Source organism: Diadema antillarum, unplaced genomic scaffold (assembly GCF_040938485.1).
Source record: "Diadema antillarum isolate AM-2024a unplaced genomic scaffold, OU_Dant_1.0 scf00000087, whole genome shotgun sequence".
NCBI lineage: Eukaryota > Metazoa > Echinodermata > Echinoidea > Diadematoida > Diadematidae > Diadema > Diadema antillarum.
This window is the reverse complement of record NW_027270976.1, coordinates 1,883,651-2,027,829: the sequence shown is the minus strand read 5'-3', so window position 1 is coordinate 2,027,829 and position 144,179 is coordinate 1,883,651. Positions and strand designations below refer to the sequence as shown.

The 144,179-nt window shown below is 37.6% G+C and overlaps 2 protein-coding genes and 1 non-coding gene across 5 annotated transcripts; 1 reads left to right on the top strand and 2 right to left on the bottom strand.

Annotated features, from left to right (window-relative positions):
- Nucleotides 1-1,813: 1,813 nt before the first annotated feature.
- Nucleotides 1,814-10,083, bottom strand: LOC139718024 (uncharacterized). Its single transcript, XM_071629513.1, has 6 exons — nucleotides 9,982-10,083; nucleotides 7,648-8,017; nucleotides 7,105-7,154; nucleotides 3,760-3,825; nucleotides 2,948-3,031; nucleotides 1,814-1,970 (listed from the first exon to the last, which is right to left on the bottom strand). The coding sequence occupies exons 2-6, from the start codon at nucleotides 7,982-7,984 to the stop codon at nucleotides 1,917-1,919; spliced, it is 591 nt and encodes a 196-aa protein (XP_071485614.1). The 5' UTR covers nucleotides 7,985-8,017; nucleotides 9,982-10,083; the 3' UTR covers nucleotides 1,814-1,916.
- Nucleotides 10,084-12,514: 2,431 nt separating this feature from the next.
- Nucleotides 12,515-12,596, bottom strand: Trnas-gcu (transfer RNA serine (anticodon GCU)). The gene has a single exon. It is a non-coding gene; the product is annotated as a tRNA-Ser (tRNA).
- A 26,646-nt stretch (nucleotides 12,597-39,242) lies between these two features.
- On the top strand, nucleotides 39,243-133,531 carry LOC139718061 (protein dispatched homolog 1-like). 3 transcript variants are annotated; one of them, XM_071629556.1, is made up of 5 exons: nucleotides 39,243-39,255; nucleotides 73,956-74,432; nucleotides 97,717-97,840; nucleotides 126,102-126,414; nucleotides 130,260-133,531. In XM_071629556.1, the coding sequence occupies exons 2-5, from the start codon at nucleotides 74,320-74,322 to the stop codon at nucleotides 133,427-133,429; spliced, it is 3,720 nt and encodes a 1,239-aa protein (XP_071485657.1). In that variant the 5' UTR covers nucleotides 39,243-39,255; nucleotides 73,956-74,319; the 3' UTR covers nucleotides 133,430-133,531. The 3 variants fall into 3 exon arrangements, with proteins under 3 accessions (XP_071485657.1, XP_071485656.1, XP_071485655.1); XM_071629555.1 differs by lacking the exon at nucleotides 39,243-39,255 and adding an exon at nucleotides 54,878-55,393; XM_071629554.1 differs by lacking the exon at nucleotides 39,243-39,255 and adding an exon at nucleotides 54,878-55,425.
- Nucleotides 133,532-144,179: the final 10,648 nt, after the last annotated feature.

The following is a 144,179-nucleotide window of genomic DNA, read 5'->3' as shown; positions in this document are numbered from 1 at the left end:
TGAAGTCAATGTACATACATATAGTGTCACACTTTGGACATTTATGTACAAAATGAGTCAAACTGAATGTACAAAATCTAAAAATAACATCCATAATGTTTCCTGGCATCCACAACCAGAGTGGAGAAAGAGAAAAGAAACTAAGGTAGACATCCAAGACGACTCAGTGAAAGTCAAAATCTTGAGTCAACACTCCACATCAGGTCTCCTGCATTCTCTCTTTTTCTTTGTAAGGTTTATACATTGTATAGTTTCATCTTTTCTATATCTGGTAAATGCATTTCCTTAATCTCACTGGATTTCTACTCAAATTTCAAGGTTTACTGAAAGTGACAAAATGCTTCTATGAGAATTCTCACAAGCTACAACTAAAACTATGATGCTCCTAATTTGGTAACTAACATCACATGCATTACTCTTTAAACAATATGAATCGTGCATATCCTACACACCACTGAAAAACAACAAACAAACCAAAAACAAACCTGTGCAGAAACTCATACATTTGTTAAGTCAGGCATTGACTATTGGTTGTACATAGAACACATTTGTATATCTCTTTTTATTCTGAAGATATGTGTACTGATATGATTTAAAAAAAGGGGGGGGGGGAGTATTAGAAACCTCATCCATGTGACTATTACCACCTATGGAGTATGCCTGTAATATAGAAGTTACCACAGTGGAAAATTTGCACAAACATTTTCATAAGAGTAGGTTATTTCAGTCATGAGAAGCCGAAACAAATAAAAACATGACTTTTTTTCCCCATCTGGACAAATGAACAGAGTATCTCATGTCAAGTACGACTGTATGTACAGTCAACCTTGCATAAGTCAATCTCATATAAGCTGAAGAATTGGCTGAAGCAAAGGAAAATCGTACACTGGATGGACATAAACGTGTTAATTCTCTTGTGTAAATCAAAATTCATGCATTAAATCAAAAGTATTTTCTCTGTTCCCTTTAGATGCCACTTAAGCAAAGTTGACTTTATTTTGCTGTATCAAGTACTCTGTACACCAAGTTTCTTCTGTGTGCACTGAATTAGCACGGATGAGAAAAGTTGGCAGCTACTTTGTACAAGGGAACCTTGTTATAATGAGAATCTAAAAACCGAGACAATTACCTTATTATATCAGGTTCTCACTATGTCAGGGTACAAAAACAAGAGTTGGAACCTACAAAATCACCTTGTTGAAAGAGGGTTTGTTATATCCAACCTCTTTATGAGGTTCCATTGTATCTGTGCATTTACAGCTAATTGCAAATTACCATGGAAGACCAAACAATTCTTTTTATAAACACACACTGATTAATTTAACATTAATAAGTAGAGTGTGAAGTGTGCATCTCTCTTCTTGGTATCAATGGTAATAAACACATTAAGGCATTCACGAATCTGATCTCCTAAAATGGAGCAAGATGGATTTGTTCATTATTCCCAGAATATATCATGTAAAGGAAATCCTACGACAAATCTGCACAAGAAATCTTGAAAATGAGAAGGGGGAAAAATACAGTTTTGTCAGTCTTATCGTATGGAATGATATGTGATAATTCAGATTGAAAACTGCTAGCAGTAAGCATTATGATTTATTTGCAATTTTCGTGTGATACACATGCAATGGCTCACCATAACTTGTGTACCCAGCTGAACCTACTCCTGCTAAAATTTAGCTGGCTGTGGACGAATGAATAAAATAGTTGTTACATGCCATAGGCAAAATCTAGACCTATACAAGTCTGAGAAATAACCCTCCCCCTCCCCCCCCCCCCCCCAAAAAAAAAAAACAAAAAAACACCACAACAAACTTTGATCATCATCAGTGGATTATCATGTCTTGATGGCACTGTCAGCAAACTTGGGTAAAAAAGAAATAATCTTGGCAGAAACACAAGACACACAACTCTGTTTAATTCCTGGTAGAATTGAGGAAGTGGAGAAGCTGCTCTCGATTTTTGTCCCGCTGTAGAGGGAGACAAAGACAACAGAGGGACTGCTGAGATGAAAGTTACTGGAAACTGGTGAGGAAGCATGGAATACATAGCTAATTGTATTGGGTCACACCATAATCCATTGTGACACCTTGGCAGTGGTTTCAAACCATAATGCAACGCTGCACACTGGCACTGGTCTAACTGTCCCTGACCACTAAAATTAATCAATGTCAGACCAGTAGCTTTTCAGAACGGACCGCTAAAATATGGAAAAACTTACAGATTGTGTGGACAATGATATAAAATATAAAGGGAATTCCACAAAAATTCATTTTTTATGAAAATTACACATTCCATCAACTTGATACTGACATATGTTAAGGGTAGAAATTATTACCCCTGCTTTCTGAAAACGGTTAGTGAAGTGCTCTTTCATTATGCTAGAAAAGTGAATTTGTGTGGAATTTTCTATATATTTTCTTTATATGGTTGTCCACACATACGTCATAACCTCTACAGTAGTAGTCTCCTTATCCAGCAGTTCCAACACCAAAACTTTGAAAATTCATAACTTTTGCATCGTTTATTCGATTTTCCTCAAACTTTCACTAATGTGTTCTACTAATGTTGCTGCTTTCACTCAATCCACATTGCTCTTTGGGTTTGGGTTCCCTTTAATGATCATACAATTCTATAAGGAATTCAATGTTTATTTGATGAAAATTGATTTTTAAATGGCTGAGATATCCATAACCAAAGTAAAACAAAGCGATCCTAACAAAAAGTGGGTCCCACCTTTTATTAGGATCACTTAGTTTGGGATATCTCAGCCATTTCAAAACCAATTTTCATCAAATAAACTTTGAATTTCTCCTAGAATTATATGCTCTTTCATATTTCACAAGAGGTTTCTCATTATCTCCGAAAAATCATCATCAAAAAATGTTGGAAACCTGAAGCCCCACCTTGACTGAAACTGCACCTCCCCTTTAAAGTGAAAACTTACTGCTTTGTCTGAACTGCTCTTCTTCACCTTCATCTTGATCTTCTGGCCAGAGACTATACTTCTGCCTGTTTCTGGCTTCATGTACTATTGGTAAAAAAACAAGGTTTTTTAGTGTGTAAAACACTGTAAATTCATTAAAATCAGACAGACACATGATATTCACCTTGCTACCGTATACCATAAAACGCAAGTGGAAACTTAGTGACATCATAACAAGAGTTTGGCATCTACCCTGTTAATGTGATTGTATATTTTGTCAATGCAAGTTGCATTAATTCTGGTTGGTGTTTAAAAATATGATAAAATGATGATTTACTTCTTCCTTTATTATGAGATGATAACATACACTAATGAAGAAATGCTACTCGTTGGTAGCAAGTGTTCCTTTCATTCATAGTGACTAGGACCGCAAAAAATAAGTCTTGCCACTTGTCATTAACTTGTCTAAAGTAATTTAGCATGGTACACAGTACATGTAGAACTTTTGTTATCTGTAGAGTACCAGGTGTATGACAAAAAGTTTGTAACAGCAAAGGTGATGTAATGACTGCTCTCATTGATAGTTTGTCATGCCACAGATTTAAATTCATATAGGTAACTTTTGTAACAGAGAATCTGCATTCTCGCCAAATGACTAAATACAAGGTAAAATGAGGTTTGCATTTTCATTCACAATGCCATTACTGCAGTGCAATAGACATCAAGTCCTGCATGTGTATTATTAGCAGGTTTTTGTTGAGATCCTTCATTATCAGGAAAATCTCAGTCCAAACGATCTAGTTGCAACATGACATAAATCTACACATACGCACCTGTGATAAGCGAACAGGTCCACTGTCATTTTTGCTATCTTTCTTCTTCTTTGTCTTCTTATGTTTCTGGTGAAGAGAGAAACACAATACCTTCATCATTCATATCTTTTGACTCAATATCTGTGCTCTACCAAAAGCACTTGATAACAAACTCACTGATACAGTTTGAAGTAGGTGTACACCTCTAGTTCTTACTGGAAAGGATATGAAGGCTGATAAAATATTACCGGTAAATGTTCACGAAGACCCATGTGGAAGATGCTTACTACAAGGATTTTTCACATTTTTGCCCCCGAACTGCCAAAAGCCGTATAAAAAAATCAGTTAACTGCATATGGCTGTCTCGTGTGTGTGTGTGTGTGTGTGTGTGTGTGTGATATTTCTGCCGTGTGAATTGTGGAGGGAAGGGAAGGATAAGTGGTTATGCAAGTGATAAGGGCATGGGGTGGGGATATTTGGACTTGGGAAATAAAGGGGATGGGAGGAATGAAGGATGTCTGTTTGGTATTGGACTGGATTTAAAGGGGGAGTGGAGATGTGAATATTGAGGGTGTTTGATGTTTTGGATAGTTGTAAAGGTATAGTATTAGGAACGGTAGTTAGGAAAAATTGGTCTGGAGATGGGTTTTATTTCAGATACGATATACATGTACAGTCAACCTCGCATAAGTCAAATAATCACCTTAATGCTTTCCAAGTCCTCTTCTCTTTATATTCTATCGATTTTAATCCCTCATGAATTAAATCTTCTCTAAATCAAAGCTATTTCTTCAGTCCAAATCGATTTGACTAAGGCAAGGTTGACTGTATTTCCACTTTTTTTTTTTTTTTTTTTTGGGGGGGGGGCGGTAATTTGCTGTACTATTTTCATTTCATCTGTTACAACAAAAATGGAATGTGAGTCTCAATTGATACCTTTGTTCATTTCCATTCCCAAGTGCAGAAATGTTACTAAAGGAATTATTTTAGATACATTGCCTGGGAATACCAAATTGAATCGCTGTTAGAGTATAATTTGGATGGAAGTGAATAAATATTATTGGGGAAAAAAGTGATAGGCAAAAGTGTGTGTTTCTTTGTCTGGTTCATATCATCCCTGTATCAGCCAACTCTGCAATATAATGTCCATAAATACAGAACGATTTGCTTTACCCATGTAAAATCATGTAAAATTTACTGCTTCTCTCAGTGAGTAAGGGTTGTTTCAAAACCCTAGATGAACTAAAGGGATAATTACATTGTCTACGTAAATACTGGTCGGTGACTGGCCATGATGCAATCGCATGACTAATGTAGCGAGGATAGAAATTGTTACACATATGGTATTGCCAACAGTGATGTCACTTCAAGTAACATAATTCCAGAATTCAACTGGCTGAAGACAGAATGAGTAATACACAACTTTGTAATCATCCACACTGGTGTGATTCTATGCTACAATGAAATTATGTGTTTTTAAATAGATCATGCAGAATAACAAATATTGCCTCAAATATTGTTGCAATATAACTCTTGTCATCAGTTTGTTCCTCGGGATTTTATATTTTTTTCCTTGAGAAAATATTTTCCTGAAGCCTGCAGCACTTCAGGAAAATATAATCTATTAAAAAAATATATAACTTCTGCAATGATGATAAGTGTAAATATATTACTGTGGGAATATGGACATTTCTGTATAAGGTTGTCAAAAGAAGAATGCAATAATGGTATGTTAAAAGACACCATAGTAGGGGAACACCTCAAGCTGCCAAACATAAATCAAAGTACAGCAAGACTAAGGACCTACTGTTCACTGGTCCATGATGAGACCAAATCACTAAGTTTAGCTGTGGGGCTTTAGTAATCCCACACTGAAATAAAGCAGTCCCGAGATAATGATAATCCCTTTTGTTCATCAGGTTAAGAGATTTGCACTCAGTAAATTTTGTATTTATATCAAACATTGAGTATCATAAATATATCTTTATAATTAATGTGCATGTTCTGAAAATGATACACGCATATGAAGGGATATGTGATAGTTTGGTCAGTGGTTAGTCTCTAGCTTGGAAAATGCTCACTTTGAGAAAAGACATATGGCCATGCTGGAGAACGACAACACAGGATGAGCCATGCAGGCTGCTGATTGGAGAGCAGAATTTCATGTATTGGCTACATTGAGGTATGTACGATAAGTATTGCAGTTTGTTATTATTTGCTAATTTATCATTTGGAAAGTTAATGCTTTGTTGTTTGATTCATTTGATTCATGGACAATGATCAAATTGTTTCATAGCACACATTTAATGCTGGACAATGGCAAATGATGAAGTCATGACATTATGCATCAATGGTACGGGCAAATAGAAACAGTGCTCAGTGTTTAAGACTGTTCTTTTTTGTTCTTTGCAGAGGTTTTCTTCTCTCCCATTTTCTTCTCTACACCCGTTTCCTTCTTTCTGGATGTTGAGACGGTATTCAGTTATTACAGCCATGATAAATCCTGTTCAACCATACAATCATAAGTCTTGGTGTTTTCTTTGGTAGTGCTTATCCTGACATACAACCCCTTTCCAAGCTACATTATGCCTCTAAAAAGGCAATATCTGTATTATGTCAAGCTTTAAAAGACAAGTTCACCTTCATAAACATAAGGATTGAGAGAATGCAACAATATTAGTAGAACACATCAATGAAAGTTTGAGGAAAATTGGACAATCGATGCAAAAGTTATGAATTTAAAAAATTTTTGTGTTGGAACCGCTGGATGAGGAGACTACTACAGCTTGTGAGTCATATGCGTTCAACAGTATAAAGAAAATGTAAAAGAAAATTCAACATATTTTCACTTTTTTCGCATAATAAAAGAGCTCTTGACTTGCCTCTTTCTAAAGGCAGGGGGAATAATATTGCCCATAACATTTGTCGGTAACGAGTCAGGGGAATGTGTACTTTTTTCAAAAGATGGAATTTTGTGAAATTCTCTTTACATTTTCCTTATATTGTTGTACGCAAGTTATTCATACACTGCAGTAGTCTTCTCATCCAGCGGTTGCTGCACAAAAATTTTAAAAATTCATAACTTTTGAACGGATTGTCTGATTTTCCTCAAACTTTCAATGATGTGTTCTACTAATATTGCTACATTCTCTCAATCCTTATGTTTATAAAGGTGAACTTGTCCTTTAACCAGTGTACTTATCACACACATATGTCTTCACAGTTCCTGTAATCCAAAACAAAGTGTACACACAAAACATGTCGTAAATAACAATGGAAAGCAACACAAGCATTCCAAAATGAAAATTTTGCAATAGGGAGTAATTCAAAAAATGAAAAGAGGTTTCAGATTCTTTTGACACATACCTTCTCTTTTTTCTTTTCTCGCTTTCGTTTCTTCTTTTTCCTCTGCTTCTCTGTAAATGTTCAGGATTAAAGGCAATAATAAAAAATTCCTGTAAACATGAAGAGTAATGCTTATACAGAATTTTCAGAGTGCAAGTCAATATCTATTTTAATCTAAGCTTTTCAACGTTAAGTGACTAGATGGCCAAAAGCAACGACTACACTTGCAATTAGATCTAACCAGTGCCCTTGCCACCCCCAAACACAGCGTATGTGCAAGCCGTTGTTGGACAGTGGATTACCCAAATACATCTTCTGCATATGTTTCTTCAGTACAGAAGACCTGCAACGTGTTTGCTGATTTACTTCGTTCACGTGGCTCACCCTCAATTACGTCATTACTGTATCATGAGAGTATAGTTACCTTGCACACACTGTTACATTCCTCAAAGGCTGATCACAAAAAAAGAAAAGAAAAAAGAAAAGGAGACAAGTGAAAGTAACAGGTTGGAATATTAATAACAGTCAATGAAAATCTACCACATATGTAGGTGCATATTATACCTATACTAGAGTCACTTGTAGAACTGTCCGAATCACTTGTTCCCGAGGTTGAATCACTACTGCTGCTCTCTGATGAATATTTTGTCTTTTTCTTCTTTTTATGTCTCCTCTTGGCTACATCCTCCCTTTCACGAGAAGCGGAAGAAGGCGACGAACTGGAGCTTCTGGATCTATGCCTCTTACGATTCTTTGACCTATGCCTACTTGAGTCTCGTGAGTGACTGGATTTCCTTTTCTCTATGTGTCTGTCTCTGCGGTCATGATCATCATCACTGCTGCTATCAGTTGAATAGTCAGATGAAGAAGACCTGTGATGCTTCTTTTTCTTGCTGCTCATGATAATTTCATGTCCTCAAGAGGTTCTCTGAAACTAAGGAAAAATAAATCACAAAATTATGGAAAGGAAGTTGAATTAGTCCATGTCGCACGTAAGCCATTATCATGAGAAAGAATCTTAGTCATGCTTTCCCATTTTGCTTCCTGTGAGAAAGTAAATAGGGTCCCAAATCATTTCAGTCTATGAAAAAATACTCACAATGAACACAGCTGTTGCAAAATTCTTGTTGTATGGAAGCAATTTTGGAGTGCAATGGATGAGAAAAAAAAACAACATCACAAATGCATTCAGTTAGACTGCTAAATAAATACAGAACCAATAATTTGCAAGCTTAAATGTATTGGTTCAGAATCAAATGTTTGACAGTTTCATAGTGTTAGCCATGCCTCCTGCAAATGAACCTCCACAGCATACTCACTACAAAGCTATTCAGACTTGAAATCCACCTGCAATGGCATAAAGTGTGACTTCACACTCTCATCGTGAAAGTTATGAAATGTGTTTCAACCTCCTTCCTTCACATCAGCACATCAGCACTAAGCATCCCTTCCAATAAACACTCAGATGATTTTTTTTCTTGTACTGCTATCTATATGATCATGAAACATTTTCTGATACATTGTAAAACATGCTTAATTTCATGTATACAATGTACTTATATGTTTCATTATTGTGCTTTCTACAATGTTGATGTGAATACAACTTTTGAACTCTCAATGTTTGTAGAATTGAACCAAGTCTTAGGCTTTAACAGGGTGTCTAACATTGCATTTCGCACTCTCCTTGAAGGCAAAATAAATCAGACACAATACTGCATGCACAAAGTTTACTGTTTTCATTATTTGCATATTTTTTTGTTTGCTGACTTATAATAAAATTTTGAGACATCGAGTTAAAAAGTGCCAGTCCAAAGGACTCTGTTACAAGAGGGAGCACCTTATTTGGTATTCTGTCTGAATATTAGTAGGGGCCTACCGGGTGCTCCTATTAATAGGTGAAGAAAGCTTACTAAGTTAAAGACTGCTCAGCACTAGTGACGTAGTGTATGTACACTAGTGCCGACTGCTATCTTGTGAGGAATTTGTGGGTATAGTACTTTGGGGAGGGTTGGGGCATTTTGTGCAAGTAAGGAATACATACAATGACAATATATACACTGTACATTGCACATACTTGCCACATAATAAACATGGAACTTGAATGAACTGATCCTTTAGATTGTCTGTTTTAAATAAATAGTGGCATTTACTCATACAAGATTAGTCATCAACTAAGATTTTGTTTTTCATGGGGAAGAGGGTGAAACGGGAACAGTTGAGTTCTTGCCGTGGACTAAGTTCTGGACAATTCTTGACATAAATTGGACTGACAAGCCAAACCATTGAATAAGCAAACAAGAAACGGTCTGTTAATCATCCCAGGAAATTAAAACTTAGCTATCTTTTTTTTTCTTAAAACTTCAGAAGGAAAGCAAATTGAAGGAAAGGAACATTTTTTTTTGGTGGTGCATAAAGTCCAGAGTGGGATGGCCATGCCATGTGAGGCCAGATAAAATAAAAATACTTACAGTTGCTGCCATGATCGGATGACATCTTTTCGACTTACATGTATTTTCCTAAATGTGTTCACATAGATAGTGCCAAAATTCACTAATGAACTGGTGTTAATCAAAGAAGACTGAACAGTGCACACACTGAAACAAGCAGATATTACCACAAACACAATACCAGCGCTATATAGCTAGGCCTAGATCACTGTCTACAGAATTCGGAAGACAAGCTAGCAAGCAGGCTCACAGCAACATGAGTAAGATCAGATGGGACTACAGAAAGCAAAATTCGCTAGCGACGCATTGACATAGTCGCAACTCGCCCTTACCCTGACCACAATTTTTAGAGTTGTTGGGTCATGGAACTGTAGTGGACATGTAATGTCGGCACAGCACAAGTAGAATCGATACCTAAAACAAAAACAACATCGCAGGAAGCAGTACATACCTCTACCTTTTGCCTTCGTGTGGTCCCTTTTCGTAGCTTTTATTTCAGCTTGATGCGGATTTTAATATGTGCGTTGAGCAACGTCAATGATCTTTATATGTATATGTACGTACATGTATGTGTACTAATATGTGTATGGGATATTTGGTATCACACCCACAGTATAATGGTTGTTGCAGCATGCACTCACGCGCGGTATCGGTACACTACTGTTTGCGATGCGATATGATGATGAGTGATGTAGACAGAAATAAATGATCCGTCTGTCGGGTGTTCTATCGTGGGTTACAAGTAACAAAACTTAGGACTGCAAATAAGGAAGGAACAAAAAAGGAGTCTTTTATTTTTTGTTTGACGTTATCGCTGTGGGGATCCGTGAGGCCAGACGCAGTCTCCGCGGAACATATCCCCGACGACCAGATACAGACTGATCTTTCGGTCAAATGATGATGATGATGATGATGATGATGAGTGAGTCGAACCACCAGTCATATGTGTTTATATCATTCTCTCTCTTCCTTCTGTAAAGGCATCTATTAATGTATATATATACACACACACATAGATACATGTATGTATGTATAAATGAAAAGATGCAGATTCCATGTATAATCACACGAAAATTATTGATGTTTTTCTTTCTTCCTTCCTTCCTTCCTTTCTTTCTTTCTTTAATTCTTTTTTTTTCTTCTTCTTCTCCTCCTCCTTCTTCTGGTTAAGTCTGCCTCCTTTAATAAGCTGAAGAGTCATGATCGTATTCATAATCATGAGCACCAGTTAATCACTATTTGCTTTGATGTTTTGTTTACAGAAAAAAAAGACAACGATATAGGCCTGCATACTGTACGCTATAGGGCCTATATTACAGGATTATTCTCGATTGTAACTCTCTTTGGTCTATACGGTAGGCAATTTGTATTTCATTTTCTTTTCCTCCTTTCTGATCCTCCCCAATTCATGAGTCTCTCTTGTTTGTAAGTAATAAACGAGATGAATGGAGAAATGTATACCAAAATACATGTTTCATCCAAGCAAAGGTAGAGAAATATGAAAAAATAATGAGACATTATGCAATTGCCAAGAAGGAAAGGGCTAATACATATATATATATATATATATATATATATATATATATATATATATATATATATATATATATATGTGTATGTATATATAGGCCTATATAATATATATATGGTATATATACATAAATAAATAAATAAATATATATAATTATATATAGAAGTATTGCAACAAGTTCACTCGGTTGACATCAGGTACATCCGTATTTTATTGCTACTCGGAGTTTCATGCCACCTTCATTTCATGAAGACATTATGCAATGTTTCATGAAGGTGGCATGAAACTCCGAGTAGCAATAAAATACGGATGTACCTGATGTCAACCGAGTGAACTTGTTGCAATACTTCTGTCTAAAGCTCTTCCTTTGAGGATATCGAGCACTCTTCATAGAAGGATAGAATCACCAAGTGTATAATTATATATATATAGATTCACAACAGTAGGTCAATATAAACTCCGTTGGAAACGTAAATTTGACGAATTTTCGCCCATAGGGCTTTGTCAAGTCAATACATTTGACACTTTATTTTGAAGCAGATCAAAATAAAAGATGCGTCGACACTGTGATGGTAGCGCGTCCATAACAAGATATATATGTATAGTTGTTTATTATTATAGGCCTAGTGCATTTTGCAGTTCATGTTGATAATAATTATCAAGTAATGTAAATGATAACTAATAATGGAACTTGACTTTGCCAAACTTCCACAATTATGTCACATCCAGCTGCATGGATCCCATAGAAGACTAGCCAGTTCAGCTGAATATGGGCTATCCTGCCATCTTCTGTGAAGAAAAATGAAAGGTTCCATACCATTTAAGTATCATGAGATTTCCATGAATAGTATAAGGTTGACTTTTTACCTTGATTTACCTTGATGTTGGGCATAAGATATACTGAACTTATTTGCCCCTCTGCATCTGAGTCTTAATTGCTGCAAATGTTATTTGCACTGTATTCGCATGTGTATAAAAGGCAGGAGCATTATGGGAATTTAGTATCTGGATCATAACAGTTGAATTTATGTTTCCATGCCTCAACTAAATTTGATTTGATCGAAGGAGTTACTGTTGCTATTGAGTGGCTTCAGAGTTCAGGTGGTACAGGCTGTTCCAGAGGTTGACTACACGATGAGAGAAATTCCTCTGTTGTGGGTTTGAGTTTGCCTGAAGTTTTTTAAGTGTGTGACCTCTTGTCCTTGAATAGGTACATGTATATTGCTTGAAGAAATTTGCAGGTGGGCTATGCAAATCATCTAGGCCATTTAGGATCTTGAATGTCTGGACCATTGCATGTCTGCTCTGTGTCTCCCAAATAATTGTTAAAAACATGTGTTTTCATACTGTACGAGTGAGTTTGATTAAAGACATCTTTCTTATATGTGTATTACATTGTATATACTCAAACGACCCCCAGAAAGTAACAAATAAAGAAAAAAAAGAAAAAATGCGACGAGGATGGGATTCGAACCCACGCGTGCAGAGCACAATGGATTAGCAGTCCATCGCCTTAACCACTCGGCCACCTCGTCCTATGCACGGAATGGCAACTTTTTGTTTATATACTATAAATTTTGGGGTAACCCCCAAAAGCTATCATTCATTTATTATTTACTAGATTTAATTGTTATACCATAGAGATAGGTGTTGCAAAACACAATTTGTTTGAATTTTATGGTTTCTGAAAATTAACGAGGAAGAGAGTCAGAATAGTTCTGCTGTAGCCAGCAGACGACGTTCCCCTATCAGTCCCAAATATTTCTTTCCACGTTAGAACGTCATCATACCCGTTTACATACATACACGCATTCAGCCCACAGAACTCTTACACAAGAGTTCTGTGATTCAGCCACACCACCGCGTATAAACCACGGCCTACGCTACTAGCTCTGTGGCAGTCAACGGCCAACCGGCCGGCCAGGGTGCAAATCTCCGCCGGCGGTGCCCGCGCCGCCCGCCCCGCCACCCGCGCCTTGAGTGGTCGAGGTGACTCCATGTGACCCAGCCAGCCAGAATACATGTTAGGACTCTTGCCTTGGTACCTTTGGTTTTCTCTTTGGACTCTTCATGAGCTGGCGGGAATAGTTTGCTTGCCATGCGGTGTGAGTTTACAGGGTTCTTCCTATTATCCTATAATCCTAGGCCTTTGATTAGCTTTATCACTATAAAATTACCAAAACGTTTCGGTAACTTCGCTTCGTGTCTGATTCTTTGTTGTGAAAGTAACTGTATGCCCTTCGCCTTACCTGCGGCATCGGGGCACGCATCCATGCGGATTGCGGCAGCACATGTACATGGCATGGGATGACGGGACGCATACGATACTGTGGCTGCGAAGTCAAAAACTGATCAAATGGTCAAGTTCCAGAGCTACATGTGCATGCCCCATTAAAATTCCTCCTTTAAGATTAAATTGTTAGTTTTGTGTTTAGCCTTTAGGCTTTAGCATGCAGCACATGGTTCTTTAATAGATTTATGGAAGTGTGCCACACGTGTGTTCTCTGCTGCATGTTCTGACTCTGAGTCTGAGTCTTGACTTTGGTGCCCGGCTCTCCAAATCATAATGGACAAATGACCCTGTGTTATGAAGAGTTATGATTTTATAGTTGATTTCCATGGTAAGTCTATGGCAGCCTGTGCAGTAGGGAAATTTACAATCAATTATATCTTTTGATAACACGTGGCCATTATTTTTTGTTTTTGTTTTTAGATTAAAGTTGGGAAGAAACTTACGGTACTTTGGAAGATTTTCAGATTACCACTTGGGGAAAAAACCCTGACCTGTACTGTAGGAAGACAATTTTTCCTAGCAAGGATTTCACAATACCACCCCTGATCTGTAGGCGTGTGTAGCCCACCTGTGCCAAGGTTCAACCTCCTGCAAAAGTATAGGTTTCTACATGTAGTAGCTGACGGTCAAATTTTGGACAGTGTTCTGGTTGAATTATGGGCGGCTTGCTTTATTACCCTTCTGATTTGTAATTTTACAGAATTGACCATTCCTCAGTTATTTTAATGCAAACTTGGACCCAAGGCTTCTTGGTGTCATGTGTTTCAAAATTGTAAGCATGATCACTCACACTGAACACAAAGCAGAGTCCTTGATGTGGCATATGCCTCATTCTGCAAGATGAAGTTGGTTTAAATAAAATAGTCAACCAGTCCTCGGTGAAATGTGGTATGTGATGAATGTGGTAAATGTGGTACTCAGGTCAGGTTTAAATCCTGTCAACCATTAATTGCTAATAAAAGTGGGCAGACCTACCAAGTCTCAACATTTAGACTCGGTGATTGAGACTCGTGGTAGGTCTACGAATGCTCACATGCTTTTTCTCATGCCTCACCCAGAAAACCTCTCCACCCCCCCCCCCCCCCCCAAAAAAAAAATGACTTGCAACCACTAATAATGTCATATTTTGTCTGTTTTTTTTTTTTAAGGGAAAACTTATATTAAAATTATATGTAGTATGCACCAGATCACACAATTTAAAGCTTAGATACACCCACCAAACCTGATCACTTTCCTCCCTTGAGCATTGCTAATGCACTGCAAATCTCATGCCTAGCTACTCTCTGACCTCCACATCTCTGAGTGAGTTAATCAGTAATTTTGAGAATAAAAGATAAAGCGCCAAAAGGGAACTACAGTCCACACAATTATATATGACCAAAGGAAGTGATGAATACATGTACTGTCCTACAAATCATGTTGTAATTTGGCAGTTTCTAAAACTACCGGTACTTGCAACTACTAACTGCCCAAACTTGCCAAATCAGTTTGTGACACTGCCTGCATAACTATATTTAATGCACTTTTACAAACTATGACGACACTGTTTATTTGAGAGGAGTTGAAATAGAAGCAGTATTTGAAAAAAACAATGAGCAGCACAACAGTGAAAGTTTTAAGTGGAATCTGACCAAGGAAAGGTCACATAGTCACACTAATATGGCACACTACAAACAACTTGATATAAGTCCAGCTCATGTGACTTTCACATCACTGTACACAGACTTCATTGTGTGGGCTCCAATAATACGTGACTACTTGCCTTTTTTTCTGTGGTGTCTGTATACTTTTGTGCCTCTGAAAAAAACAAAACAAAACTTGCAATAAAGTTTCCATTCACACATCTTTCTTTTCAGACTAGGCAAATTTAGCAAGGATTGGAACTATCTAATTGTGATACCATGTATTTTGTTTGAAGTGTAACATAACTGATATTACGAAAGGCAAATTTTATGAAGTGCAGGAAGAGAGCTGTTTGAATTATTTCATGTCATGTGAATGTGCCTTCCTTCCTTATCATTTTTGTCTTGGTTGTTAACAAGCTTAAACAGTGTTTATATAAGATGAGTTCTTTCATTCAAAAGTTACTTAGTAATCAAAGACAAGGCAACTTTGAGTGATTGTAGTTAAATATTAGTATTATATCAAGGCAAAGTCTACTTCACACACTCAAGGAGGATTTGTCTTATCCTCAAGCAAAATTCAATTAGATTCAAACTCTGGATTTCCCTTTGCATCAAAAGAGCTACCTTTGTAGACAAGGTGCCCATTGATGGCTGGTTCTATAGAGCCTGTACAAACCAAGTGTGCATACGGCAGAGGAGAAAGCACTCCCTCTATTGGTAGTTATTTACAATATGAGTTGTTGGCAGAGTGAGATTTATGTGTGCAAAACTTTGTAGCCAGCAGGCTCATTTGCTCTGAACAAGCAATTACATACACACACACACACACACACACACACACACACACACAAATTGCCAGGCTGAATGGCAAGATTTGTATGACAAAATTGATGTCGTGTAAGCACTGATTTGGTGTATTCTTTCAAGTCAGACAAATGACATGTTTGTAATTGTAAACTTTAGAAGAGGGGTATATATGCTGAAAAAAAAAGGATTAAAAACTATTGATGCTAAGCTCTGTTAGCATAATCTGGAAAACTTCTACCTGTTAAAGGGACATTCCAGACGATTTTCATAATTTCACATCATGTAGTACATAAATCGACAACTCCATGTATAGATTTGTGGAATTTATTGTGGTTCTTGAGCAGAGAAACAATACTTTGAAAAATTTTAAACAAATTACACTGAACAAGGATGATGACATAGGAGGTTCATATATTTCAGAAATGTAGGCTACTAGCAGTGTAATTCCATTACAATACCGCTTGCTTGCAAGTTCACCTGTGCATAATCTATGCATGCCTTCTTCTTTTGTTCCGGTTCCTTGAGCCCCAACTCATGCATTCATTATATGGTGACTCTGCCATGTCATCATCCTTGTTCATTGCAATTCGTTCTATATTTTGAAAATATTCTTATTCTTCATCCCAATTATCACAAATTCTGAAACTCTGTCCTCAGTATAACAAATTTATAGTTGTTCAAATGTAAAAATCTGAAAATCATCCGGAGGTCTCCTTTAATACAGACTTTAACCTGTTAAAGAGTATACTCGGGCAGGGGTCTATGGGAAATACATGTTGTAGCAAAATCTATCTGTCCTCAATGGGTTAACTATGCTGAATGTGTCAAAATTTTACCCTCATTGTTGCCTCTCTTCCCTTCATGAATATATCCTATATAATCACATATTGCATGATCTGTTATCTCTTATGCTATCCAAAATATACTGTGATTAAATTACAGCTGTAAGAAATTGAACTGTCTAGACATGCGAAGGCATTACCTGAGTATGCTTTTAGTACAAGTTTACCGGGTTGTGCTGCTTTTTATGCTTGGCCTTTAAAGAACAAGAATACTTTTGGAATGTTTGTTAACAGAATGACTCAAAATATCATGTTTATATTTTTGAATATGTATAATTCACAATAACTTTGAGAAACAGTGGATGCATAATTATATAAAAATTTGGGCATTACAATGCTTTCATCACTTTATTGCTTATTAATTGCCATAGTGCCTAAGACTTGGCTTGACTGGGTTCACAGTGTGTCCATGTGTCTGTCCTCTCATGCCTTGTAAGGGGATCAACAGGAAGCTTGTTCTATGTCTATGATGAGATATGACCTGAAAACATACAAACGTTGTAATATTATTATTATTATTATTTTTTTTTTTTTTTTTAAGATCATGTCTGTGATGTTGACTCGGTGCTTGTCTATGTTTATAGTGCTCTCCCCTTTGTATTTGTATGTGCTTTTAAATCAGTGGGGTTGGCTTGCAAAGGTGTAGAAAATTGTAAAATGCATGATCCAGCACTGTTCCATTGTCTCTATCACTGGCTTTTAAATAGGAAATTCTGGACCAGTTAAAAGTTACTCTGATCAAAAAGAGTAAATTTAGATAAGCACAATGTTGTATAGTTTATTAAAATAAAATAAAGATTATTTTTTTCCTCCTAGGAGGAGACATTATTGCACCAAAAAAAAAAAAATTGTTGAGGGCAGGAAAGAAATTCATATCATATTTGAAAGCACATAAAATACACTCTTACCCCTTGTGCATTTAAACAATATCAGCAGTTTCTTAGATGAGACTGAGTTAAACTGTAGAGGTAACACTGTGTATCTCCCGTGAATCCTAGTGGTCATTGGCCTAGAGCCCAGATGTGTTCATACTGACTACACTACAGCTACAGGAGTACACTAGCCAGTAATGTCAGACATAGCCACCCCTGCAGGGTAGATCAGTTCTGTGTGTAGCTGAAGCCAGCCAGGGGGCAACATATGCTTAAAAATGTTTTATTTCTTTGTTTGTTTGTTTGTTTTTTAAAGAGCTCGTGTGTTCTGAGAATCATCTAGTCCAGATTATGGACTCTGTTCATGATATCTTTACTCAAGCTGCTAAGCTTGTACATGTCAAGTCAAGTGATGGCGCTATACCGAGAACTGGAGGAAAAAGAGTCCAGGCTGATTGCTCTATGTTTATAACTTTACCTCAGAATTCTGAGTGAGTGTATGCATTAATTTCAAGTGTGTGAACTTTTGACCTTTGTCATTAGCTGAGAGCAATCCATCTGGACTCTTTTTTTCTCTCTCTGATTCTTGTGATAGCGCCATCACTCGGCTTGACGCGTACAGGTTTGGCAGCTGTAGCAAAGATCAAAAGAGTCCAGGATCTAGACTAGGAATTAGCCTGTATTAGCTCGGCATCTGTTGTGAATTTGCCCGTGGTAGAGGGAAAAATCAGTTAGAATACTCTCAATTAAATCTAATTGAATCAAATAACAATTTTTGACAACTCCTTTTTTTTTTGTCTGCTGCCATAACCATTGCCTATGTAATGATTTCTATTTTTTTGATTACTTTTTCTTTCCGTCTTCTTTGATTGATGTTATTTCTATTGTGGTTATTGTTATCATTTCCAGTATTTTATCTTCATCAATATTATGTGTATACTATTACCACCATCCTGTTGTAATCATTGTTATTAGATTGATTGATATGTACACTTATTTTCTTAAGGAATCAATATTTTCCAGAGTACTTGATGCTAGTGAGTAGTGTAATTGACAGTGGCAGTTTTGTTTATTCCTGTTTGACAGCTTTTCACGTCTAAAAATAGAGTAAGTGTGAATTAAAATACCTTCCTTATTGGCATGTCGCAGCTGTTGCTCTGTGATTGTGTTAGGCTCATACAAGATATACAGTGTGTACCAATGGCAGAATAGAAAGAGAACTTCGTATAGAACAAAACAGAACAACACTGGGGCAAGCCCACGGATTATGCATCTTTCAAGTATGAAAATGTGAAAATCTTTGTATTGTTTGCATTGTCAGCTTGTTTATGTTGCTAGATTAATAATACTAAGGATTTCCAGCAATATTCTTCACAGTCACTCATATGCTGAAATATTTGATTTATAAAGGTGTGGATAGCAAAAATATTCCTAAACATATGACATAAAGATCATGAATAGAGATACAGGTACAAGGTTAATACAAAGAATATATTTCTTTAGGTAGGTAATGTGAAAAGGGTTTTTATAAATGGATATTTTCGTATTTCATATGCCATGGCCACATATTGAAAATACGTTTCTGAAGTTAAAGACTCTTCGTATTCCAATGTTCACAGCTGATAACATTTATTTGAAATGACCACAAGAAAAAGAGAATAGGAAATTTTGTTATCCAGTAATTCATTCTGTTGGTGAGTATATATATGTAGCTCATGTTTGATTCAAAATCATCATCTATTTTGCCTTGCAACCACATTACACTATGATGCTTCTTTCCTCTTGCTTACACAGGCAAGATTATATACATGACATGTGTGTTAAAAATTATAGATCAGCAGTTGCGATCTTAACAAATTTCATTTGTAAAGGGAGACAAATTGAAGAAACTCACACCTCATGATGCTCATGCTGTTGGCTATTTGTGATAATAATGCCGTATGTCTATTTCAAATGATTTATTGCATTATGAATTAACCTCATTTTGTTTTGAAACCTGTTTTCAAAGTGTGTGAAGGGAATTGAGTCTTTTTTTTAACAGAGTGAGGAAATCTAATTTGAAGGAAGAAGGAAAATCAATTAGATTTTACATACTGTTAGTATATGTTACACCAGGTAGAGAAGATACTTCAATTTGATAGTCTCTTCACTGTCCAGTCAGCCATAAATAACCATACTTATGGCTCAATATCTGGACTAGATATTCTTTCTTTCTATAAACTGTGCTTCAGTTGAAGATTTTAGTTTTGTCCTGTACTGCAACATTTCAGCTTAGTTTGTCAAGAAAATGTCAATATTTATTACTGTATCATAATATGGTATGCCATCTGATATTTGTTTTCACAACAGTCAAGAGATGTTGTGGAACAATGATTTTCAGGGACTAATCAGGGAGGTGCTAGAGAAGGAGAGACAACTACTGCTCTCCTTTGAAGTCATGCGCGGCACCGCCGAGAAGTTATGCATTCAACTACAGGTGTTACCCATGTGCTTTGACAAAAGAGAGCATCAATAATCGGGACTAGCGCTCTCACATCTAGAAATACTTGCCCTTACTGCAATTCGCTCTCTCTTTCAATGTGATGGCAACAATGAGTTTGTATACCTTGAATTGGAGCAGCGAATCAAAATGCAGTGTAAAACTGACAATTTTAACAGCAAATAGTTTAAAAGCATGCTGGAACACGCTTTAGCAGAGTACTTTGTTTGAAAGATCAAAATATCCCAGATTAAAAGATAGAAAACTAACTTGTAGAAATGTGCGCATTCTAGAAAAATATTAGGTTTTTAAGAGGGCCTAATTTTCATTTCATTTCGATTTGCGCATTACAAAGAAACTAAAAATACATGTTTATAATATTGAATTCTTTCCTAAACTATTCTAAATCAATTCGAGTATTTCATTAAAAATTCTACAGTGAAATAAAGCTTGTAATTCAACGAAAGGTGAAATGCGTTCTTCGTCTCCGAACTTCGTCTTGCAACTAGAGTGGTGCCAAGCATGACTTAAAAGGGTAGTGGAATGCTAGACATCCCATTGTAACGCCTTGAACCCAAACATGTGTTTGCATGAATTAAGGAGAGTTGCCACTTCATCTCTGTAACACCTCCCTGGACTAATCTAGCCAATGTGGAATTTGTGCCATGTAAATGAAATGTAAACATTGCCTCTTCTGTCATAGCTTTCTGATTGGATGGTAAATGTGTCATATTTGAAGATTTGTTTGTGAACGAGCTATAAGCTTATGCACCTGTAGATACAGTAGTTCACTGGTTGCATATAAATACTGTTCACTGACTCACCCTGTCACAAACAGTTGTTGGTTATAAGATAAGTAGTGGGTGTCTTTCCCAGCCTAACAGAGGGATCAACAGATCGGAAGTCTCTATGTTCGCCCAAACCTCAACTTGGCTCAGGTAACCACAGAGTGAACCGCAGCGAGCAACTTCTGCAACAATCATGAGCAATGTATGTAATGGAACATGAAGGGATTGAGGATAAACATACACAAGGCTCTGTCCAGACTTTCATGCACAATTGACAGGTGACATTATTCAAAGTGAAGTTACTGGTATACTGTACACACTGACTAACTCTGCCCCTGCGTACATTTTCTTTTACCTTGGCATGTAATTGTCAATCAACTTTAGTGTAAATGGGTACTGTGATGAAACTATGACGTTGGTTTCAAATTCTTCACACATCATCAGAGTATGACCTGAGTAGAAATGCAAAGTTTACAAATTTCACTAGGTGATTTCTTTTCCTTGCAACTTATGCGTAAGTGAGGGCCAAAAGACTTAAAAAGAGTAAGTAGATCCTCAGACTATATCTGTAATCAGATCTGAGATAAGAAGGGAACAGAGGCAGACAGAGAGAGATGACAAATATCTTTATAGTAGAGTCTGAATATGCAAATAAATTAAGCTTTCTCTGGAGTGATATCTCGTAGAATTAATGAGATATCTATACTAGTCTCCCACAGAGTGCAGGCTTTCAGTACATTTTTCTATCAGCCATCTGTTGATATAAAGCTGTAAGCAAGAAACATTGATGATATCAGTGTTCATCGAATGGGAATTACCTGATAATATTTGGCCAGCAGTAACCCGTGGTCAAAATTAAGGTAGCAAATATTACCCCCAAACTCACCAGATTTGATTTGTTTGTGTGTGTGTTTATGCACTTTAGTTCTGTTAGAGCTTATTTAGCCGGAGCGTGAGATCAATTCAATAAATTTAGGGAAATTTCTATTGGCCTCATGATGGTGGTATATAGTGTATTCTTTCTATCCACAGCCTTGTCAGACTCGTGACGCAGGGATGCATTTTGATGAAACAAGGCAAATAACATCTTGGGCTAGATTGAATTTCATGAAGAGATTCTTTGTAGCTTTAACAAAAGGAGGTATAGTGCAGATTTGATGCAAATGTATACACACAAAACAAAACAACAGCAAAACAAAACTGGGGCATGTGGAGGTGATAAAAAAGGAAACATGCCATTATTTCCTGTTTATTCAGAATGATATTAGCTTCATCTCTGATGCATTATGAACTTAAATCTAAGGGCTTCATTATTCATTTCTTTCTAACCTATTTTTTCCCCCCTTGCTGGATGTGATAAACAATTTCCCATCACTGATATGCTGCTAATGAAAATATTCCTAAGTATTTACAGTGATCTTTGTTGCATTTGCTTCTTGAAAAAAATGGACATCAAGTAAGGAGAGAATAATCCCAAATCTAATGCATTAGCAGCACTTGTTATTTCCTGATGATGACCCCTCTGATTTCAAATCAATCCTTTACATGTTTTATGTGTGCACCTGTCATGCTTAGAGATCCCATTAACCTAATTGCGATGTAGCTTGTCTTTTTTATGAGAGCAAGAGAGCAGCAGATGAAATAAATAATCAATCTTGCTGGGATGGGATGGGAGGGGTGGGGTGGAGGATTAGTAGGCCATATGACTTTTGGAATGTGGGTCATACAAACGAAGCAACTGAATGACGTTTGAGACCAAAAACAACAACCAAAGTGGTGTCCTTTAGCCGTCCTTGTAGGGGAATTCAGAACTGTCTCAGTGTGTTTTCTTTTGTCCATCCCTTCATTAGCAAAATTAGTCTGATGGAAATGTCTCGCCCATTTTATATGTTCATGTGTTCATGTTTTTGATTTTTTTTTTCCAGGAGAAAACCCCAGACCAGTTAAAAGTTAGTATGAAAAGAAAGAGGAAATTTTTTAAGCACAACAGTGAAAGGTTGATTAAAATTGTACTAAGATTAAAGGGGAATTCCAAATGATCAATGTAATTTTACATTATGCGGTACATGGATTGATAGTGCCATGGATAGATTTGTGGAATTATGGTCCTTCAGCAGAGAAACCAATACTCTGAAAAACCCAAAATGAAGTACGCTGAACAAGGATGATGACATAGAAGGCTCACATATTCCAGTAATGAAGCAATGTAAATCAATGACAATGCCACTTGCTTAACAAGTTTACCTACTAGGTATAGAATTAATGCATGCTTTCATCTTTTCTTCTGCTTCCATGACCATTCAATCATGCATTCTTATGTGAGGCTACTATGTCATCATCCTTATTCACAGTGATTTGTTATAAATAAAAAAAAAAATCTTTTTCCTTATCCAGATCACTATAAATTCTTTATCTCTGAACCCAGTATAACAAATTTACAGATGTTCAAATGCCTTTAAAGAAGTGATGAAATTGTGAATCATGACTGATCATATGAATTTATTCATCTAAGTATGACATTGTGTTTAACAATGTAAAAACAGAAACATTTAATTTTTGTCAGTTTTTTCATACATGATCAGTGGAAAATTGTGAGGTGATGACATCATTGGCTCACTCATTTGCATTCTCATATTGACTGTTAGAGAACTGCTTTGCAAAATGAGTGAAAGTATAATTTTATAACTTCCTAATTTTTATCAGATTTTTATTGAATTTTCACTGTTGTGCTTATAAACTTTTGTTCTTTGTGTTTAAACTAACTTTTAACCAATCTAGATTTCTCCTTTAAAGCAATCCTGGTTTGATGATTTCAAGACGTCTCGTTGAGGTGCCCGTTTCATGCCATGTTAGATGATTTACAGACATTTTATAATCATGAAGACATTTTTGTTGTATGGTTGATTGTGTTTACATATTCAGCATCCGTTGCTGTCCTAGTGCTGTAATGCAGAACTACTTTCTTATCAGGAAAATGTTCATCTAGAATCAATTTTATTCAATGCTTAACTAGTTTAATTTAATTTTTTAGTGAAAATTATAGCAATTTATATGATAGTTTTGAATCCTGAGACTGAAAGGTATTGTGTCACCTGCTTTTAGTGTGACCTTATTGTACAAGTACAAATCAATTAAGGCAATATTCATACCATGGCTTCTGCTGATTTTTGCATTTCTTGCCTCTTTGGATCTATGAGTGCATTTATCAAGTCACTTCTGGCATAGAATAAATGTTTCCAAACAACTTTCATGGAATTTTGAGCACTTGATACACACAAAGCTGTATTGATTGTGGGGTTTGAGATGCATTTCTGAAATGCCTAAAAAGTGTGATTGCAAATGCATTTTAGCCATAAACGCATTTCTTTAGAGATGATAAATGCAAAGTCATTTTGAAATGTGTTTATAGCTCATGCCTGCCCATGCCAACCACTGCAAACTACACAATCTCTGCTCCTTGGGTCAAACTGCTCAGTGGAGCTGCGCAGTGACAAGGCCTCCCCCTCGACTCACAATAATTGATAAACGCAACAACTCAAGAAACACAATCTGAAAGGCCTTTGCAAATGCATTTTGATAGTGGGTATTGAAATTTGTTTCAAACATGGGAAAGATGATAACTGCACCCCAGCAGGTTGTTCCTAGTTAGAGATGAGGAGGCATCTCCAAGATGCTTTCACCCTGGTGGGGTACCTTTTTATTTATTTATTTATTTATTTATTTATATGTTTTATTTTCACAGGGTGGCTCCATCAGTGGGTTAAACACTGATTGTTCTTGGAGGCCCTGCATGAACACATACATGCAAATAAACACATAATAATAATAATACAATACCAACATCAAGTTTGCAGTATCAAATCTGTATATAACTTAACATACTCTATACTAATATCCACTCGCAATATGGAGCCACTAAACTCTCTCCAATCCCTGAAGGGTAATGAGTCTCCTATAGCACCTAACTGAGTGGCAGGCATCTACAAAGTATGTACTTCAGGTTGTCTTTCACTCTGCTTTTCCTTTCTGGTCACTGACAATCAGACTGTCAGCAATAAAGATGATATACTCATCCCAGCAATTCATTGGTTGAGTTGATGCTGGGAGTCTCAATTTTGCCAGAAAGTGATCATTTTTTGATTAGCAGGTATAACTATTCACTAAACATGCTAAAATTGTAAATGTTTGAAATTAGGGAATTGCAGCTCTATCAAATTTGTTGAGCATGAACGTCACATAATAACCAATTAATACAGAGATGATGTTTGCACGAGTTGAGAACATGGCTTGGATTGGCAGGTGGTGATGCTGTATCAACTCAGCCTTTTCTTCAGGGAGCAGATCACCTCTTGTCTTCCAAGCCTGCCTCTTCTCCCTAATGTTTGTCTCACTTTTACTCATCCCTTAACACAGGATGAGCGATTGCCCTTTATCCAGTCTGTTTACTTTCACTTTGAGGAGCAAGATGCTGGGGTATCGTGTGATTACCGCCTGCAAGTGATGGATATTTCAAGATGGGCTGCCTCCTGCTTTGTTTACTCTGAAAATGCTAAATGACTTGGGAATTTCAGATCTTCTGTGAGGTCCAGAGAGTCTGAGGATTTCAGAAAGAAAATAAGATTGTATAGAACCAGAGCAGGGTGGTCGGACATTGTTTGTGAATCGTTATAAATTCTACATATGTGACTCTGTGAATGCAAAGATAATGATTGCGTTTGAAGCAACAAGTAGCTGACCTGTTGTGATATGCTACTTTAATAGTGGCATTTCTATTGTGAATGAAACTAACAAAATGACTGTTACTTATTACTTGACAGGATTCAGTTAATAAAAGAATGTTTAAAGGCTGTGCATTTGAACAGAAGAGCTACAAGTTGATTCATGCTAATTATCCTATATTCACTTTCTATTTAGCATGAAAGCTTTGATGTGACATAACATCCCTCCATTTTGTTGAAATCTGACATACTTCTTAGACTGTGGTTTTACCTGTGCAACAGTTCTTAAGTAAACCATTACTTATAAGGGCAGCAGTATATATATATTTTTTTGAGGGTGAGGGTGTCTATGGGGTTCAAGGGTCAATAATACCCCTAATCTAAGAACAGAACGTACAGCAAGTCATAGGTGTTGTTATTTCTTTTTCCAATACATTTTTTTTCTTCTGATTTTGCCCCCCCCCCCCCTTTGGTTCTGCAACCCCTGACCTAAACTTGAAAATATCATTAACTGCCTGTGGAGTATAATTACCAGTGAAAATGGTAGTAGTTTAAGACAAACATTAGTGATACTCGTACAATTCGTACAAACAAGGCAGTTCACATAACGTGATACTCGTTGTACTGACATACACAAGGTACATATTTTATGTCGTGAATAGATATGATGATGATTCTGTAATTTATCATCTACTGTAGATCGAGTCCATGTCCATTGTTGATAGTACTCATGAAGATAGATGAGGCATATTGTTTTCAATTGCATTTCCAAATTAGATGTTACAGGAGATCAAAGACACTTCTGTTCATACTATTAAAGAGGAAATTCAGTCCAAATATAAGTTAGTCTGATAAAAAAAGAGTAAAATTTTATGAGTTTAACAGTATAAATTTGACTAAGATTGGATGAAAAATAAGGATGTTATGAAATTTTGAAGTTTTCATAATTTCTCCAAAACAGTTCTTGTACAGTGAGTATGAATATGCAAATGAGTGAGCTAACCATGTCATCCCCTCACAATTTTGCATTGATCGTGTACAAAAAAAAAATGACAAAAATTCAATGTTTCTGCCATTGAAGTCTTGAAATATGACGTTATTCCTGGTTTAATAACTTCAGAATAGTGATCACTTAGATATATGAGGATTTGAGCCTCGGGCATAATGGCGTTTGAATGAAAACCAGGAAATTTCAATATTTTTATGTACAAACTGTATGGGAAGTTGTGAGGGAATGACATGCTCACTTGCTATTTGCATATTCATATTGACTGTTCAAGAACTGTTTCCCCCCAAAATAGCGAAACTTCAAAATGTCATAACTCCCTTATTTTTCATCTGATTTCGATCAAATTTATACTGTTGAACTCATAATATTTTACTCTTTCTTATCAGACTAACTTATATTTGGACTGGATTTCCCCTTTAAGTACAATTTCCAACATATCTGGGTGTGTTCTACCCGCACCTTGCATGACTCTGTTAAAGGCTGAATGATTGATGCTTTCTCTCTCCTCCCCGGCAAGTGTGTTTGTGTGTCTGTTTGTCTGTTTAGCCGCTGAAGCCTGATCAAATATTGAATCATTAATCCTCGACAGCCTCCTGCTGCCAGGCACACTTGTCAGGGGTAGTTGAATGGGTAAAGCTGGATCAAATATCAGAGGGGAAAAGGGGCAAACATCAGAAGAGGAATACAAACATGTGAGTGGACAACTAGGTTATGGCTCTGTCCCACCTTGTTCTTCGCTAATGCTCATTGTGCAATATTAAGTTGCTATAGAATGGGAACATAGGGAGGATGAAATCTAGGTAATCTCCCGCTGCGCTTGATTCCTCCAGGAGATCTATAGTCGTGGCAAAATGACAAAACTCATCCTTTATTTCCAGCTTATTTCCAGCCCTGGGGCCCTTGTTGATAGGGTCAAATTCACAGATATGCCAAACTACAAAATGTGTCTATTCAGTTTTTGTTTTTGTTTCCAAATCAAGTTGGAAATTTGTTTCCAAATCAAGTACTGAGCTGATTTATATCTTATACTCTTGTACTTTATGTACAGTTTTGTTCGCTACCTTTTCAACAAGTTACTTGATATCAGCGGTCAAAAGAAAAAAGGAATTGTGTTATTTTCCATTTCCTGTGCAACAAGTGACTTGCTGGTCTGTGAATGCAATCAGGAAAAAGATGTCTTCATGGCCTTTAACTCTCTCGACTCTTGTAGTATGCACTGTACCTCTCTCTCTCTCTCTCTTCCTTCTCTGTCGATCTCATCCATCTTATTCCCAGATTCTTTCTATTTCTCTCTCCATCTCTCTCTATTCCTCCAGAGAGAAAGCAGGCATCTCAAGTGAAGACCCACTGTGCACCTGGCAATAAGCCACTGGCGTCTTGTGCAATCCCAATCAAATTAAACAGATATGCAGTGTCCGCCTTGGCCACAATTATCACCTCATTTGCACCCACCGAATTGGAGCTGCTTGCTATGTTATGAAGCACATCCCCTGGGAATGCAGACACGATCCCTGCGGGAGGAGCTCCACAAAATAATGCCGGAAACACCCTGATTTAAATTCCGGGACTCTGCACTTTTCCGCGATACCAGGGATTGGTGGAGAAGAATGCTGGAGCCAATAATGAGGATTTTCTTCCAGTCTCTGCCCCTTCCCCCCCCCCCCCCCCCCCCCCCCCCCCGTTCACTGATGCGCCCCATTCATCTCTGGTCTTCATAGATCACCAATGACCATTCAAGGAAGGTTTCAGTTGCAAGGGAAAGCAAGTGGTTAACTTCTGATGGAATCAAATAATTCCAGCAATTTTTCGTCATAATGGTGTGATGGGGAAGGAAGTAATACTACAGGTGTGCAGAAATAATAGAGCTGATTTGAATGTGTGTGTGTGTGTGTGCGCGCGCGTGTGTGTGTGTGTGTATGTACTATGAATGCATCTGTAATTTTTTTTGGCCAGTTTATACGGTGTGTACTTTGATAATCTTTTAAATACGAATTTCATTTTACTTTTTATGAAGGATAACTTTCAGATTAAAATGAAAATTGGCAACATTCTTGTCCAACTCCTCCATCAATACATATGCTATATATCACATTACTTTTCACACTCAGATTTTAGGCCATTGAGTGTGCATGGTCACATGTCGATATGGACAGGTACATTAATTCCAGGCCATGAACAGCCCTCACCAATCTTGCATTATTGTAATCTTGTGTGTGTGTGTGTGTGTGTGTGTGTGTGTGTGTGTGTGTATGTGTGATGGTCTCTTCGGAGGAAGTGGAGTGATGCCTGAGATCACGTTGCATGACGACCAAGTCACCTCCTTCATATGGTGATGATGGATGGCATTTGATGTAAGCTTGATTCACCTTGTCACCCAGCCAGAATGCATGAACATCACACACAACATGAGTGTATATCGTCTGGAGAAAATGGATGTCCACATTATGCAACATGGAATGAGACCACAGTTCTTTTTTTTTTCTGTGGTATAGAGTGTGAGGTATTCTGTTTCTCAAAGATCTCTACACCCCATGAGATTTTATTCTGTGATAGTAGAACAACTTTCTTACTATTTTGATCAAAATGAAGAGTATGACATTCTCATAATGTGTTCTTTTTTAGGTGGATTCTAGAGTTATTTCACAACAATTTGTCATTATAAATATACTGGTAAAGAATGAACTTACAACTCCATTCCCCCCCCCCCCCCCCAAAAAAAAAAAAGCACTTTTACCTTAAGTTGCCAAAGTTTGAACATCTCTGGTGATTTGGGAGAAATGCTCAATCGCGATATGAGGTAGAATCTTTGATTTTAGAAAAAATTATGGCTGAGAGTAAATAAATAGAGCAATTTTCAATTCAACAAAGCTTTTTAGTGTTTTGTTGGACTGAGGCATTGCATATGAATTTACAGAGAGCACAGAGTGAATTGACGTTGTGTAGTAATGTAACATTTTTCTTCCTCTTCAGGTCTGTAGAAAGCTGTTGAAAGCCAGGTACCTTGAGGCAGCTATGGAAAGCATTTTCCTAGGAGGCATGTGATGAATAGGTGAGAATATTTCTGATATTTACTTTTCATGAAATCAATATTTTATTTTAATATATTTAGGTTCACCTCTTTTCCGTGCCAGTATGTGCGCTTTTATTTTGTAAAAAGCCATTTCTATTTTCAGTTTGAACTCCCTGGGATATGCATAGAGTTATATGTTGATCATGTAATATTTGGGTCACATGTGAACAAATTTCTGTCCAGCTGTCACAAAGTGAAAATATAATGCCAAGCACAGGCATTTCCGAGGGGATGGCACCAGTAAAAACCTTTCATGAGAAAAACATGAGGGAAAGGTAGGGGTAAGATGAGTGGAAAAAAAAAATGGAAAAGATTATTCTTCTGGGGTGGTATTCTGAAATCCTTTCTGGGAAGAAATTCTTCCGAAGTCAGGGTTTTTTTCCTAAATGGTATTATGAAAATTTCCAAAGTTTCTTCCTAAGTGTCTTCCTAACCTTTTTCCTAAACTTAGGAAGAAGCTTACAAAGATATGCAAATGAGGATGAGATATGCAAACTTCTGACTTAGGAAGAAGTTGGTATTCTAGCATGCACTTAGGAAAGAATTTTGGGAAGATATTTAGGAAAGTCCCACCCCTGTCCTAAGTACGTTGTTAGGATATGGCAAGCTAGAAATCATTGTGATAGGCGCTTGTCATTCACTGCGCGCAACATGTACTTTGATGCGCGATATGTGCGTGAGAAAGTGGGCATGCCGTGCGCACATGTATTTAACCTTACATCATAATAATATGCGATTGTCATTGGTTCGTTCCTTGTGATACGGCATTTCATATTTGCTGAAGAAAGGATATGGGTGGGAATAGGGATGGCCTAATTTGTATTAAGAAGTTCCTCGGAAGAAATTTCAGAATACCAATTCTGTCTTTCGTAGGCACTTCCTAACTTTCAGACTTAGGAAGAAACTTAGGAAGATTTTCAGAATACCAATGACCATCCCTGATGTGGAGAACAGCCAATTTGAAAAGGAAAGAAAGAGGGATGGTGTACTGAAAGACAGAAATAAAAACAGACAAAGAGGAGGAAGAGAAAAAGAAGAAGAGATTTCAGTGCAATGAGTTGGTTATGAATTGTAAAGTGCACATGAACTTTTCACTCTTCTTCACGGTACATGAGCATTTCACGATACTGACAGTTTTTAGCCTGTTATTTTAGAGTACATAGTCTGACTAAGGACTAGATCTGCTGGCTTTAGTTACAGATTTTGACATCCTTAAATCCCATCTTGCCTTCAAAATGACACGACACGTCACTGGGGAAATGGTTCTGATCAGCACGTGCCATAATGTTATGCCCCTTTTCATTAGTTTTCCTGTTTATCTTGGGTTCAGGAGGGGGAGCTTTCTTGCTTCATTCCCAGATAAAACAGTGATCTATGTATTTTGATGTACATTCCAAAGGAAACTTAGATCAACGTCGAACTAGGCCAAAACAAATCTTCTGTTCTTGAAACACGTCTAGTAACACAATATAAACACAGAATTTTAGAAAAAAAATATTTTAGTTAGTTCGTGGTTGACCAATCACAGACGTTTTTACTTGATATTTAGGGTCATCTCGTATATCTCAACCAATCACGGTGCAGTTTATAAAAACTTTGGGGAATCCCCCTCTTGCCGTCCAATGTTCTGGATATTGGTCGCCTCGGCAAAAAAAAAAAAATATATTGGTCGAGTTCAACAAACTTTCTAAGTGAGCTGGAGGTTATGAGGTGCGTCGACAAAATAATACTTGTATTTGGGCTCTAAAAATCCTCTGTATGGATAATGTATGTTACTCTGCTTGCACCCACGTTCGAAAAAAAAGTAACAAACGTTTTAATACAAAGTGATTTTGCTTATTAAATTTTATACTGTGTTTCACAAACGATATTTTCATTCTTTCAGAATGGTTCAATACACGAGGAAGAGATAGGTGTAGAAAGGATTACGAATTCAACCCTGCCGTGCACTTTTCAAGAACGCATGCACAACACACGCGAAGAGATTTTTCGGAAGAAAAACAAAGAACGCGCGTTGTCAACCCCCTTTTTTATATTTTCGGTATCAACTCACAAATTATTCGAATCCTTTTTATTCTTTCTCAATGAAAATGATCCATCTACTTGTGTAATAACAACGCAAAGACTGCTCATAAGTTTGATTGCTTGGTATGTGACTCCATGCTTATGTTTTTCTTTATTTTTAGTGCGTATAAACGGTTATAACGAGGTACCGGTTATAAAAAACGAGGCAATATCGGCGGTCCCACGGACCTCGTTTTAACGGGGTTTCACTGTAATGTCATACACACACACACACACACACACACATGTATATACATATATGATTTTAATCTAAACATATTAAACCCCCACACTAAGTCGAGGCAATCAGAAATTGTTTTGCTTACAGGTTATGATATTTGAGATATGGTACCCACCTTTTATTAGGACCTCTGTTTTTCTTTGTACTAGAATGTCGCAGCCATTTCAAAATCAATTTCATTGAATAAACTTTTATTGCCCTCTGAGAATTGTATGCTCTTTCATATTTAATATAAGTGGTTTCTGATTATGGCTGAGATATCCAAAAACGAAGAGGTCCTCATAAAAGGAGGTTCCCAACTCTTACTACGACAACTTTGTTTAACTTTTTGTTTTGATATCTCAGCAATTTCAAAAACGATTTTAACCAAATAAACTTTGAAAAATAAACTTTGAATTTCTTTTAAAATTATATGCTCTGCCATACTTCTTCAGTGGTTTCTAATTACCTCGCATATGTTAAAATCTGTATCCCCATCTCCACCAAAACTATATCCCTCTAAAGTATTAAGGCAGGTAAATATTCGTCGGTCCTGTGTATGTCGACTTACGAGACGTTTTGTGTATTACAATGTTTGGATTGAAGATAGAAGAAAGAAGTATACACTGCTCTATTACAGCAAGAAACAAAAACACAAGAGCTTTGCATCGGAATCAAAATGTACAGTTTTATTGGACAAGAAACGTGAAGAAATTACAATAAATTAAGCGATGCCTGCAGTGTAAGTGTGTTGACGTGGCATCGCTTCTACCTCTTGAGAATGACACGGTTACGTGAGATATTGGCCAAAAAAAAAAACCAATTGCTTTCTTTATCGTAAAATCTGGAATACACACAAGTACTACCTACCTACCTACTTAACTATAGCATTTCTGATTTGTCAAAAGATTGATAGAGCGAGAACATCGGCAGTTTAGAGATCTATTTATAGGAGTGAAAGCGGGCAAGAAGCACTGAAAAGTCTAACAAAGGCCTTAGAGAAAACATTCAGCATTCGATTGCTAACCAAAAATACCGATCATAATACCGAATCGATCATCGAGTTTTGAGTTGTCACTCAATTCCACCGTACGCATGACTGCATGACTCCGTGCGCTGTGCTGCCAAGCCAGATAGCTAATTATCATGAAGAATTTAATGCTTTGAATGCTTTGAATGTTTTACGGAAACGTTTCTGGGTATGTCGTTTCTGGGGTCACTACACGTTTGTTGATCCCGGCACAAAGTTCGGTTTAAGTGTGTTTGTAACAAATAGTACATAATCGAGACTTTTTATGCAACAATAAGCCGAGTATAGAAAGAAAGTATAGAATAGATATTACACTAGTAGTCAAACTTGCTGTATCCTGAGTTGTTGATATGGGATTCGCTCTCAAAAGTCCATCAGCAAGCATACAATGTAGTATTTCTGTCCTATCGGCAAAGCTACCACTGTATCCCGATGTTCGTCATAACTTCATCAACAAAGATTCCAATGGCAACCCCAGTGTCTGCCTGAAAATTAGACTCGGGCCTCCATTACCTTGGAATAAATCCGAAAATAGACAAACAATCACTGCATGCCAATCAATTATAAATTCCAGCAAACTGGCTTAAATTCCAACAGAATTCTTTGTAATTAAATAGGGGACAATTGGGTCGTTGACTCGTGATGCTGTATCCACCGCACGCTCCAGATAAAGTAGATTTAATAGCAAGCGTGCCACACACGATATAGGGAGCTTTAGATTTGTGATGCGGGCGTTTAGACGACGATTGCATTGGCCGTTCTCCTCAGTGTCTCCCTGCGTCGTTTTGCAAAGTAGCTTTACCCCTAATCAGGCCGGGCTTTTCTGGCCATGCTAAAACCGGAGGGGCGGATTCCGCCTCCCCCCCCCCCCCCCCCCCCGACCTCGGCCAGTGTGGTGCCATCGCAACGAAATTTGGCATGCGTGACACCCACGTCATAGTCTACAATATTGTGTCATAAGATTTTTTTTGAACAATTTCTAATTTTAATTAATTAATTATGCAAATAAAGCACAAGATCATATCTTAGCCTAATAAAAAGCATTGAGAGTCTACTTTTTGGTTTTTAAATCTGGTTTAGCATATTCAACAATTGTATATCACAAAAACTTCCAAAACTCATTTCAATTCCTAGGTATTTTATTGTTTCCAGAACTTCTGATGTATTTCCTTGTTTTTCAACTTTTGTTTCTTTCTTTGTTTTTATTGGAAATTGTCACTGACCACTTTTTTACCATAATTAGAATAAAATTAATCAATGAGAGTGATTAATTGTAAAAATAATCAGGTTTTTATGACTTTCATGGCAGAGCACTGTTTTCCACAGGAAATGTACACAAAATCATAAAATTGTGACAGTTTTGGCTCAGCGACATGCCGTTACAAAAATGGGCGTGGCTTCGAAAAAGTATGCGCGGACGTTGCAAATTTGGTCTCAAAAGTTGCGCGAGACTTGAACGAAGAAAGTCAAGAAGCCTCGCAACGAGGCCTTCTCGCGTTACAGAATTATAGCGCGAAACGTGTGTGTGTGGGGGGGGGGGCGGATTCTGCCCCCCCCCCCCGGCCCTGTTAGGGTTTAACCCTATTCTAACTGGGCTATTTGAGACCAAGTTTTTACTGGGGGGGGGGGGGGGGAGTCAATTTGACCCCCCCCCCCCTTCAGATCTCGGCCACCGATCGCGCAATCGCCGCGAAATTTTGCCTGAAGATAGAGCTGGATGTCAACTACAAGATTACAAGGTCATACAATAGAAAAATATTGCCTTTCTATCTTTAATAAATTAATTATGCAAATTTGTGCATGATATCATATTTTCACCAAGAACTCCATTAAAAAGACTGGAGGATTGCTAAATTTTTGTGTCAGAATTCCTCATGACACATCAAACAATTTTCGTGTAAAAAAATAGCACAATCGAAATAAATTTCTTTTGTTTTTTATTGTTTTGTTAATTTCTTATGTATTTTATTGTTTTTTTCGACCTTTTGTTTTCTATTGTGTTTTTGCCAAAATTTGTTGCAGGCACTTTTTCAGGCTTTTCTACACTAGAATTGATTAATTTCAATGATTAAAAGTTGAAATAATCTAATTTATATCAATTTAAACAAAAAACACAATTTGCATTGGATTTGCACACGATATCATGAATTTGAGCTGTTTTTTGGTTGACATGCATATGCAAAACATTACCTAACTTCAAAACGGTGTACCCGGATGTCGCAAATTTGGTCTCAAAATATGCGGGAGACTTCAATGAAAAAAGTCGTGAAACGACGCGGCAAAATCTTTGCCCGTTGCGAAATCGTGGCGCGAAACGTCGAGGGGGGGGGGGGTCAATTTGACCCCCCCCCCCCCCCCAGTTAGAATAGGGTTAATTACGCAAGAACGCAGCCTACACAAAGTAAAATGGCGCCCCCATCAAATCTTTGCATCAAGTACTTGAGCTTGCTCTCTTGGGTGTGAACAGGTTTTGTTTGATTTTTCCTCTGAACGTCCGCGTCGCGGAAATCCAAAGCTCCCTATTATCATAGTCATCACTGCTTCCGTTGGCTGTGTGTTTTTGGTTGGCGTCGGCGGGGAGTACGAAGAATTTGACTACTATATGGAATTGCTCATATAACTAATGGGAAAACAGGAAGATTATATTCCCCTTGACACTGTGTGGAAAAAAGGATGAAATGTTTCCATCAACAAGATTGCTACTCTCTTTGAATAATGTTTCTATTGTACAGTAAATCTAAAAATCCTCAAACGCGACGACCTTTTTTTATATTGATTTTTTTCTTCTTTTTTGGGGGGTCCGCTTAAAGTTTGGATACAGGTTCAGTAACTACCACGGTAAAAATGGCGTGCTGGAGACACGTTAGTGAAGTCAATAGACACACAAGTGACAAACTCATACTTCATGAATATTAAGTACTCATAGTGTGGTAATAGATTGGTTGGCACCATATACATTGTGGCATCTTACTTTTCACTCACCTTACAGCACATAGACACGTATCCAACAAATCAAACAAACATACATACAAACAATCAAACAAACAAACAAACATTCAAGCAAGAAAAACAAGCAAGCAAGCAAGCAAGCAGTGAGTTTGCCCATAGATTACAAATCTCATCGATTCGTCATTTCGGGAGAGGTGAAACCTCAATGCCCGACTGTGGTTGCCATGGGAACCTGTCGTGAGGGGAAACCGTGCGGGACATTTGAATGCAGATCATTACATCAGCCAATTAGATGAGATACGGAGACGACATGTACAGTCAGACCTCATTCTTTATCTAACAATCACTAACCCGGATCTCTCTATTATCTGGACAAGAAATGGCACGTTATTTCCATCTACCATACAGAAAAAAGTCGGGATTTTATTCATACTCTGTTTCATTTCCACATCGATTGAATTATCGAACAGTCAAATGTCATGTTCATTTTAATAGCGTTACACGTAGTAAATTGGTAATGATTTGTGCACACCACTACACAACTTGCCAGAAAGTGTAATGCTTACCAGAAAGTATAATGCTTGCGAGAATCTCGTTTTTCCAGTAATTATTACTTTTGAAAATCCAGATGGCCACCGGTCCATCCGGACGTGACCGGATAGCTGACGACGGACTTTACTCCGAGTTAATGCCCTGTCTGCCACATATAATCTTGGATTAATGCAATCACTGTTGGTAATAAAAAATTCCTGGACAAAATCATAATAATGATAATAATAACAATGATAATAATAACAATAATGATAATAATGATAATAATAATAATAATAATAATAATAATAATAATGATAATAATAATAATAAACAGGCTTCAAGTTGTGTATTTGTTTCTTTTTCTTGTCCGTCTTTACAAAACTGAACGGCGCAGAGATTTGTTACCTCTATATACATGTACAAAATAAATATATAATACAAGTACAATTACAAACAGCACCCAAGAAACACAACGATTTGCTCGCAACAAATCTATACAGCCGATCAGAGTGTGACGTAACAATCATGGAAACACGTAGATGGAAATGCTTACTCTATGTTTAGTACCATACTTTAAATCTTCAAAGTACTTCTACCTTCCAGGGTTTTTTTTTTTTTTTTTTTCATTCTAGAGATCATCACTACAAAAACTTGCTAGCGTGGGGATCATTCTTGAAATGGGAAGGCTGGCCCGGAGACGAACTTCTCGAGTTATCTCCAACTGTGTGGCAACGTAGCTTTATCACCAATCTCTATTCAGCGTTGCCAGTTCCCATAAGAACAAAATCACCAAAAGACATGTGAAAAGTCACCTATTCACACACACACACACACACACACACACACACACACACACAATCGAATTGGAAGTGTAGTTTCGGCTCCGATTCCAAGACAAAAATGTGTATGTAACTACAAAATGTGTCTATTCAATTTTTGTTTTTGTTTTTAAATCAAGTTGGAAATTTGTTTCCAAATCAAGTACTGAGCTGATTTATATCTTATACTCTTGTACTTTATGTACAGTTTTGTTCGCTACCTTTTCAACAAGTTACTTGATATCAGCAGTCAAAAGAAAAAAGGAATTGTGTTATTTTCCATTTCCTGTGCAACAAGTGACTTGCTGGTCTGTGAATGCAATCAGGAAAAAGATGTCTTCATGGCCTTTAACTCTCTCGACTCTTGTAGTATGCACTGTACCTCTCTCTCTCTCTCTCTTCCTTCTCTGTCGATCTCATCCATCTTATTCCCAGATTCTTTCTATTTCTCTCTCCATCTCTCTCTATTCCTCCAGAGAGAAAGCAGGCATCTCAAGTGAAGACCCACTGTGCACCTGGCAATAAGCCACTGGCGTCTCGTGCAATCCCAATCAAATTAAACAGATATGCAGTGTCCGCCTTGGCCACAATTATCACCTCATTTGCACCCACCGAATTGGAGCTGCTTGCTATGTTATGAAGCACATCCCCTGGGAATGCAGACACGATCCCTGCGGGAGGAGCTCCACAAAATAATGCCGGAAACACCCTGATTTAAATTCCGGGACTCTGCACTTTTCCGCGATACCAGGGATTGGTGGAGAAGAATGCTGGAGCCAATAATGAGGATTTTCTTCCAGTCTCTGCCCCTTCCCCCCCCCCCCCCCCCCCCCCCCGTTCACTGATGCGCCCCATTCATCTCTGGTCTTCATAGATCACCAATGACCATTCAAGGAAGGTTTCAGTTGCAAGGGAAAGCAAGTGGTTAACTTCTGATGGAATCAAATAATTCCAGCAATTTTTCGTCATAATGGTGTGACGGGGAAGGAAGTAATACTACAGGTGTGCAGAAATAATAAAATGAAAATTGGCAACATTCTTGTCCAACTCCTCCATCAATACATATGCTATATATCACATTACTTTTCACACTTGGATTTTAGGCCATTGAGTGTGCATGGTCACATGTCGATATGGACAGGTACATTAATTCCAGGCCATGTACAGCCCTCACCAATCTTGCATTATTGTAATCTTGTGTGTGTGTGTGTGTGTGTGTGTGTGTGTGTGTGTGTATGTGTGATGGTCTCTTCGGAGGAAGTGGAGTGATGCCTGAGATCACGTTGCATGACGACCAAGTCACCTCCTTCATATGGTGATGATGGATGGCATTTGATGTAAGCTTGATTCACCTTGTCACCCAGCCAGAATGCATGAACATCACGCACAACATGAATGTATATCGTCTGGAGAAAATGGATGTCCACATTATGCAACATGGAATGAGATCACAGTTCTTTTTTTTTTTCTGTGGTATAGAGTGTGAGGTATTCTGTTTCTCAAAGATCTCTACAACCCCATGAGATTTTATTCTGTGATAGTAGAACAACTTTCTTACTATTTTGATCAAAATGAATGAGTATGACATTCTCATAATGTGTTCTTTTTTAGGTGGATTCTAGAGTTATTTCACAACAATTTGTCATAATACTGGTAAAGAATGAACTCACAACTCCATTCCTCCCCCCCCCCCCAAAAAAAAAAAAAAAAATTAAAAAAATTAAAAAAAAATAAAAAAATAAAAAAATGCACTTTTACATTAAGTTGCCAAAATATGAACATCTCTCTGGCGATTTTGGAGAAATGCTCAATCGCGATATGAGGTAGAATCTTTGATTTAAAGAAAAAATTATGGCTGAGAGTAAATAAATAGAGCAATTTTTAATTCAACAAAGCTTTTTAGTGTTTTGTTGGACTGAGGCATTGCATATGAATTTACAGATAGCACAGAGTGAATTGACTTTGTGTAGTAATGTAACATTTTTCTTCCTCTTCAGGTCTGTAGAAAGCTGTTGAAAGCCAGGTACCTTGAGGCAGCTATGGAAAGCATTTTCCTAGGAGGCATGTGATGAATAGGTGAGAATATTTCTGATATTTACTTTTCATGAAATCAATATTTTATTTAATATATTTAGGTTCACCTCTTTTCCGTGCCAGTATGTGCCCTTTTATTTTGTAAAAAGCCATTTCTATTTTCAGTTTGAACTCCCTGGGATGTGCATAGAGTTATATGTTGATCATGTGATATTTGGGTCACATGTGAACAAATTTCTGTCCAGCTGACACAAAGTGAAAATATGATGCCAACCACAGGGATGGCACCAGTAAAAACCTTTCATGAGAAAAACATGAGGGAAAGGTAGGAGTAAGATGAGTGGAAAAAAAAATGGAAAAGATTGTTCTTCTGGGGTGGTATTCTGAAATCCTTCCTAGGAAGAAATTCTTCCGAAGTCAGGATATTTTCCTAAGTGGTATTATGAAAATTTTCCAAAGTTTCTTCCGAAGTGTCTTCTTAACCTTTTTCCTAAACTTAGGAAGAAACTTACAAAGATATGCAAATGAGGATGAGATATGCAAATTTCTGACTTAGGAAGAAGTTGGTATTCTAACATGCACTTAGGAAAGAATTTTAGGAAAATATTTAGGAAAGTTCCACCCCTGTCCTAAGTACGTTGTTAAGATATGGCAAGCTAGAAATCATTGTGATAGGCGCTTGTCATTCACTGCGCGCAACATGTACTTTGATGCGCGATATGTGCATGTGCATGTGCATGCCGTGCGCACATGTATTTAACCTTACATCATAATAATATGCGATTGTCATTGGTTCGTTCCTTGTGATACGGCATTTCATATTTGCTGAAGAAAGGATATGGGCGGGAATAGGGATGGCCTAATTTGTATTAAGAAGTTCCTCGGAAGAAATTTCAGAATACCAATTCTGTCTTTCGTAGGCACTTCCTAACTTTCAGACTTGGGAAGAAACTTAGGAAGATTTTCAGAATACCAATGACCATCCCTGATGTGGAGAACAGCCAATTTGAAAAGGAAAGAAAGGGGGATGGTGTACTGAAAGACAGAAATAAAAACAGACAAAGAGGAGGAAGAGAAAAAGAAGAAGAGATTTCAGTGCAATGAGTTGGTTATGAATTGTAAAGTGCACATGAACTTTTCACTCTTCTTCACGGTACATGAGCATTTCACGATACTGACAGTTTTTAGCCTGTTATTTTAGAGTACATAGTCTGACTAAGGACTAGATCTGCTGGCTTTAGTTACAGATTTTGACATCCTTAAATCCCATCTTGCCTTCAAAATGACACGACACGTCACTGGGGAAATGGTTCTGATCAGCACGTGCCATAATGTTATGCCCCTTTTCATTAGTTTTCCTGTTTATCTTGGGTTCAGGAGGGGGAGCTTTCTTGGCAGTCCCTGACATGATTGCATGTACCGGCCACATGTAGGTTTCACTTCATTCCAGTGACAGTGATGGCTAGCCTGTCTTCCAGACTTAGATCTCTGCACCAACATGCCAGTATGTTGCTATTTAGGCTGCATTCAAACAGTCTTGAGAAACAATTGTTCCCGCTACATGATGAATGCCTTACACAGGCTAGTCATACATGGCTGCTGAACTTGAGAGATAGTCTCTCCATAGATGGATTCCTTTATTGAATTTGACAGGTATCCAGGGACGGGAAAAAAGACTGACTTTAGCCTTGAGATCAGGTTATGTGATGGCTATGTGTCCGTAAAGCCCGAAGTCTGAAATATCTCCCAGCTGCCTGGCCTAATCAGGGACAAGCTCATAAACGAATCAGCCAGGTTGAGGATAATGCCTATTGCAGTCAGCTTTTGGTGTTATCATGTTGGGAATCCCTGTGTAGTACATTACCATATATCTGCCCATGCTTGTGAAGAAAATGAGTGGACATCATATGACATGAAGTCTTGTATGTCAAGAAGATAATCATGTAAAAGAGCAGACAGTGATCTGTAGATACAACCAAAACATTCTTTACTTTTGATGTGGATACTTGAGATAGAAAAAAGTGTGTCTTTTACAGGCATTTAGTTTATTTTAACTCACCTGTGCTAGGAGCTCAAGAAAGGATTATAATACATCTTCTTGGTATTTGTCATCCAGTTTGCATTGTTTGTGGACCTATCTACATTTAACCCCCACCTTTTGATCTAAATGTAGCTTTTTAACTGAACTCTATAGCAATCATCTTCAAATGAAGATATGACTTTTTTTGTAATGGAAACAGTCAAACAGATTTCTGTGCACCAACTGATTATGTCTACTTTACAAACCCCTACACCTTAAAAAATACCTCCAGGTGAGTTTCATGCTTTTACATTTGAACAACTATAAATTGGTTATACTCCGTGCAGAGTTTCAGAATTTATAGTGATTGGGATGAGGAACAAAAAATGTCTTCAAAATTTATAACAAATCACAATGACCAAGGACGATGACATGGCAGCTTCACCATAAGAATGCATGATTGGATGCAAAGGAAGAAAGCATGTATAAATTCTACAGCCAGGTGAACCATAAGCAAATGGTATTGTAATGGATTACATTTGTACCGTACATTTTTAAAATGTGTGAGCCTCTTATGTCATCCTTGTTCAGTGTAATTTGTTTTGGGTTTATCAGAGTATTGCTTTCTCTGCTCAAGGACCACAATTCTATACACAGAGTTGTCAATTTATGTATATATGATGTGAAATTATGAAAGTCATGAACGTCCCCTTTAGTAGGAAGATTGAGTTTTACTTTCTGTCGGTCCAATGCATGGTATGTTAATGACATTTTCATCGAATTTGCAAGTTGACCAAAATTCATGAATTTAACAATTCAAAAAAATTGTCTCCAGTAAAACAAAATAAATGTGTTGTATGCTTTTTCCACAATGGGGAGTTGCTAAATTTTTTCTTGAAAAGGAATGATATATATTTTTTTTATCATTTTACCAGTGTAGTTTATGATCACAAATTAATCCTCTTCCAAAATTGCGTGAATTTGTGAAATATTAATATACTTGCAAAATGTATGGTGTGTAAAGTACTTGGAGACCTGCATTCATGTGAAATTATGACCCTGTAAGATATGAGTAGGGCCACAAAATGGCCGTTATTGCTAATGTGGTTAACGTACCATTTTGCATCAGTCTGAGTGACTGTGGGTAAGACTAGGCTGAGTGGAATATGTGTTGGCATGCTGATGCCACTTAGGCCTGGCTGAATCAAATACTGCTAAACTGCAGAAACCCATAATTCTATGGCAGTTACTATGGCAACAGCTAGGTAACAACCAATCCAGCTGTGATATATCTATCAATTGTTGTAACTAAAGTAATGATGACCGTCTGATCTAGTTTAGGAGATATCTTCAGTAGATTTGGAGTCATTAAACTAATTGGTAATGTTGATTCTATGGTAGCCCATGTATCTCATTTGGTTTTGGCTCAACAAAAGGTCCATGATGCTCAAGGCTTTGTCTGGTGGATCTAATGATGCTGTACTTGAAACATGTGCAGAACCCTAGAGTGTTAATACACTGTCTGATGCACTTGTTATGAAAAATGAAATGCAGTTGAAACTGGAGCAGGGAGCTCTAAGAGCTTTTCCCCCTAAAGTCCTCTTTAGATTGAATGCTAGTCTGTGTCATATTAAGACTCCAACACAACACCTACAGTTTTGTATTCATGTTGTATTGAAAAAATCATATGGATAGAACATAAAATGAAGTTGGATCTCGCACATTTGGATCAGTATAAATCATTTGTTCTTTCTTCCCCTTAAAAAAAAACATCTTTGAAATTCTATCCAAGTTGCCTGGAGCTGTAAATAATGAATGTAATGAAAAAAAAAATCAATTATCAGATGATTGTAGTAGTATGGGTAGTGCAGAAAAATCTATTTCACAGTTATATAATTGTTATTTACTTCATAGCTCAAAGTAAAGCTACATACAAGTCAACATCACAATGTAATCACTCATCAACAATATAGATCTCCGTTTTCACATTGTTCACCATTACGACCATGTGTTATTTCTCCTTTGTGCTTTTTATCTACTATGTATTCAATCCCTCTAAGGATTATCTTCGCCTCATGAGTGCACTTGTTGCTGCTGTAATGTTCTCATGAGTTATTCACTATGTTTGGAGGGACTGCCCATTGTGTGTGCAATGCTCTGATGCTGTATGCAGACATTACTAGAATGTGGCGTGACTCAGGCACACTCTTTTATGTCACAGAGGTTGAATTTTGAATTATCGGGAAATGCACATAAGAGGGAGGCCCCGTGACAGTGTCTGTGTGGGAGGACTGGATCGCCAAGTTCTTTGCAAGAAGTGCAGGATTTGCTGAATGCAGGATTATGTGTAACCTTAATGTATCTATGAGGACCTGGCAAAGGGGAGCTTTGCTTGGCAAGCTATCACAGGGGAGTAACAAATGTAAGCCAAATAGGTCTCATGGCATCGTCTCGAGACAATCCTTGTGTTCAGTCATCAATAAAAATCATACTTTACAGCATGGAAACAGATAGCAGGGACCTTGTTTTCATTATTGCCATGTTTTTTCTTTGTATTCTTTTATTTTGTGTGGAGACAGAATGGTTTTGTGCTGGATAGCATTATTTCACCATGATGTAGTCAGAAATATTAATATGATGATGTCAGTCAGACTGCTAGCCTGGGAATGAATATTGAGAGTTTCTAAGTCAGCAAGATTTTATGCAAAGCATCTTTATGTTGTGCACTGTACAACTTATGTGATATCAAATCTAATAGCAAGCCATACGTCGTTATACACATATATCAAGATGGTGACCCTACAAACCTTTACTGATGATGTACAGTGTATTTCTTCATCAAACTACCAGTTATTATTGCTTCCCATAGAAGTTCCACTAGAAGAATTACACAAATTGTACATATTTCAAAAGATTAGAGAAAAAGGTTGTTAATAGATTTGAACTCTTAACATGTCATAGAATGAAAGGATTCATCAGTTTTCATGAGCTTGGTTTACAGCCCATTGTATCATAGACACAAATCAGTCCTGCATCCCTTGTTATCAGAACTACATTGTGAAACATTTTCCATCAGTCTTCAGATCATAGTCAGAGATTAAAATTGAACATTATCTCATCAATGTTGCCTATGCGGCATATCATGAAGGCATTTTACAGTAAACATGATTTAGTGGGTATTGATTTATATCAATGTCTGTGACTTGATGCAAGTGGAAAATTACAGTCAATAGAAAATGATTGTAAATTAGGAATTCTACATCCAATTAGAAGGAGATTGCCTCAGAAAAGTATAATAATGTAGAGTATTGATTGCAAGAAGAGATTTCAAGTTTTTTTTTTAACATTTCAACCTCCCAGCATTTTTATTTTGTTTTATGTTTCTAGTCTTCACCGTTATGAGCATCTGTGAACATGTGAGACTTGGCTTGTACAGTAGGAGCTGATTGATTCTAGATTGTGATGATGTTCCCCCAATTTGTATGAGGAGCGTGATATTTTCTCCAAAATATCACTGTTTAGAATGAGAGGAAATGAGGCACAGAAGATCTTGTTTGCTCATCCTTTCTGTTTTATGCATATGTTTGTCGACGTCGATAGGATTCTGCATTAAATTGATATCAAATTTTTGGTTGCGCTCCAACGTGAAATGTGTGACATCAAACATTTGTGATGATCCTAATGCACAAACAACTGCTAATGTAGTATCCGTTAAGTTATGAACATGTGAAAATGTCCTTATGATGCCCGACATGCAGAGTTTGAGATGATGTACCATATTTGTAATGAGAAAAACATGAAGGTAGTCTGGCATGGAAGAGAAGCTGCTCTTAAAATCAGTCCCTCGATGATAAAATTAGAATGTATCCTCCAGTTGAGGAAACCCATCAACAATGTCTTTCAGATGTCAGTTGTAAAATTGAAAAGGGGAAAAATGAACATTATTATAGACAAAGTGTAATGTGAAGAAAGCTTCCTTTGACACAGTTAGATCAGGTATATATATTGTGTGTGTATGGGTTTTTTTTTTCTGCGTATCCTTTTGGGTCTTGTTTCAGAGCAGTTGGATTCATTAAATGTCTATTTTCTACCCTTAAAGGTGTTGAATGAAAATATACTGAGACATTTCAAATGTATCATTGTGGATATGATTAGGAGTGTTTTGATCAGTGAGAATCATCAGTTTGAGATGTGGACCTCAGAGTCTGACTGAAGTCTGCCTAAAGCTCTTTTTTCCCCCCTTCCCACCCCCTTTTTAAGTAATCTTGGCTAATGAGTTTGTTTGTTTTACATATAAGATCAATGTAAATTGTCATGATGCAGATAAACAGCCACTGCATGTCCAAAGTCAAGGACTTTTAAAGTACAACTTGTAAGATGAAGATACAGGCTTTCATTGCATTTAACTAACCAAAATTTCTCACACACACTAGCAGCAATGGAGACTATAGTTTACTTCTTCAACTTGGACACCCTTTTGCCACTGGCCGGATAAAAGGGTATCAAAAAGTGGGAGAAGCAAGAGCAAAATAAACAGATTCCTGTCTGTTTAAGATCTTGATTTTTAAGCTGATTGATAATGCATGATTCGTGAATCGTGAATCATTCACACAGCAACTACAAATCCCTGAAGTAAATTGCTCTTTTTTCACTCAGTAGCTGGCTCTGTCCATCACTGACCCATTGCTTGCAGGCGTGGACGCCCAGAATCCTCTGCGGTCACTTTGTGATGGTCAATTTAATGGACCATGATACCTGCATCATCACTACACATCAATTCTGGATGACACTTGGACAGCAAATTTTGCTGAGAGAGAGAATAGTATGAGAAAGACAAGAGTGTATAAGGAATAGAAAAAGATAGAGAGATGGGGAGGGGATGAGGAAGTTGAAATGACAAAAAAAGGCTGAGGAACATTGCAGCAGAGGCTAGAATACATGGCTACTGAATAATGATACAAAGAAACATAATGATGAAGAAAAATGGAGTGAAATAGGGAAATGGAAATAAAGGGATACAAATGATGAATAGGGATTTGAAATACAAATTTTCAGTAAAGTTATTTGAAAAATTGCAAATTAAGAGAGAGGGAGGTCTAATGTGTGTGTGTGTGTGTGTGTGTGTGATTTACAAAGAGGAAGAGCTTGTTAGAGGGGTGTAGTTCAGTTACTATAATGCCACATATTTCCTGCTATTCCTTAAACTAACAACTCACAGAAAATATTGCCTCCCATAGTAAAAATGCACTGTATTATCAAATGAACATGGTGGGAAAGGACATTGTCATGTTTTCTCTGCTGTAAAGTAAATTACAACTCATCAAATAATCACATTAGCTAATTTTAGTAACAGTCAGAAGCATATTCAAAATGATCAGATTTAATTATGATGATAACAGTATCAGCAAAGTAATGATATTGACAACAAAAATGATTCATCCGGGATCAAGAGAACTTTAATGAAACAATTAGTATGATGTTTACATCGTGATAGTGTGTCATGCGTGTGCTGATAAGTGTGAGTTGGGTATAGTCTTGTCAGAACCATTTTCATGTTAAATTTATCAGCAATTATCAGTAATTGTTAGACCTGCAATGATGTAATTAAGTAAAGAGATTATTGTAATCTCATCATTTAATCTGTAATACAATTAGGGAAATTTCTCTTGGAATGCTCTTCAGAACACTGGTATTGCTGCAAAATTTGCTGATTAAAGAAATTTGTACTTGATGCTAATATGGCTTCTGCCCCTGAAGGCTCACTCCAATGCACCAGTCAGTGCTGTGTGCAGTAGTGCATGGAAACCGGATGATCCTAAAGGAGAGCTGGGAACTAGTATTCTCTATTATTTTGTAGTATTTTTTTTTCTTCAACAAAATTAAGAAAACCTTTTTTTTTTAAATGAAAAAATGTGCTTTCAATAAAATTTGATTTACCAGAATATGATGTTTCCCACAAACATATTATCATTATTGCTATCACCTAGTGTGCATCAGTATGTTTTTTTGTTCTGCAAGGGTGTTCAACCCTGGAAAAAGTTCTCTATTTGGCTTTGATGTTTTATCATGTGTCCAGTGAAATAAAATCATGACTTTTTCTTATGCTTCTGCATCACAAGTTGTACTTCACCATGCGGCTGTTATTGACAAGGAAAGTTGGTTGTTATTTAGTTTTATTTCTGAATCATGTCAGAACAATCAACTGAGGTACAAAGAGGATATGTAGACATACGTACATAACATGAATGAAACAGGATTACTCAAATTTAGCTGTACTGCAGATAAAATGCAAGTTCAGTTCTTCCTGGGGCCCCATGTCCTAAGTGTCTGAAATGAAAGACTAGATAATGTACTCTTTTTTGCTGCATTCATTTTCCATGGAGGCCTCCTGAGATATCTTCTCAAGGGTTAGGACTTTTTCTCTCTCTCCATAATCCATAAGGAAATCCAACACAACAGTCATTCATGTGGTGTTAAGAGATCATCACTGCATGTTTCCTCGTTATCTTGTGAATGCCTGTTGGAATGAATGAAACAATGACAGCATGTAATCAAACACACTTTAACAGCTCTCTTCTCATGCTTTTACTGTGGGGTGTGAGAATATCGAACCGTCTGCCTGTGATAAAGTGTGCAGGGAAATTGTGAACAAGTAAATTGTGTGCAAGGTAATGTGATTTTTGTGAATGGTTGTGTGAATGACACCAAACTTGATGTGGAGAAGGGGAAAGTCTTGTTTGTGTAAAATGAGTACATGCTCTTCCGGGTGGGATTGAAACCGTGGAGACGCACAGTAATGCTGACCCTGCCTCTGCATCCTTTGACGTCAGGGAGACGGGCATGCATCTCTTCTTGTCTGAATGAAATATGGAGATGCAATGCCCTCACAAAAATAAGATGTTTTTCTTGAGCACGAATTCCACCCAGTTGATATTCCTTACAGGCCTGAAGGCATGCATAGTGCTGAGTCCTGCTCTTACTGAAATATTCTCTCCGGTCTATGACCCTTTCTTCTTTCACCCTCATCTATTAGGTTACCATGTCTCATGTTGGGATATACAATTCTTTTGCCTTAATCAAATTACAGAGAATGTGTGGTTGACAGATCTATGTGTTTGTTCATCTTGAATCAGCAGTTTAGAAATAACTTCAGGTGCACTTTCTGTAAATAGCAACTTTCTCCTTACTCTACCCCTTGTTCTTTGTGTACCATTTGTATTTGTTATATTTTGTACCCCTATTTTAAGAATTGAAAGTTGTGTATTTATCTTTATGTACTGTGGACCTTTCCCCCAAAAGCCTAAGAGGCTTTTATTGGGCCCCCGTGATGAATATTCTTACATAATGAATTGAAACTTCAATGAATGTTGTTTTGTATGTGGAAGTAAAGTGAAATGAAATAAAATGCCCTCTTCAGAAATGGACATTTTGGTGTAGGTAAGAATTGTTTTGTTCTTAGAAATATATATCTGAAAGGAATGTATTTTAAAACAGTTACTACAGAGAATACTACACACAAGCTGACAAAAAGGTGATTCAGAACCAGTTTAAAAATGTTTCCTGCCTCTTGCTGTGTACCAGTACTGAAATTGTGATTTCTTACATTCTGATTTGTTATTCAAATGTCAAAAGATGGATGGATGTTTTAGAGATTGTATGAATACCACATCGTATATTTATGATATGCAAAATCACCTATTTCAAAATATGTCTGAATCTACAGAATAGGTTGCTTTGAAGTACAAAGGACTGAAAACTGATATCATAGTATATGTAAAGCTATTTTGGCTTGATGCATGTCTGTGCAGAAATGTGACTCCATGCATCATAGGTGTTATTTGTTTTTGTTTGTTTGTTTGTTTGTTTGTTTGTTTGTTTGTTTGTTTGTTTGTTTGTTTGTTTGTTTTAGAGATTGTATGAATACCACATCGTATATTTATGATATGCAAAATCACCTATTTCAAAATATGTCTGAATCTACAGAATAGGTTGCTTTGAAGTACAAAGGACTGAAAACTGATATCATAGTATATGTAAAGCTATTTTGGCTTGATGCATGTCTGTGCAGAAATGTGACTCCATGCATCATAGGTGTTATTTGTTTTTGTTTGTTTGTTTGTTTGTTTGTTTGTTTGTTTGTTTGTTTGTTTGTTTGTTTCATTTTATTTGTTTGTTAGGGAATTGCTGTCTGGAACTTGGGCTGGGAACCAAAAATGAACATGATTACTAAACCATCTCACACATGGTTAATTCTGACCTGTACTCTTGAACGTTTGTGGTACAGTCTGTATTGATATTTCACAGGTTTAGGGTTTAAAATGTAGCGATGTAACAGATGTTTGTGTGATAACACCTTGGATGTTTGCAACCAAGTAAAAATAATGATCTGTGCTTACATCAGAGCAGCTGGCCTAGCCTGGGATATTTCTCAGCCCTTGGTGGCTGGTTAAAGGACAAGTTCACCTTCATGTACATGTGGAATGAGTGAATGCAGCAATATTATTAGAACACATCAGTGAAAATTTAGGGAAAATCAGACAATCCGTTCACAAGTTATGAATTTTTAAAATGTCTGCTCAGTTACTGCTGGATGAGAAGACTACAGAGCTAGTGTATGACGTCACATGCGTACAACAATATAAGGAAAATATAAAGATATTTTCACATATTTTTTATTTTTTGAAAAAAGTGCACATTTCCTTGACTTGTCACTGGCATATGTTAAGGGTAATATTATTCCCCCCCCCCCCCCCCCCGCCTTCTGAAAGAGACAAGTCAAGCTTTCTTTTATTATGTGAGAAAAGTGAAAATATGGTGAATTTTCTTTATGTTTCCTTTATATCGTTGTACACATGTGACACCACAAGCCGTAGTAGTCTTCTCATCCAGCAGTGACTGAGCAGAAACTTCACAAATTTATAACTTTTGAACAGGTTGTCCAATTTTCCTCAAACTCTAAGTGCTGTGTTCTACTAATATTGCTGCATTCACTCAAGCCACATGTTTATGAAGGTGGACTTGTCCTTTAATGTAACAAAGCAGAGCTACCCGGCAGTTCTTCTTGTCAAGCCTCTATGTTAATGTGGAAATTCATTTAAAATTTGCAGCTGCATGCACAGGGCTTGCATCAAATACCCAAAATAGGAACTTGATTACTTTCACAGTTTGTGTTTGCCACATTGATGCCAGTGGTGAAAAAAAAAAGGATATGTACTTTGCATGCTGGGAATGTGGTGTGATGATGGGTCAAATGTCATATAAATGTTTACTGAGACTAATAGTGCATTAAATGTGCATCGTTTATTTGGTTGTTATTGTATTGGATTATTAAGAAATGCTAATAGTCATTGATTTTTTTTGAAATGTGATCAAATATTGAAACTAATCTTTAAAAAAATCTTTCCACAATAACAACATCAAGGTAGTGGTTACACCGTAAAATCTCTGGCTTCTTGCGCTGAACTTCCCCCCGTTAAGTTAATGCAAGCATTTAGCAGAAAAAAGGAATGCATCAGAGAAGAAAATACTGTTCTTAAAGTTCATGTTTATGGCCATTGCAGATTTGGATGCAGGGTAACCTTGAAGCTTGTTTGAGTTTTTCTGTGAGGCTTTTATGTAGATTGACCTCTGGTAAAAACAATCAATGTTCAGATGAGAACTTTTACCACAAGAGATGGAATAGCTGAGAGCAAGTTAAATAGGAACTATTTTCTGTACATTTATCTCATCTTGTAGCATGCTGTATAGAGGTATAATCTAACTGTGACAATTTTTGTAGGGTTCTCTCTGACAGGATATTGTCTTCCTCTCTGGTAACAACAAGTCACATACAGATAAATATCGGTGAAGTCAGTCGATATATATGTGAAGTTACATATCAGAAAAGCCTGATCCTGTTACAGTTAAACAAAGTCATTTTGATAAGACATTCCATACAAATAAAGTGACAGTGCAATAATGAATGAATTTCCTCTAAACTTAGTAACCTTAGTATCATATTTATAGATGCTGTAAGTCAAATTGTCAGATCTATGATTGCAAGTGGGCTGGAAAAGGATATTAAAGCCAAAATGAGAACCTAGTAAATTTTTCCTCATAATAGATAAACTTACTGCTCTTACAAGTATCCAAAAGTGTGTTTGTATTCCCCAACTACCTCCACAGAGAAGGGGGGGGGGGGGGGGGGGAAGAGAAAGAGGATCAAGAGTGTTGTCTTGCTATTTTCTTTGTTTTGTGTTTAATAGGTAATCAGTGTTTGTATTCCTTCCAACATGTTGTTATTTTAGACTGTCTTATTGTTATAAAGATTTTTATCGTGTCAGGTTCTTTTGAGGCCACCATAGCTATATATCAAGCTTACAAAACCTCTCAGATTTACACCATTAGGATTAAGTTGGCTTTTGAAACACTGTCAGATGATACTTCTCTTCTCTGTCAGTTTTTAAATCTGTTTCTTAATAAAGTGAGATGTTGAATTGTTTTCCTATTGCATTATATTTGTCAGGATTTAAAATGTCATTTGAATCTATTCAGCTGAGATGCACATAAGGTGTAGGAGGATAGGATTTAAGCTTAAAAGAGGCAGGTGCATCGCGGATTACTCTGTAAGTATGAACTGTCAAGGTGTATTCATTCTTCCGGGTAAACTCAAAATCGTAAATTGAGTAACTATAGTGAGAGACATGGATTGAACAAAGTCAAACAAAAGGAATAGCAAAAAAGCTATTTAGATCAGATGATGTAAGAAGACGTGGAATTCTGCATATTTTTTTGATATAATGTAGTCAGAATAATGAGAGCAGATTGGACACAGTGTGGGATTTTTATTTAAATGAGAATAATTGAAGAAACATTACTAAAGCTATTTGCACTTTTTGATGTCTCACAGAGCAAATTATCAGCTCGTAAATTTTTGTTAGTATATATATGACATGAAAGTGAAGTCCTTCAATGTCTGTGTATATGATCAGCTTTTCTTAGTTCCATTCATGTTTCCATACCATGCTGGAACTTTTGGGCACACAATTCATGATTATTTTCATCATTTAGTTCAAGTACAGTATATATATGTGCAAGTTGTGTGAATGTGAATTTTCATGTCATATTGTATATAGCCAACATGTGGCTACTATATTTTCAAATAGATTGATTTGTCTCTAAAACTGTAAATGAGCTTTAACTGAAAAGTGCCTTGAAATGATACAAAGGTAAAGTGGTGACTTATTTTCTAAAGATTGAATTTTAGCTAATTGATGTAGATTTTAGTGTAATTTCAGCTACTGGAAATGGAATGGACACCCTTGGGTCTTTAATGAATGCTTTTGTTTTGTGAGAGTTGAAACTGTAATGCAGAATTTTTTAATTGGATATTGAGACCACTTCAGAAGAAAAAAACCACTTTACATATCTCACAATGCAAATACTGTATTGTCAGACAGCATGTCCTGAGAGGCATACGGTAATGCACAGACGCCAGTTCGAAATATGAATGAGCACACTCCAGGTTTGAATGGTTTCAAATTTCTTTGAAATGCTGGAAGGCATTGTGTTCTCATGAATGTCACATTTTAGCTCTGAATTGAATGAATGATATGTTTGTCCAGTGAGTCACTCAGGTATACAAAACCTAAACCATTGTTGACATGGAAATTAAGGTCTTTTGCCTTTGGGGAAATTGATTAATGCATTTTGTTTCTCTGCTACTACAGCTCTTTCAAACAATTAAAATTTTTCTAAGAGATTAAGATATTTATTAGCCAAAAGGTTTTTCACATACACCTTAAAATAACATTAAAAAGAGGGTTTGGGGTTTTTTTTCTTTTGCTGCATGATGCAAAAACTGATAACTCTTGGTCATATAATTTGTCTGAAACAGATAAAATTTTGTGTAAGAGATCAAGCTATTCATCAGTCAGAGACAAGTTCATGAAAATATCATGTTTTTAAAGATTAATCTTTGCTACCTGATGCAAAAACCAATAATTTGGATCTTGTGTGTGAATGGGCCTAATGTTGCATTTCTTCAGGAAAGTGAGTAGGTGTCTCTACAATCCTTACTTGCATAGTCTGATGGGTAAGATGAGCTAGTAACTGTTGACTGTTATAATTCCCAGTAATCTTGGTATCTCACTCCCCTAATCAGCCTTTGTTAAGTTACTAATGCAGCTGAAGCCTTTAATTGCTGTCAGGCTCACTTAGCAAGTAGTGTACCGTCCCCGACCCAGGGCCCCAGTTAATGAAATGTAAATAGCTCAACCACAGACTGTTATACTTGCTCTTTTCAGAGCTATTTTTAGCTCTCAAATGAAACTTTATAAATCTGTCATTGTTTATGCTCTTGTTCTAATTATGTAATCCTGTTGATATAGGAATCATTGAATTGTGTAATTAAAGCATTGTGCATATTCAGTCTGTGCGATGAACTAAACCAAATTTTGTTGTCAGCAGTGTATAGGAACTTGGAGGGGGATAATGGCAACACTTTGGTTAGGATGTATAATTTGAAAGATACCATTTTTCCAGAACTTTGTTTTTTTGTATGCCCTAATGCATGTGAGAACAAATATTCACACATTGTTATAAAGGTCTTGAAGCAAAAATGAACCTTGATATCATAAGCATGTTACATTATTTAGTTTGTAATCATTATATGAATGCAATTGTGACATTAGCATTAGAAAATTAAGTGATGAGCATAAGGATATAGAAAATATCCCAGATATTTTAAGAATTTGAAGATGTAGAGGAATTTAGAAAAAAAAAAAGGATAGGAGTTATTTCCCTGAAGAGAAAATCCATTTGCAGTAAGCTAGTGAAAAAAAAAAGCACTGGTTCAGCAACAATAGGTGATAAATCCATTGAAAACAGGGTGATTTTGCTTCAACACGCATTTCCCATAGACACTTGCCCGAGTGTAACTCGGGACTCGTCCTCAACGGGTTAATTATCTCAACATCATACATGTGTTTTCCCTCTATGTAGGTTCTATTGATCAGAGAATATATAGTGCAGCAAAGCATTTAATTGTTACCGAGATGACGGAGTAGTGATTTCTGCTGTATGTTTTGACGTTCCTCTTACAGAGCAATGCGCTCTGATAATTAAAATCAAATTTTTGTAATGTATTGTTAGCTTTTTTACTGAGTGAAATTAGAAGAGAAGAAATAGCATTACACACTTGTATCAGTATGAGAGGAGGATTGATAAAAAAGAGAGAGGGAGAGGTGGAGAGTAAGAAGGGGAGAGGGGGGAGTTTGGGGAAGAGAGAAGATTGCAAAAAGCAAAGATGGGGAGAAGGAGGAAGGAAAATATTTAATAGGAATGGAGATGAAGGTAAAGTAGAAGAGGAATAATACCAGCATGAGAGGATATGAAACAGACAAAGGAGAAATGAGAAGAAATATTCATCATGGAGACAAGTGTGCTACAATGCTTCTGCTTGTAAAGTTTTGGTTGTGTTTGTTTGCAAGCCATTAGCTATGCACGCCCTGTCTCCATGGCCAGCCAATGGTGACAGCCGCGTAAGGGCTCGCAAGGTGCTGGAGTGGAGTGATATGTCAACTCAACGCCAGCTCTAGTTCCCCTCCCCACGATCTCTCTCCTCTTTGGATCCATGTGTTGCTTGCCAGCCAGTGTGCAGTGCGAGAGAGACAGCATTGGTTGAGAGCCCTACACAGCTGAAAATCTATTTGTTTCGCCCACTGGAACCACAGAAGGTCAGGGTAGTACAAGCTTTGTTTCTCACTTGTGGTGTATTTACCTTGTCAGCTGTGACTCAAACCTTGGAGTGCACTGCAGTCTTCTCAGTGTCTTCAAATTAGCACAGATTCGGCACAGTTCTGGAGACACACGTGTGAAGAGAGCAATGTGTGGTATTGGTCCCACCCCTGTGGATTCTGTTGTCAAATGCTGAAGGAGTTAAAACTCGGTGAAATCACGGAGCACACATTTTGCCAGGATGTGATATTGGAAACGATGAGAACGGAGGATTAGAGATCTTCTTCTGTGCTTGTACTTGTTGAGAGAATACATACAGTGGTTGTTCACTTGGCTGAGATTTTCATGGTATATGCTAAGAACGTGCTGATTTTCACATTGTGACATCTTTGATCAGTGGATACCAACTTTTTGCTTGCAAATCAGTCGCTGCTTGTTATCAACGTACGTGCCACTCTTAATATTTCTTAAAGAAGGTTGGTATAGAGATACTGTCTCTTTCTTCACTTGTGTTTTTCTTTTGATATAGTACTTGATATGTTGTCTTCTCTCAGTTATTCTAAAGTGATTAAAATCATATCCATCATATTTGGCCAAGTTTCAGTGTATAACTAGAAGAGCACTCTGAGAGCACAGACCTCTGCCAAGCAGCTACTTTCCACCGATGATCTTGCTCTTCCATAGTGATCAGTGATTTCCACCCATACGTATGCATGCTGAAAAATCGCCCGATTTCCCAATATAGAGGCCTTTGTTACGTCATAAACCCTCTACTGCGTGGTGCGCCTTACCCTAGCAGAAACTAGAGCACGCACTTTAGTGAGCGTATGCAAACCTCAAAAATGCGCAGCTTAACACTTTCATGTTCATTGACCCTACCTGCCGAAATATCGAAAATCCTTCATAAAATCCATAAAAGTTTCTGGATCACTACCTAAATGTAATCATTTGTTCCTTGTGTCATTCTCAACCTTTCCTGCAAGTTTCATCTAAATCCATTCCCAACTTTTTGAGTTATTTTGCATATATGCATACGGACAAACAAACGGTAACGAAAACATAACCTCCTCCCTTGGCGGAGGTAAAAAGAACAAAATATGCTAACTGGTGTAGTATCTCCACTATGACAACAAACAGTGCAATTTCCATGTATCATACCATGATCAGCAGAAATAGCACTGTGGTGTTACCAACATACGACCCAGTGTCCCTCTATATTCATAATGCTCAACTGCAGACACCAATCAAGATTTATATCATTTGGGTGGAAAAAGTGAACCGTAATGAGCAGAGACTGTCAAATTTTCTGGGCCCTGTTTCATAAAGCTGTTCGTACAGTTACAAACAACTTACTAGTGACTGGTGATCAGTTCTGATGTGCTACACTTATTAGAATTTCCATAATTCAGCACAAGAATTGATCACCAGTCGCTCGTAAGTCGTTCATAACTTTACGAACAGCTTTATGAAATAACAACCCCCCCATTTTGACTCATTTCTGCTGGAACATGATAAGTAGGTCTAATGTTACGAATCTCTAAATGGTGTTATAGCTACAGGTTGATGAAATCATATCTAAAGTTTTCAAGTGGTGGTTCCACTGGCCAACCTTGCTCATAGATGTACAGTATATAGGCCTGTGTAGCTGTGTGGTACACCAAAACCTGTATGCAACTGATTGACAAATTATCCTACATCAATGAAATTTCATGAATATGAAAAAACCTGCATGGTTAAATCGTTTTGTTACGTTGTGCATCATTTCAGTTTGTCTCACGAGAGCGAAGTACTAGTAAGCTGTCTGGAGGAGAGGTCTCGATGCAGCTGTCAGAGCAATTTTATGCATCTTTGAGCACATAATAAAATGAGATGAATGTGGGGGCAGCTGGGGGTACAGTCATGCGGAAAACCTTTGGAAATTACCAGTGTTGGAGCTTTTAATTGTGTATCTACATTGTACAAATTTTCCCACAAAGGCTCAGCAAAGTGTTGGAAAAACATTTCCTGTGTATGAGTTTTGTTGGTTTAAAGTTCTTTTGTTAAAATAAGCCAGTGGAAAACTGTGTAAGCACTATGCTGAAACGTTTGTCCATTTTGAGCAGGAGAATGCAGTGGAAAGGCATTATAGTCAACCATTATTGCCTCGTAAAAACCTACGCGTTTTCACATCGCCCTTATTTATGAAATAGCGCTCTATTTTCAGAATCTCGAGCTTTGAACCCGATGACAAAATAGCCCACTATTTGATAGCGTGAATTCAAATTAGTGCACTAATTTGAAAGCTAAGCCTGAAAAAAATTTCTTGACCCAAACCTGGGAAATTTCCAAAATGGCAGGATGATTTACAAACTAGCATAATGTGAATTTGCCTCAAGAAATTAGTATGATGCATCCCATCATGCCTATCATGAGTGACTCGATTGTTTGAGGCAACGTGCACACAAATCGCGGGTAATTTTTTTGAGGGCATGCACTCTCCTGATGCTGTTTGCTCATGCTCAGCAATATTATTAGCTATAAAAAAAAATGGGGCTAATTCTCTTCAGGTTAGCATGAATAAGAAATAATATAGCGCACTAATTTGCGATTGCAAAAAAAATTGTGAGCTTTAATTATCATCGAGTTGATGTGAAAACATGTATTGGCTGTCTAGATATGTCAAAGCTCTAATATGAGGGACAAAAACAGAGATATCTTGTGACACAAATGATAATGTGCCATCGTAACTATATTTCTTACTCGTATACACAACTTTATATCAGAGCATGTCAGATTAATTTGAAGTCTCTCTCTGTTAGGCATTAGCTGTTACAAAAATTGTTTGATAGTCACATATCTATGAAGTATCACTTGATTCACTTAAATACCAGATTAAAAATGATACTTGCATATATGGAAGTGGTTTGCATCTCAACAACTATTCACAAAATAAATCTTCTTAGATTGAGGTTTATCATATCTGCAGAAGATTTCTACATGTGAAACAAAAATATGGGAGTAGAAGACGCAGATATTTGCATATCTACAACACAAAAAGAAAACACATTTAGACTTGATTGACCATATGGGCCATTCACCCAGGAAAGTGCAATGACCTGGCTTGAGGGGAACATTTTTTTTTCTTTAAATCATGCTAGTAACGACTTTATAGCAATAACAAATCGATTAGTTCAACATCAACTTGTCTGTTGAATGTACATTGTACTTCTGAAATGATATGTAAATATTCCATTATAAAATCATTTTCTGCGTTAGCTCCCTTTGAGAAAAATTTGAGCTCCTAATATGCATGTGTAGATAGAGAGATACATGTAGGTATATAGATAGTAGATAGATAGATAGATAGATAGATAGATAGATAGATAGATAGTAGAGATAGAAATATATCTAGAGAGAATGTGAAGACGGGAGAGAAGAGGGGGAGAGATGGAGAGAGAGGAAGTGTAAAGAAAAAGCCGATGTACTCCCGTTCTCAGGAGGTTGTGATTTCACATCTGCTGGCATCCTGTATGGAAGGGGGGAATTCATGAATGGAAATTCTATTCAAGTATGGAGATTGAATCAACAAATGAAAGGCACGAGAATGGAAACGTGTACTTCCCGGGTGCTGATATTGACTGAGTGTAGCGTTTAGACGTGGCAATTTAGTTCTCACTTCCCCGACATCTCAAACCCTTTACATACAGTCGTGAGGCCTACAGGACTTTCTCAGTGCTGCATAGAAACACTCCATGAAAGAAGATACTCCCTTTCCTTTGTCCTCTCAGTTTTCACCATGTTCCCACCAATTGTGATGTCACAATGACACATGACAAATATAAGGTCTGGATTACTTCTGGGAAATAACAACATTCCTTGACAGCTTCACCCCCCCCCCCTATGTTTATAACCGCTTTCAGTTCCTTGAAGATTAAACATCAATTTTTTTTTTTTTGGTTAACACAGTTTGGCACTATTACCATGTGAGTGATATGGAGTACAATATTTGTGTACTTTATTAGTCCCGTTCAAAAACACTCAAAATGAATGGCTTTTAAAATCCAATTTTTACAGTGCAATGCAAAAAAATGTGAATTCTTGTGTTTGGGTGAAAAAAAAAAAAAGTTGGTCCAGCTTGATTAAAAAAAAAAATCAAAATTCTTGCAATGAATTGGCCAGTATGGCATTTGCAAATTGCCTGTGAAGAAACACTAATTTTTTTTTAATCCCGCAGTGCAATTATCCGGGATCATGGTCAGTCTGGAAATTCAAAGCATCTCATTTGCAGTTGAGTGATTTTTTGTGGCCGTGTGTGAACGTTGGCAAATTAGATAGATTTTTGTATTGCGATGCAAAAATGGATAAATCCTGTGTGTGAATGCAGTTTATGAGTTGTCTATTAATTTCACAATCGGGTGACTTTGTGGGATCCAAAAAATCTTGATTAATATTTTTCTTGTATCTGATTTTAAGTCTTCCTACTTGTTGATATATTTTGCTTGCATCCTACGAGAGGTTGCAGGTTTTTTCCCAAGTAAGGTTTTTACTTAACAAAACACTCCAAAAAGCAGTGGAGAAAATGTGAGTTATCAATGGAGAAATTGTATTTTATATTCAGGCTGAAGATGAGGTACGTTTAGGCTGTAGGAGGGTTAAGGAAGTGACGATGAATGAATATTTTTTTTTTTTTGGAAAAGGAGATCCAGAGAGCTTTCCTTCTAGATTACAATTTCATGCAGTATTGCATGAAGCTAATCCTAGAAGCCAATCCAGTGAGGGAGAGAAAGCCAAGCATCCCTCACCATCCTCCCTGGGAAGAGCCTTGCTCGGGGCCCCTGACGTGTGGCTTGAATCTTGACGTTTGCACAGTCAATTCGCCGCGCTCTGCCTTCTGCGGCAATCAAACCTTTTTAGAAGTTTGCCAGCACAGTCAAGCGAGCAAGATTGTATACATGTGTCCTAGATGTTTGATGAATGTGTACGTGCAGCCTTTGAACGCTAGTCCATGAGCCTGGCTTTCATTGCATGCCACAGAACTCCTTGATACGCCTGGCCATGGTAATTGAAGGAAAAATAGCTCTAGTAAAAGTCAATAATTTGAGAGTCCACGGACTGACTCTATTCATTACCATTCACTGCTTTCTTACTAGCTGTGTGCCGTGGGAAGCATGACACGAGTTGCAATTGCTCCAGAGGCATTTATTAGATTTCTCCCTAGCGTTTCTCAGCAGACGTACACACCAGAACTTACACTGGCATCATGCTGTCATGATCTATGGCAAATGAAGTGAGTAGTGGAGAGAGAAGGAGAGGAGTCAAATCATTAGTAGACTCATAATGACAGTAACTCACCAAAATGTTCACTGCCATAGCAACAGTAAAGCAACTTTAAAGGGGTAACATAGCAACAGTCAAGCAACTTTAAAGGGACACTCTAGTCGTGTTCAAATTTATGACTGATGAGACAAGTGAAATCAAACAACCAGAGCAGTGAAACGTTTTGTAAGATTGGACTTCAAAGTGAGAAAGTCATGGAATTGTACAGTTTCCTAAGTTTTTACAAGTCAGTGACAGTGGCAATTATGTCATCGCAAGACAAAGCTTCCTTTGGTTTGTAAATATGTCATAGATTATGCGATCAGAATGTGAAGTCATCACAAAATATTTCATCATGAGGACATAATTCTTCTCTTCTCGAACTGAGGTTAAACAAGGAAAATTTGAAAGAAAAAAAAAATGTGTGAATGGAAATGGGAGACTTGTTAGGCCATGATATAAGTATCTTATATCCTTTGCATTTATAACTTTTACCAATATCACTTTTCTGGAAAAAACATGTGAATCTGTGAAAATCCATAACCCATATATTTACTAAATTATTTCAACAAAACTTTCACCGTTGTCATTTTGATTTCCCTACTTATTCATGTCATCTTGAACAAGAAGTAGTTTTTCTCCTCAAGTTTGTTTGTTTTTGTTTTTGTCTTTTTTTTGCCATTGTCATGTCAATATATTGAAAATCTTTTTAATGCCATGGGAAATCCTGTCGGGAAAAAAAAAATGGCACCACCCTATTCATTCATTCAATTATTTTTTCCCCCATAATTTCCTACAGAAATTTCCTGCAGAAGTATTGTACAGAAGTTGAATGCATTTATGACATCCAAATGTATAATAAAGGAAAAGTATAAGTTTGCAAAGTATTGAAAGTGTATGGATAATGCTAAAAAGCACTGTTTAACACCTAAGACATATCAAAAGAGTTAAGGGTTGCTATCGGTTAATATGCAATCATATCTATTAGACCAAGTTAGGTGATTTATTCCATTGATGAAATTAGAAAGTTTGCATATCAAATTAAACAGTTATACATAGTTATACATTTTGACAAATTTTTTCATCCCATTTGTGCCTCAATGCTCATGTGATGATTGAAGTGTGATATGAATGTATTGCCATCAGAATGATTGAATGTAAATTTTGTATCATTGCATGCATACAACTTTGTATGTATGTGTGTGTGTGTGTGTGTGTGTGTGTGTGTGTGTATGTTTTTGTATGTTGAAATAGTTTTATAAGAAGTGATAACATGAATATCTTGTATAATTGGCCCAACTTCTACTCCAAAACTGGCATGCTGTGGATATCGTCAAGAAATGTGCAAAGATTTCCTAAAGTCCAGACTGTGTGATGGAGAGAGAGAGAGGAATTCGCACATAATGAGCTTCACTGCTACCTGATTATCGCTATAGGGCATGTAGTCTCTTGTATAATTCTCATCTTAGTGTGGCTTGGCTGAACACTCTAATATCAAAATGCTGCATCCCCATTTTGCATGACAAGACGAAGGATCAGTATGTCTGAAAGAGTCTGAAAGTGATGTATGCAGCGTGCCTCCGATTCATGTTGATAGTGAACGGATTTAGAGGCCCTTCTTGGATATATACTTTCCATTCGATCCGACCAGAGATCGCATTTTCCCCTGTTGAATCGCAAGCCCACCCACTCCCCTCCTCCCTTTCAACCATTGATAGTCTCACAGTGTTCCTGTAGGTGGATGTGGGAGTATCCTAGCTTTCTTTTATCCTTGCATTTTACCTTAAATTTAAGATATTTGTTATTAAGCAGCTCATTCTCTGTCATGTTCTAAGTTTTAAAAATGATTTCTCTCTTTTGCACTTTACTGTGTAGGTATTGAAAAAGTGGCTTATTCTAGATTAAAATGACAATTTGTGTAGTCAATATAAAATTCTTATTTATCTTATAGATTTGATATAGCCAATATCTGAAAATAGACTTTGCAAGAAACTGTGGGTCAAAAGAAAATGTGACAAAAAATGTATTAGGAAAACATTAGCCTTTGTCCCCCCCCCCCCCAAAAAAAAAAAAAAAAAAGGGGGGGGGAGTAAATTATGTTTTATTGGAGTAACAGGCCACTGAAAAGTACTGTAAAACCTTTAAAAAAATATTTGTGGCATGAAATTTTTGTGAATTAGAGTCAACCCCCTTTTTCATGGCATGAAATTTTTGCAAATTGCCACTGGCATTCAATGCATGAGTGAATAGACAAGAACTTTCATGTACACTCTAATTTTGTGAGTCCTGGCTCCTCGCAAAATTAGGGAAAATTTTCATGCACATGAAAATTTTGGGTTTTACTTAATTTACAGTGGTGATGACGGGCATTTTTTTTTTTTGTGGAGTATGTATTCACTGCATGGACTTCATTGAGCAAGATATGCAGCAATATGGGCATGGGTAGCATCCAAACAAGCAGGAATGGACATGTTCATTCAATTGCAATGGCAGAATGCTCATATATGATATTGAAAGCAAAACAAAAACAGAAACAACAACATCAACAACAACAACAAGCCCAAAACATGGAGTCGGGCGCATTACTGCAATTCAAAAGAAAGAATAAAGAAAAAAGAAAGAAAATATTTTGTCTTATCCACAAGTTGTTTTAGTGAGTAGTTTTAACCAACCCATAAAATGTCATCTCTGAATTGAATTTGATAAAAACTGGAATGGCAAGGAAGAGAGAGAGAGAGCCCATGCACTTTTATGACAGACTGTAGGCAGATATTATGATGCAGTAAAGCATTTCATTAAAGGCATTGTTTACCATTTGCAGATGAAACAAAACCCAGCTTGAGTGCTTCAAAATAGTTCTGAAATGTGAGTTAGGGCTAGAAACAACCAATGTAAAGATGTTCATCAATAATGCTATAATCAATGTTAAGTATTGTGTTATACAAAATGTGAACAATAGTTAAGATAAAATTGTTTCTAAAATAAACCGTCTACAGTAATGGTTTATTGAAAAAAGCGAAAATCTCCTTGTAAGTAGATTTAGGCTTTATTGCAAATTTTTTACATGGTAGGATATTTTGTGATACAACTGACCTGCACATGTGCATCAAGTGCACTCAAACATTTTTTAAATCACTGCTCCCATAGAAGGTATTGTGTACCTTTAAAATCATATGATTTGGTGAATGTCGAAGAGCTGTAATATTACAATCACACTTCATGGAAAGACATGAATGCTACAGATTTTAAAAAATCACAAAAAAAAATGTTACGCACCTACTGCTACATGCTTCTCTCAGTCTCAACGCTCTTCTGTGTTGATAGGAATGCATTCATCTGTTTTAGTTATTTTAGATAGTGAAGCCAAATTTGATGCAAAGGAAGGATGACAGATGGAAAGCTGTCCAAGAGACTTGTGATTAGTTGTAAGTTGTTACAAAGTGATAAAGATATGTTTTCAACACAGGTGACCAGTTCATCAAGATATCACACAGGGTACAAATAACAATCTTCTTTATGCTTTGTTTGCATGAGTCAGATTATGACACCCCTACCCATTATTTTCCATCAACCAAGAATGAAATTAATTCTTTTTCTTCCTTCATCAGTCTGTTTCTACTTTGACTCTCTCTCCAGTCTTAGAATGCTATGAAGTAGTTTGATTAGCCTCTTAGATGCTTAATTACACTGTTTTGATCTGTTTATGTGAATACAAAATGCATGACTGTCATTGTTGATAGTAATGGGGGTATTATTATGAATATGAATTCGTATTCCATTGAGCAGTTTGAGTCTCTTAGAGTGGAGGAACCCCTGGTGTGTACTTTGGATATTATCTATTTTGGAGGCGACCAGGTTCTGCCGGACAGTGCATTCCATGAGTTCCAAGCTTCGGCCTCTTGACGTGGGTCCGAAGACATCTCTCTTCAGCTGTTACTGGCCACTAACACTCAACCAAGTCACGTTCACACGCCACCGACAGCAATTCTCCCAATTTTCTCCCTCGCCTCCTTACTCCTATCAGTGACATGTTTTGTGGGCGCCATTTACTCTCCATTAGACTTTATGATTCAATTAGTAGTAGATATGCAAGCAATAATGAATTTAAATTGTGTTATAATTACATTGCTATGATTCTACATAGTATACATTGTATCTAATTGATTTTGTTCTTGACACAGGTTTGCAATATCTCAACACACTTTTAGCACTCTGTGGCGAACTCTGTTTAATAGCACAGTATATACATAGCATTGATGTTTCCTGTCGCACTGTGTCTTGGAATCAGTTATGATGCAATAGGTAGATCATTTTTAACATGTAAGAACTGTTAGTAGCAATTGAATTTTGCTATATTTTCTTTGTCATAATGGAGAAGTAGAGAGAAGAAGGAAAAAGAGGGAGATACTCTCAAAAGAGAAAGAGATATAATTTTTGAATTTGTCATTTTGTGTCCTTTCTGAGAGGAGTACAGTTGTTCTCTAGTGACATCAGACTAGTCTCAATGGATATTTGGTAATGTTTCTCATGTATGTGTAATATTTTGGTGACGTTAAGAGACGTGTGTAGAGGAGTGTGTGGATACAGCTGAGGGGCGCTGAAAGTGAAATGAACCATGGCTGGTATTGACAACAATTATAGCCCGTTGTGACAGGCGTGAACCTGTCAGGCAACCGTGCTCATGGAATCATTTTTCAAGCTGATCGGAGGCAAATTTCACCCGTGCAGCTGATCAAAATCTTGCCACCCCACTTCCAGTCTGCCACTTGGGTTAATCATGTACTGTGAGGACCCTTAATTGCTACATGAAGATGAAGTGACAGATGCAATTTAAGGTGTGAATTTCACTTGCCAATTGAGGTCTGGGAGAAGGAACAATTTTTGCAGCGATGAAAAATTTGCAGCTTTGTACTGCTGCATTTCACGCTTGATATCAAGTAGAGTGCATTTGAACCTTTTCGGTATGAATAACAAAAGCAGTGGAAGGAGACTATTTTAATCAATTGTACAAGAATACTTGTATGTATGACAAGGTGCAGGACTACATGAACTTGAATTTTTCATTCTGTCTTAAATTGATTTTGAATACCTTTTATTTCCTTTGAAAGTTTGATGAATTTTGCTTGTTCATCAATGCCGATGCACTATGATATTGTGGAAGTGTTTTAGTGTGGCCTTGAGAATAGTTGTATCTTTCATTTCTGATATGTCTAGATATCTGTGTTAGTGTGCTGAAAAAATAATCACAATGAATTTGCAGTTATCAGACATGTTTAATTTAAGAATGGTAAAGTATAGCAAGACCGACATGTCTGATGAACTATTACTACAAAGTGCATTATGTAAATGTATACAAGGGAAATCAGGGTGTTGTTGAGGCAGAAAAGGAGATTATGCACACACTGTATGCTCTTTATGATGGATGTCAAGAAAGCTTGCATTTCAGCAGCAAGTTTTCATTATATTGATTCACTTTGGTTTTCAATTCTGTGTAATTCCATCTTTCTTGGAACTTGTAAATGTTTCCTAATGTTTTATATGTCTTGTATGCAGTAAATGCATGAGACAAGAAACAAAAAAATTGGTATTCATGCTTCTGTAATGCGTGATTCAGTTGAGGCTCTCCAGGCAGATTTAATCACATTTATTGAAATATCTCAGCCATTTATCATTTTAAATGATGAAGTATTTTGTATGCAGAAATCACATCAGGGTCAGAGGACTCTGCAAATGGTGAAAGGATGGCTCTGGAAAAGAGATGGCATTTGGAAGATCAGCAGAAAAAATTCTGTTGGGATGCAGCTATGCATACCTAGTGATTTATTTTTGGCTTGGAGGAACAGCAGGGAAGTTATGACTCCAGGGGAGGCCCAAAGAGCAAGCTTCATTACGGAACATCCAAGGACTGCGGACTGCAAATTAAACCATAATGACGCTGAGGTGCAATGCTGTCTGAGGAAGTTTAGATGTCATCCCTGGCGTCATGTGTGTCGGGTCTTTTTTTTTTTTAATCGATATTTGATGAATTACTGACTAAATCCACCATTTACACTCCCATAGAATGATGGTGAAGATAAAGTTAAGTTCACATGATGTTTGTAATTTTCTAAGCTTTTCAATTTCAGTGATTACCGCAGCTACACAACACCTAATCTTAGAAACTGAATTTTTGAACGAGAGTCCCACTTGATGATTAAACCAAAGAACTGGAGGAAATACATACATGCAGCACTAGCAATAATGTGTGATGGTGTAGTTGTGTACAATATGTACTGCAGGTTGCCCTGGAAGCTTTAAAGGACAAGTTCACCTTCATAGACATGTGGGTTGAGTGAATGCAGTAATATTAGTAGAACACATCAGTGAGAGTTTGAGCAAAATCGGACGATCCGTTAAAAAGTTATTAATTTTTGAAGTCTCTGCTCAGTCACGGCTGGATGAAAAGACTACTATAGCTTGGGATGTCACATGAGTACAACGATATAAAGAAAGAATAAAGAAAATTCAACATATTTCCATTTTTCTCGCATAACAAAAGAACACTCGACTTCTCTCTTTCAGAAGGCAAGGGGAATAATATTACCCTTAACATATGTCAGTAGCAAGTCGAAGAAATGTGCACTTTATTCAAAAAGTCAAGTTTTGTGAAATTCTCTTTTTATTTTCATTATATAATTGTACGCGTGTGACATCATACACTGTAGTAGTCTTCTCTTCCAGCAGTGACAGCGCAGATACTCAAAATATTCGTAACTCTTGAACAGATTGTCCAATTTTCCCCAAACTTTCACTGATGTGTTCTACTAATATTTCTGCATTCTCTCAATCCTTATGTATATGAAGGTGGACTTGTCCTTTAAGGGGGAATGGGATTCACGAAGAGATCACGCTAATGCTAACGTTCATGTTTGTTGATTATTGTGTCTCCACAATGCTAAACTGCAAGTAGGGACCCCCTCCCCCAGTTTGTGGCTAGAGCGTAAAGTCTAAGAAATCTTACGGTTCTATAAATTGACTGCATCTACATGGGGCTAAACTACAAGCGGCTAAACTACAAGCTACCACTGCAGGGGCGGATCTATAGGAATTCCGTAAGGGGGGGGGGGGGGCGGTGGCGCCTTTATAAAAATTAATGGAGGCACTACTGCACTGTAATCATTGGAGTTTAAAACTTTGAACTACATTGTAATCTTTAAAGGAAACAAAAACTCAAAGAGAAATGTGGATGGGTGAAGCAGCAACACATAAGTGAAAGTTTCAGGAAAATAGTATAATCAAAGTTATGAATTTTTAAAGTTTGGGTGTTGGAACTGCTGGATGAAGAGACTACTTGAGTTTATAACATCACACAATAAGTATTAAAAAAAATAGAGAGAAAATTCAACATGCTTTCACTTTTCTAGCATAATGAAAGAGCACTTGACTAAAGAAAGCAGGGGGAGTAATTACTTAACATATGTTAGTATCAAGTGGATGGAATGTGTAATTTTCATGAAAAATGAATTTTTGTGGAATTCCTTTCTTATTTTCTGTATATTTCCTTCCTCCATTTATTCTTCCATTTCCAGCAGAAACATACAAATATTTTACAGAAATTCATTTTCAGCACCAAATAGTTTATGAGTCTGGTCGGGGAGGAAGGCCTCGAGCCTCCGTGATTAAGTTTACCTTTTCCTCCTTTGGCAACCAGCGGTATGCACCTAGAATCACCACTCATAATTTTTATATTATGTAATATGATTTTCTGCTTGTATTTTATGTTGAAATGCCAAATAAATAAATGATAATGAGCTAGCGGTAAGTACATCTATGTAGCTGATTATGTCAGAAATTTAGCTACTGCTGATAGCTTTATCACTCCAAACTGCTCATTTAACCAAGAGAATATCAAATGTGATTACCAGCTGAAATGCCTAAATTTGGATTGATTCATGTCTCAGCCATCACAGTGCCTGGGGCATATGTCCTCTTAAATTGCTGATTTCCTAGTATTTGTAGTGGGTTTTGATTACACAGAGCATATTCTGCACACAAACTACATTGTAGTGTAAGATTTCTTATTGTAATCTCTAGTGTTATACTGTATCCAAACAATCTTTTAGGCAGAAAACTTAGGCGCAGAGTTTTCTTAAGAGCATGATTTGTTGACTTTGCTTTGAGAGGGTCAGGATTGAGTTGACCATTGTCGGGATGAACAATGAGGGGCTAGTTTTAGTTTCATGAAAAATGAACCAAATGAATGCCACACAATATGACTCCATGCGTGTCATCAGTTACTGTTAAACATCTCAAATTACCCCCTTTCATCTTAAATTGAAAACTGCCAGTGTATCAACACGTTACAAAAGTTGACCTTAAGTCTTTACCTGTCAGTTATGTAGTTATTGTCTCTTTCTTTCAGTTCTTTTGTCATCCACCAGGTGGTTAGCGGATGTAATCAGAAACGGTTGTTGCATGTTTCCACTGTGAAAAGACACAAATTACTTTGAATTAAATTTGAAAATTTGTAACTTGTTGGTTATGATCATGGTTATTTTGAATAGGAAATTCAGGGGAGTGCTTATTATACACAGATTCTGTGTGTGGCTGCCGTACGTACACCACCACTAGGGGTACTATAATGATTTTATAGTGATGGGATAACTTTTGGTTTCTAGTTGCCAAGTGACAGGATATAGCTCTCTCATAAGAAGCAGTCACATTATGAGACTTATCAATAGAACTATATTTATGCACAGAAGTATTTTGGGGATAAAATTATGTTAAAAAGTTTATCTATGTTTGTGCAGTATCATCAGCAGCAATGTCAGCAATTTTGGATTGCCAAAGATGGCTTTGGCAAATTTAGAGAAAAGAAATTCACATCTCCCTGTTTAATAGTGTTTTGGTTGATCTAAACATTGATTTGCAATTTCAGGAGTAGTGATTCTAAAGTTCTTGTTTGTCTCAAACTTATGGAGCGATACTATATATCATGCAAAAGATCTTATGTTTTTACTAATCTTCGAAGACATAAGAACTTGATTCATTCACTCAAATGCAAGAAGAGTAATAATTTGATATATGTGTGCAATAAGAGTTCAGCCATAGATACTGTAAAGCCAGAAATTTTTGTGTGCATGAAACTTTCACGAATTTTGAGAGAATCCAAGATCTGCAAAAGTAAAATGCGTGCAAAAGTCTTTGTCTACACGATGCATTAAATGCACATGGCAATTTGCGAAACTGTTGTGCTGCGAAAGAGGTCGTCGACTCCAATTTGCAAAAGTTTCGTGCCACAAATTTTTCTGGTTATACAATAAGTCGCACTATAATCACTTTGAAGGCAATATAAAAAGTTATTTATTGATTCTCTTTGAAATACCATTAGTGTATGTTTTGTCAAATCTACACTTACATCTTCCAATGCCTGTTGCTGCCTTTCACTGTTTTCATTTTTTTTTTTCTGGTTTTGTTTTGTTTTATCATTGGAGTACCTCATTAGTAAACTTTGATGTACAGAACAGGAGAGAGTGATTAGAATCACCCAAGCTGTAGTCTGAAAGCAGCCAGTGTGAGTAATGTATCCTTCCATTAAACATTTAGGAACATGATGGCAATTAGCTGCTGTGGAACTACACATAACAAGTGTTAGCGATCGGACAGGCCAGGGTCATGGTTACCTGTCTTATATGCCTCCTTTTATTATATTGCTCGTGTTTTATTTATGGATCACCAGTCATCTATGTTCAGGTACTGTATACGCTATTATTTTCGCGTACAGATATTTTCGTGAATGGGGAGGTCACAGACTTTTGTTTTCGCGTGTTGTTAAATTCACGATCCAACTGTGATTTGCGAAATTCGCAAAAATAAAACCCTCGTGAAAATAACAGCTTATACAACAGTAAAACTGTGCATGTAATGGGTAAGCTTGTGTTACAAAATTTCTTGTAGCAATTTTATTATGACTATGAGGTAGCAAAATAACTTGTGTGTCAAAGAAGTGAGGTTAATTTATCTACTTATCTATCACTATCTACCTATCTACCTATTTATCTATCTATCTGTTGATCTATCTCTCTATCTACCTATCTATCTGCCAACCTATTTACCTGTCTGTCTGTCTGTTTGTCTGGCTATTGTATTTGCAGTATCCACCCCTCCCCGATTTATATTTTGTCTCCTCTGTTAGATATTTACCTCCGCGAGGAAAAACCTACAGGTGACAGGGGTTATGTTTTCAGTTCCATATGTTTGTCTGTCTGTATGTCTTTCTGTTTGTTTGTGCACAAGATAACTTAATAGATGAACAAATTTACACTAAACTTGCAGGGTTTGTTGATAATGAAGTACGAAAGAAATTATAAAATTTGGGGGTCATGAGGTCCAAGGTCAAAGGGATCATTTAAGGATATAATATGATTAATTTCCCAATTACTCAGGAACGAATGATCAAATTTTCACCAAACTTGCAGGCTGTGTTTATGATGATGTACAAAAGAAAATAAATAATTAGGAGATCATGAGGTCAAATCTCCCAATAACTCAAGAACAAATGATCAGATATTTACCAAACTTGTAAGGTGTGTTCATAATGAAACAAGCAATAAACTATTCAATGTAGGCAACATGAAGTCAAAGGTCAAAGGTCATAGGGGTCATAAAGTACATAAAAGACTCTTAAGTCTCCCAATAACTCAACAGATAATCAGATTTTCACTAAACTTGCATAATGTTCATAATGAAGTAAGAGAGAAATATTTTAATTTGGGGTCATGAGGTCAAAGGTTATAGGTCAGCAAATTTGCAGGATGTGTTTATCATGAAGAAAGAAAGAAATTATAAAATTTGGAGTCGTGACATTACAGGCCAAAGGTCATAGGAGTCATAAAGGACATAAAATATGCTTCACCTCCGAATAACTCAACAATCGATCACTTTTTCACTGAATGTGTTGATGTGTTGCAGACACTGCCCACAAAATGGTGATATTTTAATCATGGCTGCTTGGCAGAGGTCTACTCTCTCCGAGTGCTCCTCTAGTTGTAAATGGGATTCATCTGAAAGCCCTACGGAGCCATTTTTTCATAATCCTTTGTTTTTAGGGGGTCAATTCCTATGAGGGATAAATCAATCTGACATCTAGTGTGGTTTGCAAAAAGACCACAATATTCAGTAATCTTTTGCACTTCTCATTTTGTAACTCATAAATTTCTTTGGGCAACATTGTGAGTTTTTTATTGTGGTGTGAAAGGTAAAGGTCAGACATTGCAAAGTTTACTGTCATGACTCTTTCTACTAGTAAGCATGGGCCGATGGGGACGGGAGGCAAGTTAAAATCATGATGAGTCGATAATCACGACAGCAGTTCAATGCTACTTAAGATTATCTAAATTAGCAACAGAGAGCTTATTAGTCATTTCCACTTTAGCAGTTGTGTGTTAACTTCACTGAAATTGGAGAGGAATTTTCTCCAGGCACTTTGACGTGTGCGTAGGAGTAACTGTGTGAGGCGTTTAGCTGCTGGCAAAGTCAAACTTCTCCGAACAGGATTTCATATCAGGCTCTTGTGATTCTTCTCAATTTCTGAAACTGATATTGGGCAAATGAAACAGTTCTACGTGAGTGATGAATATCGAGGCCGCATGATCCTACCCTAAGGAGTGTTTTACAAGCATTTTCACCCGATAGCATAAGCCTATCAATTGTATTTCCCCTGAAAGATCATTATTGGTGGAATATATTGCCAGTAATTAATCCCTGTGAGGTATCGAGGTTAATGTCAAGACATATATCGACACCTTATAAGAGAAAATGATCCATCAGCAGCAATGGTTATCTGTTGATTAGCAGTCTCTGATAAGAAATCTCTTTAAAAAAAGTATCCTCATTACACTTATGATTATGAAGTAAGGTTCATAAACTGAGCAGTATGAACCCTAGTGATTATGTTGGACATCGAATATACACTAACACCCACAGTTCAAGAGTTTTAAAAATCTAGTTTACCGGTATGAATCTGTCATACATCTATGAGTTAGTACAGTTATAATTGCATCAATTACATTCTCAACATAATGGAATAGATTTATTCTCTTGAGGCCACTTGGCAGCCACACCGGCAGCCACACTGTTGATCTCTCAAACTTTGCATCAAAGCTAGTAGGCTCGCAGCATGGAGATTTCATAATTGCTATAAAAGTAATGTAATGGAGTCTATGTCAATGTTTCATACTGAATTGAGTTAAAGCAGGAGAGAACCTCGTGGCTTTACTGCTGAGAAGGAATGTTGGGAATTCATTTATAACTGCATTGTGCAAACATTACAAAGAAAATAACCTCATGCCTACAGGTGCAGTGTTCGTTTTATTGATCATTAGCTGTGTAAAATGAGGTTCACTTAAAAACATCCTGAGAAGAAAATGTTTTTTCAACCTATTTTGAGGTCTGTGTCTGCATGGTTTGTGAGAATGACTTCCCCCCACAAGGCATCATGTGATTTTCCTGTTTTTTGACTACCATTTATTGAAAACAGTATATGGGGGCCCTGTTATCACAGTGGCAGAGACTCCAACTCTCCCGCTTTCGACGGGAGATCTCCCGCCGAAAGCCAATTTTTGCAAAATCTCCCGTTCTCCCGCTTGAGATGAAATTTCTCCTGTCCTGGCTCTGTGTCTCCCGCTTGAAATGATATCTTACCTAGTATCATCATATGTCAAAAAATAAGCATGAGATAGCACGAGAGAGCATCTGGAACCCTAAAGCTTCCAGGGCCCTTATGTGGGCCCTGGACCTAGGCCGCAAGGGACTTCGAGCTCGTGATGTGCACTTCGTGCACATAAATTTGGAGTCTCCCGTTTGCAAGGAGTTTCGGGCGGGAGAATCTCTAGATCAGAAGGTGCTTTGGGTTGTAGTCTCTGCAGTGGTTTAATAGCACTTTATTGCAGTTGTTAAATGTTCCTGAAATACAGTCGTACATCTGATATTAAGAGAAGTAAAGATGATTTTTAGGATATAAGTTACATTGTGTTCCCCATCATCTGTAACAAGGAAATTAGAAGATTCTTCTTTTTTTTTGAATTTAGAAAATACACTTTTCAAAAGTACCTGTACTTGACTTTCAATGAAAGTAAGCCATTTGGTCATCTTTCCGTCCTGTTTCATCAGACAATTGGGTTTAAATTACTAAGTGTCAATATTACCCAATGGTCTTATCAGAACTAAAGTGTATGTGATGCAAATAAGTGTAGCAAAAAAAGCTGCTGTAAGTAAGATTTTGAAATGTGGGAATCAAATTGGTCATCGACACAATGTGGAGACATGCATACTGTATATACAGGTAAAGCATTATCAATGTGCACCTACATTGTGTATTATATCTGTCACTACCTGTCCAATCAATCAAGACCCCAACTAAAAACAGGACACAAGATTTGATGTTGGTTTGTTTTCAGTACCTGTCTGTCACATCTTTTAATTTGACAGAACTTCCCAAGTCTTAACCAGTCAAAGACTCAGTGATATATGAAGTGTGACAAGATATGCCCAAGTGAATGAACCACGACCCATGATGTGTCATAGAATGTGCAATGTAACTGTGTATTTTGTGTTTAGCACATGTATGAAGCAGCTCTCAATTGGATTGCACCCAGTCATCTGTCTCACACATAGATTTGCACTTTTTTTTTCTCTCTCTCTCTCGTGACACTCTTCCGACCCACTCATCCAGGTGTCAAGCGAGGGAGTGCTCCATGACTGGCAAATTGACGAGGGTAGTCAGTGGCTCAGCGTGGGAAGCGTCACGTTGATCACCAAGATGTGTCGCAGCATCCGCCACCATCGAGTGCACTTTCTGTCCCGCCGGCACGACTCGTCAGCAGCAGAGAAGTGACACATCAGTGCGTCATCCTCCCAAATTTGTCTAGACTACCAGCAGGGGGTGAAGGACTGGGGTCCCCCTAGCACCAGCTGGGCAGGGCTGCAACCCTCTTGGGTCGACTCTGGTGCCAAAGAGAGCTGCACCATCTTTGGGTCTCCGTGCCTACATCCTTCTTTTTTCTTGTTGGACTGCCCCCGGTAACTCAGGCCAGGCAATGAAACCCACGGACTCGCCTCGCGTTCACTACAGCCCAGGGCACCAGCAGTCTACCCCTTCCTCCCCCTCCAGGGGATGGGGTACCAGCTTCAAGCACAGGTTCTGTTTTGGGTATGTTTATAATCATCTTTTTGGTCCTCCTTTCTTCCCCTCTTTCTCTCCTAAAGTCATATCTATGGATCCATTACTATTCATGGAGGACATAAAATCATTTTCTAGTTCATATTTCATTCATATCTGCTGAATAGGAGTGAAACATCAACAGTTATATCTACTATCAGTGTTCACCAATAGATTTTGTATTCTCTCCTAAATTTGTAAGATCTGTCATAGTGGGTGACATGACTTTTGTTCCTGCAACAGTTGCTCAGGTCTTCGTTTCTCCAAGAACGTAGGATTAGGGTTAGGGTTGTGATAGGGCTTTAGGTGTAGTTTAATGTGAGGATTAGGGTTAGGGTTATATTTGTGGGTATGTTTAGCTTAGCATGCATAAATTTCATGGCAGCAATTGTTGCAGGAACAAATGTCATGGAGCCATCATAGTGAAGGCAAACATTCACACTGCCTCAAATTTCAACTACAAACCATCTTTCCTCCCTGATCAGTGATGCCGACGCAAGAAGGTATGAGTGGTCACACCTAAGACAGAGTATGATTTTGTCTTGATCTGGAATTAGGGACTTCATAGGAGAAGGCATTTGTTAATGGTTCTTGTGGTCCAGGAAGGTGCATATTAATTTTACCACTTCCAAAGTTTGCACATGACGGGCTGCATGTTGTACCATCATGTGACAAATCAACATCCCTCCTCTATCCCTACCTCCCTCTCTCTCTCTTCCTCCTCCTCCCTCCCCCCCCCCCCCCCAGTCTCTTTCTCTCTCTTTCTATCTTTCTCTTGCTTGGTGTTTTGGTCAGGAAGTTGTATGTTGAAGAATATAAGGAGAGCTAAGCTAAGGGAATCGGAGACAGTTTGATATAACGAGGTTTCCAAAAGTTTGCTAATGATGTTTACCTTCTGGCAATAAGCCAATATCTTCACCTGAGTGCCAGAAGGGTGTTATTGTTGTACCATTTCCTTGGACTTAATTCATTTCTGCTTTTAAACTAGTGCACAAGTGCTCTAAATTTAGAAGTGGCTGAAGTAAATGAATTCGTAGTCACTGTTTGCTTTCTCTTTCAAAGGAAAAGATGTGGCGAGTTCAATTTTTCTGGAATGCTGTGCCCACTGAAGTGTTTGTTGGGATCTAGCACCTTGATTATCAACACTTGATTCAAAGCTATCTATCATTTGTAAGATTTTGCTGGTGTCTGTCGTGACAACTCAATGGATTTGTGTCTTACTTCCATATTTGAGATATCAAGAATTACAGCAGTCCTGTCATTTCACTTTCCAAAGTATCTTCTTTGTTGATTAAAGGATAAACAACTTCAAGCCTCTTCATTTAACATTATATGAATAGTTGTTATTGTTTTTATATGATTTTTAGTGGGTTTTCCTGCTTGTACTGTTTTTATTTTTTATTTTTTGCTCTTAAGAGATGATGAGGGTGCAATGGCATTATAAAATATGTCCCTCACGTAGCTGCTGCTGATCCCCCCCCCCCCCCCAAAAAAAAAAAAAAAAAAAATGGAAGAATCATCCTCATTTTACATAATTTGAGACATGCCCCTTGGATGCCAAAGGAACATTTTGCATATTTGAAGTGTTGCATCCTTCTGCTTTTTTTCTACAGGAATTCATTACTGAGTATTATGATGATTCTGCCTCACTTGTATGCAAAAAGAGCCAATAAATTATTTTTGATATCACTATATAACAATATTGAGCATGACATATGCATTCACAAAGTGAATTCTCTTTCTAAGTGGGAGTTACTAAAGTGAGATATGCATTTAAGATGAAATAGAATTACAGTATGAGACAATATAGGACTTATGGTATGTGTGTACATGTAGAGAATGCAGCCATCTTGCTGACGTCGAGTCTAGTCTGTAAAGTACTGTGTCATAATGGGAGGAAAAGTAGGTCAGTCTTGCCAGAAGGTCAGGGAAGATCCAAGTGCAAACCATAATGGAAGTCCTTTTAGAGTGTGCTGGTGGTACAGTTCATGGAATGAAACTGATTCAGCTTTCTCCTGTGTGGTTGATTCCTCTTGAATCTGGACAGTCTACAATACATTATAAAGATCCGAGAATACATACAAACATACACAAAACACATTCTGGAGACTATGTACAGTGTATTCAGCAAACACCAAACCAGAAATTTTGAAGGTTGTTGTATGTTTCTCTTGCAAATTGCAATCACTTTGAGTGCCAAAAGATTGGTCATAGAAGATTTCTCCTCAAAAACTTGCATTCACAAATGTAATTTCAGTTCTTTTCTTGTCTTTTTTTTTTTTTGGTTAAATTTTTGATATCACTGTGATAATGAAAACAAAGTAAAGAGTGTACTTCGATTCTTAGATGACAGTTTATCAATATTTTGCCCAGTATATATTTAGACTTACCATCAGTTGTCCAAACATTTTGTGTACTTGTTAGGATTTGACTTATTAGTGAAAAATTAAAACAAAAAAAAAAGGGGATTCCAAACTCAGCTGTGTCGCACGTTGTTATATGATTGGATTTGAGCCATAGAAATATAAGTAAACAAAGATTTATCACCAAGTATTAACAAGTTTAGTCTTGTTGATAATAAACCCATTACAAACCTAATCTTTTATAGCCCAGGAAAATCATGTCAGCAAAGTTTTGGATGTTTAGAAAGTCATATTAGACTACCCATCCAAGTGTAACAATGGACTTCAGTGGTATCATAGGGTGAACTGATAAAGATTCATAACTTTAAATTCTCGAGTTACTTATAGGTAATTAATTTGAGGTGGTCCTCTGTTTCTCAATGCATGTAAACTAGCAACACTAACTTGAAATAAGACTCATTCTAAAGTATATCATCAAAATAAACTGGTCAATTTGTTTATCAAGTACTGTAAAAATAGACATAGCTTTATTTGTGTACAAGCCTTTCCTTGACATGCTCTAGAGAGTGTGCGATTGAAACAGCAAAATGTAAAGAAATTCACCGAAAGGAACTAATTAGTTGGCAGCAAACATATCATTCCTGATTAATTGTCCTTGGAATACTGTCAGACCAATTGATATTTATTCTGCTGGGGGCACGCCACGGGAAATGAGGAAAGGCGAGCACAAAGCGAGGAAGGAGGGTGAGGAAGGTAGAGTCCTATTGATTGGGAGACGGGAAGTGTTATTCAATGTCTCAAGGAGACATCTTTCTCAAAATCAAGATGGTGATATTGCCGCTGACAACGTCGGCACGGCAAAGGGGTCCTACCCTTTGTCAAAATAACTTTGCCCAGTTTCATCGAGGCGAGAGAATGCACAATAGGACTTGATAGAGAGCTTTCCACTGGCTGGGGGGAAGCGTGGCATGCTATTGTGATGTCATAGCTGTGGGCAGCTTGATTTTTTCCTTTCCAGACACTTGCAATAAGCTGCAAATCAGATACCTGGTTTAAAGCACAGGGGATGATTTCATCATCAGTGATGATATACTTTCTTACATCCTGATCTATTCATCTTCACATGATTGTAGCTGACGTAATTTGACATTATTTCTTCTTTTGTGTAATCAGGAGACTTAATCTTTTGGTTAATACTTTCTGAGATTCTGTTGCTGTTGATTTTGAGACAGAGGGCTATAAACGATTTGGAACCATTTATGTTTGTATATTTGAATGTATTCATGATGATCCTTGTAAGATGTCCGCAATTCAGCCTCCTGGCTGCAAGAGATGTTATTCAATAAATAAATTTTTCAATCATATGAAAAGAAAAGACAAATTCCTAAAATGGGATAAGTTTCTAGTATATAGAGCAAGAATAGCTGGTAGGATTCTCCGGTGACTTGCTGGTAATCATATTTCTGTACCTTTCTGCAAACCCTCGTCAGAATTTCAGAGCATGGATTTGTCGACGATGACAAATTTTTGCTCTAAGATAATCTAATTGATTCTGTCAAGTTTGGCTGACATATATCTAAATGCCACAGGGATATCTTGATATATCAATATGCACTGCTAGCCTACATCCATAACCCATTTAGCATATACATATCTTCATGAGAAAATAAAGGAAGCTTGCAGCAGTAATCAACCTTTATGTACACCTCAGCTTAATTGTTCAGTGCAGTGATTACAGAAAAAAAAGTTCCCACAAGGAAGGAAAAAAAAAACCCATCGAATAACATCATTTCTGTGTATATGTCAGTCCTGTTAAAAAGGAAAAAGAAATTTGCACTGATGTAAAATTGTAACAAAGGCAAAGATATCATCACTTCCTATACATTAATGCCACACCTGTCACATGAACCTGTTTTTCTTTTTTTTTCTTTTTCTTTTTGGTGGGGGTGGGGTGTTCCACAGTAGATGCTGTAGTCATGGCGTCAAAATTAGATTCCTGCCATGAATTGATTCATCACTGCTTGATTGATGCCAAGTTCAAGTTTAAGATGTCTAGCAAATGGCTCGGTGTCAAAATGTCAAGGTCCAATGACTTTATTTTGCCAGTCTTGTCACAATCAATTCACTCTGCATCTAGCCGAGAGATCTTTCTGGACTCATTCCCCCCCCCTCCCCCCCCCCCCCCTCCTCCATTACAGGTGCTTTAACAGCACACATTTGTGGTTCAATATTGGAAAGGTTTTGTCATTTCTCTATTTTACACAAAATGTGTTTTTCTGTTTAAATGTCAAACATGAAGTGGTGAGAACTGCCATTGAAATCAATTAAATCTTTAGACAGTATTCATGTGGAACTGTGAAGTGGTTTGATGTTGCTCATTGGAGTGGAAGGTCCATAGAGAACACTTTTACTTAAAAACCCGCTATTTTAGTGCAGTTTTACTCTTATTGTTCATACCTCCCCACAGGCTTCATTATATTTCATGTTATGTACCCCTTTTAAAAAGTATTTTGGGACAAAATATTTAACTTTGTCAATGCTTTCGGGAAACATGCCTTGAATATGAAAACAAAGAGAAGTTAATGAGGAAGACAATATGTGTTGTATAGATGTAATGCAAGCATTTGTTGTGTCAGAGATAAATGATATATGGTGACAAAATAATGAAGTTTGGAAGTAAAATTGTTTTTTCATCAGCAGTCCTTGTGTTTTTCTCTGTGCTGTATGAGAGAATAACAAAATATGAACCTCAAACCAACAATTTTGGAAGTGACTATGTTTTACAGTAACTGTCAGATTACAAAAAAAAAAAAAGATACTGAAAAGTTATGCACAATTGATTTTTATTTTCATAATGGTCACGTTATCACATAATAAGAAACAGCACTATTCTTTTTTTTTAAATATGAAATGTGACTTTCTGACAATGTACACTGAATATACCTAGGTATTTCCACCCTATTAGATACTTAGATTTAGCAACTTACCATATTTTTGTGCAAATGATTAAATCTTTGCATCCCATTAAAATTTGCAAATGTGCGAAAATTTAAGCTGACCTATCATAACTCTGAGAACCATAACCCAGCATTGACATGGATATTAACCCATTGAGGACAGGCCAATTTTGCTACAACATGCATTTCCCATAGACACTTGCCCAAGTATACTCGGGACTTGTCCTCAATGGGTGAATGTGAAACAAGGATAGTTAGTCTTCACTGCAGAACCCTTTTCTTTTTTTCTGATTCCTCATCTATAGTATAATGCGATACACCCATGCTGTTTCTTTTGTCATACATGCAGGGGGGGGGGGGGAACCAATATTGCTTAAGTTGTCTGTTTAATGATTTCCAAAGATTGTCCTCTGGCAGCATATATTAAAATGTTTAGTTTTAAATAAAGTGAGGAAAGCATTTACTTCTACCACAACCCTTTACAATGAGTTACAGTGGAAATGATAAAAGCTTGCGCAGAGTATGAAGACTACACCTTTCGATGCTGATCAATATGATTCAGACTAGAAACCCACAGGAGGCTACAAGCGAGGATTTGTTTTGTTTTTTAAGTTTTGATAATCATTTTCTTAACCTGACTCCTATCTTGAAGAAATCTGGTCATCAACATATTCCAGATTCACACCAGTTTTGAAAAGAGGCCCATGAGTCATGCATGGTGTATGGGTTGACTCCCTGAGCCCTGATACTTCAGCAGTTTCTCACATGAAAGGAACATATCCTTGTATAACAGAAGATTGAAAACATCCTTTATAAACTTGGCCACACCTAGGCTTAGCACTTCCATCATCTTGTCAAATAGTGATTCTTGTAACAACACAACTTATCACTCAACTCTGCATCCTCTCCTTTCTCCTTTTCATCCCAATGGGTTTCAGACTTGCAAAAGAGCATATTTGTAAACATGTTTAGAAACATGCTTCAGGTTATTCAAGTTAAGTTTGTACATCTGAAAGCAAACATGAATAATCTTTTCCCAAACATATTTTTCTAATCAGGTTTGGGCAGCAGTGACCGAGAAGAGTCTGTGTATTAAAAGGGATGGTATAGTATTGGTTGAGGTGATGATTCAGCCTTTTTGCAAAATACTTGGAAACCACTTTATGAAATGTTAACAAGCATATGATTCTAAAAGGAATTCAAAGTTTATTTGATGAAAATTGGTGTGGAAATGGCTGAGATATTCAAAAACATAGTAAAACAAAGTGATCCTAGGAAAAGGTTGGTCTAACCTTTATTAGGATTGCTTTGTTTTGGATATTTTTGGGTGGTTTATATGCTTTGGATGCAAAATTCAATTTTATTTGGTACCATTCACATACATTGAAAAAAAAAATTATGAAGCTACAAATGAATGTTTTGATTCCGACTCTGCATGCTAGAACAGTGACTGGAACGTTACTCTGGCATCCAAGTGTGCAGACCTGTGTATGGAGAGTTGCATTATGGGATTAAGAAATTGGGGAATGGTTTCTTCATGTGTTTCACACCAAAGGAATCATTGTTTTCTGTGGTTCCACCCACCACACATGGCAAATTATTGTCAGAGTTTTAAAAAGAAAATCATGCAGAACTGATTTTTTTTCCCCATCAAACCGCAAGAGGTAACTTTTTTTATTTGTGTGTCTACACAAAAGAATGAACAGTTTTTCGTATAGTTTTGCAAAACTCACTTTGCAAAAACTGTTATTTTTGTGTGTGTGTGAATGCAGCTAATGATAACAAAAAATAATTTTTTTGCAGCAAAGCCTGCCAGGATTTGATGGGTTAAAGGAAACTAGAGAGGAAATGTTCTTGAGTGACGCATTGTAATCATGCAAACACCTGAAATATGCAATCCCATTACAAGCTCAATAGCCTACAAGTAGGTGATAAGTGCATGATAAGAGAATAACATGCATTGAAGAGTTCTTGCCTGTAGAAGAATCTCTAGAAATCATCTCCTTTAGATACTAGCCCAAGGCAGATGCCTTTTTTTTTTTTTGTCAGAATGAAATGAATATTGTCAACTCAAACTCTGTAATCGACAATGCTTTGTGTTTCATTCTCTCTCTCTCTCTCTCTCTTTCTTTCTCCTCTGCATCAGAGCACTGTATCAACATATTATGTTGTTGTTTTGTTCCATCTCTCAGCAGTATAAACTTAACAAGGTTTTTGATGTATTGAGCATGCGGAATGAAAGCAAGAAAGAAAACACTGCGTGTTTAGAGAGAGAAGAGAGAAAGGTAAGAGGAAAATGAGCTCAACAGGATTTCTTCAGAAACCTCTTACTGATATCTGATAGCTTTCTGATCCGAGAAGAATTTGCAGTTCTTAGTCACTTTAATAATATTCTTTACTATATCAAGTAGTCAAGAAACCTCTCTGATAGTAATGATAGCCTTTCTCCCAGGCACTGTGCTATTTTTTTTTCAACTGATTCCTCTGTATTCAGGTTGAATTTGTAAAATGATTTGAGATGAATGGAATGTCAGATAAAAAGCTATGGAATGTCATTATTCTTTCAGGTTTCAATGAATATGACATTGGTCACTCCCACATATACAAATTACAAAAGGTAAAATATAATAATTTCACATTTCACATACCTTCCATTGTTTTATACCCAAAAATATGCTAGAAGTCATATTTTCGGTCAATAATTTATCAACAACATGTCCTTTCTCCCCCAATATCATTGTAATTACGCTATTTCAAGGCTAAGGTGATGGAAGTAATATAGTAATTTGTGGTGAAATATTCATTTTATGATGAGCCAAAAAGTTTAAATTTTTAAGTCACATGATCATGCACAAACTCCCAGTCAATTTTTAGAATTATCAGTCACCCCATCCAGATCATTATACTATATATTTTTTTCCCAACTTATACAAAAGTAAGGACTCCATAGTCTGAATTTGCAAATACACATTATAAACTTGCCTGGCAGATTTAATTTATTTGCTCAAGGCAAAAGGGCGAGTGGCTTTGTAGCAACCTACATTCAGCTGCCGACATCTGAAGATTGGGGTAAATGATTTAAAATCAGCGAAAGCAGGAGAATGACACCAAAGATGAGTGAAATTTGAGCTCAGTTGGATGAATAATTATGAAGAAAACTGTGATCACTCGAATTCTAGTAAATCATTCTAACACAGCATCCTACTGCTATCTGATACATTAATACAGCCTTTTAAGTGAGCAAGCAAATATTACAGATCAGCAGTTGCGATCTTACAAATATCATTTGTAGAGGGAGACAAATTGAAGAAAATTCACGCCTCAACCTTTTAAGTCTTTGTAGGTGATGTCTAGGATATAGTTCTTTTTAGTTGATTTGTCGTGGTACATTGACACATATAATGTCTAGGGTATGGTTCTCCTTATTTCATTTGTACTAAATTTTATACTTTTCCTTGCATTTTACAATATAACTCTTGCAGATTTTTAAAAAGATGTCTAAAAACATGATGTCAGATAACTCTTGAGTAGAGCCCAGAGGAAAGACCGCCTGTGAGAAACTTTGACTCAAGAGACATTTTATGGAAATAAGGAAATGGGGTGTTGTAAATATCACGTCTTCATACCAGAGCTACCAATGGAATACCAGATTTGCAGAATTACTGATAGACATTCAAATGGCTTGAATATTTTCATTTGCCCCACTAAGCTCAGGTATTGAGCAATTTGTGGGCTTTGTTTTCCTGTTTTCATCTTACACATCTCCCTCCAAAGAGTAGATATTTATGAGTTTGCATAATATGTGGAGCTAATCAGCATGCTGATTTGGAAGTGAACTTTAAATCAGCTGCCGTGGCCACCTTCCAAATCAACCATTCCATATCATGAAATCAAGGTACTGTTTTCCCCCTTTCATTGATGAGTCGTTGTCATTGTAGTTTCCACGTTCTATAAAAATATTTTCAGTCACCATTCTGCCTGAAGTATTGCTTTCTGCATGTTATTCATTTCTGTTGGACAGTAGCCAAACTTTGTGTAAAGCAGCGGTCAGTTTCATTATTCTCTTTCTGTGTTTTTGAGGGAAAACAGTCACAGGACATTGCAGGCAACATTTAAAGGGATGGTTTAGGCCCTAGGTTTGGTTGAGATGGGGCTTCAGGTTTCCAACTTTTATTGTGAGATGAGGAGAAACCTCATGAAATATAAAAGAGCATGTAATTCTAAGATTAATTCAAAATTTATTTGATGAAAATGGGGTTTGAAATGGCTGAGATGTCCAAAACAAAGTGATCCTTATAAGAGGTGGGACCCACCTTTTCTATAGGATTGCTTTGTTTTGCTTTGTTTTAAGATATCTCGGCCATTTCAAAAACAATTTTCATCTGATAAACTTTCAATTCCTTTTAGAATTGTATGCTCTTTAACATTGCATAGAGTGGTTTCTAATTATCTCACAAAAGTTAAAAACTTAATTCTCACCTCAACCGATACTGTATAATCCCTTAGTGTTCAAATCCTTATAAAAATATTTCAAAATCTCACAATTGTTCACAAGAATGATCAAAACATCTTTGTTTTACTGATTGCTGCTGTTGTCACCTATGCAAAGCATTTAATGATAATGAACGAATAAAATTGATTTGAGGGTGTACTCCAGTGAGCAAGTGGAATGTTTTCATCAAGAGTCAATTCTTCATCTAGCAGTGCTTTCTAACAAGGGCCGCTTGGCTAACTTTAGCCCCATTAGTGTTGTCTCTCCCCTCATACCGGTCATTCCTAGCTGGCAATGATTGCTTCACATCGAGCTGTAAACATCTTCCAGAAACAGGAAATCCTTCCAGGCAATCTGTGATCAATTTTTCTTCCCAGGGAAAGTCTCCTCTCTGAATATCTGCAAGTGTTTTCCCTTCTACTCATGTCTTTAGCCTTGCTCAGTCAACCCATTTTCTCTGCAAACATGCTACTGTGAATGATATTTTATTCTGGTGAGAGTCAGATGTTGCTTTCATGTAAGATTCATGGTTTCTTTGTCAATATATGTTACTAGTTCTCATGTATGATGTTTGTGCATCAGACGTTTTTGTTCTGTGTATCATTTGCATTTGTGGAAAGATTGTTGAGGCAATTTGAGAGACTTTGTGCTGAGACTAGTGATAGTAATGGCTTTGATGGATAGGTCTGTCTTGAATTCAGATGTTCATTGGAGGAAGAGAAGGTTGTTGCCCTCTTTCCTCCTCTTTAAGTCTTTAAATACTGAAGTATCAATTTTTCTCTCCCATTTGGGTCCTATTTCATCTGACACAGACTGAGGTTTTTTTTTTGGATGAAGGTAACTTGATGACATGCCAGCTAAATTTGCATTCAGTTTTCCCCCTTTTTTCAATTAGATAGGTTTTTCTATTTTGTAGGAATTTCTTTTTTGCATTTTGATAGAATAATTTTAGTGGCCACCTGTGACTTTAACAGGAAGGGACTTCAACTCATATTTGCACTCATGAAAAATAAGTTAAGTGAATGCCTCTGGCGATGAAATGCAGCTCCAGAAACTGAAGCAATATGATGGAAGTGGGGTAGGGAGTAAAGAAAGCAGTACCTGGGAAGGAGATGATGGCAGAAATTATTCCAGGAGTGCATTAACTCACACTTTATGGGTTAGATTCTTATCCCGTATTACTTACTCCTAACCAGATGAGCTTGGATTAAACCCTTCCCGCTACGGCAAGTCATGAACAGTTAAAGTGGGTGGAAAAGGTCTCATGCCCTTTTTGAGACCACGGACAAAATTGATCAGGATCTTTGTATGCTAATTGAGAGAAGATTATTTTTCATAGTCTGATATATGGAAATTGATATTTCAGTATTACATTTCAAAGCTGATTTGTACCAGTATTATGTCATAGATCTAAAAATTGGCATTTCTCTTATATCATTCCAGTGATCTACCTCTTCTCAATCATTGAATTGTTATGATTTTATACGCTTCTCAGTTTTATATGCAAAGTGGATAGAAGGATCATTTTAACAAGTAATCTTTTAGCACTGTCCAGTACTGTTAGGTGTCTCAAAATTCACTGTTTGCAAAACAAAAATTACTTCTTGTTAGGAAGTTAACAACAATTGACTTACAGCCATACTTCACTTTTACTCGATTAGGGACACAATGAATAGTTTGACTTGGAAAATACAAGAAGCATGGAGAAGAAATGTTGCAATCCCTCATACATTTCAATTTCTCTTTGTTATCTCGTTGAGGACGAGTCTCGAGTATACTAGGGTGGGTGTCTATGGGAAATGCATGATGCATAGCAAAATCAAACCGTCCTCAATGGGTTAAAGGTGAATGAAATCCTAAGATAATTGTGGATTGATGAATTTTCTCTGTATTTTCCTTATATCATTCTTCATATGTGACATCACAAACTGTAGTAGTCTTCTCATCCAGTGATGGCTGCACCAAAATCCATAACTTTTGAACAGATTCTCTGATTTTCTCAAACTTCCACTGGTGTGTTCTACTAATATTGCTGTAAATGCATTCAATCCACATAAAATAGTTTGGTTTCTTACCATCAAATTCCGTGATGTTGATCAACTTTTGAGAGATACATGATTGTGAAACATTGTACAAAATCCTAAGAGTATTTCAGTCCCTTGAATTGTCATTGTAGTCTTTACATAGCAACATGTCTGTTCTCATTGGATTTGTATGGCAGGTGAATAGAAAACGACTTCTGTTTCACCTGGTACATAGGAAAAAAACATATTGCCTTTCCCTCCCCTCAATTAACATATTCTGTGACAATCAATAGCAGAAACTGGAGCAGGTGTGTGTGTGTGTGTTTACTTCTTTTCTGTCACTATCAGCTTTCTTGGTGTTTTTTTTTTCTCTGTTTTCAACTCTGGGTAAATGCTCAAAAAAAAGGAGAATACTGCATTAATTTTGTGGAGCAGCTATGCATCAGGTTACTAGGTTAGCTCTAACTTCTTTCCGTTTTTTTTTTCCCCTTCTTTTCTGGCAAAAAGATGTGTGTTTTCTAACAGTCAAGCCTGTTTAAAATGTAGTGTAGTCAATGTTTTTATGTTGGTGGAAGATTGAAGTATGTTGTCACTCTTTCTGTTGGTAATTTGTCAGTGTGATTGATAATGTTTGTGCGACCGTACCCTCCGTATTTACACAGGTATGAAACCCTGTGCTAGAATGCAAATTATCAGGCGTTTTGTCTGTGTTTGTATCACAGTTCCAAAGGTTATTTCTTGATGTAGATTTTTTCTTTCTGCCACTGAAATTATTCGATTTGAGCATGGATGGTAAATCTGATGATGAATCAAAGAGAGAAAGAGAGAGAGATAGACAGACAGACAGACAGACAGACAGAAAAGTAAAACCCACTATAGGTCATGGACGGAGTTTTTTTTTTCCAAGAGGGGTCTGTCTGCGTCATTAGGGGAAAAGGGCATCAGGGCAGTGACATTTAATGCCAGTTTGTCTCATCAGCACTGATTAAAGAGTGAGGCTTGTTCTGCACTCGGACCGATAGGGTATCTTTGTGATACCCATCTCTTGAGGAAAGGATTTGTTTTCTGCAAGCCTTCTATGTATACCACAAAGGGCATTGGCCACTCCTCAAATAATTCAGCACTTGCCAGAAGGATGAAAAGTAGGTTTTTATGATACAGCTGAATTTGACAGTCTATCATGATCTATCATCATATCAGAATCATAGGATTCCTTCCTTAATGACTATCTTAATTTTTGGGCCAATTTACAAAATGAAGAAGATGAGAAACTTTTAGTTTTGAAACTTTGTAAGTAAGAATATTAAACATTTAGTGCACTCTGATGTTAGGTTTCTTATAGTTTACAGACCCAAAACACTACTGAAATTAAACTCAGGGCTTGAAAACATGAGAACCAGGAACAATCTGATTTGTGCTTCACATAGAATTTACCATGTAGATGATTATATTGCATACATGGCAATCTTACTTCTATCTTGTAACCCAATCATAGAGTAGACAAAGGTTTAAGTCACTATGCTATCAATTATTCAGAAGAAATTTTTGGTAAAATCAGGTAGCACCTTCCTCTTGAATTTTTTTTCTTAAGCAAAATAATGCTAAGGGAGTGTGTTTTCAAAAATCTATTTTTTTAGATATGTTGACCTAGCATTGATTTACTGTAGACACATTTGATTGCATTCATGCAGTGGAATCTGTCATACCTCAAGTATTCTTCATGAATAACTTTTTATTTGTGTGTAAGATAAATGTCAAATATTTGAGTCTTCATTTAAATTTGAAAAGGGAGAGAAAAGCCGCAATCTCACTCAGCTAAATGCAAGGAACTGAAGTATCAGGAACAATGTATACCATGTGATATAGGACAGTGAAGGCTAAACTGCATCCATTCACAACTCATCTACGTCAAATCTTCATTGAACGGAGATATGAGTAGCCAGACAAAGCAGTTCTGATAAAGCGATAGTTGTATCAGATAGCCGTCTTGGTGATGGATTCGGGACTTTTTTTATCCATATCCACAACTTTGTAGAAAGGATATCCTGTAAGACTATGCCTGCAATGTGGAGATGACATGGCATACTTCTTTCTATCTAGTTTGTAGAGATGGGCAGAACAAACTTCTCAGGTTTTTGTCTGAATCAGTGCCAGGAGAAGTTTATCTATTTAATATGAAAGAGCTTTGAATAAGTTACCCAAGGGCTTGATTTCTGACTCATCAAAGATGTTCAATTCAAGATTTTGATTGTATGGAAATTTTCAGGGATTTTGTATCAAAATTATCCACGATTTTCAGATTTGTGTAAGTGGCATGCCTTTTCAATTGTAGTGGCATGGAAATGGTAGGATTTTGGAAAGAAGAGGTGCAACATTCATGCATATTTTACATTGGCACTCCTGGCTTTCAATATATCTTATGGTCTTCAGTATTCAATTGATGATAAAGAGATCTTTGTGCAAATTTTGTGTACAATTTTGTATGTACTCATTTCTTTTATGACAAGTATAGTATGATAGGACAAATGCAAAAGTAAAATACAGAAAGTAAAAACACAATGGAGAAATATCCAGTTTGTGGATATCAAAAAGTTTCCAGTGGCTTTCAAATTGCATATGTTATATGCATTTTTGGTGTATTCAACCAGACTAATTCTAAGTGTATTATTCAGGAATTCACATGTAGGAAATCAAAATGGGTATTCACAGCTTCTTCTTCTCCTTTTTTTTTTTTGTGGGAACACTCCTTAAGTTCCAACTAAGTACAACATGTATGTGCACGACAAGTATGTGTACCATGATGTATTTTTGTTTGCTTCTTATGTGTATTTTTTTTTCATAATTTTTGCTAAATGTTTACAATAGTAGCAGTAATGATGTATAAGCATACATGCTTCTTAGACCTGATATGGATTTAGGTTACATGCTGATGAGTAGCTAGTGATATCACCAAACCCTAAATCACCTCCCTGTTTTAGGGAGAAATGATGCAAAATATGAGATATTGTTTGGAGCATTATTGTGCTCTCACTACAAAAATGTTGTAAACTCTTTTTTTAATATATGAGAATTCACAACACATTCTTGCAAAGAAAGTTAGTTAAAGCAGGGCTCCATGCTAACTGTTTTCTCTGGTGGTGGACTCAGTCTAACACTGAAATCTTAAAATCTGAAATTTTGGTAGCCTAAAAATGAAATGTAGTAGCCCTAAATGAAAAGAAACAAAGCAATCCATTTTTAATTTGAAGTACCCAATTAGGCCACCAAAATATAACATTTTGTTTTTGGGAGTTTGATTCCTCAACATCAATTTTCAGTGGCACTGGGCCACTGATAATGACGAGCCCTGCTTAGAGGACCAAAAGTTCTTGATTTCATTTGCGTTTGATATAGCCTCTTCTCTAATGTAGAATCCTGTTAGGGACAAGTGACTGCAGCAAAGAACTCTACTGGGATGAGACAAAGATATAATGGAAGAGAAAGAGAGAAAAAAAACAACAACAACAACATTGCAGGTCACAGAATTACTGAGAGTGAGTTGAAAAGGAAGCATACAGCCATTGCATCTTCATTGAGTTGACTCCTAAGTCATTTGATCTGGTTACTCATCTCATGAAAACATCAGATGTTGTAGTTCTCCCTTCTCAATAAAAGAAGAAGAGAAGAGAACTGAACCCCCCCCCCCCCAGATTATTACCTTGTCTGATAATCTTGTCAGTCTTGTCATGGTAGCAAGAGATGATAATGTCTCTGTAGGTACATAATGTCCAGTCTACTCCTCTCTCTTCTCTGCACCAGTCTTGTAACATTAGTACTACCCTGCCATCGCTTTGAAGAAAAAATATGATACATGTAATTGAGAGGAGCATTTATTTTTAGAATATTAATCCAACTTATCAGAGACACAGACCTTGATGTCCCATTACTCAGATGGTATTGATGCCAGAATGTGATATGTCAGTTACAAGAAACCTTGCCCAATCTAATCTTCGTTTCGTGGAACGCATGGATGTAGGAAGAGACGCGTCTTCCCCATCAAAGCCAGCGACATGTAAAGCAATCTTCTTTCTTTCTTTAATGCATGTCGCCAGTTGTTAACACATGTGGCTGTTATTGTATGGATCAAAGGAGGGACACTGTAGTAAGAGTATTGTATTAACAAGAGGACTCAGATGATGAGCCATTATTTTTTTTTTTTTTTTTTGGGGGGGGGGGGGCGATTACTTCTCTAAACTGAAGAATATCTCAAAAGAATTCCAGTCCAAGCATCTCATTAAATTGTCAATAAAACTGTAGAGTACACTTCCCACAATCCGCGGACTTTGTTAGTCATTGATGCATATATCAGCGGGTAATGGACGTGCTAAATGTTATAAAGGCTGTGATACAATGATGTGAAACCAGTGGCGGATCCAGAGGGGGGCGCACCTGGCGTGCACCCCCTCTTTATTTTTTGTTAAAACAAAAGAACTAAAAAGAAAAAAATAGGGGGGGGGGGGAGAGGCGTGTGCCCCCCTTATATTTTGTAAAGGCGCCTCCCCTGTGTGAAATTCCTGGATCCGCCCTTGGAAACTATCATGCTTTTCAAACCACAAAGGTATAGATGATCATGCCACTCATGCAGAATGTGATGAATTCATTCTTCAAAACATCCCGCAATTGTATCTAGCCACAAAGATGATCATTGTGAATGTCTCAGTGAGTCCAGCATCAATTTCTGAGAACTAATGAATGGTTTGAAAACAAGGAAGTGATACATATGTTGGGAAGTCTCTGAATCATGCCGTGTCATTATATAGTTCATGGGAATGGGTAGAAGGAGTCTGTGCATTCTTTCCTTTCACATTTTTTACATTTTGAGACATGATGAATTCAACATTACTCATATTTCTGTGTGATAACCATCACTTCGTCTGTCAAGACAAGTTCTCAACTTTTTCTCATGCCATTCCTCATGGGGATAGTTAATTCTCCTGGCTTCTGTGCCCAAGTAGCTTTTATCTCCCGACTGCCTTTTATATTCTGCACTCTGCAATATTCTTACCCTCTAATCTCCACTTACTGTGACACCTTTTTATTACCCTGTGAATTTTGGGCTACCCTGGATCTTACATTGCTCCATCCAGATTGCTTTATCTCTAGGCTTTGCTTCATAATCGGTCTTAAAGGGCAGGTTGCCTAACAACAATGTTGTTTGTAATGAAAATGGTGCTCTTAGGCAATTTCATTTCTTGGGTAAAATTTGTCTTGGACTGATTATTTGTATGCTAGTGTAGAGATGACCTGAAGGTTTACTGTTCTCACCTCAGATGACTTCTGTAAAACCAGACATTTTAACATGCATGAAACTGTCACAAATTTCGCAGGGAGCCAGGTAAAAACGTGAAAGTAATTTGCGAAAGTTTCGTACTGCGAAAAAGGCAGTTGGTTCCAATTTGCAAAAGTTTCGTGCCGCAAATGTTTCTGGTTTTATGGTATTGTGATCATATATCTATAATGTTATAGCAATACATGCTGTACTACACAAACAAACAAACAAACAAACAGAAAACTCTATCAAGGGCATCATTGCAGATATTTGTTCAAAGGGAAAATAATCTGTTGGAAGATTGATTGGAATACATTGTATACCATATGTCTCTTCCCCCCCCCCCCCTCATTACAACTGGACCTTCTGCAATGATAACTTTAAAAATAGTCAATCAATCCAAATACAATTTCAGGGTATGAAACTATAACTTATTACCCACCTCTTGCAGAAAACCCTAATTGATTTGCTTCAGTGGTCTAAGAGAAATGATGATTTTTGTAGAGCATGTCAGGAATCCCTTCCCTCCAAGTTCTGTTCATTGTATTCACACATCGATATGCAGTTCCAAGAGCATCCATGTGCTAAACTTGGAAGAATCACATCCATGACATGCTTCACAACGATTCACCTGTGACCACTTAACCAAATTGAATAGGGTTTTCTTCCAAATATTAGCTAAGATGTTATATTTTAAGACCCTGAAATAGCATTCAGACAGTTTCATCATATTGGAAGTTATCAATGCAAAAATCTGATTGTAATTATTTTGGGGATATACTGTATTGATTATAGTAGCTTTTGAGAAGAATGACACAAGGATGTTCCTTCTTGAGAAGTATGTTTGTGATTCTTTCTGATGCAACTAAGGAGGAAAGACAATTACTAACACTGGAGTCTCTAAGACTAGTAGGGCTATATTTTAGTGCCATATTAGATGCACCTGTTAAATGGTTGGTGAAAAAGTTACAAGGGTCTAATGACCACCACATAAGTTTTCACTTCAAGTTTGGTTGCAATTTGATTTAAAAGTTGTCACCCTGCTTCTGAATTATATTAGTTTGCCCCATCCTACTGTGACTGTGAGAGGTCCATGATATGATTCCTTAGATTGACGAGGGAGGAGTTCTGTTTCCTCCATCACCTGTTCAGTCTCTGACTTATTCCCAAAGATCTATTTCTCTCATCTTTCTGTCCTGCTTCTCTTCCTAACCTTCCTTTATCCATGCAGTTATCCATTGGCTGTCACCGATTGTCACTCCCTTCTCTCTCTATCTCACCCACTTTCTATATCTCTCAAACATTCTTGATACCCCCCCCCCCCCCCCCCCCATTTCTCCATGTCATCAATAAAGTGTTCTGGAAGTGGTTCGGGTTACACCAAACTAATTAAATTCTATTCATCGAATGTTGAAAGACAAACAAACTGCCACTTGGAATTGATCTTCGTATGTGTGCTGTGTGCCAACAGCTTGTTTTACATTCCTTGCCAGAAACAGGGCATATAAGGGCATGTTCTGATGATACCAGTATGGGAGTGAGGTGAATGTTTCTCACAAGAAGTAGTGAACCATGAAATCATGGTGATTAAAACTTCAGCCCGGGGTAATTGAAATTCAATTCATTGTGAACGCTCAGATGCCTGTAGTTGCCTTCCCACTTGCATGCCGCCACATGGTGTCTGTGTGAACATGTGGTAAAGCAATGTTCTCTTTAGTGGAAAATGTGATGGTAAATGTTAGACACAAAGGCAAATTTATACCGTACTCCACAGGAAGTGAAAGTGTGAAAATACATCACATCATATCACATTCAGGTTCCAGGCTAGAATACAACAGTATAAGTTATTGTCCTTGTCTTAAAATATCTTTAATTCTTTTAAATTTGTTATGTATAAATGCTTATGAATGTAAAACAAGTACTAGCAAAAGATGAGGAAAGAGACATCCTCCAATTTCCCAGTAAATGCTGTCACTAAATGTTGTTCATCTATGCTCTTGGCAACATTATATTCTGAAGTTTTTAATACATACAATGTATACTTTTGTATAACAATTTATAGGCAGTTTGCTGTTGGGAATTTTGCTGCAAATTGAGAATGCCATGATCTTCAGCTTAGCTGCCACACATAAACTTTGAGTTCTTTCTCTGACAATTTGCTCATCAGGGGTGGTATTCTGAGACTGTTTTATCTCTGTTGTAAGTCTGGTGTAACAAATCAGTATTCTGAACACCGTTTTATCTCTGTTGTAACTTCTGTTGTAACTTCTGTTGTAACTTGTGTTTTATCTTGTGCACTCTTTGCCTGCGCATACCATTGTCTTAGGGTATGCGCACGCGCGTAACAGTGGGCGCAAACCTGAACACCCATTAGATTACACGGTATTCTGAAAACTGTTTTATCTTCTTTAGTAAGTCATGCCTTGTGCAAATTTATGCTTCTGAGATAAAACAGGGTGTTTTAACTCCGTTGTAACTTTCGTTTTAACTTATGTTAGATAGTGAGATAATTCATTAACTCAATATTGTGGTATGCGAGTTCAAAATAAAAAAGATGTACAAAAAATAAAAACAATTTATGTACAGAAAGGCAAAAGATAGCAGTTTGACAAAATGTAAACTCATTCCACAATACAAAATAATTATGCACATAGATGAAAACACAAATACATGAACAGAAAGGTTACCGGCACCGTCGGCAGTTTGTTTTAAGCACTATTCATTTCAAAAATATCTTTCAAAATATCAAACAGTTTTTTTATATGATTTCACTATCTTCACCAATAAGAATTCATTATCAGTACCTTTGGGTGTTTCAAAAATATTTATTGCTGGGGATGGCACGAATCCTGAGAAAAGTATTAGAAGTCTAACATTCCATGATGGAACTTGACGTGATATTGATGATCTCAAAGAGATATCTTGTGAAGATAGTGACAACAACAACAACAACAATGATAATAATGATAATAATAACATGGCATTGCAAGGGCTTAACTTAATTTAGCAGCGTCAAGTTTCCCACAAACCATGAAATTTGGGTTCCTCTTATGAACGCCAGATGTCTTCTTATTTTTTAAACAAAATTTCAAATAAAAAGACTCAATCTGAGATAGCTTTGCGAATCCCCTACTGCACCAACTATATGTCAAAACCGGTTAGAAGGTATAATGATCAAGCTTCTGTTGTAACTTTATTTTATCTCTGGCTCTCTTTACCTGCGCATGCCATTGTCCTATTTGTGCGCACACCAGAGAATGAGCGCTTGTTAAAACGCGCAGAGTTAAGCAAGGCGCATTTGCCCAAGGGAGCAATCTTATTGGTTGAAATGTCTTAGATGCTACTTCTAACAATATTTCCTATTGGATATGATTATTGCGATGGGCGTGATTATCATGACTTACAACACCGTTAAAACAGTTTTTAGAATACCGATTTACAACTGTTTTAGCGGTGTTGTAACTCACAGACTTACAACACAAGTTACAACACAAGTTACAACAGAGATAAAACGGTGTTCAGAATACCACCCCAGGGCAGTGAATATTGTCATAACTGTAACCTCCATGCATACTGTACTGTAAAAGTAGTTTCTTTCGTGGTGGTTTTATTTTCGCACTTTCGCAAAATTAAACAGTTTTTGCCGACTGCGAATTCACAGATTGTGCCGACCACGAATTTAAACACTCGCGAAAAAGTCGGCACTGATGGAAACCGCGAAAATATCTGTACGCAAAAGAAACCACTTTTACAGTATTTGTGCACAGATGCACATCTTTGAAATCTGAGTGCTATACAAAGAATATGCAGAATGCTACAAATACTGTGCATATCTTTCAATAGAGTCAAACTTAACCTTACTTTGGATGACATCAGATATTGGGAACAAAAGTGTAATGGATGTACAGAGGAGGATTTACATCAGAAGAAAAATGACACAAATGGCTGTGCAGGAGTGGCACAAATCAGTCTGACCCAGAATGCTTCTTTGAGAATGACAGACTGGGGATGAGATGGCAGCCGGCATTTTTTTTTTTTTTTTTTGACCTGGCCAGTAGTTGTCCATCAGCTTTTCATTCCCCCTTCATATTTCTCAAAGCTGTCTGCCCCCTCCCCGTGTTCCTTTAGAGCGAGAAAGAAAGGGAAAGCAAGAGAGAGTTAAGGGACAGTTGCAAAGACTCGCAGGGATTAAAGGGTGATACCTATTTTTGGCTCTTTCAAATTCCTGATGGTCTACCGTCCAGCCTTGCCCACTTCTTTCTTCCGAGTTCACAAGAAGTTTGCAAAGATCGTACTGGTTACTATTGTGAATGGGTCATCATCTACTGTAAAACAGGGAATGTTCTCGTGCATTTTAATTTCGCGAGAGCCAAGATGTGCGAAAATAAAATGCATGTGGAGGTTCTCGTCTACACTATACACATTGAATGTTAATGGCAACTCGCGAAAACTTCATGCCGCGAAAAAGGCCGTCGGCTCCAATTCGCGAAAATTTCATGCCGCGAAAATATCGTGTTTTAGAGTATACACCCATACTTTTATTTGTTTGTGGGCAGAAACTTTTCTGCATTTGTTTCGTAATCAATGTTAATAAACAATTAATGAGATGTACTTTTGAGAAAGTAACCAGGCAATAATTGATACAGTGTACACAGGATGAGACTATCATAGGCAATGATTGAAGTGATGATAGAAAAAAATACTCACGTATTGGTGTGGAGTATTCAATAAATGATGATTTTCCACTTTGTATCATCATGTGTTTGGAGGTGTAAGTGGATGCAAAGGAAAAAATGTGTCTTGCTTGTACGTGTCACATTCTTAAATCAGAGCACACTCTTGTATGAAAGGACTGTCAAACTTTGAATGTTAGTTGATAGAAAACAGAAAGACTTCCATAATGTCTATTTTACGCTCTGCTAGATCTACGTGTATAAGAGGAGCACGCTGTTGTCATACTCGCAAAAAAATATGATATGATCAGTTTATATCATGATAGAAGAGAATGAAACCAATCTGCTAACTGTATTGTTTTACATTTTCAAGGCATTTTGATAAAAGACCAGTTATGACTTTTTTATATTAGAAAATTCTCCTGATTTATCCTTTTTTCTTTTGTTTGATATTCACAAGAGAATGTAAGTAAACTGGCATCTTAGTGACTAATTTTGGCTGTACTCTTTAAGAGGAAGATGGGCAATTGATCATTATTGAATTGTAGTTGCTAAAGTGTGCTTGAAGAGATTTCTCCTCTGAAGTGAAAAAAGGAAGCTTATTTTGTGGACAAGTTCCTCAATGATGCTTAATCTGTGTAAATGCTTGAAGCTGAAAGCTTGCTCGAAATGTCAAACTTGTCATTCATTGGCTAGGCTTCCTCTAGGATTGTTACTCACTGTAGTTAGTGACTGATCATGACCAGCATAGAGTTGGGTATAATTAGAGTCTGTACCTAATGAATTCTGTCCATGTTCTTGTCCAGTGTAGGTGAGACCATTACAGCCATCTCCATCACCATCAATTCTACCCATTCAATCTCCAACACAAATTAGATTCACACCCAAAGTGAGGCTTGAAATTATTCTACAGCATGTACCTCTGAATGGCATATGTGTTATTGACCCAAACTTCATCTGTTGTCCACATCCATTATTAATCTGTCGAGTCTACTCCATCTTTTAATTCATCTGTTCTCCATTCGCTGTTTCTCAGTGCGCTGAAGGCTTCTCTCCCTATCTGTCTGTTGGGCAATGAACATCAATTTTAATTTTCAAATTTTTTATGAATATTTATTCAATCATCAATCTTTTCATTTATCTTTTTATCAAATTATGTTGTGTATGTATATTTATCCACATAGCTCTTTCTCTATGATAACTACCTCGGGGGTGTTTCATAAAGCTGTTCTTAAAGTTACGAAGGACTTAAGAACGACTGGTGATCAGTTCTTGTGTTGAATTTTTGAAATTATAGAAAGTATAGCACATCCGAACTGATCACCAATTGTTCGTAAGTCGTTCGTAACTTTAAGAACAGCTTTATGAAACACCCCCCAGTTTAGCAATATGTCAGTGTCTAAATTTTGACATTGTCTCGCAGCATCTTATCTCCTCTCTCCATCTCTCCCCATGCAGGTATGCCATGCTCCTGAATCGCTACTCTGTCATCATCATCCTCCTCATCATCGCCATGGTTTCAGCATGTGGCGTCGTGGCGGTTCTCTTCTTTGAGACTCCAGACTTCTCTGACCCAATTGCGGTAGGTGGAGGAATTTGGGGAGGGAAATGTCAGAATTCTAGGAGTTGTCTAAACTTCTCTCATACATTTTACCCCTCAGTAGATTGTGCTCCTTCCCCGTTATACCCATCCCCTCCCCCTCCTTTTCGCAGAATCGTAGCTTTGACGCAGTTGGAGGGAGTCCAGCATGGATGGATCTGGGACGGCTGGTGTACAAGATCGCCAGCTGGCACCCTACCTTGGCCTTAGCACTCACTGGCCCGGCTTCAATTTCAGACATGATAAAAGTGTGTTGGTATTTGGAAAGACGTCACAGGAAATGAGTGATGAGGCTCAGTGGAGCTAGACAGGCTGAATTTTTTATGGCATTGACCACTAATAACAGCAGTACACCAGACCATGTTAGATAAAACAAATGAGAGTTCTTGGAAGAGTTTTGTAGATGTAGACAGGTCACTCAAGACTTTCTGGTGATGTGATTCCTCTTTTCCAAGGAAACCTGAATCATGGAGCTGAATCATTATCCTTTGAATGTTTAAATCCTACTCTATCCACCGGTATTTTGATGACGTGTTGGGGTTTATGGAATTAGATCTGAAAGAAGATTTGAAAGACTTTTTGACTTTTTTGTTGTTGTATTTCAGGCATCTTCCTCCCTGAATTCAATTTTTTTTCTTTTAGGATTTTGTGGGTAAATCCTAATATGTTAAACTAGTGTAAGCAAATGATGAAAAATGTTATTTTGTGCATTTAGACTGAATAATGTAACATGTTTAATCAATATTTTACATTTCAAACTTAGATAAACTGTCTGTTGGCTCTTAACATGAAAAAAAGAATCACAATTCATTTTATTTGAGAGGTCATGTGACAGCATCTGGCTTCAAGAGATAAGAGAAATGGACCACACGTCTGAGATAGAATCCCTGGTTACCATGACACTTTGATTTGGTCTGCTTCAGATTGTTGTAAATCTTAGCTCGACTAGATTCATATTCTGTTCACATCACATGCTGAGTTGATGAAGCTGCTGTTTTACAGTAGGATGCCTGCTATTTGTCACAGCAGGTACACCTGGTTGGTAGCCAAAAAAATGCATTGCAAATACCTAGCCTTGAGAGCTTCATTTCTACCTATAGAGAGAAAAAATTAGCCAGAAAAAAAAAAATGCTATCAAATGTCAGCTTTGCGTCAGGGAAAAGAAATCCTTGTCAGGAAATGAAAATCCATCAAGAGCCCAGTAAATGTAGCGGCATCGGCTGTCGGAAAGAGAGAATGTCGCATTAGGAGGTGGGTAGGGTACGGAGGAGATGGTTATTGATCACTAGGACCCTCTCTCTCTCTGCCAGGAATTTAATACCGGAGTAATACTCCTCTGTCTCACTCTTTCTGCATCATGATGGAAAACAAGTGGGGATGCCCTCCAGGCATGACCCTCCATCTTTAGAGTCAGCGAACTAAAGTGCTCTAAAAGATGTCAACAGTAAGTCCACCTCCATCAGAGCTTCTGAGAGATGCCGGTTGAAGGGGGCGTGTGCGTAGGGTGAGGGGTGTCAGTCAGGGTTAATGTCGTAAGGTTATTCATTAGAAGTTTTCTCACCGAGTTCGAGGCACGTTTGATGCTCACTTTAGGGAAATGGGTTAGACAGAATGAACCTGTCAGCTAAAAACAGATGCATGTAAAGTGCAATGATGTGATGTTGTGCCTCATGGGTGTAAAATCTTGCAAATATGGGAGCAATAGTCTTCAGATAGTCAAAAGCAGTATTTACAGGTTTGTGGTAAGTAATCTGATTTCAGGGATCTGCCAAGAAACTTGTGTGGGTGACATGATTTACCAGGATATTGAGTTGTTTTGGAGCAGCGTATTTTGAGATCAGGAGTGTAAAATAATCGTGATCATAATACACAACTCTTATTCCTGAAGCACTCTCCCTGTTCAGGTAATGGGTAGATAAAATGTTATGTGATGACCGATCATGCCCTAACAGTAGTACTTCCTGTAAGCTGCAAGCAGTTCAATTTCGCTGCATGAGATCTATGGCTACTGTTGTGGCCCAATTTGTAAACGATTATTTAAAAAAAAAAAAAAAAAAAATACCCAGCAACTATGAATAATTTACTCTCAGATTACAATACTGTTGGCATACCTTTTTTAGCTAATGTTTCACATTTTCGTCATAACCCAACTGAAACTGCATTAGCACAGCATTATTTCATGCATCTTATGCATATGTGTCCATTTTAGAGCAAATTTGACAGTTTCTTCAAGCATGTGGAAACTATGTTTCACCGTTGAAGAAACAGATACCTTTTTTTTTTGCACGAACTTTGATTGATGTAAAAACATACTGCTTTCTTCGAAACTTCTAGCCACATCACAAGTTTTATCTGTTCAAATATCTGCAGATATCAAAGTGCCCTAGATTGCCATAGATTGGAAGTAAGAGAAAGTCAATCTGTCTGTATCTATGTGTACTTCTTTTATTAGTATTTGATTAAATTCTCTATGAGCTCTACTTATTTGCAGTTTGTAGTGGAACAGTGAATTAGGTTTGAAGGAAACAGCCCTTGGTACATGTATCTTACATTGGCCCAGATTCTCCGGCCATCTTGTTGGTCATTCTTCGTCACTCAGGGTGAGATGTCACTATTGCACAATGAAATTTGTACACAGCATAGCGTGTGACACTGTTTATTAATCCTGGCATGCCTGAAATTATTCTGATTAAATACCAAGGTTCCCGTTTGCATTTCTAATTGCAGGTATTTTCTTAACATTTGGGGTTGATAAGCGAGAGTCAGATCCTTTTTTTTCCCCTCTCTCATCTCTCTTACCTTGGTAAGTGTGTTGGGGGCCCCAGAGCTGGGGCAGTGTTTACCATAGTTTGAATTCTGATGGTTCCTGTACACACCCGTCATGGGCAGGATAGTGGAGTGCAAAAAGGGCGCTTGTACGGTCTCTCATGAGATTTATTGTCAGTGAGGATTCAGTTATTACGGGATACATCATGTTGTGTTTACAGTGAAAATGTAACAGATTGAAGTATGTGCCTGTGCAAGTTAAGCTCCTTAATAACACATGTCCTACATTTTTAGGTGATAAAGATTTCACTGCCTGTATCGTGTTTATTGAGACACCACCCAACCGTAAAGTTTCAACAGACATTTTATAGGTCATGTAACTAAGAAGGCAGCATACCACTATAAATCATTCTCTAGGCACCAGTTCTGAGATGTTCGGAAAATATTTTCTAACTTCCCAAATGGGCAATGGGTCAAAAGTGCTGTGCATTTAATTGACAAGTACCCATTTGTTTTATTTGCCCAAGAATGAGGTTAGGTTGGTTCAGGTGAGTTTTAATGTGAGATTGTAGCCCTCTGAGTCAACTGATATTAATTCAATTAGACCAGTGAATTTAATGTCTTTACATAAATGTGCTTTTAGAACTTTTCATCCCTATTCACAAAATGCCCTGAAAATGCTCAAGTATATTCTCCAAAGCAAGTGATACACTGAACATGAGATGTCACAGACTATGGCACCACTCTCTGCTATCTTGTGAAGATTTGAAGTTGTTCAGCTCATCCCAAAGTGTGGAAGGCAGTATGTTAGTGTGATTGTACACCAGTCTGCATTCTATGTAGAACAGGTTCATTGGCATACAAAATGTGTCACAGTTCTTGTTAAGGAAGCTTGCTGCTGAATTGTTTATGCAGAGCCGACACATAGCAGAGAGGCACATTCCCACTAGCAGGATGTTTGCCCAACAAACATGGCATGTTGCATTCAGGCAAACATATTAGCACATACGCTGAGCTCCGCATTGTTGGGAATTGAAATGGATAGTGCAATCTCAAAAAAAGACAGGGAAACAGATGTGGTAGCATCTATAGAAGCTTTCAGTTGCTTTTTTTTTTGCTGTCTCTATTTCTTTATTCTTATTCTTCTTTTTTTTCTTCACTTAGAGCCTGGTTGATACTAGTAGCAATCACGTGCTATCTGTTTTGATTGAATATTGAGAAGTTAGAATTTCTCACCTGTTTTTCCTCAACATGTGTGGTTATCTTTGACTGTTGCTGGGATTTTGTCTTGCTTTCAGCAAGGAGCCTAGCTTGATCTTTTAAGTGTATTGGCTGTGAAACACACACACACACACACACACACACACACACACACACACACCCTCCCACCTACACTCAATATTTAAACCCAAACTGTCTTACTTACATGCACTTTTGCAATGTTATCTACTTGCAGGGAGAGCTGATTGTGTGAAGGGAAAAAAAAGTAAAAGTGAATAAAAATGGAAAATCAAAGAAAAATAAAAGAACCAAATGTTGTACAGTAACATCAGTGTATTTAACCAGTTCCTGGGTAGGAATTTCATTGAATATGGATGGAGATGTGCCATAGAAAGGTATCATTTGCTATCAGAAACTGTGTTAGTGACAGTGAAGGGACACACTCGCTTGTCTTCTCTCCCTCCAAGCTGAATCATGGCCTGGCGTTTATCGCAGCACAATCAAAGATGGAGTCTCAATTTGCGCAGATGCGTGAAAAGTCAGTGGCAAACTTGACATGCAGTATCTTTCCCGAGTGACCGCTTGACCAGCTGACTGCCTTAGAGGTCAGTAGCCAGGCACCACTGCCAGGGCAATGCCTAGAGGTGTCCTGGATGTTCCACAGTTGATTAACCTGTCAGGTCAATGCTAGAAATCACCTGCTCATTGTATGTGTGCAGCCTAGATGCCACTGCATGGAAAGCAATCTCTCCCTAACTTCAGGCCATGCTCAGATGGATTTTCCATCTCCGCATCCAGACTCAACCAATTCTCTTACTTTTTATTTCTCTTCAGTGTAATTTTCATATCCTTCCTCTGATGATGAATTTCAAATTTCTGTTCACCTGAACATCCAACCTTAAAGGGGGGGGGGGGTCCCTTTTCTTATAAGAGTGATATTATCTAACATTTTCTCAGTAATTCATTTTCAGTGTTTGTTGCTTATTTTTCACAGTAGCACCATGTTTCACTGTGCATAATTGCTCATGCTGTCAATACTTCATACAATTGTTCGATCATCAAAGCTTTGTGCTGTGATACACTGTAAAACATGATATATTCACGGCATATAATTTTCGCGAATTGGAGCGGATGGCATTTTTTGCAGCATGAAATTTTTGCGAATCGCCACTAATGCATAGTGTAGAAAAGAACTTTCTCGTGCATTTTAATTTCGTGTATCTTTGCTCTCGCAAAATTTGAGAAATTAAAATGCACGCAAACATTCCTCGTTTTTACAGTAGTAAGGAAGGATAGTATCTTACAAGATTCTGAGAGAAATGTATTGAAATTCAGGGTCACAGGTCAGGTTATATTTCAAACTTACATTGTTCAGATGAAGCATGAAGTATACATTGTTCTGATAACATGATACATGGTGATACAATGATGGGACGAGACCGAACAACAAACTTATTAGATTTGTGCATAGAGTGCTGGATGTTAGGAATAAGATATCTTCAAATGATGACATTTTAAAGCCAGTGCATAGGACTGTAAAATACATTCAGTAGACTAGAATCATCAAAGTTAATCCATATGTAGTTTATCACATGGGAAATCTCATGTCAATTATACAAAATAGTATAAGATCCGTCTGGTATGAATATGTATTACCTTGGTGAAATGTGACATATGCAGTGGTAATATCAGCTGATGAGGTGATAGTGAATGTTGCAATGTATCTGGTTCATGTGTCAGATTAGCTTTCAATGTTAATTCACTGAAAAGTGCACATGTAATTTTATTTTACATACATCAAAAATATGTGTTCAGCCCCATCACCTGCACATACTACCATCTTTACTCATGTGTCTCTCTGAATATTTGTACACCATTCGCACAAGATATCCCCACTTTGAAGAACAATGACTGCTAATAAATCAAGAATTAAGTCTACAGCAAAATGAGAAATCAAAACAGTGATGCTGTCCTCCCAAGGAAAAATGACCAGCTGAGATTTCCTTCCTTCTTTCTTTCTTTCCTTCCTTCTCACTCTATCCATCTGATTGGTTCCCTCTCTATTTCATAATCTGTCTGTCTTCATTTCCGCTCCCTTCCTCATTAAGTGGACTCCACTCTCGATGTCCACTCCATAGACCTGTTTGTTCCAGGTCAGAGGAATGCAGAGGAGTGGACACTCCGTGTTTTCTCTCACATTTCATGTGAAGGCCTGATGGTCACATGCGAGATCTGTTAGCCGCACTTAAATCAAGACATCAAATATACTCCAGTGAACTGCCCATTCGCAGGTCTGTCCAACGTCTGACATTGACCTTTCTCATTTAATCTAATTTCATCCCTCCCTTGCTACAACTTACACAGAAAAGCAATCCATATGGTGTGTATAATATACGAGGTAAAGTGCAGCTAGGCCTATCTGCAAGGAATTGATTGGCCTATGTCCAAGATCAAGACAAAAAAAAAAGAAGAGAAACCATCAAAGCTACATTGCACAATGAAAAGTATGATTGAATGGTCTTGACAGTCCTGGGATGAGATAAAGCCACTAGCAAAGTTAGATGGATTACTATGAAACACAATATTTTCGCAGCATGCAATTTTCGCGAATTGGAGCCAACGGCCTATTTCGCGAGTTGCCTCTAACATTCAATGCATATAGTGTAGACAAGAACTTTCATGTGCGTTTTGATTTTGCGAATCTTGGCTCTTGCGAAATTCGCAAAGTTAAAATGCACATAAACATTCCCCATTTTACAGTATCATATTTTCACCGTGCAGTAGCACCATTGCATTGGTTGTGCAGTAAGGAGAGACATAGATAGGTAGTAAAAAGAACGTAAAGGAAGAAGAAAAATCCAGCTAGAAGAGTAGGGGAAGGAAGGAAAAAAAAAACAACCATAGAGAGAGAGAAGGTGAAATGGCGGGTGAAGGGGTGGGGGTGGAGAGGAAGTAGCTATAGTAGCTTGATGCATTGGCACATCCGACATAGTGGCCTGAATCCAGGTTGATGTATTCAGATATTTTAGTTTGCATGTGAGTTCTGAAGCCAAAGAGACAGGGCTAACTTCCTTCCAAGTCATTTCTTGGACCTGTGTGATTCTGTTATATCAGCTGTCATGAAAATATTAGCAATCGATTTAGATCATGAGTTATTGAGTAAGAAGAATTTGTCACTTGTTTGGAGGAATGCTGAAATAGCAATAAAATCGTGATCAAGAGCCTCATGAATTTTCCAGTATCATTCATAATAATTCAATTCAGTTGTATACTTCTTTGAAATTGAAGTGAATGTTTCACAGGAACATATGTTACAGTTCTAGAAACATCACACTTTGGGATTCAACACATGATCAGGATGCCTGTTTGGAAATGAACTACAAATTTTGAAGCAGGTCATGCATGTTTTAGCATCTGAACTCTCATTTAACCCTCTGCCTGAGTAATGCTATTTGATTCATTAGGCTTATCATTCAATCTCTTTTTATTCAACAATATTTTAAGACATTTTGGTTAAGAAAATCTCATTAAATCTTGTTCAATCCAAGCAAACTATGCTTCAAGAACTTACGTTGTGTGCATACTATACTATATTTCCAAGAAACTAGCTGTATCCAGATATCATGTATCTTGTTACTTTGAGCCCTGAATTTGCAAACCTTTGGAAGGTTGTTCCTTCAATGCTAATTAATCTGTGAGTGCAACCAATAAATCTATGGATTTGAATTACAGACTCAATTGCCCGACTGAATCTGAAATCCGATAGAAGGAGCTGATTTGGAGGGAGGTATTTGGGGCATCTGATTCCAAATTGGCCTCCTGCTAGGTTGGCTACACCATCCCCGCCCATGCACCGGTCTCACCGGAAGCCCAGTATCACATGGTGGGCCGCCATAGCCGAGGATTACATCGTGAGCTGAGGGACTGGTATCAGAGATGTATTAGGAGAGAAATCATTTCATCCTTGAATCAAGTTGGAGCAAAATTATGAACCAGATCCTGACATGTACGAGTTGCAATCTCTGTATAGATCTACATGTCACTGATTGTGCTGCGTTGCAGTTTGCGTGTTTGCTTTGTTTTTACCTTGTAGACATAGATTCATCAATCATGTCAAACCAAATCCAATGTGATGTCGCATCTTTATGGAGTAAGACAAAATGGGAAGGCATCACTATTAATTGTCATCATTCATTTGTGAAACGTTTCTCAAATACTATTTTGCAACAGACTGTACTTTCATTATGAACTCTTGTAAGATTGCTTGCGTGTGGTGCTACACGAGCATTTAGAGTTTAGCCAAGTACAAAGTGAATAATTATTTGGACGTAGTTTATAGGATCCGTAACTTATTGCTATATTACTCTTTAGAGCTTTGTGTTATGTTGTGACCATCACCTACATGAAAAAGATATTCTTAATTAATGATCTATAATTATTTCTTGGAAATGTGTGGAAATGCACTTAGATGTATGACATGAATGTGTATGTGTTTGTGTATTGATAAGTCACCTTAAGTGATATTGAATGGAGATCTCACTGCAGCTTCTTCATCACATAATTCTTACTTCTTTTTATTGTAATACATGTATTAGTTATTGTTGTTGTGTGGTTTTCAAATACACAAACCAACAAAGAATGGCACTTTTCTTGAATTTCTCAAGAAATCAGGTCCTTCTGTTACAGGTTCTCATATCAATATAGGTATCTACTGGAGTAAAAGTACAATGTATTGCTCACAAAAAAAATCTAAGATAAATGGTTGTATGCCAATGATGATTAATGGTGATTGTGCAGATAACACAAGTATAATTATTTCACTTTAATCCTCTATTAAAGCAAAAGAAAAGATTATTGGAAGTATCGCTCAATAAATATCATCCCATGCAAAACGTAGGGCAAGTAGCCCTTTGAAACTTCACTCTTACAGGTAGCCCTGCAGCCAGGTATCTATTTAAGCAATACTCAGGCAACCAGTTGACATGATATATTTCAGAAGTTTCGTTTGAATTGATAGACCGTGCATTGTTATATCATTTAACAGGAATATTTAATTACTTATCAATGTGACAAGTGAATGAAGGCAGTATTTCTCTGATATGAAGTGGGAGGAGTTGAGAAGTAGAGAGTAGGTCCATGAAGAAAGAGGCAGATAGAAAAAATAGATAGAGAGATAGATTTGTAGAGAGAGAGAAAGAGTGTTGAAATGAGGAGAGATCACTAATACTGCACTATGTGCTTAATTGTGACTTTCCTTTCTTTATCATGCATCCTAGATTGACCGTCATCAAACCCATTTGCTTACTGCTGAAACTTTCACATCAAGATGTTTTCCTCTGATATGAAGAAGGTCACTCAATATGGCCCTTGGCTGCATCTATTAGGAAAAGAACACTCGAGCTTGCTTCGAGACTCTAGTCAAATGATATCGGTTCTGTTCCCTAAGATTTTACCTTTGGAAGTATCTTTCAATCCTGCACATGCCTCTCAGAGCTTTGAGAGTATTTCAGTTTGACCACTTCTATCCCTTAACTGATCAGTCGACGCCCACATCATTTCTGAGGATCTCACTGCGAAACACTCATACTTCTCTCCTGTCCTTTCTTTGATTTGTCGTCTTTTTAACTATATAGGGCATATATTTCGCGGGATTTTTATTTTCACAAATTTTGTAAGTCGGGTGCTATTCATGAATTTAACAACATACAAAATTATTGGCTCTGGTTCTGACATGAATGCATCATGTATGCGTATGGAGGTGTATCCTATTACCGAACGATTTTTATTTAATTTCTCCAGACGGGCAACATTATGCTTCAATTTAGCTAGATCTTCCTGAAGATAATTAAAATTCTGATAAATTTAGCTGTATCAGTATTATTTGAAAACTAAGCCACGCACTTAACAAAATCTGTATTTCAAATAACCCTTCCTCAAAAACCGTGTCTTTTTACCGACGCAAATCGTATTGTATTTACCAAACATGCCCCCTCTGTATGGGGAAATTTAGGCATTGCATTTTCGGTCAATGTTATTAACGCAGAATAACAAACATCAACATTTCAGCGATTATTATAAAAATTTTCTGTTTTTTGCTGCAGTTTAGCAATTTTCTGCCCCGGCTTCCCTTGTGAGATAACAGCGCGTGCGTAGTGCAATGGATGCGCGCATATACGAGTTGTTTTAACGGGCTTCCATTGAAAATGTACGCGTTCGGTAATAGGATACTGTTCGGTAATAGGATACCTGCCTATACATTTCTCCATTTATGACTGTTATATTCCATGAATGCAAATTTAACCACTCTCAAATTTGTTTGGAAGTCCTGATTCATGAAATATTAGACTTGCTAAATATATGGCATAATATATTCATTATAGTGAATTTCCTGTCTTTTCCTGTCATTAATCATTCACAGACAAACACACACACAATATATGGTTTGTGTGAGATCACCCCTAGATAGACAATTAAGTATTTTGTTGCACATTGTTACTGGTATTGCTATCATCAGTACTTTAATCACCCCTATAACCAAAATCAAATATCTCTGTCCACTCGCACATGCTTTTCGTGGGGTAAAGATCCTGCTCAACATTAATTTGCAGTTTATTGTAGAGTTTATAATTAGGCATATTGCAAACATCTCATACAATGTAAGTCATTCAGGAATATCTTTAAGGTCTCTTAACTTGGCACAGCATTTGGTATGATAAATATATCACATAAAAAGATGGATTTTCTCTCTTGTTCCATTCAATTTATGGCAAAACTTGACTGCAGGGGTCATTAGATAAGTTTGATGGTTGGGCTGGACGGAAGGAAAACACCTGGTCAGTAGTCAAACTCACACAGGCATGCTATATGTCATGTGTGGTAAGGTGCAATACATGTAGTTTATTGTCTGAAGTTTTCAAATACTCTCACTTGATCCATTGTAAAACATAGTGTTTTGTCATTGATCTGTATTCAGTTGAAATATATAATGAATATTTTATTGATGCAGTAAAATGGTAAACAAGTCTTCTTCTTTTTTTCGCAAACAGTAACAAGAATATACATCATTCATGACTGCAAAATTATACAGTCTTATGCTTTACAATACTGGGGGTGGAAGGAATAGTGTGTAGGTACATGCAGGACATGTAGATTTCTGTGAGTCCTTTTAATGTTGAACTGTATTTTGTTTGTCCATTCTCCCAAGAATACACAGTCTTTTGTGTAATTGACTATTCATAGCAAGATGAAGACATTATCTTCCAATATGAACATGATATAATTCCTTTCTCTCATATGAGTTGGTAACATTCCTCTGCTGTCCATCATCATTCTCTGTATCCGTACATCCCTCCCACTCCCAGGATGAATCTAGTGTTGCCATAGCGAGACACCCTTGCACCTCATCCCTCTCCCTCCTCCATCAATCCCCCGCCCACTGGATGTAGCCGGATAACTTTGGGAGGTAGTCTTTGAAAGAGGCCAAGATTATCTCTTCTTATTACACCTAATGAGATGTAGGATCAATCTAGCCCAAGCCCTAAACTGATTATGGCGCAAGGCCTCTATGCTGACGTCAATCAGAACCCAGTAGGAGCGTGATGGGACTCCGTGGACTATTGTCTGGCCGTGTGTGGGCAGGGCCAGCTGTGATGTCGCCGACTCTGATTTGGGAGCATCACCATCAAGATACCATTGGGCCCTTAAAGGGATCATGCAAAAATGAGACCGCTGTGGGCCGGATGTCTGTACGTACTGATGGCTGATAAGTTTGTTGGCAAGGAGACGCTGCTTGTCTCCTCAACTTGGTTGCCTCATGCTGCAGGGAGTAGAAATCCCCCTCAGGATATTCATTCCTAATGAAATTTGCGAGATGAGGCTCCAAGAGAGATGCATTTTTTTTTTTTTTGGTAATGAATATTTCTTGCTCTTATTAAAATGTGTGGAAAAAAATGTCTGAAGCAATCACAACAATTTGAGGACTTCGTCCATGCAGTGAATATTATGTATTTTGAGAATGAACTTTAAAAGAAATATTTTCAATTTATTTTGATGGAAAAATCAAGGTATCAAGGTGTCATTGTAGTTCCTTTTGTCTTTCTACAGTAGATGTGAAATCATGAGACATACTAGAAATCAGTATCATACATTTCAAAATATTTACATGTGTCATTTTCATTGAACTTTAAACCTGTAATTTGCAGGACACTATAAAGTTGAACAATATTTAGTCAGAGTGTAGTTTTGTTTTTTATTCAGATAGAAACTGTTTTTCAAGGCCCTCATTGATAATATATGTAAGTTCCTTGTAAAGAAGAAGGAATTGAATGACTGACCATCAGTCATTTTGTCTTTTCAATCTCAATGTGCCAACTGATACACCAGAAGTTTTTATATATGATGAAGGTAATAGTTTGTGACAAATATGATTAAAGTTAATGTCCAGTTCCTGCAAATTCATTCTGTCATAGATTTTCAACCAATTTTTCAGCTGTTGAGAACTGGGGGGGGGGGGGGGAGTAAAAGACATATTTGTCATTGATAAATGATTATCTTATTTCCATTTTACATCCCTGCATTGCCAGTTTAGGGATTGTCAATATAGAAATAATTTCATCAACAAACAAACAGATAACACAAAAATGTAAATGTAATATAAAAACAACAGCATAGATTTTGCTCAAAACAACTTCAACTTGAGAATAAAGAAGCCACAACTGTGTAGGTTTTAAAATTGTACAAAGTAATGTTATCTACACATGTCTGAATTTGATGTGGGTGTAGTTAGCTTGTCTGCTCCAAGTGCTGCTGTGCTATTGTTAATGACTAAGTAACATGCATTACTGTTGAACGTAATACCATTCCCAACTGGTTTGTGGTACATTAAGTTGCATTAATCTCACAATGTCAGAAAAGCATCAGAATTTATCCTGAGAGGCCCACAGTCACATGAATTCCACACCTCTGATCACATGATCCTGTTTGCTACAAAACAACCGCAAGCTTATAAGCAGCAAGGACATTGGAATTTAAGTTCTCTAGCAGCAGAGAGCAATGATGTACAGTGAAATTTAATCCATAGGATCTAAAAGGAAGAACCTCTCTTTCTTGCTATCCAGTGAATGTCTTTCTTCATTGACCTTTGTTTGATTTTTTTTTCCTATCACAGAGATGTGGGCAGAGCATGTAATTTGAGTAGTGAAAACTTTTTCTATGCCATTCAGGCTTTGACTTGGGTAGTATCATATTTTCCGCCATTCTGAAAGGCTGCATATTTATTGATGGTTGTTGTGTCTATCTTGCTATAAATCATGATGGTGTTGTCATAAACACTGTTTGGCCATGATTACATTAGCACACAACTAAAGGGGATACCTTACTTGACTCTGGTAATAAGTTCATCTATATTCACATTTCTAATGAGTGCCTAAGGTTATTCTCAATCTGCCATTTCTCCTGTCGCTGACAGGTTGGAAGAAAACAGGAAAAATGGAGTCAGAGAGCCACACAGAATGCACACACTGACAGAGATATTGCACCTCTCTGAGTAGGACTTTGAATTGTAGAGGGTAATTTCCCTGCAAATCCTATGTGTTGTCATGACAACCTCAGCGACCATTCTATCTGACTTGCCAACCTGTTGACGGTAGGGTGATTGCGAGGTTTTTCGGCTTTCATGAAACGTGACATTTATAGGGATGTAGCCTTCTTCATTTCCTGTCAGACTCAGGATATCTCGTTTCCAGGACGAGCAGTAGAAATCAATGAATTGGTAAACACAGTGTTTCACCCACATATTCACAATGGATGGAGAAATACTGCTTGATATCAGATACCTTCATATCTTGATTAGATGTGTATTGATTACACTTATGGTGCATTTCCACATTTCATGTTTCAAGTAGCTTTAATGAGGAAATATAGATGAAAGCGGTAAGCATTTTGTAATCAGATAGACTAACAATGTGAAGCTTCAATGTTTCCCATGTTTTCACTAATTGTGATATTTGTCATATCATACTCGAACAAGCAGAGGTGTGACAATGTCACCAGTTCACCAGTCTCCCACTGAACTCTACACAAATCTTCACTAAATTTCAGACTTGACATAAAATCAATAAGAATGAGATATTTCCTTCAATTTCAATTCTTAGTACAACCTTGTGATAACCTAGCAACAACGATTGTTAGGGAGAAAGCGGCTGGTTGCTAAATTATTAACCAAAAGCATGAATGCAAGAAAATTCCGTGTTCAAACGAATTAGAGAGTATCTGTGTCCAATTTGTTTGTAGGTAACCTATGCGGTGAAAATGTAGAAGTGTAAATGTCTGTACCCTGCTTGTGTTATACCTGATTTTGATGAAAATAATGTCATTCTGTTCATCTGATTTTTCTGTTTTTATTAAATTCAACCTGAATGTGGTGAGGAATTGCACTTGAAACAATTTTATTCTAATCCTTTGTGAGCTCTGAGTCCAGATTGACACAGTAAACCTTATAGCGCTTTACACATTACCGAAAGTCCCTGGCACAAAAAGGGTTAAACCATTTCTTCAATAACATTGGTAAGTTCTTGTCAGTGAGGATATTTGCAGATTAACTTCCACCAACCATTACATCTGCTTTGCCACAGATTACTGAAATTAATTAATCCAAGGTACATACCAACAAATTCAACAAGATTTGATATCTTCATTGGGGAGAAAAAAAAAACCAAGACAAATTTGAATGAAAACATATTGAAATTTTCTTCAATGCTCAAATTGTTTAAGTTTTCATATGTCAAATTTGAACTTTAGTCGTTCAACATGTCTATTAGTGTCAGTAATCATGTAGTAATGATGGGTTGATGAAGAAAAGAAAAAAAAAAGTTCTACAGATGTGATGTTGAAAGCATCTTAGAAATAGAATAGGGGCATACTGGTATGTGAGTAAAGGTCTCCTGTTTGATACATCCAGCAGTACCCCTCTCATTATACCGAGAGCACACAGATAAAGTGATGGTCAACTTTTGATTTATGACACTTCACCAGCTATAAGGCCAGCTTGCTGACCATTAATTCTGTCTTAGTTGTGTTAGAAGGAGGAAAAGGTAATCATTGCTGCCTGCAGTCTGGTCAGTAATTTTATGATTGTCCTTCTCGGCATGTACAATGACACCTAGCGCCCAGGAACCATCGCCAAACATTGTCTCAGCTCATGACGTAGGATTTGGCTTCACCCTGCAAGGCCAGATGTGTTACCGGATAGAGGTAGCCTTGATATGGGCATACCATGGAGTTTTAAGATCCTCAAAAAGATCCTTATCATCCTCTAACAAACTGTGGTGAACATCGTCTCTCCAGCAAATGGGAAAACACGACTGCATATTTACACATGAGGTGATTGTCCCACATTTCTGTTGTCATCAAAACAAAATTGCATAGAAAACTCTCAAGACTAAGTTAGTGTTTTTTTTTTTCATCCTTATTGGTGACATCAATTCATCATTCTTAACAGAGTGCAAACTCGAAAGGTTGTAGTGTGCAAGTTCATGCCATACAATTATGTTAATCCCTAGATAGTTCAGACAGTTGGCATTATTCCCAAAAGTACATCATGATGATGTTTTGCAGATGTACATATCACGTAGTTTCCTTTTTCCCATCCCCTTTCAATGAAGCATGGAGGTCTGATGAAATTTGGGAGAAACTCCCAAAAGTGACTCATAATTGTGTACCCCTTGGCTTTCTTCTCTCTAGGCAAGCAGTAAGACCTGCCTCAGTTTGTGTTTTCATGCTTGGAGTAGACAGCACCCAAGCCCCTCGGGATTGATGGCAGGGTATTTGGTGATGTGTGTTGGAAGTGGATTGATGTATCACTAACCTTTCTCACCGAGCCAGGTGGGTATGCAGGCTGGAACCGGAAGTAAAGAGACAAGGAGGCTCTCTGGAGGATGTTTCCCCCGAGAGTTTTGTCATCAGTTTGCGTCATCTCTCACCAGTGGGTCCAAGGATGGAAAGTCTTGCATGCCATGTCAGTTTTGGGATGGCAAGAAAATGATTTGTTTGTTTGGCACTGTCCGGTGTTATCTTTAGCCACCTTCTCTTAGAGGGGCCAAAGTGTCAGATGAGGAGAGATGGCTCTGGTGGCCAATGGTTTGTTTTCTTCCAATCAAATGTTACCAGTACAAACTTGTGTCTTACAGCTTGTGTGTTCGTGTTTATCAACACAGTCTCTCATCTTAGGACAGCTCAATGAATCATCTCTATTGAGAAGGGAAAAAAGAAGAAAAGGGATGTATCCAAAAGTGTTCTATTTTGCTTTGGGATTTTCGGTTTTTTAAGATACCAAGTGATGGAAACTGTCCCAGTATTATCACAGTGTTACTTCTTAAGTTCTATCTCCCTAAGAGTGTTCACATCTTTACTTAAAATGCATTCACCACAGCTTTATCTCAGAGAGGTTTTTTTGTGTGTTTTATTTTTGTTTATTTTGTTTTTTATACCCCAAGCCAATAACATGGCTTGGCAACCAGTTGTCTGCTTAGATAGCCGAGAAGAGGAATGTATTCTTCCTTGATCATCATGCACATAAATTGAAGGACCTGTAATGTTACAAAAACAAGGCCATATCAGCAATAGTAGTGTAAACAATGAGTGAGATATACGTGTATCTAAAACTACATTTCCATATAGGTGGTTTTGCAACTGTACAAATAGGTATGACAGAAGTGGGAACACAAATGTATTTTTGCTTTTCTTGTTATGCCCTGGGGATGGGATGTTGTTTGAAAACCAAAGTCAAGCCCTGGGAAGACATTAAGCATTTATGTTTATTTGAGATGCTGAAAAAATGTTCGACATTTCTACAGTTTGTGTGTTTGTTTGCTTTTCTGTCCGTGCCATGTCTTTGTTTTTGTTCTTGTCAGTGGACAGGGCCATTTTGGAGCATGAAATAAATTCCATGTGATAGGATTGGGTCCAAGGAAAGCCAAAGGGCCCCAGAACATTTGTGCAATCTATGATTTTGCACGTTGATGTGATTTCAGGCAAATTGGATTGTTAAAATAGCTCCAAGAATTTTAGAAAGTTGAGTATCAGAACTGATAGGATGTTATGGATACATTGAGAGGGAAAGATACAGAAGGTGAAAGAGAGAGAGAGAGAGAAAGAAAGAAGCTGGTTCTTCATGCTTCTAGTCAGAATTGGTCTCAATCTCATTTGAAAGTATAAATCACACATATTCAGGTCCAGAACTCACTCATGGAGCAGCATAAACATCTGTCACAGGGCAGAGGCTTCTGCTCAAAGCTCAAGATTTATTGGAATAGCCCTAACTTTACAGTGTCATGACATAGCTGGATGTAAAGGTTTGTGGTTCTCGTTTTACCCTTGTAGCAGCATAAAGTTCTTCATTTGATAGGCAAGCTACAGTGTAAGGTAATGTTTCCTGTCCACGAATGTTTGATGCTTTCATTTCTCAGTGCATTGACTCATCAGTTGCCACTCGCTGAACACACGTTTATCATCACAACAGAACTCAAGCAGCCAAATATACCCTCATCATGCATATTTGGCATACTTGATGTGGGGGCAATTTTCATGGAGGATTTGACGGGTTGGTGAGGCGAGCGTACTGCTGAAAACGAAACCCCAAGACTGGCTTTCAGGATGCCGCTTAGGCCGGAAAACAGCCTTCAAAGTTCGTTTATCTTGAAATTAGCAATCAATTCTAGTCATTTCAGCTTCATAGTATCAGTTTCTAGGAATACCTCAATGATTCATAGCCATTGCCTGTTATAAATTCTTTGAACAAGATAGATAGCAAAATTGACTTATAGAAAAAAATAGTTTCACTTTTGAAACACCAGCACAGTTAAGCCTAGCCTTTAAACAAGGCGACTCGCTCTGCGTGCCCCCGTATAGCGCGTTTACCCCACAAACCTGTTGGCCGGCGAGTGGAGCGAGCCGCCTTTATCCACTCGTTCAGGGATGTGTACTTTTGTCGTTGTTGTTGCTTTATATTCTTTGACAAATTTGCGTACAAATTTGACGCAGAAAATACACACGGCACCAAGGCAAGCCTCGTTAATATTAAGTAACTATTCTTATTCTACTTACTTAATATTAACGAGGCTTGCCTTGGTGCCGTGTGTATTTTCTGCGTCAAATTTGTACGCAAATTTGTCAAAGAATATAAAGCAACAACAACGACAAAAGTACACATCCCTGAACGAGTGGATAAAGGCGGCTCGCTCCACTCGCCGGCCAACAGGTTTTTGGGGTAAACGCGCTATACGGGGGCACGCAGAGCGAGTCGCCTTGTTTAAAGGCTAAGTTAAGCCAAACACTCTTGCTGTGTGTTTCAGAGAATATGTGAATGGATTTGCTGGCATACATCTTGTAAGTGTGAGACAAGTTTGGATATATACCCTCACCACAGTGATGGGGTCGATATTAGCCCATCCTGTTAAGAGTTAATATCATGATTGTCTTGTTATCCTTTGTTGTTTTTTGGTGGGGATTGTTGACATGTTTATAAGTGGGTCAATGTTCTTCTCATATCCATTATACTGAATAAATTTGTACTGCCTTTCAGGTACCTGTACATCCGATATGCCAAACTTGAAGAGATGAAGCATTCATTGCTGAGGATCTTCATGGTATGATGTCAAAGTAGATCTTAAATCAAGTTGTGCACCCAGCAGGACATGTATCAGTAAACTCATTTTTTTTTTAAATAGAATACATCACAGAATTTGTGTGTACTTTGTGGCCAAAAAGCCAGAATGTAAAGCGTTGGTGGTGCTTATAAGTTACTTTCAGTCATATTGGATGATATTTTGTTATAGATATATTCCCTGTACTTTGTTATGGACATTGCGCCATTCTGTTGTTCCCAGACTAGGAATAAATCTGTCAAACCAAGAAAACAGTCCCCATGTGGCTGTTTCTGTGATGATAGCTATTAAAATGTCTAAGTATACCTATCCGCCCATGTTACTTTAGTCTGTAGTGACAACAAAAACTGTTTTTGCAGCTCAGTGTAGCCATGCAGCAAATTAAATTGTCTAATTTTGCATTTCATATATTTTGCTCAGAAGTTATGATTTTTCTTAATGTTTGTATTGTATCATTAATATGTGTGTATTTGGTTTCTGCTTAGAAGAAAAAAAAAAAGAGAAGTAGTTAGCTCTGGAGACTTGTGCAGTGTTCTTCAAATGAGAGCAACTCACTTCCAGGCCATAGCTGTGACTGCATCCATCTTTTTGATATTATGTACATTATCACAAGCCCTGTGCTCAAGAACCTCGGTTGCCCCTGCATAAATATGGTAATCCTGTGCAAGTGTAAGCAGCTGCCTGCAGGAAGAAGTAAAGCATGGATGATCCATTTACATTTCATTGTCTGCCTGGCTTTCTATCTACCTTACACTTCACTCTCAACAATGCCCATGCATGGTTTTAAAGCTTATTTTCTAAGATTTCCACAGGATATTCAATGTAGCGTGGGACAAATCTCCCAGACTACAAACTGCAAAGTACACTGAAAGTCATATCACAAGACTGAAGTTCAGCGTAAGATGAAAAAGCTTTGAAAAGCTAGTGAAACGCTCTTGGCACTTTGTTATGAAATATAGAGGAAAGGGCATCTCACCCTGATGGATGCCTCAAAATGTCAGCATCACAAGATGTGGGAGGAAAGACCAATAACTACATTTTGAGATGCAAGACTCTGGTCCTTACATCACTGTGGTGTTTGTGCGTGTGTGTGTGTGTGTGTCTGTCTGTGGTCATAAACGGCTTTAATCGGGGATGTTGTAGTGCTTCACTCCAAGCAACCGGGGATACATTTCACACCGAGCATATGCCCGTTTATGACAGAGTATTTAAAGCAAATGAAAAAGTGCCTTCTTAGGGCACTAGGGGTACTTTAGGGGTATATAATGCACCTGCCCATTCTGCATATTTAGGACCTTTATGTAGGTGAATAGTTTTCGCACTATTAAATGGGTAAATTTGAAAATTTGACATGTTTCCTCGATTGTTGTGTTTGCACCTATAGACTACGTAATGCCTGATTGTCTACTTATTAAATTGAATTAAGTATTACTTTTTCATGGTTTTCAATTTAAAAAAAAAAAAGAAATTAAGAAACAAATAATGGAATATCCCCAGTTACCTTGAACCTTGAGAAACCAGTTGAAGCATCTTACGAGAATGTGTGTGTATGTGTGTGTGTGTGTCTGTGTGTTTGTCTGTGTGTGAGATCTCTTTGTGATGTCACAGTGTTATTGTGAAGTGCCACCTGTATGACTCCATTTTGGCATTGGTTGTTAACACTGGAGCTAATTTGGAGTACTTCTGGAAAATTTGTTGATCCATCACTCGGACAGCAAGGTGCAATTCTGATCCTCTGAATGCTGTCGTTTTATTTGAAGACATTTCTCGTAAGGTAAGTGAACTTTGAAATGAGAATGAGTGATCTGTGACAACTTCTGTAGATATGAAATGAGTGTAGGGATGTTGTTATGACTCTGGAGGGAAAATGCGGAATATTGTGGAGTATTGATGAAATTCTAGTGAAGACAAATTGCCCTGGATCGACACGTTCTGAGAATATCAGTCTCCCACGCCATTGCAGCTGCTCACCACACAGGTGTGGTACCGGATGATGTATGCCTGTAATTTTATTTGCCGCTGAGTACGAAGCATCCCTGCCGTTTTGAGTGATGAGAAGTTTTCTAGGCTGCGAGGCATTAAATGAATGAGTCAATACCATTACATAATTTGTCTCATTTTTTGATGGGTACCAGATGAGCAAGATGTCAGCCAGCCATTCTGTCATGGTTTATTTTATCATACCACCAATCCCTTTTTGTTTAACATTTCTCCCCAAAGACCATTCCTCTGTCCTACTTTGTGAATTTCATGCCATGATAAATAAACGACTGCAAAGCAAGCGTGGACAACACGTCAAGCAATAAATCAAATGGAAAGTTCAATTTGCACTTTTCAGTCATTATCTCACGCTCAGAGGCATAATGAATAATTAAGTATAAGTGATGGAGGGAAATGTAATTATCAGTGGTGCGCAGACCGCCCTTGCTGGATATGGTGCCTTTGGCCGTCAATTAACATTAGCTGGCGAGACATCTGGGTGATATGTGACACACATTAGGTCCATGAGGATCGTTTTACCAGCCATATTGTGTCCAAACCATTCCTCACCCAGGTCCTTGATGGTTTTAGTTTTTCCTGCGAGAGTGACATCACATAGAAAGTTTTAAGAGATGTTTCCAGGGCAACTAATAATTTCACAGTACTTAAAGTACAATCACCCACCATGTTGATGTTGACCTTGATAAATAGAGTAACCTCAGTCAGACAAAATGATAGAAGTGCTATCAAAATCTCTTGAAACAAGAAAACTGTCAGTGGAATTTTAAAGATTTATATGTTTTCAGTACTTAAAGTACAATCACCCACCATGTTGATGTTGACCTTGATAAATAGAGTAACCTCAGTCAGACAAAATGATAGAAGTGCTATCAAAATCTCTTGAAACAAGAAAACTGTCAGTGGAATTTTAAAGATTTATATGTTTTCACTGAATACATGCATGCTATAACAGTGCGAATTTTTGTGCAAGTATTTTTAGTCTGCAAAGAGAGATGAATTTTATGTCTTTTCAATTTCATGAACAGTCTCAACAATTAAGCAAGCACTTCAAACCCTTCACCGCTGCTACAACGGCTAAGGGGTAAAAGGTAACTGGTTGGCATTGCAATAGCAAATTTACTCTTGATACAGAACTAGCAAACATGGAAAAACCAAAAATAGCCTGGCAGTTATATCCTACCTTGAAGTCAAGGACATGAAATAATATTACATAAATCAAGCAACAAATTCATGCACCTTTTTTTTTTTCACACCAGCTTTATGCTATACAAAATGCACAGAAATTGCCACCCTATGAAAATACCATATTGGAAGAAGTGCCGATGTCACCACTTTACAACTATCCCTTTGGTGTGTGCACTTTGATATTTCTAATGTCATGTTTTTCTTTTCTTTTTTCTTTTCTTTTTTGGTTTTCTTTCTCTCTGAGTCATCTTTGTTCAATTTTTTCAGTCACAATAGTTTGATGCTGTTGATACATACTGTTCTTCTTGATTTCATGGCAAAAAAAAAAAAGAACATTTTGTCCAGATTTGTGCGCACTGTGATGAGGGACTTTAGAAGAGATCATGTCATCACTTCTGCCAGGTTAAATTTATGGTTGCAACTGATCACTGATTTGTGAAAACATGGAAAACATCAAAATTCCATGACTCTCTTACTGTAGGTCCAATTTTGATGAGACACTCAACATTTTATTTGTCAGAGTTTCTCTATTGGAATCAACTTGAACATGATGTGTATTACCCTTTAAATATTTAGTGAATATTATTTTGGTGTGATTAGAGATTTATATGCAAAGTCTTTTCCCCTGAATAATGCAGCTTGATAAAACTGAAGGATTGAAAGTACAAAGTATGCTTGCTTGCAAGTTGAGGGGTAAAAGAAATGCTACTTTGCAAATGGTCAGCATCATACATGATATAAAGTCTGACAAATTCCTCATAGTGAATTTCCAATTTATCCTAGGTGTGTTGACACCAGGGCTCTTGGAGGTACTGTAAAACAAGGAATGTTCGCGTGCATTTTAATTTCGCAAGTGCCAACATTCGCGAAATTAAAATGCATGCGAAAATTCTTGCCTACACATTATGCATTGGACGTCAGTGGCAATTCCGTGAGAAAGGTCGTTGACTGTAATTCACAAAATTTTCGTGCCGCAAATATATCGTGTTTTACAGTACTTTGTGATTGCATTTGACACCATCTTATTTCTTGTTGCCTCACTAAAGACAGCCACTTCAGCTCTGTGTTAATGTATATAAGTTTGCTTGCAGTACAGTGGCAGAAAATAGCATGCATTGATACAAAAGGCTGTCTTTGCCAAAAGTTATAAGTGGACGTCATGTCAAACAATAAATCAAATGGAAAGTTCAATTTCAAAAGGCTGCCTTTGCCAAAAGTTATAGGTGGAGACAATTTCAGCATAGAGTTGAAATGTTTGATTGTCATTGTTACAATCAGATATCTTTTGACTGCCATCACCTACTCAAGGCTGATGACTGAATGAGATTAATGTGAGCTTATCAAAATAATGTCCTGGCACTATGTATCCAATGTAATCATCTAAATGAACACAACATTACCATCATCTCATCCACCTACGATTGTACAGAAGAAAATGGCCTGACATTATTCAATAAACTTTTTTTAAAGCAGCTAGTATTAAAAGTCTTGCAAAATTTCCATTAGCCTTTTCCTCAATGATGACGGCGGCAGAAGTAATTCAAGCATCATTCCTCGCCACAATGCATCCTCTCCCAGCTGTGAAATTTAATCCCGCGACAGAATTTTCATGTAGTTTATCTCCCTTTGTGAATACCATTCTGGAGAAAATTACATCCATAATTCATATCGGCTCAAAGCCCTCTCTCAGCCATGCCATTTTTAATTTAGGTGTCCATTGAAGGACTCCAGTGACCATTGTGGCATTTTAATGGACATTCTTTACAATTTAAATAAGTTTAGTGTTGCTTTATTCAACCAGTTGATGAAGATGAATGGGTGATTTTCATACACTGTGGCTGCTGATTTCAGCTGAATGGCATTTATGCACTTTAAACCCTCTAAAGGCCTTGCAAACTGTATTGTCTTTTTTGTTACTGTTGCATTGTAACTGCTCAGCGTAATGGAAATACGGAAAGTCTGCTGGTAGGCTGAATACGATTGTCTATTCATATGATACCTCTCACCTTATTGTACTCTCACTTTGGAATGCTTCTAATTCCTATTATTTTTATATTTGTTCCTTTTCTAATTTTCTGGCGCCTCACATATCTTGTCCATTAAGAAATATATTGAACTTTTGTACACAGGCTGAATTCACATCAATTCATTGTTTTCCTTTTCCTGTGTAACACAGATGGTAGCCGAGTTATATCACAAAAAACACCACAAATGAACAATCAATCAAAATTTATGATCTACAGATGTACATGTGAAATGAAATGAAAAACTGCATATGCTGCTTGAATAAATTGTTATTCACATGACACACACACATACAGGCAGAAAAAGTCTGGGCAAAAAAAAAAAAATAAAATATGCTGGTCATTTGAAGTATTGCCTCCACACATCAAACTGTATGCTTCCTAATTTGTACTGGTAAACCTATTTCAATGTCGGATATAAACTTGACAGCTGTCAATGCAAATAGAGATAGACAGAGCATTCTGACATCTGAACCAGTACACTGATCCGTCTAGGGTCATCTGCAGGTCAGCTTGCTACAGATGTCACAGAATTCCCTCACACAAATGGCCTCTGTCTATTGTGGATGTATATATTTGTTGTTATTTTATGTCATTTTTCACACGTCATGTCTTAATAGTCGATGTTTCCCATTTTAGGCCATTGCGCAACTCTTTGTCCTTTTCATCTGGTTGACAAGCATTGTACACAGCATGGAATACAATATCGCTTTGCACTTTTCCTATGAAACAAGCAAAACAACAACAACACACTGACTTTTATCATTCATGCACTGGTATTTTAAGAGGCATTCTATTTTGCATGCTTTGCAACCTCATTGAGTGTTTGTGTTACAATGGAAATATAAATGAGTGTTAGAGGAACATTGACATCAAGGCCTATAATGGTTGGTGTTCACAGATATTGCCTACTTTTGTCAGTTTTGTATTGCTTAGTTTTGCTGAGAATTGACATCAAAATGGTGCGTACCAAAAGAAAGAGCAGAAGCTGTACTTTGCTTGCTCTACCAATTGACAGACTATCTTTGAAATGTAATTCAAATTACCATGATATTGCTCCTATTTGCCAAATTCCCTTAATTTGTTACCAATGTGATGAGAAATTCAGCATTACTTTCCAGTTACTGTATATAACTTCACTTTTATTTCTTTTAATTTGTGGTTTTTTATCACTGACTACCATTTTGAACAAATTCGTATTTGAGATGAATTCAGAGATAAAGGTATAGATTAGACCCACAGCACACCAGATAACTCAAGCAATGTTGCTCAGGAAAAACAACAACAAAGAACATGATATAGCGATGAGATATCTAGTCTTAGTATGGTGTGATGATGATCCTGCTATATTCATAGAATGAAAACTCCTAATTAGTTGTGACCCAAAGTACCTCTTGAGCTTCCCTATCACCCAAGTGGAGATGGCCAGTGGTGTTAGAAGGAAAGTGGGGGAAATGACTCATTAATCTTTGATGCAATCCTGATGAATTAGAGGACCAGATCAAATGAGGGAGCTAATTGGGTGCTATGTGTTCCAGAAGTAATGTGTCACAAAATGTGAGGTAAAGATTAAATTGGTTAATTGCATTCATTTTTTTCTCTCTCTTTTTCTATCACTCTCTCTCCCTCTCTAAAGTTCCAGACTTATTTAGGTCTTAGGTACATTGCAACAAAGCTACCACAGACCTTTCAGTGTTAGTTCCATTTAAAATTGTCATTTGTATTACAAACATTTACCACAAATCAGAAATCCTTTAAACAACACTGCAGTGCACTCCTTTTATAACGAACACAGTTATTATGAAATTCTGGTTACAACAAAATAAAGATTCAGGCCACAACATTACCCGCTCTATGTTTTTTTATTGTTTGTTTGTTTGGTTATAACGAGATTTCATATTAATGAAAGAAAACTGCCGAGGACTTTGTTTTAACGGAGTCCACTGTGTAGAGAATATAGTAAGTTCATATATGAACCTATACAATTTTCTCAGTTGTGATGTCTTATAAATCTAAGAAGATCGGTCATCTCATACCCATCCAATTCATGAAATATATTTAGGAAATGTTCTTGTATTTTATATTTTTTGTGATATGATACGAGTCTGAAGCATGTATCTAGCACAATGATATCTTTCTATTGTTTTGTTCCTTATAATGAGAAACGGTGAATACGTCAAGCATTACAAAAAGTTATGCCCATTTCATATCAGTAACATGACTTACTAGCTCTGCCTAGTGAATGGTAGAAAGTGAAGTCAGTTTGACAAGCTTTTTGACAGACTTTGTGAGCTTGTGAGAAATAATTCTGCATTTCTTTTTTTTCTTTTTTCTTTTTTTTTTAAATTTACAAAATTTCTTATGGAGCAGATTTCGGACTAGTAATTTCCATCTCACAGCGAGCAGATAGGGCCTGCAGACACACAGACTCACACACATGCACTAGCTCTGGTGGAAATATGTAAAGGTCAGAGGATATTTGTGTGTTCTTATCTGGCGCTGATATTTTGTTAGCTTTTATTCCCGGCCAGCACTGGTCAGTTTTCTGGCCAGCGGATATCAGTGAGATATCTATGAGGAAACCTTGGATACCACACATCAGTCATCTCATACATAAAATTGGCAGTGCCTGCCACTCGACAACACAGTATCAATACAATCATCACATCTTGAGTCCCGTCCATCGTATCAGACTATACCTGTTTGTCATCAGAAATGTCCCTTACTGGTGATTCAAGAACTGGAAATGTGAAATGTTTGCCTTGGATGGCTAACAGCTAACAGTAAGATCTAGGTTGCCATGGGAACGCCCTCCTACCTGTCTAATGAAAGGACATCTGAGACAGTTTCTCTGAACCAAGGTTGTTTTCCTAGTTACCTGTCCATGTGCGGAACGTGCTTTGTTTCCACACTTATATTTGCTTTCACGGCAAATATATGGAATATCTGTTTTTATCCTGTCCTCGTTATCATGCTAGTTAGTAGGAGAAGTCTGCACTTACTGTCATCTCGTGTTTTGAGGTAGGATGCTCATATCTCAGGGAGGGAGCAGCTCATAGCACATTCAGGGAAACTGTTGTTTATGAAACATCTCCTTGGTCTGTTTTTCACATGTAGCTTTTTGTTTGTGAACTCCTGAGCTTGATGATGCTGCAGCAGGTGCTTGTTTACACCAAGACTGATTCTTTATGTGTGTCAGCTTATTCAATATTCAGGGCAAATGTGGACACTCAAGTGAAATAATTAAAAACAAAAACATCAACCCACAGCTCATCAAGAAAAATGACATCCCCACGTTCCAGCCATTTCTGTGAAGTATACAGCCATCAACTCAGGAGCTGTGGACATCCCTCCCTCCCTCTCCTGCCCCCCCCCCCCCCCCATTTCTGTCTAGTTCTGCCAACACTTACATCATTTGGTGTGATCAGACTCCTGTAAGAGGATACAGCAACGGGAAACGAAGTAAATGTATTGTCCAAGAAGTGAAGTACCCTGATGCCTCGCCTGTTGTACGAAATGGAAAAACATCCCAACTCTGACTCCACCCACGCACATAAGAAGAAGAGTCAATTACATTTTTTTTTTCTTTAGTTAGCACAAACAGGTCAGGAGATTCTGACTCGCTGGCCTTCTTTCGCAATCCATAACAGTAGATGGGTAACTCGTGGGCTTCATAGGATGTTGTTTTGATCTTGTCTAACCCAGCCCCCTCAGTCGTCATCTCATTCTTAATTCCCCTAGTATTGTGGCAAATTCTGTGAAGATGATTTTCTCCTGGCATTTCATTTGGCCAGAAAGCTTTGCTCAAAATGATCACTTCTAAGCCACAAGGTAATGGTGGTATATGGCATTAGTTTCTTGCTTGTGTTTTGGTGCCCAGCAGGAGCATATTCACCAAAGTTCAAACTTAAACAGCAATTGTTCATTTTATATATTGTAATGGATGATGTTGATGATAATGATGTCGATTTGTAATGCCATGCCACTTTCATTGATGTAGGATGGTCAAGGTATGAAATTCATCTCATTTTGAAACATTTTAAAAAAAAGGTTTATTAGAGCAACATCGATGTCTTTTTTAATCTGTTGAAGACGAGTCCTGAGAATACTCGGGCAGGTGTTTATGGAAAATGCATGTTATAGCTAAATCAATCCGTCCTCAACAGGTTAAAATCTTACTTTGACAGACGTATAAAGTGGGTAGAAAGAGATTTTGTCCTGAAAAGTCAATGAAATAAAATTTGCTGATCTCATTGCCCAAACTCCACTCAGGAAACAAGATGCAAATTTGATTATCATGTTCAAATAAGATTCTCCCAAAAACTGCACTTGTTGTAAGTTAGAGAAACATTGCTAGCAAGGTGTTTGTTTGCTTAATCTCTACAGGGCTTTGAACCTCGAGGTACTACTATCAGCCAAAGGTCAATATCTTGGAGTAACATGATGAATGCAACGGGAGCAGGTCTTCCCCTTTCCACCCACCCGGTACGGGAAGATGGGGGCGCCCTTTGGGTTGGCAGTCAACAACCAATAGTATCCCAGACGGCCTCACCTATCATATCTCACACCAATGAACAGAACACGTCTTCTTCCGAGGTGGACGATGAGGATGAGGATGAAGAGCAAGAAGTGCCACGATATGATGAAAGCATCAGACCAGCATCCACAGCAACTCTTGGACCACTCTGTGGACCTCCTGGTAAGTTTTGTTGTCATGGCAACATGCTACCTAATTGTACTCTGGCCTAGTCCTCACTCACCCACACATAAATTCCAAATGTATCACATGCCTTATCGTGGATATTATGATGTACTGTGTACAAACACTGATGAATATAAGATGGGCTATTACCTTCCCAAAAGTTGGATTAGCATTTTCGTAGCATGCATTGTGCAGTGGTAGGAATCTTGCATTCTAACACACAGTTGTGGCCTGGTGATGTGTTCACAGACTAAATTACATTTTCCTGATACTAATGTCAGTAAAAATGTATGAGAGGTAACATTCTATAATGATAATAATGAGTAAGAAATACAGAAGGTGACGGACACAAATAAGAAATAAATTACTGTATTGCTAGAAGCAAAGCTATTGCTGGATATTTGGTGGCTGCATAGCAAGCAGACTAGAGACAGACGGGCGGGGAGGCCTCATTCTCAGCGGAGGGCTTTGAATCGATTCACCCCTGGTTGTTTGGTCCATCTCAAGCTTGCCTTCTGGTGCTGTGGGCTCTCCTAGTGGGAGTGGAGGTGTGTGGGGGGTGTCTAATTCTACTACCTTTGGTTGCCATGGAGAGACATCTCCTGCCCCCATCAAACTTATAAGACTTTATTGAGAGCAGGAGAGAGAGCACCCCCCCCCCCCCCCCCCCCAGATAAGAAGGAACATAGTAAACTTAAAGGCGTATTCAGGGCAAAAGTGTAAAATGCTGATAGAGTGTCACAAGAGTCTACACCACGGACTGGGCAACTGGTGTCCGATGTCTTGCTGTAGTGGGCACAATGAAATTGAAATTCTGATTATCTGGGAACGTGAGTGCTATTGCTCTCTGGGAAGGGCAGGTTCCATCACAAGTCTTCTCCTGTGAGCCTCTGCACCCGATATTTGCGGCCAATTTTCTCTGGCATATTTACCAACACAACTTCTCACCCAAAGTAAGTTGCCAAAGGAGATGAATACAGAAAGGGCTCAAGTTCTATTCCCACAGGGAGTGACATGGATCCATTACACTTGTGAGGTCTCCTCCTCATTACCAAATACAGTCTACCACTTTTCTTCTTTTTGTTTGTTTTTTTCTTTTCCTTCAGCATCTGCTATCTCCTTTTTCCCCCCCTCAACATCTCTCTCGTATTTTCTTTTCTTGTATTCTACTTTTTCATCACCTTTCCCCCCTGCACCATGTTTGTCTTTCCCTCTCTGTGTTCTGGATAGTTTAGTCCTCTTCTCATGGACTTGTGGAATGAGAGCACATTCAAACAATCTTCCTTTGTCTTGAAAGTTGGAAAAGTCAAAAGTATGTATCTCAAAAAACTGAAAGAAGTGCTGAAGTAATTTCTCCAAACTCATCTGTCGTCATGTGGGGTACCAAAAAATGTTTACATGCACACCAAAGGAAATTAACATCGTATGGACTTTTTTTTTTACATAGTGTTTTTTCAGCAGATTGATTTAAACATTTGCCTATATTCGAACAAGGGAATGATGAGCAAATTAGCATTTGATTTTTAATCACACATTTGAGTGCAGTCACTATTTTCCCATTAGTACAGTGACTAGGCATGCAATAGAGGGAAAAAAAATGGAAGAAATATAGAGGGATCTAGAATTGTGTGCCATGCTTAGAGCAAATTGAGCTGATGTCATCCCGTAGTGTATATTAATGGTTGCTATGTTGACTGGTTGGCACTCTTTTACATGTTCAATTTGAATAAATTCACTCATAGGCTTACTGAGAGATGAGACTTCTCAACTTTTTGTCGCTCCTGGATATGTCTTTAAATTTGGAGGCAAGATTGGCCACCTCTTGCTTGGCACATCTTCAAATCGAGGTCATTATTCCATCATATGTCACTCTTCACCCACATATGCACACAAACTCTTTTCACTTTGGGTTACGGCAAAATTCAGTCACATGGGAGGCATTTGTTTAGATTATTGATGAGATATAATCTTACACATTGATGACTTAAAGGACTGGAATTAGAAGATGGTTTAGCCTTATATTCTGTATTTAAAAGAGCTGATAAGCAAGAACATTCTCAAAAGATTCCTTCCTGAATAAGAACAGGTACTTTGCAAACAGTACTGAAGTGAAGATGAAATCATTGGTCATATTTTATTTTATTTAACAGGAAATGTATGAATTTTATTGTTATCAACTCCTGTAGCAAACATTTTTCTGTCTGTCTGAATGCAGTCATTTTTGGTTTATTTGCCAGAAGATGAGAATTTTCTGGCAATGGACGATTCATTTTGTTGTCTTCTTGAAGCATCCCATCTTTTTTGTTTAATTTCCAAAATGAAATGATTCATATTGGCCAAGACAAAAACAAAAAGAAAATGGCACATTTGTTTTGTATTGTGTGCAACTTTAAGGCAGGATTATTACAGGTTCATTGGGTACCTCGATGGTCATATTGGCGGGTTCCTTTACACAATCTATTGCTGTATAAAAGGATACATGAGCCCAGAAGACTTTTTTTTGAAATTGCAGAATTTTTTGTCTCCTATGATTATGTTTGCACTGAAAGGTCAGGGTTAGAAGAAAATTGCAGTGATGTGTATACTATGTATGCTAGGAAATATAATTCATCTTTAGAATAAGTCTTAGCTGCCTTCACATGTAATTATTTTATGAAGTCTGAATACCCTGGTACATTATGCTGCCTCAGTTGTTTGATATGATTAATTACATGATTAATACCTGTAATATGCCAGGATAAAATCAGTAACCGTGTTACATGTATTTTCTCTAGAAGAGCATGCATTTGTTTGTATTGTAGGTACTGTAGTTGTTTTTTGTAAATTGAGATGTTATACTTATATATCATACACATATGATTTGTATTCATATTGCTGATATGGCAGAATTTGATAGCTACTAAACATGGATATTTATCTTCATACTGTATATGATAAAAAAACATCTATGCCATTCTTTCCATGTGATGTTGATGTAGGTCAGAATCACCTGAAACTGGGTCAAATTCCCTGGCAGCAAGCATGTTGCCATGACAACAGATAGTGGCTCTCCTCCCTCTTTGGGTATCGTCTTAATTTGTGGTTTGCACAGAAAGTGGGAGTGGGGAGCACAGAAATAAAGATATGCCAATGCCAATGGCAAAGGCATCCACATTCATGATAACCCTTGCAATTGATAATCTCATTAAAGCCGTGTTTATCACAAGTTCTGAGCAGCTAGTCAACTGTTTGACCTGATAAGCTGCGAGGCATGTCTAATCCAGTTTAGGGCTGAGCTCAATTTATTAAATGAGAACATCATTCTCTATGGATGACATGCATCTGCTGTGTAGGCCCAACTTTGAACTGCTGTTAAGGTTGCCTGTGTATTTATTTTTATTGGGGATCGAGGTAGTACTTCAATAATCCTCTTTGTTAGGTATTAGTTTTTGTCAACAATTTTTTTATTTTTATGAATTATAATCTTAATTGATGCATACAGACAAAAATTTACGATAGGAGAGCCTGAAAATTCCAGATTTTCTTTCCTCTCTCTCTCTCTATTCTTTAGATTATGCAAAGTTATCACTCCGAGAACTACAGTATACAATGCACATTTAAACATTCATACACTGATAACATAAGATTTTATTGATTTATAATTCAGTCATTACTGTATGATGTTGATATGAAGTCATTATTAGGGCATTTCAATAGTTCGTAATAGTTGTGATTCATATTGAATTTTGTGGCAGCATCAACAATTTTGCTCTCTACCTACAGAGTGATTTTGTGTATCAAACAGGATTTTGATTTAGATTGCATGATACAAGTGATGTTCTTTATTCCAATTGTCTTTCCAGATAAAATCTATGCCCGCATGGTTTTTGCTTCAACCCACGACAACAACCTCCTGTCCACCGAGGCCCTGCACTCCATGTGTCGTTTGGAGCAGCAGACGGTCCGATCTCATATTCAGTTCCTGAGAGCGTGCTACACCAGCAATGTGACCCATGCCTGCTGTCCCAGCTGGTCGCTGCCCAATTATGTGGCCCTCCTCAACAACAGAAGCAGCTGTCTGAACATCACCAGGAAAGACGTAGAGGCAACCCTGCACTTGTTGAGGGATTGTTCACACTTCTACCGGACTCGAGAGCTGAGGCACGACTGCTCAAACCCTGGCCTGTCCCTCAGTAGCAGCTGTGCCAATGTGCCCAAGCGCTGTACGAAATTTGACGCGGTATACCACATACTCCACTACCTTGTGGACGTCGACTTCATGTGTGTGGAGAGCCCAAACAATGAACGTGTCACCTATGCCCTCACAGTCCTCCCTATCTATGCAGGCAATGACATCAGAGCTATTTACGATGATGAATTCAAGGCAGGTGACATTCGCGATGAAACGACAAAAATTTCAGGATTGTACTTTGGGATTAAGCAAGATTTATTCAGCGAGTACCTGACAACGGATGCTATCTATCCCTGCCTTGGAGTAGTGTTTGTGGTCCTCTTGATGTGGATGTACATCGGCTCGCTGTTCGTCACCATCATGACTGTGCTCAGTATGGCGATGTCTCTCATCTCTGCCTATTTTGTCTACATGGCTGTTTTTAGAATCCCCTTCTTCCCTTTCATGAACCTCACCAGCGTCATCCTGCTTGTGGGAATTGGAGCAGACGATGCATTTGTCTTCTGCGATATCTGGAAGCAATCGAGACAGGATCGCCCCAATGCTCCCCGCGTCATTATCGTCATGGAGACACTCCGGCACGCTGCTATGTCCATGTTTGTCACCAGTCTGACCACGGCCTCGGCATTCTATGCCAACACCATCAGCAACATCACGGCCATTAAGTGCTTCGGACTCTTTGCCGGAACCGCCATCTTGTTAAACTTTGTGCTGACAATAACATGGCTGCCAGCAGCGGTCATCATAGAGGACAAATACTTTAAAGATTTAAAGGACTGCAGTTCTCAGAAGCATGACAAGAAATATAAATCCCAGAAAGGCTTCTGCAGCCATTTAGCAGATATCTGGAACAGATGCACGGAATGGATCAGTGATTGGTCACGCATATTTTTCCAAAAGATCCTTCCATGTATTGTTATCAAACCACGGTTGCTATGGCTACTGTTGCTAGGTATTGTAATGCTTGGTGGGTTCTGCCTTATTTTCTTGGATCCCCGCCTTCAGCTACCAACGCTTCCAGAATTTCAACTCTTCAGATCCATGCATCCATTTGAACGCTATGACTTTGTATACAAAGACCTATTTTGGTTTGAGAAGGTGAACCATGGCTCCCTCTACGCCCACTTACCAATCACTGTTGTGTGGGGAGTAGAAGCTGTTGATAGTGGAAACCCTCTGGATCCAAATGACGTTGGAGAATTGGTCTTGAATCCAGACTTTGATATGGCATCGCCCAAATCACAACGCTGGCTTCTGAGGTTCTGCCAGTTGTTGAGGAACCAAACTTTTTTCTCCCAAACACCAAGTTTGAGAATTGAAAATTGCTTTATAGAGACATTCAAGGGATGGATGGAAAGCAGAAGTTGTAGCGATGTGAACACAGGGTTGAGTAATACTCCATGCTGCAGAGGATCTCGCTTTCCATACTCAAGAGGAACATTCAATCAGTGCCTAACACAAGCAGTAGCAGAATTATATCAGTACTCTCCATCGTATTTTGACAAGTGGAAACCGGGGCCAAGGTTTGGTGGCAACAATAGTGCCGTTAAAGCTGTCATCATTGAATTTGACAGTTCGTACGCTTTCTCCCACTCCTATGAAGAAATGAAGCAGTTCTGGACCAAACTTGAGAGCTGGCTGAAGCCTGTTCTGAAGACAGCACCCCAGACGTTAGGGGAGGGCTGGTTCATCAGCTACCTTGACTTCTACAACCTTCAGGACAACCTTGCTCGAGGCACCCCTCTATCACTTGGTCTATCCATCATCATTGCTATGGTAGTCATGTTCTTGACCACACGTAACTTTGTCATCAGTCTCTTTGCCATCCTGTCCATATCGGGTACCATCTGTGTCACTATCGGTGCTCTTGTCCTTCTTGGCTGGCAACTCAACATCCTAGAATCGGTCATCCTCTCTGTCTCTGTTGGGCTTTCAATAGACTTCACAGTTCACTACGGAGTGGCATACCGTCTTGCGCCAGAACCAGACCGTGAGTCCCGGGTGGTCTACTCACTGGCCCACATGGGGTCAGCAATCACCATGGCAGCACTAACCACCTTTGTAGCAGGAGCACTGATGATGCCAGCTAGTATCCTCTCCTACACCCAGATGGGCACCTTCTTGATGCTCATCATGACCATCAGCTGGCTCTACTCCACCCTCTTTTTCCAGTCCATGTGTCGCGTCATTGGCCCGGAGGGAAACGTTGGTCAGCTGCCTGTGCCTTCTTGCCTGTGCCACTGCTTGGAGCGTGTGTGTTGTTGCTGCTGCTGTAGCTGTTGCTGCTGCTTCAGGACACACTTCAGATACTCCAGCTCCTGTCACCACACTGGGGAGGAGTCGGAGGTCAGCATGTCGTTTCACTCCTCGACTCTACAGAGTGGCGAGTCGCATGAACTCGAACCCCTGAATGGGGTCATCTCAGAGAACAGCTCCACAGGCATCGAGTCAGGATATTGCTCACACATGAGTACAAACCGTGGCTCATCATTTGTCAGACCAGACTTTAGTCCCCGACGGGAACCACACGCTAACCTTGGTGGACGTTCTCCCTACAGTCCAGTCAGGACTGGTACCTGTACTTTCCACAAAACGCACCCCACACCCCAGAGAGCGAGCAACGGATTCTCTCAGGTGGTAAAAACCCCAAGCCAAGCCAGGAAACCTCCCCTCTCTCCATCCAAGTCTGCCCCACCTCCAATGCCCACCCAAGTGGTGTTTGAAGGTTCACAGGTTGTCACCAGAGTCTTCCCCTCCCCCAGTGATGAGATCCTGGAACCAGAGGATGCCATCATTCCCAACAGGAGCTCACAGGTGGAAGATGTGTGGTTGCCAAGGTGATGACAGTCTTAGTAAACCCTCTGCACTTTTTCTTGTTTGCAGCTATTATCCAATTGCCAGCCTCAAATGAAACAAAAAATTGTGTTTATAACCAGATATAGAAACTATATATATGCCAATATATATAGTTTATATATGCCAATGATTTGTTTTTACTTTGGTAGTAACCTCATTGCCATTTGTTGTATGACTGAACTAAAGTTATGCTAGTTCCCCTTCTAGGCTAGAAAGCAGATGGGTATGCTTTTTGTGCGTGTTTTTCCCTATATATCATGTGGATTTTTTCTTGATTCATATCCCAATCATGACAAAAGTGAATGCCAATTTATAAGAGGTACAGTAAAAGTGAAAATTTTCGCGGTGCTGAAATTTTCGCGCATTTCGCGCAACCAGAAGCTAGCGCAAAAATAAAAGTACACGGATATTTTTGCGTGCCATATGTTCCAGTAGTTGATGTCTGATTCCACGGAATTAAAAACACGCGAAACTCTTCTTACCTGGCCAAGCGCAAAAAATTAGTCACGCGAAAATATCCACTTTTACAGTAGTTCATTGTGCCGTGAAACGTTACCCTAGACACAAAAAATTATAATAATAATAATCGTTGTGTAAGTCAGTTAGTCATACTTGATGAAAAGCAGCTCTTATATTTTGCCATTATGCAAAAAGAAATAATTTAAATTCTATGATTTTCAAATCATGACACAAGGGTGTTGACTGTTGTTTTATTTGCTATGCTGCTGTGGAGAAGAAAAAAATAAGAAAAATATTATTTCCCATTAGACTATTGCATTTCTTTATCACAAAAGCTGTTTGATCCTTTGACATATTAAAAAAAAATGAAATATGAAAGTACTGCAGCTTTAAGATACAAGTACTACATGTTACAGAGCTTCCAAACTGTAAGATGCTGATGTTGAAGTAATGCTTACAATTCCGACCAGGCTTGCATGAAAGTCAGTATTGATTCATTAACTACAATGTATAATGCACTCTGTAGGTAGGTAATGTCAAAAGTTGCAATGTACTTTTCTCTAAATGGAAGTTTCATTAATCGTGTTTGGATTGTTAGTGTTGGCTCATCAAATGTAATCCATACTCTTTGTACATCAAATACCAAAATGTCCTCCAGATGTGTGGAATGACAATTAGGGAAAAAAAATGTTGTACCTTGACTAGATGTGCATAGACGTAACTCCATTGATGTCTGGGGTTAAAGTCCTTTTGGCTCATATTGGCTTTGTCTTTGTGACAAGACAGGTTTGGGTTCATAACAAGCAAATGTTTAAATATGCTTTGTAAGTGTGCACACTGATGTTATTTGAGGTCAATTTGTCTTAAATACCAGAGAAATGTGAATCCGAACAATGCCATGCCCTGGCGTCATTTTGTATGGAAAGTTGAACACAGCCAAGTGTAGACAAATTCATTTAAAATTCATTTACAATTTATCTCTACTCTTGACTGTTTTACCTTGAGCACTTCATGTTCTGGCTGCTGTGGGCTGAAGAAGAAAGTGTCACATTTCTGATGGTGGGTCAATAAGTCTAGGATCATCCTGTGCTGTTGTAGGATCAGCTCTGGAACTTTCTCTGTCTTTCCTTCAACTTCCTTCATCTCTGCTATGCCCCAGGGATTGATCAAAATCTATTGCATGTGCATCGAATACATGTACAACTGTTGTGGTAAAACAAAACATTCCAATTTGCGCGTGTATATAGAGGAAACATACTGTCAGCGAATGAAGACGTAATTTATCACATAGATGCAGCTCACTACACTCTTAATTCTTAAGTATACATCTTGTAAGCAAAATGTATTTATTTGTGTGATCGCTAGATTGCAAGCTCTTATATTGTATCTTGTGCCAATAGAAAACATGCAATAAGCGTATGTGTAATTTGTGTAGATGTGGACTTGGGTTTTATGAAGTGCCATTTTTTAACGGATAGCATTGTTTACTAAATTCATTAATATTCACACACACATACGGTATTTATGTGCTTGCCTTGTTACCTTGCATTTCGGGTAATTTGAATAGTAAGGACAATTGTGTTTTGTAATGCCATAATCATGAACTTTTTTTTTTCTACTTCACACTGTAAATCTTCTTAGCCATTATATGTACACATTTCAATATCTTGATTGATCTATATATTGTTTCAAATATAAGTTATTCAAATTTATGTGCACTGAAAATGAAAATGTTGAATCCCAGTGAGTGTTTTTTAATACTACATTCTGTGTTTAAACTGTACATGAACAGCATTGCATGTTTGATTCATGTAATCACCTAAAGTAAGTATTATAGGATGCACTTGTATGCTGTTTGCAATTTCAAGTACAATGTATTGTTGTACTGGTATATATACTAGGCAAGTGTCTGTCTCTGCCTATTGATAAAAGAACAAAGTCATAAACAGTCACATGGTGTATTATTTCATTGTAATTTTTCTATCTTTGATATATATATAGTTACAAGCATTGACAATAGTTCTGTGGCACTTGTGTAAAGTTGAGCTCACTTGCTAAGAATCTACAGCTTCAACTCGGAAGGAGATATGACATCTTACTGATACTGTCTATTATAAATACCGTGTAGGTAGTAATGACACTACAAGAAATCTTGACAAATTCACATACATAAGATATTCATATATATCTTTGTTATCTACAACTGTTCAAATGGCTGAAGAAAAAAAAATCACTATGACTGCATACGGTAAACATAAAATTATTGTCTTTTTTATATTGACATGAAATGGTTTTCTTTTAATTTGTGAATCTGTGGCATTTTGAATGGAATTAAAAGTGCACTGTATATATTGGATTATTTATTATCAACCATCTTGATATAGTTTGGTAGGTGTATGTTATGATCTTAGTTTGAATCTCAGATCACAAGCAACTCTGTTACAGTATGCCTTTCTTGTACATTGCTGGATATGTGAATCATATGTTGATATTTTTTGTAATAAAACTTGAATAATTGCACACCTGGTATTTGTATGGTATTATCATTTTTTTTTATAAAACGCCGAAATAGATCCTTGTCATTTGATTGGCTGTTTGACATTGATCATTCATCCCATTTCACTATGACATCATCATCCATGCAATTGTGGCTCCATTTACCAAGCAATTTTGGATCCATATGATTTGCTCCCTTGCACGCGTGCTGAAGCCCGGCACACTATACGCGTGTAAAACGCTTGAGTTTGCAGTGTGTGTATGCGACAGCGCGCTATTTAAACATAAAGCACTCAGTGAGCACTCTCTCGATCTCAGATTTTCTCTAGTTTTTACAATAGCTAATAGAAAATCAGAAGACAATGATCTATTTTAGGCGTTATATAAAACAAATAAGAAATGTTTTTCTTTCGTGCAATGAACAGAATATTTCATTTGGTGAAAGATGAAATCTGTGATCATTTCATCTTTTGTCTCATGAAATATTCTGTCCATTGCACTCATAAACATTCATTATTTTTATACTATTTAATGAGGTGAAGAGACAAAAGACAAGAGACCCGCGGGTCTAGCGCTCACCTGAGTATCGCAAGTTCACCTTTCACGCAGTCACTAATCTAAATTATTCACAGCTCTACCAAAATTTGACGAGGCATTCTCAAGTGGAAGATGAAAATGTACAATAAGGGCCCAATTTTTTCAAGATTCCTTAATTTGGGGGAATTGGGGCCCCCTGGGGCCCTCTGGGTGGGGCATGGTGCCCAGTTTGATAAATTGAGATCCTGACCACCTAGGGATGCTACCTGCCAAGTTTGACAAAAATCCATCATGAGGTTTTCAGGAAGAAGATGAAAATGTACAATTCAGGCCCCCATTTGGACCCTTCCAACCACCCCCCTCCCCCTACCCCCAAGAGGGGCACCCCTGGATCTCCTATGAACAAACTTGAAACTACAGTCATTAATGTACTCACTCATAGTATTATCTCAGCTCTATAACTTCTGATTCTAGAGAAGATTTTTAAAGATTCCTTCATTTGGGGGGTTTGGGCCCCCTGGGGGCCCCCTGGGCGGGGCATGGTGCCCATTTTAACAAATTGAGATCCTAACCCCCTAGGAATGCTACCTGCCAAGTTTGGTGAAAATGGGTCATGGGGTTCTCAAGAAGAAGATAAAAATGTACAATTTAGGCCCCATTAGGACCCCTCCTCACCCCCACCCCCCCCCCCCCCCCCCCTGGGTCCCAAGGGGGGCACCCCTGATTCTGCCATGAACAAACTTGAAACTACAGTCATCAATGTGCTAACTCATAGTATTAACCTAGCTCTATCACTTCTGGTTCTAGAGAAGAAGGTTTTTGCGGATTCCTTAATTTTGGGGGGTTTGGGCCCCCTGGGGGCCCCCTGGGTGGGTCATGGTGCCCATTTTAATAAATGGAGTTCCTAACCCCCTAGGGATGCTACCTGCCAAGTTTGGTGAAAATGGGTCATGGAGTTCTCAAGAAGAAGATGAAAATGTACAATTTAGGCCCCATTAGAACCCTTCCCCACCCCCCTCCCCTGGGTCCCAAGGGGGGCACCCCTGATTCTGCCATGAACAAACTTGAAACTACAGTCATCAATGTACTAACTCAGAGTATTAACTTCGCTCTATCACTTCTGGTTCTAGAGAAGAAGATTTTTACAGATTCCTTCATTTTGGGGGGTTTGGGCCCCCCTGGGGGCCCCCTGGGTGGGGCATGGTGCCCATTTTAACAAATTGAGTTCCTAACCCCCTAGGGATGCTACCTGCCAAGTTTGATGAAAATCGGTCATGGGGTTTTCAAGAAGAAGATGAAAATGTAAAAAGTTTACGCACGACGGACGACGGACGACGGACGACGCACGACGCACGACGCACGACGCACGACGGACGCCGGACGAAGGGCGATCGCAATAGCTCACTTGAGCCTTTGGCTCAGGTGAGCTAATAAACAAATATGATACATCTGTTTGTACATCAAAATATATTTTTATTCATGCAGTACAATTGCCAAAAATAAATCTGGTAATGTCTCAATGCTTTGTCAGAGCACATAAAATCACTCCAAATCATGTTTGATCTGCAAGAAATAAGGATTTACTTGCACTTGCAACAGACATGTCGGTCACATATTGAGTTGAAATTACTTTCATTACACCAAATGAAGGGGGATGTCCCTTCCACATACATGCAGTGGAGGCAATTTGATCCTCTGAAACACTGAACATTTACAATCTCATACTTAATTTGTCAAATCAAACATTACTACATGAAACTTAATAAAAAGCATTTTTTTTTTCTGGGAGCAGAGCACACACATACTAATAGTAATAAAGATACATTTACCTTAACCCGTTGAGGACAAGGCCTGAGTATATTCGGGCAGGTGTCTACAGGAAATTCGTGTTGTAGCAAAATCAGCCTGTCCTCAATAGGTTAAAAAAAGTAGAGTATGGAAAAACAACACATTTTAACTTTCAGTACAGCCATCGCAGGATGAGAAGACTACTACAGGTCATGACCTCATGTATGGAGAACGATATAATGAGAGTTCCTCAAAATTTCAGTTTTTGTGAAAATTGCACATTCCCATGACATCTAACCAACATATATTAAGGGTAATACTGTTCTCCCTTCTTTCTGAAAGGCAAGCCAAATGCTCTTTCATTATGCTAGAAAAATGAATTGTTGAATTGTCTTTAAATGTTCTTTACCCTGTTTTCCACATGTGACATCACAAAGCATTGTAGTATTTCATCTAGTGATAGCTGTACCAAAATTTTTAAAATTCACAACTTTTGAATGGATTGCCTGATTTTCCACACACTTCGCTAATGCATTCTGATATTGTATTCACTTCTACAATTCACATGCACATTTAGATTTTGTTCTCTTTTAACCCTTTTTGTGGCAATGAGTCAAATGTGAACAAATTTCTCACACATACAATGTACCTACAACCAGTATAAACAGGATATAAATGTAGCATGCAGAGGGTTAAAGGGATGGTACAGTATTGGTGGAGATGAGATTTGGGCTTTTACTTTTTTGCAAGATACCAAGAAACCACTTACTAAATAGTGCATAGGCATACCATTCTAAAAAGGAATTCAACGTTTATTTGATGAAAATCAGTTTTGGAATGGCTGAGACATCCAAAAACAAAGTACATGTAAAACAAAGCGATTGTAATAAAAGGCGGGTCCCACCTTTTATTCAGATCGCTCTGTTTTGGATATCTCAGCCATTTCAAAACCAATTTTTGTCAAATAAAAGTTGGATTCCTCTTGGAATTACAATGTACATGCCCTGTCATATTTCTTAGGAGTTTTCTCATTATCTCACCCAAAAATGTTAGAAACCTGAAGTTAGGTCTCTGCCAAAACTATATGATCCCTTTCAAGCACACAAAGGGATAAAGCTGCAGGCAAGGCCTCCACTAAGATGGAAATGTTGCAACTCAAACTCTCCTGTTAGTGGGGTGGCTTAGTGACAAATATACTGATAATCGTGACACGCCGGACAAAAGTGTCATTTTTTCCTCAGACATTTGTATATATATGAGGATCAAAATTAGGGGGTGCTCCAAGAAATCCGCTAACAGAAAAAATGAGAAAATGCCCTTAATTTGTACATAACAATAATGTCTGAATTCAAAGACTATACACAGGGCATTTGCCAGGTTTCTGTACAATGCAATGCAATACAAACATGGTTGCTAGTCTTAAAATTCAGACCCATAATACGACATATTATGTGCATGTTTACAGTAATACACCATTTTTACTGGTTTTCCTATGGTAACAGGTGGTTAGTCTGTGTTGCAGACCTGAGGGAGGTGTGTTGGAATAGTCCAGTTTTCTTAAGCACCTTTTCATTAAATAACTTGATATAATTTCTGGTAAAGGATTTTTTTAGTACTGTCTACCTCCTGTAGAGAAATGGCAAAGAGTGACGTGTGACTCTGGCTCAGATACTTTAAATCTTGGGCAATGACTGAGCCAGGTGTAGGACTATGTCACAGCTCATTTTTTCTCCCAGAACTACTAGTTTACCAGTAGAAGAGCTGCATATTCCATTGAGAACTTAAGGTTTTGGGTATTGCCCTACATATTTCCTAACAAATTTAACCCGTTTCCTCCAAGATTGTGTGAATTCCATAGGTTTAGCGCAGGGATTACCTGGTTCCCGTAAGCAATTTTTATAGTCCGCACTTCCCCTCTCTATATGTTTCTTATTTCTTATGGGGGTTATTCAAAAGTTTAAAAAGGTTAAAAGTTTGTTTTCATAGATGAAGATGAATTTAGACAATTTGAATATTTTTAAAAATATATTGATATTTGTAATTTCACTCATAAAGACTTGAAGTGGTTTGAATAATTTTGGTCTGATAGCTATGTATAGACATGTTATTAAAAAGTAAAAGCAACGTTTGATTGGTTCACATTATCCAAAGAGGGTGGGATGTAGTTGGCTGGTGAACAAAGTCTATGGGGAAGTTTAAAAAGTTGATAGAAATAAAACCAAAATTGGCATAGAGCAGAATCTAAATCACAATACAATATGACAAAATTCCCGACCCCAAAGGCGGTTGATTCTATGATGCTTTATGTCAAAATACATTCCACCCAAAATACATGTGATTGATAGGAGGAAAAAGTATAGTACATTAAAAACAATATAGTTCAACTAACCCCATTAGTCCAGCAGCATAATGAAATGATTGTTAAGTTTTATCGCCTTGTCAATTGAAGATGATGTTACATAATGACAATTATCAAAGTCAGCTAGATCTACTAGTATATCAAGAAACCAAAAAGAAGGGGTGGGGTGGGGTGGGGAGAGAAGAATGAAGTAAGTTATTAGTATCTGTAGTTTTGGTTTTCAGTATATTCATTTTAATTTCCTTAATTTCCATTAGGTCATCATGGATTGGAGCATTTGTGTACTAGTAATCTGCCAGGAACAAACACAAGAAAAACTTAAAGGTCCTATATATACACTTTTGGGAGAGAGACTTGAAAAAAATGTTCAGGATATCACATTTTATGCATAATATGTGTAGGTCTGGGGGCATTTCATGAAGCATTTTGTCTGACAAGTTGTCGGACAAATTTGCTCTCTGCCAATCAGATGCAAGGATTTCTGTAGTTTGTAACAGTTTGTCAGAAAAATATCTGACCAAACTGCTTCATGAAATGCCCCCCTGTTGTATCACAAGATATCCTACCATATACAGTTTTTGCAATCAAAGCAAACATATAAAGAGATATCAGTATTTTTCTCATTAAAGCATAAATGCGGACGGTTTAGTCTGGAAACATGTTATCATAGAAATATTGTTCACATTTTGTGTTATTAACAATACTTAACATTGATTATACAGATTCATTTTTTTTACAGAGGTTCTTTCGATACGTAACTCTCACTTAAGAATAATTTTCAAGCACTAATTTTGGGTTTTTGCCTTTAATTATCCACAAAAAGGAGGACTCAATGCATAAAAGGTGTATGCTTTATTTTTGGAAAATGTTGAGGAGATCAGGAAAATTATATATATTGATGTAGATTTTGGACCTGAAGGAGCAGTTGAAGCATTTTTAAGAAACAATGCCTTGTGGCATCGTTCTTATCATCAAAAATTAATAATGACAAACTCAAATGAAAATTGGAGGGGGGAAGAAAAGATGAACATAATGACATGAGACAGCTTGGTAAAGATTAAACGCTAAAATAGACAATGCAGCCTCTTTTCTCAGTTCATACTTATCCAGAGTGTGTGCTTTCTTTCCAGTACCGGTATTATTATTTAGATAGGTTAGGGGAATCCCTTTGAATTGTGTGATACATCATTTTAAAGCTTACAGTCTGCTCTTTCAGAATCTGTCCTTAAAGGACAAGTCCACCTTCATGCACACGTGGATTCAGTGAATACAACAATATTAGTAGGACACATCACAGAAAGCTTGGAAAAAATCGTAAAATCCGTTCAAAAGTTATGATTTTTTAAGATATCTGCACAGTCGCGGCTGGATGAAAAGACTACCACAGTGTATGATGTCACATGCGCACATTCTAAGGAAAATAAAATGAGAATTTCACAAAACCATACTTTTTGAATAAAGTTCACATAGTTTCTATGACTTGCTACTGACGTATGTCAAAGGTAATATTATTCCCCCTGCCTTCTGAAAGAGAAGTCGAGTATCCTTTTGTAAGCGAAAATAATTTATGTTGAATTTTCTTTATGCATTCTTTATTTCGTTGTACACATGTGACATTACAAGGTATAGTAGTCTTCTCATCCAGCCTCGACTGCATGAGCAGAAACTTCAAAAATTCATAACTTTAGAACGGATTGTCCAATTTTCCTCAAACTCTCACTATTGTTGCTGCATTCACTCAACCCACATGCTATAAAGGTGACAAATCTTTGTCTGGCGACTTTTTTGTTGATCAATTATACCAACCCTGATGGAAATCTCTTCAAATTCATAAGTTCTGAAGTCTCCTTTAAGTTTAACCAAAATCTATATATGTAGTTGCCATGGCAACATACCACTTAACACTAATGAAAAGTATTTCAAACCTCTATACATCCCGTCGATCAGTTGTACCTATTCAAATGGAATCTCTTCCAAACTGGAAAATAGCCTCCTGTTACTAACTTCAATTAAAAACCCTAGTTTTGGGTTGCCATGGCAACGCACAAATCAACAACTATATTTGACCCCTGGTTTATACTCTTGGTACCTTCTATACAACGTTCATATCAAATTTTGTGAAAATTGAATCTTCCTACCTGGAGAAATAAACAAAAACATGATTTTTAGAAAAAGTTCATTGACCTTTGACCTTTGAAAAATTCACTCCAAATTCAATCAAAATATTCTACTTGTTCTCGACATTCTTCCTGCCAAGTTTTATCCAGATTGGATATTCCTGACCTGAGAAATAGCCAAAAAACCTATTTCACAAATAAAGGTCATTGACCTTTGACCTCTGACCTCCTTCCCAGCATCAATTTTCTTGGAGCACCCTATTTTTTGAGAAGGTACATCATGAAGTACCTTTGGTGAAAAAATCATGCTTTTGTCTGCCGTGTCACGATAATTTCACTAAGCCACCCCACTATGTTCACTAAGTCTTATGGGAACATCAACATAGCACATGATACTCTCAGTTCAATCTGCCATGGTTTTTGTGGGGAAAGAAAGCACACCTTCTATATATCTCATATTGATCAGTCACTAAATACATGTTACATCATCCTCTCATTATCTGCAATTGAGGGGTCTAGTTGTCATAAGCAAGTTTCTCTTGTACTTAAAACTGAAAGTTGTAAAGTGTTCATAACAAGGGATAGTCATTGTAGGGCTGCAGTGGCCTGCCTATTTTTTCCCCTTTTGACCTTCATAAGATGCCATTTTGTGAATGTGGGGCAATATAATAAACTGACAGAGAAGAGGACATGGCAAGCGTCTGTGGGATCAATGTTTTACCGGTACATCTAACTTTACACTATCACCAGTCATGGAGGCAAGAGTGGTGCATGAACATGACTTGGGATCAGGAAATGACACTTTCAATTTGATGGAAATGTGATATGTTGCCTCAGTCTGGCAGTAAAAAATGTAGCCACATCACCTCGGGGTGGACCTCTGCCTAGATGATGGGACCCAAAAAAGAAAAAAAAAAAAAGGAAAAAAGGAGAGAGATAGTGAAAAAAAAAGGGGACACCATCCCTTGTCAACTTTGAT

What these genes read in the sequence shown, in the direction of transcription:
- LOC139718024 (XM_071629513.1), bottom strand. Translation starts at nt 7,984, where the DNA reads ATGAGCAGCAAGAAAAAGAAGCATCACAGGTCTTCTTCATCTGACTAT. An exon ending in GAGAAAAGAAAAAAGAGAAG is followed by an intron (nt 3,826 to 7,104) that starts GTATGTGTCAAA and finishes TCTCTTCACCAG; the next exon opens with AAACATAAGAAGACAAAGAA. An exon ending in GACCTGTTCGCTTATCACAG is followed by an intron (nt 3,032 to 3,759) that starts GTGCGTATGTGT and finishes TTTTACCAATAG; the next exon opens with TACATGAAGCCAGAAACAGG.
- LOC139718061 (XM_071629556.1), top strand. Translation starts at nt 74,320, where the DNA reads ATGAAACCCACGGACTCGCCTCGCGTTCACTACAGCCCAGGGCACCAG. An exon ending in AAGCACAGGTTCTGTTTTGG is followed by an intron (nt 74,433 to 97,716) that starts GTATGTTTATAA and finishes CTCCCCATGCAG; the next exon opens with GTATGCCATGCTCCTGAATC. An exon ending in ACCACTCTGTGGACCTCCTG is followed by an intron (nt 126,415 to 130,259) that starts GTAAGTTTTGTT and finishes TTGTCTTTCCAG; the next exon opens with ATAAAATCTATGCCCGCATG.